This window comes from Phyllobates terribilis, unplaced genomic scaffold (genome assembly GCF_046119375.1).
Source record: "Phyllobates terribilis strain yellow unplaced genomic scaffold, ASM4611937v1 Scaffold_5__5_contigs__length_657084704, whole genome shotgun sequence".
Classification (NCBI taxonomy): domain Eukaryota; kingdom Metazoa; phylum Chordata; class Amphibia; order Anura; family Dendrobatidae; genus Phyllobates; species Phyllobates terribilis.
This window is the reverse complement of record NW_027362765.1, coordinates 649,668,078-649,812,256: the sequence shown is the minus strand read 5'-3', so window position 1 is coordinate 649,812,256 and position 144,179 is coordinate 649,668,078. Positions and strand designations below refer to the sequence as shown.

The 144,179-nt window shown below is 47.5% G+C and overlaps 1 protein-coding gene across 4 annotated transcripts; it reads right to left on the bottom strand.

Moving 5' to 3' along the window:
* Positions 1-76,033: 76,033 nt before the first annotated feature.
* LOC141271380 (uncharacterized) lies at positions 76,034-141,054 on the bottom strand. Of its 4 annotated transcripts, none has more exons than XM_073681477.1 (8): positions 140,838-141,054; positions 112,942-113,000; positions 112,722-112,832; positions 112,358-112,446; positions 88,119-88,230; positions 85,149-85,418; positions 77,085-77,235; positions 76,034-77,002 (listed from the first exon to the last, which is right to left on the bottom strand). In XM_073681477.1, exons 2-8 carry the CDS (start codon positions 112,970-112,972, stop codon positions 76,102-76,104), a joined length of 1,665 nt encoding a protein of 554 aa, XP_073537578.1. In that variant the 5' UTR covers positions 112,973-113,000; positions 140,838-141,054; the 3' UTR covers positions 76,034-76,101. The 4 variants fall into 4 exon arrangements, with proteins under 4 accessions (XP_073537578.1, XP_073537576.1, XP_073537577.1 ...); XM_073681475.1 differs by having other exon boundaries at positions 140,874-141,054; XM_073681476.1 differs by having other exon boundaries at positions 140,890-141,054.
* Positions 141,055-144,179: the final 3,125 nt, after the last annotated feature.

Here is a 144,179-nt window from a genome sequence, read left to right as displayed (position 1 = left end):
GTTATGGGGGCACTGTGACTGTAGCTATTATGGGGGCACTGTGACTGTAGCTGTTATGGGGCTACTGTGACTGTAGCTGTTATGGGGATACTGTGACTGTAGCTGTTATGGGGCTACTGTGACCATAGGTATTATGGGGCTACTGTGACTGTAGCTGTTATGGGGCTACTGTGACTGTAGCTGTTATGGGGATACTGTGACTGTAGCTGTTATGGGGATACTGTGACTGTAGCTGTTATGGGGCTACTGTGACTGTAGCTGTAATGGGGCTACTGTGACTGTAGCTGTTATGGGGCTACGGTGACTGTAGCTATTATGGGGGCTACTGTGACTGTAGCTATTATGGGGCTACTGTGACTGTAGCTGTTATGGGGGCTACTGTGACCATAGGTATTATGGGGCTACTGTGACTGTAGTTATTATGGGGCTACTGTGACTGTAGCTGTTATGGGGCTACTGTGACTGTAGCTGTTATGGGGGCGTTGTGACTGTAGCTATTATGGGGCTACTGTGACTGTAGCTGTTATGGGGCTACTGTGACTGTAGCTGTTATGGGGGCACTGTGACTGTAGCTATTATGGGGCTACTGTGACTGTAGTTATTATGGGGGCACTGTGACTGTAGCTGTTATGGGGCTACTGTGACTGTAGCTATTATGGGGCTACTGTGACCGTAGCTGTTATGGGGCTACTGTGACTGTAGCTGTTATGGGGGCACTGTGACTGTAGCTATTATGGGGCTACTGTGACTGTAGCTATTATGGGGGCACTGTGACTGTAGCTATTATGGGGCTACTGTGATTGCAGCTGTTAAGGGGGCACTGTGACTGTAGCTATTATGGGGCTACTGTGACTGTAGCTATTATGGGGCTACTATGACTGTAGCTGTTATGGGGGCTACTGTGACTGTAGCTATTATGGGGCTACTGTGACTGTAGCTATTATGGGGGCACTGTGACTGTAGCTGTTATGGGGCTACTGTGACTGTAGCTATTATGGGGCTACTGTGACCGTAGCTGTTATGGGGCTACTGTGACTGTAGCTGTTATGGGGGCACTGTGACTGTAGCTATTATGGGGCTACTGTGACTGTAGCTATTATGGGGGCACTGTGACTGTAGCTGTTATGGGGCTACTGTGACTGTAGCTGTTATGGGGATACTGTGACTGTAGCTGTTATGGGGCTACTGTGACCATAGGTATTATGGGGCTACTGTGACTGTATCTGTTATGGGGATACTGTGACTGTAGCTGTTATGGGGCTACTGTGACTGTAGCTGTTATGGGGATACTGTGACTGTAGCTGTTATGGGGCTACTGTGACTGTAGCTGTTATGGGGCTACTGTGACTGTAGCTGTTATGGGGCTACGGTGACTGTAGCTATTATGGGGGCTACTGTGACTGTAGCTATTATGGGGCTACTATGACTGTAGCTGTTAAGTGGATACTGTGACTGTAGCTATTATGGGGCTACTGTGACTGTAGCTGTTATGGGGCTACTGTGACTGTAGCTGTTATGGGGCTACTGTGACTGTAGCTATTATGGGGCTACTGTGACCGTAGCTGTTATGGGGCTACTGTGACTGTAGCTGTTATGGGGGCACTGTGACTGTAGCTATTATGGGGCTACTGTGACTGTAGCTATTATGGGAGCACTGTGACTGTAGCTGTTATGGGGCTACTGTGACTGTAGCTGTTATGGGGATACTGTGACTGTAGCTGTTATGGGGCTACTGTGACCATAGGTATTATGGGGCTACTGTGACTGTAGCTGTTATGGGGATACTGTGACTGTAGCTGTTATGGGGCTACTGTGACTGTAGCTGTTATGGGGATACTGTAACTGTAGCTGTTATGGGGCTACTGTGACTGTAGCTGTTATGGGGCTACTGTGACTGTAGCTGTTATGAGGCTACGGTGACTGTAGCTATTATGGGGGCTACTGTGACTGTAGCTATTATGGGGCTACTGTGACTGTAGCTGTTATGGGGGCTACTGTGACCATATTTATTATGGGGCTACTGTGACTGTAGTTATTATGGGGCTACTGTGACTGTAGCTGTTATGGGGCTACTGTGACTGTAGCTGTTATGGGGACGTTGTGACTGTAGCTATTATGGGGCTACTGTGACTGTAGCTGTTATGGGGCTACTGTGACTGTAGCTGTTATGGGGGCACTGTGACTGTAGCTATTATGGGGCTACTGTGACTGTAGCTATTATAGGGGCACTGTGACTGTAGCTGTTATGGGGCTACTGTGACTGTAGCTATTATGGGGCTACTGTGACCGTAGCTGTTATGGGGCTACTGTGACTGTAGCTGTTATGGGGGCACTGTGACTGTAGCTATTATGGGGCTACTGTGACTGTAGCTATTATGGGGGCACTGTGACTGCAGCTATTATGGGGCTACTGTGATTGTAGCTGTTAAGGGGGCACTGTGACTGTAGCTATTATGGGGCTACTGTGACTGTAACTGTTATGGGGCTACTGTGACTGTAGCTGTTATGGGGCTACTGTGACTGTAGCTGTTATGGGTGCACTGTGACTGTAGCTATTATGGGGCTACTGTGACTGTAGCTATTATGGGGCTACTGTGACTGTAGCTGTTATGGGGCTACTGTGACTGTAGCTGTTATGGGGGCACTGTGACTGTAGCTGTTATGGGGCTACTGTGACTGTAGCTGTTATGGGGGCACTGTGACTGTAGCTATTATGGGGCTACTGTGACTGTAGCTATTATGGGAGCACTGTGACTGTAGCTGTTATGGGGCTACTGTGACTGTAGCTGTTATGGGGATACTGTGACTGTAGCTGTTATGGGGCTACTGTGACCATAGGTATTATGGGGCTACTGTGACTGTAGCTGTTATGGGGATACTGTGACTGTAGCTGTTATGGGGCTACTGTGACTGTAGCTGTTATGGGGATACTGTAACTGTAGCTGTTATGGGGCTACTGTGACTGTAGCTGTTATGGGGCTACTGTGACTGTAGCTGTTATGAGGCTACGGTGACTGTAGCTATTATGGGGGCTACTGTGACTGTAGCTATTATGGGGCTACTGTGACTGTAGCTGTTATGGGGGCTACTGTGACCATAGGTATTATGGGGCTACTGTGACTGTAGTTATTATGGGGCTACTGTGACTGTAGCTGTTATGGGGCTACTGTGACTGTAGCTGTTATGGGGACGTTGTGACTGTAGCTATTATGGGGCTACTGTGACTGTAGCTGTTATGGGGCTACTGTGACTGTAGCTGTTATGGGGGCACTGTGACTGTAGCTATTATGGGGCTACTGTGACTGTAGCTATTATGGGGGCACTGTGACTGTAGCTGTTATGGGGCTACTGTGACTGTAGCTATTATGGAGCTACTGTGACCGTAGCTGTTATGGGGCTACTGTGACTGTAGCTGTTATGGGGGCACTGTGACTGTAGCTATTATGGGGCTACTGTGACTGTAGCTATTATGGGGGCACTGTGACTGCAGCTATTATGGGGCTACTGTGATTGTAGCTGTTAAGGGGGCACTGTGACTGTAGCTATTATGGGGCTACTGTGACTGTAACTGTTATGGGGCTACTGTGACTGTAGCTGTTATGGGGCTACTGTGACTGTAGCTGTTATGGGTGCACTGTGACTGTAGCTATTATGGGGCTACTGTGACTGTAGCTATTATGGGGCTACTGTGACTGTAGCTGTTATGGGGCTACTGTGACTGTAGCTGTTATGGGGGCACTGTGACTGTAGCTGTTATGGGGCTACTGTGACTGTAGCTGTTATGGGGCTACTGTGACTGTAGCTGTTATGGGGGCACTGTGACTGTAAGTGTTATGGGGATACTGTGACTGTAGCTGTTATGGGGTTACTGTGACTGTAGCTGTTATGGGGCTACTGTGACTGTAGCTGTTATGGGGCTACTGTGACCATAGGTATTATGGGGCTACTGTGACTGTAGCTGTTATGGGGATACTGTGACTGTAGCTGTTATGGGGCTACTGTGACCATAGGTATTATGGGGCTACTGTGACTGTAGCTGTTATGGGGATACTGTGACTGTAGCTGTTATGGGGCTACTGTGACTGTAGCTGTTATGGGGATACTGTGACTGTAGCTGTTATGGGGCTGAGGTGACTGTAGCTATTATGGGGGCTACTGTGACTGTAGCTATTATGGGGCTACTATGACTGTAGCTGTTATGGGGGCTACTGTGACCATAGGTATTATGGGGCTACTGTGACTGTAGTTATTATGGGGCTACTGTGACTGTAGCTGTTATGGGGCTACTGTGACTGTAGCTGTTATGGGGGCATTGTGACTGTAGCTATTATGGGGCTACTGTGACTGTAGCTGTTATGGGGCTACTGTGACAGTAGCTGTTATGGGGGCACTGTGACTGTAGCTATTATGGGGCTACTGTGACTGTAGCTATTATGGGGGCACTGTGACTGTAGCTGTTATGGGGCTACTGTGACTGTAGCTGTTATGGGGCTACGGTGACTGTAGCTATTATGGGGGCTACTGTGACTGTAGCTATTATGGGGCTACTATGACTGTAGCTGTTATGGGGGCTACTGTGACCATAGGTATTATGGGGCTACTGTGACTGTAGTTATTATGGGGCTACTGTGACTGTAGCTGTTATGGGGGCACTGTGACTGTAGCTATTATGGGGCTACTGTGACTGTAGCTATTATGGGGGCACTGTGACTGTAGCTGTTATGGGGCTACTGTGACTGTAGCTATTATGGGGCTACTGTGACCGTAGCTGTTATGGGGCTACTGTGACTGTAGCTGTTATGGGGGCACTGTGACTGTAGCTATTATGGGGCTACTGTGACTGTAGCTATTATGGGGGCACTGTGACTGTAGCTGTTATGGGGCTACTGTGACTGTAGCTGTTATGGGGATACTGTGACTGTAGCTGTTATGGGGCTACTGTGACCATAGGTATTATGGGGCTACTGTGACTGTAGCTGTTATGGGGATACTGTGACTGTAGCTGTTATGGGGCTACTGTGACTGTAGCTGTTATGGGGATACTGTGACTGTAGCTGTTATGGGGCTACTGTGACTGTAGCTGTTATGGGGCTACGGTGACTGTAGCTGTTATGGGGCTACGGTGACTGTACCTATTATGGGGGCTACTGTGACTGTAGCTATTATGGGGCTACTATGACTGTAGCTGTTATGGGGGCTACTGTGACTGTAGCTATTATGGGGCTACTGTGACTGTAGCTATTATGGGGTCACTGTGACTGTAGCTGTTATGGGGCTACTGTGACTGTAGCTATTATGGGGCTACTGTGACCGTAGCTGTTATGGGGCTACTGTGACTGTAGCTGTTATGGGGGCACTGTGACTGTAGCTATTATGGGGCTACTGTGACTGTAGCTATTATGGGGGCACTGTGACTGTAGCCGTTATGGGGCTACTGTGACTGTAGCTGTTATGGGGATACTGTGACTGTAGCTGTTATGGGGCTACTGTGACCATAGGTATTATGGGGCTACTGTGACTGTAGCTGTTATGGGGATACTGTGACTGTAGCTGTTATGGGGCTACTGTGACTGTAGCTGTTATGGGGCTACTGTGACTGTAGCTGTTATGGGGATACTGTGACTGTAGCTGTTATGGGGCTACTGTGACTGTAGCTGTTATGGGGCTACTGTGACTGTAGCTGTTATGGGGCTGCTGTGACTGTAGCTGTTATGGGGCTACTGTGACTGTAGCTGTTATGGGGCTACGGTGACTGTAGCTATTATGGGGGCTACTGTGACTGTAGCTATTATGGGGCTACTATGACTGTAGCTGTTATGGGGGCTACTGTGACTGTAGCTATTATGGGGCTACTGTGACTGTAGCTATTATGGGGGCACTGTGACTGTAGCTATTATGGGGCTACTGTGACCGTAGCTGTTATGGGGCTACTGTGACTGTAGCTATTATGGGGCTACTGTGACTGTAGCTGTTATGGGGCTACTGTGACTGTAGCTATTATGGGGCTACTGTGACCGTAGCTGTTATGGGGCTACTGTGACTGTAGCTGTTATGGGGGCACTGTGACTGTAGCTATTATGGGGCTACTGTGACTGTAGCTGTTATGGGGCTACTGTGACTGTAGCTATTATGGGGCTACTGTGACCGTAGCTGTTATGGGGCTACTGTGACTGTAGCTGTTATGGGGGCACTGTGACTGTAGCTATTATGGGGCTACTGTGACTGTAGCTGTTATGGGGCTACTGTGACTGTAGCTGTTATGGGGATACTGTGACTGTAGCTGTTATGGGGCTACTGTGACCATAGGTATTATGGGGCTACTGTGACTGTAGCTGTTATGGGGATACTGTGACTGTAGCTGTTATGGGGCTACTGTGACTGTAGCTGTTATGGGGATACTGTGACTGTAGCTGTTATGGGGCTACGGTGACTGTAGCTATTATGGGGGCTACTGTGACTGTAGCTATTATGGGGCTACTATGACTGTAGCTGTTATGGGGATACTGTGACTGTAGCTATTATGGGGCTACTGTGACTGTAGCTGTTATGGGGCTACTGTGACTGTAGCTGTTATGGGGCTACTGTGACTGTAGCTATTATGGGGCTACTGTGACCGTAGCTGTTATGGGGCTACTGTGACCGTAGCTGTTATGGGGCTACTGTGACTGTAGCTGTTATGGGGGCACTGTGACTGTAGCTATTATGGGGCTACTGTGACTGTAGCTATTATGGGGGCACTGTGACTGTAGCTGTTATGGGGCTACTGTGACTGTAGCTGTTATGGGGATACTGTGACTGTAGCTGTTATGGGGCTACTGTGACTGTAGCTGTTATGGGGATACTGTGACTGTAGCTGTTATGGGGCTACTGTGACTGTAGCTGTTATGGGGCTACTGTGACTGTAGCTGTTATGGGGCTACGGTGACTGTAGCTATTATGGGGGCTACTGTGACTGTAGCTATTATGGGGCTACTGTGACTGTAGCTGTTATGGGGGCTACTGTGACCATAGGTATTATGGGGCTACTGTGACTGTAGTTATTATGGGGCTACTGTGACTGTAGCTGTTATGGGGCTACTGTGACTGTAGCTGTTATGGGGGCGTTGTGACTGTAGCTATTATGGGGCTACTGTGACTGTAGCTGTTATGGGGCTACTGTGACTGTAGCTGTTATGGGGGCACTGTGACTGTAGCTATTATGGGGCTACTGTGACTGTAGCTATTAAGGGGGCACTGTGACTGTAGCTGTTATGGGGCTACTGTGACCGTAGCTATTATGGGGCTACTGTGACCGTAGCTGTTATGGGGCTACTGTGACTGTAGCTGTTATGGGGGCACTGTGACTGTAGCTATTATGGGGACACTGTGACTGTAGCTGTTATGGGGCTACTGTGACTGTAGCTGTTATGGGGCTACTGTGACTGTAGCTGTTATGGGGCTAATGTGACTGTAGCTATTATGGGGCTACTGTGACTGTAGCTATTATGAGGCTACTGTGACTGTAGCTGTTATGGGGCTACTGTGACTGTAGCTGTTATGGGGGCACTATGACTGTAGCTGTTATGGGGCTACTGTGACTGTAGCTGTTATGGGGCTACGGTGACTGTAGCTATTATGGGAGCTACTGTGACTGTAGCTATTATGGGGCTACTGTGACTGTAGCTGTTATGGGGATACTGTGACTGTAGCTGTTATGGGGCTACTGTGACTGTAGCTATTATGGGGCTACTGTGACTGTAGCTGTTATGGGGACACTGTGACTGTAGCGGTTATGGGGCCACTGTGACTGTAGCTGTTATGGGGATACTGTGACTGTAGCTGTTATGGGGCTACTGTGGCTGTAGCTGTTATGGGGCTACTGTGACTGTAGCTGTTATGGGGCTACGGTGACTGTAGCTATTATGGGGGCTACTGTGACTGTAGCTATTATGGGGCTACTATGACTGTAGCTGTTATGGGGGCTACTGTGACCATAGGTATTATGGGGCTACTGTGACTGTAGTTATTATGGGGCTACTGTGACTGTAGCTGTTATGGGGCTACTGTGACTGTAGCTGTTATGGGGGCGTTGTGACTGTAGCTATTATGGGGCTACTGTGACTGTAGCTGTTAAGGGGCTACTGTGACTGTAGCTGTTATGGGGGCACTGTGACTGTAGCTGTTATGGGGCTACTGTGACTGTAGCTGTTATGGGGATACTGTGACTGTAGCTGTTATGGGGCTACTGTGACCATAGGTATTATGGGGCTACTGTGACTGTAGCTGTTATGGGGATACTTTGACTGTAGCTGTTATGGGGCTACTGTGACTGTAGCTGTTATGGGGATACTGTGACTGTAGCTGTTATGGGGCTACTGTGACTGTAGCTGTTATGGGGCTACTGTGACTGTAGCTGTTATGGGGCTACGGTGACTGTAGCTATTATGGGGGCTACTGTGACTGTAGCTATTATGGGGCTACTATGACTGTAGCTGTTATGGGGGCTACTGTGACTGTAGCTATTATGGGGCTACTGTGACTGTAGCTATTATGGGGGCACTGTGACTGTAGCTGTTATGGGGCTACTGTGACTGTAGCTATTATGGGGCTACTGTGACCGTAGCTGTTATGGGGCTACTGTGACTGTAGCTGTTATGGGGGCACTGTGACTGTAGCTATTATGGGGCTACTGTGACTGTAGCTATTATGGGGGCACTGTGACTGTAGCTGTTATGGGGCTACTGTGACTGTAGCTGTTATGGGGATACTGTGACTGTAGCTGTTATGGGGCTACTGTGACCATAGGTATTATGGGGCTACTGTGACTGTAGCTGTTATGGGGATACTGTGACTGTAGCTGTTATGGGGCTACTGTGACTGTAGCTGTTATGGGGATACTGTGACTGTAGCTGTTATGGGGCTACTATGACTGTAGCTGTTATGGGGCTACTGTGACTGTAGCTGTTATGGGGCTACGGTGACTGTAGCTATTATGGGGGCTACTGTGACTGTAGCTATTATGGGGCTACTATGACTGTAGCTGTTATGGGGATACTGTGACTGTAGCTATTATGGGGCTACTGTGACTGCAGCTGTTATGGGGCTACTGTGACTGTAGCTGTTATGGGGCTACTGTGACTGTAGCTATTATGGGGCTACTGTGACCGTAGCTGTTATGGGGCTACTGTGACCGTAGCTGTTATGGGGCTACTGTGACTGTAGCTGTTATGGGGGCACTGTGACTGTAGCTATTATGGGGCTACTGTGACTGTAGCTATTATGGGGGCACTGTGACTGTAGCTGTTATGGGGCTACTGTGACTGTAGCTGTTATGGGGATACTGTGACTGTAGCTGTTATGGGGCTACTGTGACCATAGGTATTATGGGGCTACTGTGACTGTAGCTGTTATGGGGATACTGTGACTGTAGCTGTTATGGGGCTACTGTGACTGTAGCTGTTATGGGGATACTGTGACTGTAGCTGTTATGGGGCTACTGTGACTGTAGCTGTTATGGGGCTACTGTGACTGTAGCTGTTATGGGGCTACGGTGACTGTAGCTATTATGGGGGCTACTGTGACTGTAGCTATTATGGGGCTACTGTGACTGTAGCTGTTATGGGGGCTACTGTGACCATAGGTATTATGGGGCTACTGTGACTGTAGTTATTATGGGGCTACTGTGACTGTAGCTGTTATGGGGCTACTGTGACTGTAGCTGTTATGGGGGCGTTGTGACTGTAGCTATTATGGGGCTACTGTGACTGTAGCTGTTATGGGGCTACTGTGACTGTAGCTGTTATGGGGGCACTGTGACTGTAGCTATTATGGGGCTACTGTGACTGTAGCTATTAAGGGGGCACTGTGACTGTAGCTGTTATGGGGCTACTGTGACCGTAGCTATTATGGGGCTACTGTGACCGTAGCTGTTATGGGGCTACTGTGACTGTAGCTGTTATGGGGGCACTGTGACTGTAGCTATTATGGGGCTACTGTGACTGTAGCTATTATGGGGGCACTGTGACTGTAGCTATTATGGGGCTACTGTGATTGTAGCTGTTAAGGGGGCACTGTGACTGTAGCTATTATGGGGCTACTGTGACTGTAACTGTTATGGGGCTACTGTGACTGTAGCTGTTATGGCTGCACTGTGACTGTAGCTATTATGGGGCTACTGTGACTGTAGCTATTATGGGGCTACTGTGACTGTAGCTGTTATGGGGCTACTGTGATTGTAGCTGTTATGGGGGCACTGTGACTGTAGCTGTTATGGGGCTACTGTGACTGTAGCTGTTATGGGGCTACTGTGACTGTAGCTGTTATGGGGCTACTGTGACTGTAGCTGTTATGGGGCTACTGTGACTGTAGCTGTTATGGGGGCACTGTGACTGTAGGTGTTATGGGGATACTGTGACTGTAGCTGCTATGGGGCTACTGTGACTGTAGCTATTATGGGGCTACTGTGACTGTAGCTGTTATGGGGCTACTGTGACTGTAGCTGTTATGGGGGCACTGTGACTGTAGCTATTATGGGGATACTGTGACTGTAGCTGTTATGGGGCTACTGTGACTGTAGCTGTTATGGGGCTACTGTGACTGTAGCTGTTATGGGGGCACTGTGACTGTAGCTATTATGGGGCTACTGTGACTGTAGCTATTATGGGGACACTGTGACTGTAGCTGTTATGGGGCTACTGTGACTGTAGCTATTATGAGGCTAGTGTGACTGTAGCTGTTATGGGGCTACTGTGACTGTAGCTGTTATGGGGCTAATGTGACTGTAGCTATTATGGGGCTACTGTGACTGTAGCTATTATGAGGCTACTGTGACTGTAGCTGTTATGGGGCTAGTGTGACTGTAGCTGTTATGGGGGCACTATGACTGTAGCTGTTATGGGGCTACGGTGGCTGTAGCTGTTATGGGGCTACTGTGACTGTAGCTGTTATGGGGGCACTGTGACTGTAGCTATTATGGGGCTACTGTGACTGTAGCTATTATGGGGACACTGTGACTGTAGCTGTTATGGGGCTACTGTGACTGTAGCTATTATGAGGCTAGTGTGACTGTAGCTGTTATGGGGATACTGTGACTGTAGCTGTTATGGGGCTACTGTGACTGTAGCTGTTATGGGGCTACGGTGACTGTAGCTATTATGGGGGCTACTGTGACTGTAGCTATTATGGGGCTACTATGACTGTAGCTGTTATGGGGGCTACTGTGACTGTAGTTATTATGGGGCTACTGTGACTGTAGTTATTATGGGGCTACTGTGACTGTAGCTGTTATGGGGCTACTGTGACTGTAGGTGTTATGGGGATGCTGTTATGGGGCTACTGTGACTGTAGCTGTTATGGGGGCACTGTGACTGTAGGTGTTATGGGGATACTGTGACAGTAGCTGTTATGGGGCTACTGTGACTGTAGCTATTATGGGGCTACTGTGACTGTAGCTGTTATGGGGCTACTGTGACTGTAGCTGTTATGGGGGCACTGTGACTGTAGCTATTATGGGGCTACTGTGACTGTAGCTGTTATGGGGCTACTGTGACTGTAGCTGTTATGGGGCTACTGTGACTGTAGCTGTTATGGGGGCACTGACTGTAGCTATTATGGGGCTACTGTGACTGTAGCTATTATGGGGACACTGTGACTGTAGCTGTTATGGGGCTACTGTGACTGTAGCTATTATGAGGCTAGTGTGACTGTAGCTGTTAAGGGGCTACTGTGACTGTAGCTGTTATGGGGCTAATGTGACTGTAGCTATTATGGGGCTACTGTGACTGTAGCTATTATGAGGCTACTGTGACTGTAGCTGCTATGGGGCTACTGTGACTGTAGCTGTTATGCGGGCACTATGACTGTAGCTGTTATGGGGCTACTGTGACTGTAGCTGTTATGGGGCTACGGTGACTGTAGCTATTATGGGAGCTACTGTGACTGTAGCTATTATGGGGCTACTGTGACTGTAGCTGTTATGAGGATACTGTGACTGTAGCTGTTATGGGGCTACTGTGACTGTAGCTATTATGGGGCTACTGTGACTGTAGCTGTTATGGGGACACTGAGACTGTAGCTGTTATGGGGCCACTGTAACTGTAGCTGTTATGGGGATACTGTGACTGTAGCTGTTATGGGGCTACTGTGACTGTAGCTGTTATGGGGCTACTGTGACTGTAGCTGTTATGGGGCTACGGTGACTGTAGCTATTATGGGGGCTACTGTGACTGTAGCTATTATGGGGCTACTATGACTGTAGCTGTTATGGGGGCTACTGTGACCATAGGTATTATGGGGCTACTGTGACTGTAGTTATTATGGGGCTACTGTGACTGTAGCTGTTATGGGGCTACTGTGACTGTAGCTGTTATGGGGGCGTTGTGACTGTAGCTATTATGGGGCTACTGTGACTGTAGCTGTTATGGGGCTACTGTGACTGTAGCTGTTATGGGGGCACTGTGACTGTAGCTATTATGGGGCTACTGTGACTGTAGCTATTATGGGGGCACTGTGACTGTAGCTGTTATGGGGCTACTGTGACTGTAGCTATTATGGGGCTACTGTGACTGTAGCTATTATGGGGGCACTGTGACTGTAGCTGTTATGGGGCTACTGTGACTGTAGCTATTATGGGGCTACTGTGACCGTAGCTGTTATGGGGCTACTGTGACTGTAGCTGTTATGGGGGCACTGTGACTTTAGCTATTATGGGGCTACTGTGACGGTAGCTATTATGGGGGCACTGTGACTGTAGCTGTTATGGGGCTACTGTGACTGTAGCTGTTATGGGGCTACTGTGACTGTAGCTGTTATGGGGATACTGTGACTGTAGCTGTTATTGGGATACTGTGACTGTAGCTGTTATGGGACTACTGTGACTGTAGCTGTTATGGGGCTACGGTGACTGTAGCTATTATGGGGGCTACTGTGACTGTAGCTATTATGGGGCTACTATGACTGTAGGTGTTATGGGGGCTACTGTGACCGTAGGTATTATGGGGCTACTGTGACTGTAGTTATTATGGGGCTACTGTGACTGTAGCTGTTATGGGGCTACTGTGACTGTAGGTGTTATGGGGATACTGTGACTGTAGCTGTTATGGGGCTACTGTGACTGTAGCTGTTATGGGGGCACTGTGACTGTAGGTGTTATGGGGATACTGTGACTGTAGCTGTTATGGGGCTACTGTGACTGTAGCTGTTATGGGGCTACTGTGACTGTAGCTATTATGGGGCTAGTGTGACTGTAGCTGTTATGGGGCTACTGTGACTGTAGCTGTTATGGGGGCACTGTGACTGTAGCTATTATGGGGCTACTGTGACTGTAGCTATTATGGGGACACTGTGACTGTAGCTGTTATGGGGCTACTGTGACTGTAGCTATTATGAGGCTAGTGTGACTGTAGCTGTTATGGGGCTACTGTGACTGTAGCTGTTATGGGGCTAATGTGACTGTAGCTATTATGGGGCTACTGTCACTGTAGCTATTATGAGGCTACTGTGACTGTAACTGTTATGGGGCTAGTGTGACTGTAGCTGTTATGGGGGCACTATGACTGTTGCTGTTATGGGGCTACTGTGACTGTAGCTGTTATGGGGCTACGGTGACTGTAGCTATAATGGGAGCTACTGTGACTGTAGCTATTATGGGGCTACTGTGACTGTAGCTATTATGGGGCTACTGTGACTGTAGCTGTTATGGGGATACTGTGACTGTAGCTGTTATGGGGCTACTGTGACTGTAGCTATTATGGGGCTACTGTGACTGTAGCTGATATGGGGACACTGTGACTGTAGCTGTTATGGGGCTACTGTGACTGTAGCTATTATGGGGCTACTGTGACTGTAGCTATTATGGGGCTACTGTGACTGTAGCTGTTATGGGGCTACTGTGACTGTAGCTGTTATGGGGGCGTTTTGACTGTAGCTATTATGGGGCTACTGTGACTGTAGCTGTTATGGGGCTACTGTGACTGTAGCTGTTATGCGGGCACTGTGACTGTAGCTATTATGGGGCTACTGTGACTGTAGCTATTATGGGGCTACTGTGACTGTAGCTGTTATGGGGCTACTGTGACTGTAGCTATTATGGGGGCACTGTGACTGTAGCTGTTATGGGGCTACTGTGACTGTAGCTATTATGGGGGCACTGTGACTGTAGAATCATAGAATCATAGAATCATAGAATGGTAGAGTTGGAAGGGACCTCTTGGGTCATCTGGTCCAACCCCCTGCTCAAAGCAGGATTCACTAGATCATCTCAGACAGATGTCTGTCCAGCCTCTGTTTGAAGACGTCCATTGAAGGGGAACTCACCACCTCTCGTGGCAGCCTGTTCCACTCATTAATCACCCTAACTGTCAAAAAGTTTTTTCTAATATCTAATCTGTGTCTCCTCCCATTTAGTTTCATCCCATTGCTTCTAGTCTTTCCTTGTGCAAATGAGAATAAAGATGATCCTTCTACAATGTGACAGCCCTTGACATATTTGTAGACAGCTATTAAGTCTCCTCTCAGTCTTCTTTTTTGCAAGCTAAACATTCCCAAATCCTGCAACCGTTCCTCATAGGACATGGTTTGCAGACCAGTCACCATTCTGGTCGCTCTTCTCTGAACTTGCTCCAGTTTGTCTATGTCTTTTTTAAAATGTGGTGCCCAAAACTGTACACAGTATTCCAGATGAGGTCTGACCAAAGAGGAGTAAAGACCGATAATGACTTCACGTGATCTAGACTGTATGCTTCTGTTAATACATCCCAGAATTGTATTTGCCTTTTTTGCTGCTGCATCACACTGTTGACTCATGTTCAGTCTATGATCTATTAGTATACCTAAGTCTTTTTCACATGTACTGTTGCTTAGCTCTATTCCTCCCATTCTGTATATGCTTTTTTCATTTTTATTGCCCAGATGTAGTACTTTGCATTTTTCCCGGTTAAAAACCATTCTGTTGGTTGCTGCCCACTGCTCCAGTTTATTTAGGTCTTTTTGAATCCTCTCTCTCTCTTCTCTAGTATTAGCTATCCCTCCTAGCTTTGTGTCATCAGCAAATTTAATCAGTTTACCCTCAATTCCTTCATCTAAATCATTGATAAAGATGTTGAACAATACAGGTCCCAGGACGGAGCCCTGTGGTACCCCACTTGAGACATTCATCCAGCTGGATGTGAAGCCATTTACAACCACCCTTTGAGTCCGATCACTAAGCCAGTTATGAATCCACCTAACAGTTGCCTGGTCCATTGCATACTTGGTCATTTTTTCAATAAGGATGATGTGAGATACTTTGTCAAATGCTTTGCTGAAGTCAAGATATACTATATCTACAGCATTTCCCTGATCCACCCAGTCAGTGATTCTGTCATAGAAGGAAATTAAGTTAGTCTGACATGACTTGTTAGTTACAAACCCATGCTGACTCTGGTTAATCACTTCATTCTTATCCATGTACTTACATACATGTTGTTTAATAATTTGTTCAAAGATCTTTCCTGGTATAGAAGTCAGACTCACCGGCCTATAGTTCCCTGGGTCCACCTTCTTCCCCTTTTTGAAGATAGGAACAACATTTGCTCTTCTCCAGTCTTCTGGGACTTCTCCTGTTCTCCAAGAATTTTCAAAGATTATGGAGAGTGGTTCTAAAATTTCTTCTACAATCTCCTTCAGTACTCTGGGGTGTAATTCATCTGGACCTGGAGACTTGAACTCATTTATGTTAGCTAAATATTCCCTCACAATCTTTCTGTTTACTGATAACTTGGATTCCTCTATTCCTTTAAAAGGACAGTGAAGATCAGTTGATGTTACATTTTCTTTCTGAGAGAAAACAGATGCAAAATAGGAATTAAAAAGTTCGGCCTTCTCAACATCCTCTCTTACCATTTCTCCATTTTCATCCTGTAAAAATCCTATAGCATCTTTGACTTTTCTTTTACTTTTGACATACCCCCAAAATCCTTTTTTATTGCTTTTGACATCTCTTGCAAGCCTTAATTCATTGTCAGCTTTAGCTAACCTGATACGTGCCCTGCAGGATCTGCAGACTGCATTATAATCTTCTTTAGATATGCCTCCCTCTTTCCATTTAATAAACATTTCTTTCTTTCTTTTTAGCATGTGTAGCTGTTATGGGGCTACTGTGACTGTAGCTGTTATGAGGGCACTTTGACTGTAGGTGTTATGGGGATACTGTGACTGTAGCTGTTGTGGGGCTACTGTGACTGTAGCAGTTATGGGGGCACTGTGACTGTAGCTATTATGGGGCTACTGTGACTGTAGCTGTTATGGGGCTACTGTGACTGTAGCTGTTATGGAGCTACTGTGACTGTAGCTGTTATGGGGGCACTGTGACTGTAGCTATTAAGGGGCTACTGTGACTGTAGCTATTATGGGGACACTGTGACTGTAGCTGTTATGGGGCTACTGTGACTGTAGCTATTATGAGGCTAGTGTGACTGTAGCTGTTATGGGGCTAATGTGACTGTAGCTATTATGGGGCTACTGTGACTGTAGCTATTATGAGGCTACTGTGACTGTAGCTGTTATGGGGGCACTGTGACTGTAGCTGTTATGGGGGCACTATGATTGTAGCTGTTATGGGGCTACTGTGACTGTAGCTGTTATGGGGCTACGGTGACTGTAGCTATTATGGGAGCTACTGTGACTGTAGCTGTTATGGGGCTACTGTGACTGTAGCTGTTATGGGGGCACTATGACTGTAGCTGTTATGGGGGCACTATGACTGTAGCTGTTATGGGGCTACTGTGACTGTAGCTGTTATGGGGGCACTATGACTGTAGCTGTTATGGGGCTACTGTGATTGTAGCTGTTATGGGGCTACTGTGACTGTAGCTGTTATGGGGCTACTGTGACTGTAGCTGTTATGGGGCTACGGTGACTGTAGCTATTATGGGGGCTACTGTGACTGTAGCTGTTATGGGGCTACTGTGACTGTAGCTGTTATGGGGCTACGGTGACTGTAGCTATTATGGGAGCTACTGTGACTGTAGCTATTATGGGGCTACTGTGACTGTAGCTGTTATGGGGCTACTGTGACTGTAGCTATTATGGGGCTACTGTGACTGTAGCTATTATGGGGCTACTGTGACTGTAGCTGTTATGGGGCTACTGTGTCTGTAGCTGTTATGGGGCTACTGTGACTGTAGCTGTTATGGGGCTACTGTGACTGTAGCTGTTATGGGGACACTGTGACTGTAGCTGTTATGGGGCTACTGTGACTGTAGCTATTATGGGGCCACTGTGACTGTAGCTGTTATGGGGCTACGGTGACCGTAGCTATTATGGGGCTACTGTGACCGTAGCTATTATGGGGGCATTGTGACTGTAGCTATTATGGGGCTACTGTGACTGTAGCTGTTATGGGGGCACTGTGACTGTAGCTATTATGGGGCTACTGTGACTGTAGCTATTATGGGGCACTGTGACTGTAGCTGTTATGGGGCTACTGTGACTGTAGCTGTTATGGGGATACTGTGACTGTAGCTGTTATGGGGCTACTGTGACCATAGGTATTATGGGGCTACTGTGACTGTAGCTGTTATGGGGCTACTGTGACTGTAGCTGTTATGGGGATACTGTGACTGTAGCTGTTATGGGGCTACTGTGACTGTAGCTGTTATGGGGCTATGGTGACTGTAGCTATTATGGGGGCTACGGTGACTGTAGCTATTATGGGGCTACTATGACTGTAGCTGTTATGGGGGCTACTGTGATCATAGGTATTATGGGGCTACTGTGACTGTAGTTATTATGGGGCTACTGTGACTTTAGCTGTTATGGGGCTACTGTGACTGTAGCTGTTATGGGGGCGTTGTGACTGTAGCTATTATGGGTCTACTGTGACTGTAGCTATTATGGGGGCACTGTGACTGTAGCTGTTATGGGGCTACTGTGACTGTAGCTGTTATGGGGATACTGTGACTGTAGCTGTTATGGGGCTACTGTGACTATAGGTATTATGGGGCTACTGTGACTGTAACTGTTATGGGGCTACTGTGACTGTAGCTGTTATGGGGCTACTGTGACTGTAGCTGTTATGGGGATACTGTGACTGTAGCTGTTATGGGGCTACTGTGACTGTAGCTGTTATGGGGCTACGGTGACTGTAGCTATTATGGGGGCTACGGCGACTGTAGCTATTATGGGGCTACTATGACTGTAGCTGTTATGGGGGCTACTGTGACCATAGGTATTATGGGGCTACTGTGACTGTAGTTATTATGGGGCTACTGTGACTTTAGCTGTTATGGGGCTACTGTGACTGTAGCTGTTATGGGGGCGTTGTGACTGTAGCTATTATGGGGCTACTGTGACTGTAGCTGTTATGGGGCTACTGTGACTGTAGCTGTTATGGGGGCACTGTGACTGTAGCTATTATGGGGCTACTGTGACTGTAGCTATTATGGGGGCACTGTGACTGTAGCTGTTATGGGGCTACTGTGACTGTAGCTATTATGGGGCTACTGTGACCGTAGCTGTTATGGGGCTACTGTGACTGTAGCTGTTATGGGGCTACTGTGACTGTAGGTGTTATGGGGCTACTGTGACTGTAGCTGTTATGGGGCTACTGTGACTGTAGCTATTATGGGGCTACTGTGACTGTAGCTGTTATGAGGCTACTGTGACTGTAGCTGTTATGGGGGCACTGTGACTGTAGCTGTTATGGGGCTACTGTGACTGTAGCTGTTATGGGGCTACTGTGACTGTAGCTATTATGGGGCTACTGTGACTGTAGCTGTTATGGGGCTACTGTGACTGTAGCTGTTATGGGGGCACTGTGACTGTAGGTGTTATGGGGATACTGTGACTGTAGCTGTTATGGGGCTACTGTGACTGTAGCTATTATGGGGCTACTGTGACTGTAGCTGTTATGGGGCTACTGTGACTGTAGCTGTTATGGGGGCACTGTGACTGTAGCTATTATGGGGCTACTGTGACTGTAGCTGTTATGGGGCTACTGTGACTGTAGCTGTTATGGGGGAACTGTGACTGTAGCTATTATGGGGCTACTGTGACTGTAGCTGTTATGGGGCTACTGTGACTGTAGCTGTTATGGGGGCACTATGACTGTAGCTGTTATGGGGCTACTGTGACTGTAGCTGTTATGGGGGCACTGTGACTGTAGCTATTATGGGGCTACTGTGACTGTAGCTATTATGGGGACACTGTGACTGTAGCTGTTATGGGGCTACTGTGACTGTAGCTATTATGAGGCTATTGTGACTGTAGCTGTTATGGGGCTACTGTGACTGTAGCTGTTATGGGGCTAATGTGACTGTAGCTATTATGGGGCTACTGTGACTGTAGCTATTATGAGGCTACTGTGACTGTAGCTGTTATGGGGGCACTATGACTGTAGCTGTTATGGGGCTACTGTGACTGTAGCTGTTATGGGGCTACGGTGACTGTAGCTATTATGGGAGCTGCTGTGACTGTAGCTATTATGGGGCTACTGTGACTGTAGCTGTTATGGGGCTACTGTGACTGTAGCTGTTATGGGGACACTGTGACTGTAGCTGTTATGGGGACACTGTGACTGTAGCTGTTATGGGGCTACTGTGACTGTAGCTGTTATGGGGCTACTGTGACTGTAGCTGTTATGGGGTTACGGTGACTGTAGCTATTATGGGGCTACTGTGACCGTAGCTATTATGGGGGCATTGTGACTGTAGCTATTATGGGGCTACTGTGACTGTAGCTGTTATGGGGCTACTGTGACTGTAGCTGTTATGGGGGCACTGTGAATGTAGCTGTTATGGGGGCACTGTGAATGTAGCTATTATGGGGCTACTGTGACTGTAGCTATTATGGGGGCACTGTGACTGTAGCTGTTATGGGGCTACTGTGACTGTAGCTGTTATGGGGATACTGTGACTGTAGCTGTTATGGGGCTACTGTGACCATAGGTATTATGGGGCTACTGTGACTGTAGCTGTTATGGGGCTACTGTGACTGTAGCTGTTATGGGGCTACTGTGTCTGTAGCTGTTATGGGGATACTGTGACTGTAGCTGTTATGGGGCTACTGTGACTGTAGCTGTTATGGGGCTAAGGTGACTGTAGCTATTATGGGGGCTACTGTGACTGTAGCTATTATGGGGCTACTATGACTGTAGCTGTTATGGGGGCTACTGTGACTGTAGTTATTATGGGGCTACTGTGACTGTAGCTGTAATGGGGCTACTGTGACTGTAGTTATTATGGGGCTACTGTGACTGTAGCTGTTATGGGGCTTACTGTGACTGTAGCTGTTATGGGGGCGTTGTGACTGTAGCTATTATGGGGCTACTGTGACTGTAGCTGTTATGGGGCTACTGTGACTGTAGCTGTTATGGGGGCACTGTGACTGTAGCTATTATGGGGCTACTGTGACTGTAGATATTATTGCGGCACTGTGACTGTAGCTGTTATGGGGCTACTGTGACTGTAGCTATTATGGGGATACTGTGACCGTAGCTGTTATGGGGCTACTGTGACTGTAGCTGTTATGGGGGCACTGTGACTGTAGCTATTATGGGGCTACTGTGACTGTAGCTATTATGGGGGCACTGTGACTGTAGCTGTTATGGGGCAACTGTGACTGTAGCTATTATGGGGGCACTGTGACTGTAGGGGCTACTGTGACTGTAGGTGTTATGGGGCTACTGTGACTGGAGCTATTATGGGGCTACTATGACTGTAGCTGTTATGGGGCCACTGTGACTGTAGGTGTTATGGGGATACTGTGACTGTAGCTGTTATGGGGCTACTGTGACTGTAGCTATTATGGGGCTACTGTGACTGTAGCTATTATGGGGCTACTGTGACTGTAGCTGTTATGGGGCTACTGTGACTGTAGCTGTTATGGGGGCACTGTAACTGTAGCTGTTATGGGGCTACTATAACTGTAGCTGTTATGGGGCTACAGTGACTGTAGCTATTATGGGGCTACTGTGACTGTAGCTGTTATGGGGCTACTGTGACTGTAGCTGTTATGGGGGCACTGTGACTGTAGGTGTTATGGGGATACTGTGACTGTAGCTGTTATGGGGCTACTGTGACTGTAGCTGTTATGGGTGCACTGTGACTGTAGCTATTATGGGGCTACTGTGACTGTAGCTGTTATGGGGCTACTGTGGCTGTAGCTGTTATGGGGCTACTGTGACTGTAGCTGTTATGGGGCACTGTGACTGTAGCTATTATGGGGCTACTGTGACTGTAGCTATTATGGGGACACTGTGACTGTAGCTGTTATGGGGCTACTGTGACTGTAGCTATTATGAGGCTAGTGTGACTGTAGCTGTTATGGGGCTACTGTGACTGTAGCTGTTATGGGGCTAATGTGACTGTAGCTATTATGGGGCTACTGTGACTGTAGCTATTATGAGGCTACTGTGACTGTAGCTGTTATGGGGCTACTGTGACTGTAGCTGTTATGGGGGCACTATGACTGTAGCTGTTATGGGGCTACTGTGACTGTAGCTGTTATGGGGCTACTGTGACTGTAGCTGTTATGGGGCTACTGTGACTGTAGCTGTTATGGGGACACTGTGACTGTAGCTGTTATGGGGCTACTGTGACTAGCTATTATGGGGCTACTGTGACTGTAGCTATTATGGGGCTACTGTGACTGTAGTTGTTATGGGGCTACGGTGACTGTAGCTATTATGGGGCTACTGTGACCGTAGCTATTATGGGGGCATTGTGACTGTAGCTATTATGGGGCTACTGTGACTGTAGCTGTTATGGGGCTACTGTGACTGTAGCTGTTATGGGGGCACTGTGACTGTAGCTATTCTGGGGCTACTGTGACTGTAGCTATTATGGGGGCACTGTGACTGTAGCTGTTATGGGGCTACTGTGACTAGCTGTTATGGGGCTACTGTGACTGTAGCTATTCTGGGGCTACTGTGACTGTAGCTATTATGGGGGCACTGTGACTGTAGCTGTTATGGGGCTACTGTGACTAGCTGTTATGGGGCTACTGTGACTGTAGCTGTTATGGGGCTACTGTGACTGTAGCTGTTATGGGGCTACTGTGACTGTAGCTGTTATGGGGCTACTGTGACTGTAGCTGTTATGGGGACACTGTGACTGTAGCTGTTATGGGGCTACTGTGACTAGCTATTATGGGGCTACTGTGACTGTAGCTATTATGGGGCTACTGTGACTGTAGTTGTTATGGGGCTACGGTGACTGTAGCTATTATGGGGCTACTGTGACCGTAGCTATTATGGGGGCATTGTGACTGTAGCTATTATGGGGCTACTGTGACTGTAGCTGTTATGGGGCTACTGTGACCATAGCTGTTATGGGGATACTGTGACTGTAGCTATTATGGGGCTACTGTGACTGTAGCTGTTATGGGGCTACGGTGACTGTAGCTATTATGGGGGCTACTGTGACTGTAGCTATTATGGGGGCTACTGTGACTGTAGCTATTATGGGGCTTCTGTGACTGTAGCTGTTATGGGGGCTACTGTGACCATAGGTATTATGGGGCTACTGTGACTGTAGTTATTATGGGGCTACTGTGACTGTAGCTGTTATGGGGCTACTGTGACTGTAGCTGTTTTGGGGGCATTGTGACTGTAGCTATTATGGGGCTACTGTGACTGTAGCTGTTATGGGGCTGCTGTGACTGTAGCTGTTATGCGGGCACTGTGACTGTAGCTATTATGGGGATACTGTGACTGTAGCTGTTATGGGGACACTGTGACTGTAGCTGTTATGGGGCTACTGTGACTGTAGCTATTATGGGGCTACTGTGACCGTAGCTGTTATGGGGCTACTGTGACTGTAGCTGTTATGGGGCTACTGTGACTGTAGCTATTATGGGGCTACTGTGACTGTAGCTGTTATGGGGCTACTGTGACTGTAGCTGTTATGGGGGCACTGTGACTGTAGCTATTATGGGGCTACTGTGACTGTAGCTATTATGCGGGCACTGTGACTGTAGCTGTTATAGGGCTACTGTGACTGTAGCTGTTATGGGGGCACTGTGACTGTAGGGGCTACTGTGACTGTAGGTGTTATGGGGCTACTGTGACTGGAGCTATTATGGGGCTACTATGACTGTAGCTATTATGGGGTTACTGTGACTGTAGGTGTTATTGGGATACTGTGACTGTAGTTATTATGGGGCTACTGTGACTGTAGCTGTTATGGGGCTACGGTGACTGTAGCTATTATGGGGCTACGGTGACTGTAGCTATTATGAGGCTACTGTGACTGTAGCTATTATGAGGCTACTGTGACTGTAGCTGTTATGGGGCTACGGTGACTGTAGCTATTATGGGGCTACTGTGACTGTAGCTGTTATGGGGCTACTGTGACTGTAGCTGTTATGGGGCTACTGTGACTGTAGCTATAATGGGGCTACTGTGACTGTAGCTATTATGGGGCTACTGTGACTGTACCTGTTATGGGGGCACTGTGACTGTAGCTATTATGGGGCTACTGTGACTGTAGCTATTATGGGGACACTGTGACTGTAGCTGTTATGGGGCTACTGTGACTGTAGCTATTATGAGGCTAGTGTGACTGTAGCTGTTATGGGGCTACTGTGACTGTAGCTGTTATGGGGGCTACTGTGACCATAGGTATTATGGGGCTACTGTGACTATAGCTGTTATGGGGCTACTGTGACTGTAGCTGTTATGGGGCTACTGTGACTGTAGCTGTTATGGGGCTAATGTGACTGTAGCTATTATGGGGCTACTGTGACTGTAGCTGTTATGGGGCTACTGTGACTGTAGCTGTTATGGGGGCTACTGTGACCATAGGTATTATGGGGCTACTGTGACTGTAGTTATTATGGGGCTACTGTGACTGTAGCTGTTATGGGGCTACTGTGACTGTAGCTGTTATGGGGGCATTGTGACTGTAGCTATTATGGGGCTACTGTGACTGTAGCTGTTATGGGGCTACTGTGACTGTAGCTGTTATGGGGGCATTGTGACTGTAGCTATTATGGGGCTACTGTGACTGTAGCTATTATGGGGCTACTGTGACTGTAGCTATTATGGGGGCACTGTGACTGTAGCTGTTATGGGGCTACTGTGGCTGTAGCTATTATGGGGCTACTGTGACCGTAGCTGTTATGGGGCTACTGTGACTGTAGCTGTTATGGGGCTACTGTGACTGTAGCTGTTATGGGGCTACTGTGACTGTAGCTGTTATGGGGCTACTGTGACTGTAGCTGTTATGGGGGCACTGTGACTGTAGCTATTATGGGGCTACTGTGACTGTAGCTATTATGGGGGCACTGTGACTGTAGCTATTATGGGGCTACTGTGACTGTAGCTGTTATGGGGCTACTGTGACTGTAGGTGTTATGGGGCTACTGTGACTGGAGCTATTATGGGGCTACTAAGACTGTAGCTATTATGGGGTTACTGTGACTGTAGGTATTATGGGGGCACTGTGACTGTAGCTATTATGGGGCACTGTGACTGTAGCTGTTATGGGGCTACTGTGACTATAGCTATTATGAGGCTACTGTGACTGTAGCTATTATGGGGCTACGGTGACTGTAGCTATTATGGGGCTACTGTGACTGTAGCTATTATGGGGCTACTGTGACTGTAGCTATTATGGGGCTACGGTGACTGCAGCTATTATGGGGCTACTGTGACTGTAGCTGTTATGGGGCTACTATGACTGTAGCTATTATGGGGCTACTGTGACTGTAGCTGTTATGGGGCTACTGTGACTGTAGCTGTTATGGGGGCACTGTGACTTTAGCTATTATGGGGCTACTGTGACTGTAGCTGTTATGGGGCTACTGTGACTGTAGCTATTATGGGGCTACTGTGACTGTAGCTGTTATGGGGCTACTGTGACTGTAGCTGTTATGGGGGCACTGTGACTGTAGCTATTATGGGGCTACTGTGACTGTAGCTATTATGGGGACACTGTGACTGTAACTGTTATGGGGCTACTGTGACTGTAGCTATTATGAGGCTAGTGTGACTGTAGCTGTTATGGGGCTACTGTGACTGTAGCTGTTATGGGGCTAATGTGACTGTAGCTATTATGGGGCAGCTGTGACTGTAGCTATTATGAGGCTACTGTGACCGTAGCTGTTATGGGGCTACTGTGACTGTAGCTGTTATGGGGCTACTGTGACTGTAGCTGTTATGGGGCTACTGTGACTGTAGCTATTATGGGGCTACTGTGACTGTAGCTGTTATGGGGCTACTGTGACTGTAGCTATTATGGGGCTACTGTGAGTGTAGCTGTTATGGGGCTACTGTGACTGTAGCTGTTATGGGGGCACTATGACTGTAGCTGTTATGGGGCTACTGTAACTGTAGCTGTTATGGGGCTATGGTGACTGTAGCTATTATGGGAGCTACTGTGACTGTAGCTATTATGGGGCTACTGTGACTGTAGCTATTATGGGGCTACTGTGACTGTAGCTATTATGGGGCTACTGTGACTGTAGCTGTTATGGGGCTACGGTGACTGTAGCTATTATGGGGCTACGGTGACTGTAGCTATTATGGGGGCATTGTGACTGTAGCTATTATAGGGCTACTGTGACTGTAGCTGTTATGGGGCTACTGTGACTGTAGCTGTTATGGGGCTACTGTGACCATAGGTATTATGGGGGCACTGTGACTGTAGCTATTATGGGTCTACTGTGACTGTAGCTATTATGGGGGCACTGTGACTGTAGCTGTTATGGGGCTACTGTGACTGAAGATATTATGGGGCTACTGTGACTGTAGCTGTTATGGGGCTACTGTGACTGTAGCTGTTATGGGGCTACTGTGACTGTAGCTATTATGGGGCTACTGTGACTGTAGCTGTTATGGGGCTACTGTGACTGTAGCTGTTATGGGGGCACTGTGACTGTAGCTATTATGGGGCTACTGTGACTGTAGCTATTATGGGGGCACTGTGACAGTAGCTGTTATGGGGCTACTGTGACTGTAGCTATTATGGGGGAACTGTGACTGTAGGGTCTACTGTGACTGTAGGTGTTATGGGGCTACTATGACTGTAGATATTATGGGGTTACTGTGACTGTAGGTGTTATGGGGATACTGTGACTGTAGCTATTATGGGGCTACTGTGACTGTAGCTATTATGGGGCTACTGTGACTGTAGCTGTTATGGGGCTACTGTGACTGTAGGTGTTATGGGGCTACTATGACTGTAGCTATTATGGGGTTACTGTGACTGTAGGTGTTATGGGGATACTGTGACTGTAGCTGTTATGGGGCTACTGTGACTGTAGCTATTATGGGGCTACTGTGACTGTAGCTGTTATGGGGCTACTGTGACTGTAGCTATTATGGGGGCACTGTGACTGTAGCTGTTATGGGGCTACTGTGACTGTAGCTATTATGAGGCTACTGCGACTATAGCTGTTATGGGGCTACTGTGACTGTAGCTGTTATGGGGCTCCTGTGACTGTAACTGTTATGGGGCTACTGTGACTGTAGCTGTTATGGGGCTACTGTCACTGTAGCTGTTATGGGGCTACTGTGACTGTAACTGTTATGGTGCTACTGTGACCATAGGTATTATGGGGCTACTGTGAATGGAGCTATTATGAGGCTACTGTGACCATAGCTGTTATGGGGCTACTGTGACTGTAGCTATTATGGGGCTACTGTGACTGTAGCTGTTATGGGGCTACTGTGACTGTAGCTGTTATGGGGCTACTGTGACTGTAGCTATTATGGGGCTACTGTGACTGTAACTGTTATGGGGCTACTGTGACTGTAGCTGTTATGGGGGCACTGTGACTGTAGCTAATATGGGGCTACTGTGACTGTAGCTATTATGGGGGCACTGTGACTATAGCTGTTATGGGGCTACTGTGACTGTAGCTGTTATGGGGCTACTGTGACTGTAGCTATCATAGGGGCACTGTGACTGTAGCTATTATGGGGCTACTGTGACTGTAGCTGTTATGGGGGCACTGTGACTGAAGCTGTTATGGGGGCACTGTGACTGTAGCTATTATGGGGCTACTGTGACTGTAGCTGTTATGGGGCTACTGTGACTGTAGCTGTTATGGGGCTACTGTGACTGTAGCTATTATGGGGCACTGTGACGGTAGCTATTATGGGGCTACTATGACTGTAGCTATTATGGGGCTACTGTGACGGTAGCTGTTATGGGGCTACTGTGACTGTAGCTGTTATGGGGGCACTGTGACTGTAGCTATTATGGGGCTACTGTGACTGTAGCTATTATGGGGATATTGTGACTGTAGCTGTTATGGGGCTACTGTGAATGTAGCTATTATGGGGGAACTGTGACTGTAGGGGCTACTGTGACTGTAGGTGTTATGGGGCTACTATGACTGTAGCTATTATGGGGTTACTGTGACTGTAGGTGTTATGGGGATACTGTGACTGTAGGTGTTATGGGGATACTGTGACTGTAGCTATTATGGGGCTACTGTGACTGTAGCTATTATGGGGCTACTGTGACCGTAGCTATTATGGGGCTACTGTGACTGTAGCTGTTATGGGGCTACTGTGACTGTAGCTATTATGAGGCTACTGCGACTATAGCTGTTATGGGGCTACTGTGACTGTAGCTGTTATGGGGCTACTGTGACTGTAGCTGTTATGGGGCTACTGTGACCATAGGTATTATGGGGCTACTGTGACTGGAGCTATTATGAGGCTACTGTGCTGTGACCATAGCTGTTATGGGGCTACTGTGACTGTAGCTATTATGGGGGCACTGTGACTGTAGCTATTATGGGGCTACTGTGATTGTAGCTGTTAAGGGGGCACTGTGACTGTAGCTATTATGGGGCTACTGTGACTGTAACTGTTATAGGGCTACTGTGACTGTAGCTGTTATGGGGGCACTGTGACTGTAGCTATTATGGGGCTACTGTGACTGTAGCTATTATGGGGGCACTGTGACTGTAGCTGTTATGGGGCTACTGTGAATGTAGCTATTATGGGGGAACTGTGACTGTAGGGGCTACTGTGACTGTAGGTGTTATGGGGCTACTATGACTGTAGCTATTATGGGGTTACTGTGACTGTAGGTTTTATGGGGATACTGTGACTGTAGGTGTTATGGGGATACTGTGACTGTAGCTATTATGGGGCTACTGTGACTGTAGCTGTTATGGGGCTACTGTGACTGTAGCTATTATGGGGCTACTGTGACCGTAGCTATTATGGGGCTACTGTGACTGTAGCTGTTATGGGGCTACTGTGACTGTAGCTATTATGAGGCTACTGCGACTATAGCTGTTATGGGGCTACTGTGACTGTAGCTGTTATGGGGGCACTGTGACTGTAGCTATTATGGGGCTACTGTGACTGTAGCTATTATGGGGACACTGTGACTGTAGCTGTTATGGGGCTACTGTGACTGTAGCTATTATGAGGCTATTGTGACTGTAGCTGTTATGGGGCTACTGTGACTGTAGCTGTTATGGGGCTAATGTGACTGTAGCTATTATGGGGCTACTGTGACTGTAGCTATTATGAGGCTACTGTGACTGTAGCTGTTATGGGGGCACTATGACTGTAGCTGTTATGGGGCTACTGTGACTGTAGCTGTTATGGGGCTACGGTGACTGTAGCTATTATGGGAGCTGCTGTGACTGTAGCTATTATGGGGCTACTGTGACTGTAGCTGTTATGGGGCTACTGTGACTGTAGCTGTTATGGGGACACTGTGACTGTAGCTGTTATGGGGACACTGTGACTGTAGCTGTTATGGGGCTACTGTGACTGTAGCTGTTATGGGGCTACTGTGACTGTAGCTGTTATGGGGTTACGGTGACTGTAGCTATTATGGGGCTACTGTGACCGTAGCTATTATGGGGGCATTGTGACTGTAGCTATTATGGGGCTACTGTGACTGTAGCTGTTATGGGGCTACTGTGACTGTAGCTGTTATGGGGGCACTGTGAATGTAGCTGTTATGGGGGCACTGTGAATGTAGCTATTATGGGGCTACTGTGACTGTAGCTATTATGGGGGCACTGTGACTGTAGCTGTTATGGGGCTACTGTGACTGTAGCTGTTATGGGGATACTGTGACTGTAGCTGTTATGGGGCTACTGTGACCATAGGTATTATGGGGCTACTGTGACTGTAGCTGTTATGGGGCTACTGTGACTGTAGCTGTTATGGGGCTACTGTGTCTGTAGCTGTTATGGGGATACTGTGACTGTAGCTGTTATGGGGCTACTGTGACTGTAGCTGTTATGGGGCTAAGGTGACTGTAGCTATTATGGGGGCTACTGTGACTGTAGCTATTATGGGGCTACTATGACTGTAGCTGTTATGGGGGCTACTGTGACTGTAGTTATTATGGGGCTACTGTGACTGTAGCTGTAATGGGGCTACTGTGACTGTAGTTATTATGGGGCTACTGTGACTGTAGCTGTTATGGGGCTTACTGTGACTGTAGCTGTTATGGGGGCGTTGTGACTGTAGCTATTATGGGGCTACTGTGACTGTAGCTGTTATGGGGCTACTGTGACTGTAGCTGTTATGGGGGCACTGTGACTGTAGCTATTATGGGGCTACTGTGACTGTAGATATTATTGCGGCACTGTGACTGTAGCTGTTATGGGGCTACTGTGACTGTAGCTATTATGGGGATACTGTGACCGTAGCTGTTATGGGGCTACTGTGACTGTAGCTGTTATGGGGGCACTGTGACTGTAGCTATTATGGGGCTACTGTGACTGTAGCTATTATGGGGGCACTGTGACTGTAGCTGTTATGGGGCAACTGTGACTGTAGCTATTATGGGGGCACTGTGACTGTAGGGGCTACTGTGACTGTAGGTGTTATGGGGCTACTGTGACTGGAGCTATTATGGGGCTACTATGACTGTAGCTGTTATGGGGCCACTGTGACTGTAGGTGTTATGGGGATACTGTGACTGTAGCTGTTATGGGGCTACTGTGACTGTAGCTATTATGGGGCTACTGTGACTGTAGCTATTATGGGGCTACTGTGACTGTAGCTGTTATGGGGCTACTGTGACTGTAGCTGTTATGGGGGCACTGTAACTGTAGCTGTTATGGGGCTACTATAACTGTAGCTGTTATGGGGCTACTGTGACTGTAGCTATTATGGGGCTACTGTGACTGTAGCTGTTATGGGGCTACTGTGACTGTAGCTGTTATGGGGGCACTGTGACTGTAGGTGTTATGGGGATACTGTGACTGTAGCTGTTATGGGGCTACTGTGACTGTAGCTGTTATGGGTGCACTGTGACTGTAGCTATTATGGGGCTACTGTGACTGTAGCTGTTATGGGGCTACTGTGGCTGTAGCTGTTATGGGGCTACTGTGACTGTAGCTGTTATGGGGCACTGTGACTGTAGCTATTATGGGGCTACTGTGACTGTAGCTATTATGGGGACACTGTGACTGTAGCTGTTATGGGGCTACTGTGACTGTAGCTATTATGAGGCTAGTGTGACTGTAGCTGTTATGGGGCTACTGTGACTGTAGCTGTTATGGGGCTAATGTGACTGTAGCTATTATGGGGCTACTGTGACTGTAGCTATTATGAGGCTACTGTGACTGTAGCTGTTATGGGGCTACTGTGACTGTAGCTGTTATGGGGGCACTATGACTGTAGCTGTTATGGGGCTACTGTGACTGTAGCTGTTATGGGGCTACTGTGACTGTAGCTGTTATGGGGCTACTGTGACTGTAGCTGTTATGGGGACACTGTGACTGTAGCTGTTATGGGGCTACTGTGACTAGCTATTATGGGGCTACTGTGACTGTAGCTATTATGGGGCTACTGTGACTGTAGTTGTTATGGGGCTACGGTGACTGTAGCTATTATGGGGCTACTGTGACCGTAGCTATTATGGGGGCATTGTGACTGTAGCTATTATGGGGCTACTGTGACTGTAGCTGTTATGGGGCTACTGTGACTGTAGCTGTTATGGGGGCACTGTGACTGTAGCTATTCTGGGGCTACTGTGACTGTAGCTATTATGGGGGCACTGTGACTGTAGCTGTTATGGGGCTACTGTGACTAGCTGTTATGGGGCTACTGTGACTGTAGCTATTAAGGGGCTACTGTGACTGTAGCTGTTATGGGGCTACTGTGACTGTAGCTATTATGGGGCTACTATGACTGTAGCTGTTATGGGGTTACTGTGACTGTAGCTGTTATGGGGCACTGTGACTGTAGCTATTATGGGGCTACTGTGACTGTAGCTATTATGGGGGCACTGTGACTGTAGCTATTATGGGGCTACTGTGACTGTAGCTGTTATGGGGCTACGGTGACTGTAGCTATTATGGGGGCTACTGTGACTGTAGCTATTATGGGGGCTACTGTGACTGTAGCTATTATGGGGCTTCTGTGACTGTAGCTGTTATGGGGGCTACTGTGACCATAGGTAATATGGGGCTACTATGACTGTAGTTATTATGGGGCTACTGTGACTGTAGCTGTTATGGGGCTACTGTGACTGTAGCTGTTTTGGGGGCATTGTGACTGTAGCTATTATGGGGCTACTGTGACTGTAGCTGTTATGGGGCTGCTGTGACTGTAGCTGTTATGCGGGCACTGTGACTGTAGCTATTATGGGGATACTGTGACTGTAGCTGTTATGGGGACACTGTGACTGTAGCTGTTATGGGGCTACTGTGACTGTAGCTATTATGGGGCTACTGTGACCGTAGCTGTTATGGGGCTACTGTGACTGTAGCTGTTATGGGGCTACTGTGACTGTAGCTATTATGGGGCTACTGTGACTGTAGCTGTTATGGGGCTACTGTGACTGTAGCTGTTATGGGGGCACTGTGACTGTAGCTATTATGGGGCTACTGTGACTGTAGCTATTATGCGGGCACTGTGACTGTAGCTGTTATAGGGCTACTGTGACTGTAGCTGTTATGGGGGCACTGTGACTGTAGGGGCTACTGTGACTGTAGGTGTTATGGGGCTACTGTGACTGGAGCTATTATGGGGCTACTATGACTGTAGCTATTATGGGGTTACTGTGACTGTAGGTGTTATTGGGATACTGTGACTGTAGTTATTATGGGGCTACTGTGACTGTAGCTGTTATGGGGCTACGGTGACTGTAGCTATTATGAGGCTACTGTGACTGTAGCTATTATGAGGCTACTGTGACTGTAGCTGTTATGGGGCTACGGTGACTGTAGCTATTATGGGGCTACTGTGACTGTAGCTGTTATGGGGCTACTGTGACTGTAGCTGTTATGGGGCTACTGTGACTGTAGCTATAATGGGGCTACTGTGACTGTAGCTATTATGGGGCTACTGTGACTGTACCTGTTATGGGGGCACTGTGACTGTAGCTATTATGGGGCTACTGTGACTGTAGCTATTATGGGGACACTGTGACTGTAGCTGTTATGGGGCTACTGTGACTGTAGCTATTATGAGGCTACTGTGACTGTAGCTATTATGAGGCTACTGTGACTGTAGCTGTTATGGGGCTACGGTGACTGTAGCTATTATGGGGCTACGGTGACTGTAGCTATTATGAGGCTACTGTGACTGTAGCTATTATGAGGCTACTGTGACTGTAGCTGTTATGGGGCTACGGTGACTGTAGCTATTATGGGGCTACTGTGACTGTAGCTGTTATGGGGCTACTGTGACTGTAGCTGTTATGGGGCTACTGTGACTGTAGCTATAATGGGGCTACTGTGACTGTAGCTATTATGGGGCTACTGTGACTGTACCTGTTATGGGGGCACTGTGACTGTAGCTATTATGGGGCTACTGTGACTGTAGCTATTATGGGGACACTGTGACTGTAGCTGTTATGGGGCTACTGTGACTGTAGCTATTATGAGGCTAGTGTGACTGTAGCTGTTATGGGGCTACTGTGACTGTAGCTGTTATGGGGGCTACTGTGACCATAGGTATTATGGGGCTACTGTGACTATAGCTGTTATGGGGCTACTGTGACTGTAGCTGTTATGGGGCTACTGTGACTGTAGCTGTTATGGGGCTAATGTGACTGTAGCTATTATGGGGCTACTGTGACTGTAGCTGTTATGGGGCTACTGTGACTGTAGCTGTTATGGGGGCTACTGTGACCATAGGTATTATGGGGCTACTGTGACTGTAGTTATTATGGGGCTACTGTGACTGTAGCTGTTATGGGGCTACTGTGACTGTAGCTGTTATGGGGGCATTGTGACTGTAGCTATTATGGGGCTACTGTGACTGTAGCTGTTATGGGGCTACTGTGACTGTAGCTGTTATGGGGGCATTGTGACTGTAGCTATTATGGGGCTACTGTGACTGTAGCTATTATGGGGCTACTGTGACTGTAGCTATTATGGGGGCACTGTGACTGTAGCTGTTATGGGGCTACTGTGGCTGTAGCTATTATGGGGCTACTGTGACCGTAGCTGTTATGGGGCTACTGTGACTGTAGCTGTTATGGGGCTACTGTGACTGTAGCTGTTATGGGGCTACTGTGACTGTAGCTGTTATGGGGCTACTGTGACTGTAGCTGTTATGGGGGCACTGTGACTGTAGCTATTATGGGGCTACTGTGACTGTAGCTATTATGGGGGCACTGTGACTGTAGCTATTATGGGGCTACTGTGACTGTAGCTGTTATGGGGCTACTGTGACTGTAGGTGTTATGGGGCTACTGTGACTGGAGCTATTATGGGGCTACTAAGACTGTAGCTATTATGGGGTTACTGTGACTGTAGGTATTATGGGGGCACTGTGACTGTAGCTATTATGGGGCACTGTGACTGTAGCTGTTATGGGGCTACTGTGACTATAGCTATTATGAGGCTACTGTGACTGTAGCTATTATGGGGCTACGGTGACTGTAGCTATTATGGGGCTACTGTGACTGTAGCTATTATGGGGCTACTGTGACTGTAGCTATTATGGGGCTACGGTGACTGCAGCTATTATGGGGCTACTGTGACTGTAGCTGTTATGGGGCTACTATGACTGTAGCTATTATGGGGCTACTGTGACTGTAGCTGTTATGGGGCTACTATGACTGTAGCTGTTATGGGGGCACTGTGACTTTAGCTATTATGGGGCTACTGTGACTGTAGCTGTTATGGGGCTACTGTGACTGTAGCTATTATGGGGCTACTGTGACTGTAGCTGTTATGGGGCTACTGTGACTGTAGCTGTTATGGGGGCACTGTGACTGTAGCTATTATGGGGCTACTGTGACTGTAGCTATTATGGGGACACTGTGACTGTAACTGTTATGGGGCTACTGTGACTGTAGCTATTATGAGGCTAGTGTGACTGTAGCTGTTATGGGGCTACTGTGACTGTAGCTGTTATGGGGCTAATGTGACTGTAGCTATTATGGGGCAGCTGTGACTGTAGCTATTATGAGGCTACTGTGACCGTAGCTGTTATGGGGCTACTGTGACTGTAGCTGTTATGGGGCTACTGTGACTGTAGCTGTTATGGGGCTACTGTGACTGTAGCTATTATGGGGCTACTGTGACTGTAGCTGTTATGGGGCTACTGTGACTGTAGCTATTATGGGGCTACTGTGAGTGTAGCTGTTATGGGGCTACTGTGACTGTAGCTGTTATGGGGGCACTATGACTGTAGCTGTTATGGGGCTACTGTAACTGTAGCTGTTATGGGGCTATGGTGACTGTAGCTATTATGGGAGCTACTGTGACTGTAGCTATTATGGGGCTACTGTGACTGTAGCTATTATGGGGCTACTGTGACTGTAGCTATTATGGGGCTACTGTGACTGTAGCTGTTATGGGGCTACGGTGACTGTAGCTATTATGGGGCTACTGTGACTGTAGCTATTATGGGGGCATTGTGACTGTAGCTATTATAGGGCTACTGTGACTGTAGCTGTTATGGGGCTACTGTGACTGTAGCTGTTATGGGGCTACTGTGACCATAGGTATTATGGGGGCACTGTGACTGTAGCTATTATGGGTCTACTGTGACTGTAGCTATTATGGGGGCACTGTGACTGTAGCTGTTATGGGGCTACTGTGACTGAAGATATTATGGGGCTACTGTGACTGTAGCTGTTATGGGGCTACTGTGACTGTAGCTGTTATGGGGCTACTGTGACTGTAGCTATTATGGGGCTACTGTGACTGAAGATATTATGGGGCTACTGTGACTGTAGCTGTTATGGGGCTACTGTGACTGTAGCTGTTATGGGGCTACTGTGACTGTAGCTATTATGGGGCTACTGTGACTGTAGCTGTTATGGGGCTACTGTGACTGTAGCTGTTATGGGGGCACTGTGACTGTAGCTATTATGGGGCTACTGTGACTGTAGCTATTATGGGGGCACTGTGACAGTAGCTGTTATGGGGCTACTGTGACTGTAGCTATTATGGGGGAACTGTGACTGTAGGGTCTACTGTGACTGTAGGTGTTATGGGGCTACTATGACTGTAGATATTATGGGGTTACTGTGACTGTAGGTGTTATGGGGATACTGTGACTGTAGCTATTATGGGGCTACTGTGACTGTAGCTATTATGGGGCTACTGTGACTGTAGCTGTTATGGGGCTACTGTGACTGTAGGTGTTATGGGGCTACTATGACTGTAGCTATTATGGGGTTACTGTGACTGTAGGTGTTATGGGGATACTGTGACTGTAGCTGTTATGGGGCTACTGTGACTGTAGCTATTATGGGGCTACTGTGACTGTAGCTGTTATGGGGCTACTGTGACTGTAGCTATTATGGGAGCACTGTGACTGTAGCTGTTATGGGGCTACTGTGACTGTAGCTATTATGAGGCTACTGCGACTATAGCTGTTATGGGGCTACTGTGACTGTAGCTGTTATGGGGCTCCTGTGACTGTAACTGTTATGGGGCTACTGTGACTGTAGCTGTTATGGGGCTACTGTCACTGTAGCTGTTATGGGGCTACTGTGACTGTAACTGTTATGGTGCTACTGTGACCATAGGTATTATGGGGCTACTGTGAATGGAGCTATTATGAGGCTACTGTGACCATAGCTGTTATGGGGCTACTGTGACTGTAGCTATTATGGGGCTACTGTGATTGTAGCTTTTAAGGGGGCACTGTGACTGTAGCTATTATGGGGCTACTGTGACTGTAACTGTTATGGGGCTACTGTGACTGTAGCTGTTATGGGGGCACTGTGACTGTAGCTAATATGGGGCTACTGTGACTGTAGCTATTATGGGGGCACTGTGACTATAGCTGTTATGGGGCTACTGTGACTGTAGCTGTTATGGGGCTACTGTGACTGTAGCTATCATAGGGGCACTGTGACTGTAGCTATTATGGGGCTACTGTGACTGTAGCTGTTATGGGGGCACTGTGACTGAAGCTGTTATGGGGGCACTGTGACTGTAGCTATTATGGGGCTACTGTGACTGTAGCTGTTATGGGGCTACTGTGACTGTAGCTGTTATGGGGCTACTGTGACTGTAGCTATTATGGGGCACTGTGACGGTAGCTATTATGGGGCTACTATGACTGTAGCTATTATGGGGCTACTGTGACGGTAGCTGTTATGGGGCTACTGTGACTGTAGCTGTTATGGGGGCACTGTGACTGTAGCTATTATGGGGCTACTGTGACTGTAGCTATTATGGGGATATTGTGACTGTAGCTGTTATGGGGCTACTGTGAATGTAGCTATTATGGGGGAACTGTGACTGTAGGGGCTACTGTGACTGTAGGTGTTATGGGGCTACTATGACTGTAGCTATTATGGGGTTACTGTGACTGTAGGTGTTATGGGGATACTGTGACTGTAGGTGTTATGGGGATACTGTGACTGTAGCTATTATGGGGCTACTGTGACTGTAGCTATTATGGGGCTACTGTGACCGTAGCTATTATGGGGCTACTGTGACTGTAGCTGTTATGGGGCTACTGTGACTGTAGCTATTATGAGGCTACTGCGACTATAGCTGTTATGGGGCTACTGTGACTGTAGCTGTTATGGGGCTACTGTGACTGTAGCTGTTATGGGGCTACTGTGACCATAGGTATTATGGGGCTACTGTGACTGGAGCTATTATGAGGCTACTGTGCTGTGACCATAGCTGTTATGGGGCTACTGTGACTGTAGCTATTATGGGGGCACTGTGACTGTAGCTATTATGGGGCTACTGTGATTGTAGCTGTTAAGGGGGCACTGTGACTGTAGCTATTATGGGGCTACTGTGACTGTAACTGTTATAGGGCTACTGTGACTGTAGCTGTTATGGGGGCACTGTGACTGTAGCTATTATGGGGCTACTGTGACTGTAGCTATTATGGGGGCACTGTGACTGTAGCTGTTATGGGGCTACTGTGAATGTAGCTATTATGGGGGAACTGTGACTGTAGGGGCTACTGTGGCTGTAGGTGTTATGGGGCTACTATGACTGTAGCTATTATGGGGTTACTGTGACTGTAGGTGTTATGGGGATACTGTGACGGTAGCTGTTATGGGGCTACTGTGACTGTAGCTGTTATGGGGGCACTGTGACTGTAGCTATTATGGGGCTACTGTGACTGTAGCTATTATGGGGGCACTGTGACTGTAGCTGTTATGGGGCTACTGTGAATGTAGCTATTATGGGGGAACTGTGACTGTAGGGGCTACTGTGACTGTAGGTGTTATGGGGCTACTATGACTGTAGCTATTATGGGGTTACTGTGACTGTAGGTTTTATGGGGATACTGTGACTGTAGGTGTTATGGGGATACTGTGACTGTAGCTATTATGGGGCTACTGTGACTGTAGCTGTTATGGGGCTACTGTGACTGTAGCTATTATGGGGCTACTGTGACCGTAGCTATTATGGGGCTACTGTGACTGTAGCTGTTATGGGGCTACTGTGACTGTAGCTATTATGAGGCTACTGCGACTATAGCTGTTATGGGGCTACTGTGACTGTAGCTGTTATGGGGCTACTGTGACTGTAGCTGTTATGGGGCTACTGTGACCATAGGTATTATGGGGCTACTGTGACTGGAGCTATTATGAGGCTACTGTGCTGTGACCATAGCTGTTATGGGGCTACTGTGACTGTAGCTATTATGGGGGCTACTGTGACTGTAGCTATTATGGGGGCACTGTGACTGTAGCTATTATGGGGCTACTGTGATTGTAGCTGTTAAGGGGGCACTGTGACTGTAGCTATTATGGGGCTACTGTGACTGTAGCTGTTATGGGGGCACTGTGACTGTAGCTATTATGGGGCTTCTGTGACTGTAGCTATTATGGGGGCACTGTGACTGTAGCTATTATGGGGCTTCTGTGACTGTAGCTATTATGGGGGCACTGTGACTGTAGCTGTTATGGTGCTACTGTGACTGTAGCTGTTATGGGGCTACTGTGACTGTAGCTATCATAGGGGCACTGTGACTGTAGCTAATATGGGGCTATTGTGACTGTAGCTGTTATGGGGCTACTGTGACTGTAGCTGTTATGGGGCTACTGTGACTGTAGCTATTATGGGGCTACTGTGACTGTAGCTGTTATGGGGCTACTGTGACTGTAGCTGTTATGGGGGCACTGTGACTGTAGCTATTATGGGGCACTGTGACTGTAGCTATTATGGGGGCACTGTGACTGTAGCTATTATGGGGGCACTGTGACTGTAGCTGTTATGGGGCTACTGTGAATGTAGCTGTTATGGGGCTACTGTGACTGTAGCTGTTATGGGGCTACGGTGACTGTAGCTATTATGGGGGCTACTGTGACTGTAGCTATTATGGGGCTACTGTGACTGTAGCTGTTATGGGGGCTACTGTGACCATAGGTATTATGGGGCTACTGTGACTGTAGTTATTATGGGGCTACTGTGACTGTAGTTGTTATGGGGCTACTATGACTGTAGCTGTTATGGGGCTACTGTGACTGTAGCTGTTATGGGGGCACTGTGACTGTAGCTATTATGGGGCTACTGTGACTGTAGCTATTATGGGGGCACTGTGACTGTAGCTGTTATGGGGCTACTGTGACTGTAGCTATTATGGGGCTACTGTGACCGTAGCTGTTATGGGGCTACTGTGACTGTAGCTGTTATGGGGCTACTGTGACTGTAGCTGTTATGGGGCTACTGTGACTGTAGCTGTTATGGGGCTACTGTGACTGTAGCTGTTATGTGGCTACTGTGACTGTAGCTGTTATGTGGCTACTGTGAATGTAGATGTTATGGGGCTACGGTGACTGTAGCTATTATGGGGGCTACTGTGACTGTAGCTATTATGGGGCTACTGTGAATGTAGCTGTTATGGGGGCTACTGTGACCATAGGTATTATGGGGCTACTGTGACTGTAGCTGTTATGGGGATACTGTGACTGTAGCTGTTATGGGGCTACTGTGACTGTAGCTGTTATGGGGCTACTGTGACTGTAGCTGTTATGGGGGCACTATGACTGTAGCTATTATGGGGCTACTGTGACTGTAGCTATTATGGGGGCACTGTGACTGTAGCTGTTATGGGGGCACTGTGACTGTAGCTATTATGGGGCTACTGTGACTGTAGCTATTATGGGGGCACTGTGACTGTAGCTGTTATGGGGCTACTGTGACCGTAGCTGTTATGGGGCTACTGTGACTGTAGCTGTTATGGGGCTACTGTGACTGTAGCTGTTATGGGGCTACTGTGACTGTAGCTGTTATGGGGGCACTGTGACTGTAGCTATTATGGGGCTACTGTGACTGTAGCTGTTATGGGGCTACTGTGACTGTAGCTATTATGGGGATACTGTGACTGTAGCTGTTATGGGGCTACTGTGACTGTAGCTGTTATGGGGCTACTGTGACTGTAGCTATTATGGGGCTACTGTGACTGTAGCTGTTATGGGGCTACTGTGACTGTAGCTGTTATGGGGCTACGGTGACTGTAGCTATTATGGGGGCTACTGTGACTGTAGCTATTATGGGGCTACTGTGACTGTAGCTGTTATGGGGGCTACTGTGACCATAGGTATTATGGGGCTACTGTGACTGTAGCTGTTATGGGGCTACTGTGACTGTAGCTGTTATGGGGATACTGTGACTGTAGCTGTTATGGGGCTACTGTGACTGTAGCTGTTATGGGGGCACTGTGACTGTAGCTATTATGGGGCTACTGTGACTGTAGCTATTATGGGGGCACTGTGACTGTAGCTGTTATGGGGCTACTGTGACTGTAGCTGTTATGGGGCTACTGTGACTGTAGCTATTATGGGGTACTGTGACCGTAGCTGTTATGTGGCTACTGTGACTGTAGCTGTTATGGTGCTACTGTGACTGTAGCTGTTATGGGGCTACTGTGACTGTAGCTGTTATGGGGCTACTGTGACTGTAGCTGTTATGGGGGCACTGTGACTGTAGCTATTATGGGGCTGCTGTGACTGTAGCTATTATGGGGGCACTGTGACTGTAGCTGTTATGGGGCTACTGTGACTGTAGCTATTATGGGGGCACTGTGACTGTAGGGGCTACTGTGACTGTAGGTGTTATGGGGCTACTGTGACTGGAGCTATTATGGGGCTACTATGACTGTAGCTATTATGGGGTTACTGTGACTGTAGGTGTTATGGGGCTACTGTGACTGTAGCTGTTATGGGGCTACGGTGACTGTAGATATTATGGGGCTACTGTGACCATAGCAGTTATGGGGGCACTGTGACTGTAGCTATTATGGGGATACGGTGACTGTAGCTATTATGGGGCTACTATGACTGTAGCTGCTATGGGGCTACTGTGACCACAGCTGTTATGTGGCTACTGTGACTGTAGCTATTAAGGGGCTACTGTGACTGTAGCTATTATGGGGCTACTGTGACCGTAGCTATTATGGGGCTACTGTGACCGTACCTATTATGGGGCTACTGTGACTGTAGCTATTAAGGGGCTACTGTGACTGTAGCTATTATGGGGCTACTGTGACTGTAGCTATTATGGGGCTACTGTGACCGTACCTATTATGGGGCTACTGTGACTGTAGCTGTTATGGGGCTACTGTGACTGTAGCTGTTATGGGGCTACTGTCACTGTAGCTGTTATGGGGCTACTGTGACTGTAGCTGTTATGGGGCTACTGTGACTGGAGCTATTATGAGGCTACTGTGACCATAGCTGTTATGGGGCTACTGTGACTGTAGCTATTTTGGGTGCTACTGTGACTGTAGCTATTATGGGGGCTACTGTGATTGTAGCTGTTAAGGGGGCACTGTGACTGTAGCTATTATGGGGCTACTGTGACTGTAACTGTTATGGGGCTACTGTGACTGTTATGGGGGCACTGTGACTGTAGGTATTATGGGGCTACTGTGACTGTAGCTATTATGGGGGCACTGTGACTGTAGCTGTTATGGGGCTACTGTGACTGTAGCTGTTATGGGGCTACTGTGACTGTAGCTATCATAGGGGCACTGTGACTGTAGCTATTATGGGGCTACTGTGACTGTAGCTGTTATGGGGGCACTGTGACTGTAGCTGTTATGGGGGCACTGTGACTGTAGCTATTATGGGGCACTGTGACTGTAGCTATTATGGGGCTACTGTGACTGTAGCTGTTATGGGGGCACTGTGACTGTAGCTATTATGGGGCTACTGTAACTGTAGCTGTTATGGGGCTACTGTGACTGTAGCTATTATGGGGCTACTGTGACTGTAGCTGTTATGGGGCTACTGTGACTGTAGCAGTTATGGGGGCACTGTGACTGGAGCTAATATGGGGCTATTGTGACTGTTGCTGTTATGGGGCTACTGTGACTATAGCTATTATGGGGGCACTGTGACTGTAGCTGTTATGGGGCTACTGTGACTGTAGTTGTTATGAGGCTACTGTGACTGTAGCTGTTATGGGGCTACTGTGACTGTAGCTATTATGGGGCTACTGTGACTGTAGCTGTTATGGGGCTACTGTGACTGTAGCTGTTATGGGGGCACTGTGACTGTAGCTATTATGGGGCTACTGTGACTGTAGCTATTATGGGGGCACTGTGACTGTAGCTGTTATGGGGCTACTGTGACTGCAGCTGTTATGGGGCTACTGTGACTGTAGCTGTTATGGGGCTACTGTGACTGTAGCTGTTATGGGGCTACGGTGACTGTAGCTATTATGGGGGCTACTGTGACTGTAGCTATTATGGGGCTACTGTGATGGTAGCTGTTATGGGGCTACTGTGACCATAGGTAATATGGGGCTACTGTGACTGTAGCTGTTATGGGGCTACTGTGACTGTAGCTGTTATGGGGCTACGGTGACTGTAGCTATTATGGGGGCTACTGTGACTGTAGCTATTATGGGGGCTACTGTGACTGTAGCTATTATGGGGCTACTGTGACCATAGGTATTATGGGGCTACTGTGACTGTAGTTATTATGGGGCTACTGTGACTGTAGCTGTTATGGGGCTACTGTGACTATAGCTGTTATGGGGCTACTGTGACTGTAGCTATTATGGAGGCACTGTGACTGTAGCTGTTATGGGGCTACGGTGACTGTAGCTATTATGGGGGCTACTGTGACTGTAGCTATTATGGGGCTACTGTGACGGTAGCTGTTATGGGGGCTACTGTGACCATAGGTATTATGGGGCTACTGTGACTGTAGTTATTATGGGGCTACTGTGACTGTAGCTATTATGGGGGCACTGTGACTGTAGCTGTTATGGGGCTACTGTGACTGTAGCTATTATGGGGGCACTGTGACTGTAGCTGTTATGGGGCTACTGTGACTGTAGCTGTTATGGGGCTACTGTGACTGTAGCTATTATGGGGGCACTGTGACTGTAGCTATTATGGGGGCACTGTGACTGTAGCTGTTATGGGGCTACTGTGACTGTAGCTGTTATGGGGCTACTGTGACTGTAGCTGTTATGGGGCACTGTGACTGTAGCTGTTATGGGGCTACTGTAACTGTAGCTATTATGGGGGCTACTGTGACTGTAGCTGTTATGGGGCTACTGTGACTGTAGCTGTTATGAGGCTACTGTTACTGTAGCTATTATGGGGCTACTGTGACTGTAGCTGTTATGGGGCTACTGTGACTGTAGCTGTTATGGGGCTACTGTGACTGTAGCTGTTATGGGGCTACTGTTACTGTAGCTGTTATGGGGATACCGTGACTGTAGCTGTTATGGGGCTACCGTGACTGTAGCTGTTATGGGGCTACCGTGACTGTAGCTGTTATGGGGCTACCGTGACTGTACCTGTTATGGGGCTACTGTGACTGTAGCTGTTATGGGGCTACCGTGACTGTAGCTGTTATGGGGCTACCGTGACTGTAGCTGTTATGGGGCTACCGTGACTGTAGCTGTTATGGGGCTACCGTGACTGTAGCTATTATGGGGGCACTGTGACTGTAGCTATTATGGGGGCACTGTGACTGTATCTGTTATGGAGGCTACTGTGACTGTAGCTATTATGGGGCTACTGTGACTGTAGCTATTATGGGGCTACTGTGACTATAGCTATTATGGGGGCACTGTGACTGTAGCTGTTATGGGGCTACTGTGACTGTAGCTATTATGGGGGCACTGTGACTGTAGCTGTTATGGGGTTACTGTGACTGTAGCTATTATGGGGCTACTGTGACCGTAGCTGTTATGGGGCTACTGTGACTGTAGCTATTATGGGGGCAATGTGACTGTAGCTATTATGGGGGCAATGTGACTGTAGCTGTTATGGGGCTACTGTGACTGTAGCTATTATGGGGGCACTGTGACTGTAGCTGTTATGGGGCTACTGTGACTGTAGCTATTATGGGGCTACTGTGACCGTAGCTGTTATGGGGCTACTGTGACTGTAGCTATTATGGGGGCACTGTGACTGTATCTGTTATAGGGGCTACTGTGACTGTAGCTGCTATGGGGCTACTGCGACTATAGCTATTATGGGGCTACTGTGACTGTAGCTATTATGGGGCTACTGTGACTGTAGCTGCTATGTAGCTACTGCGACTATAGCTGTTATGGGGCTACTGTGACTGTAGCTATTATGGGGCTACTGTGACTGTAGCTATTATGGGGGCACTGTGACTGTAGCTGTTATGGGGCTACTGTGACTGTAGCTATTATGGGGCTACTGTGACTGTCTGTTATGGGGCTACTGTGACTGTAGCTGTTATAGGGATACTGTGACTGTAACTGTTATGGGGCTACTGTGACAGTAGCTGTTATGGGGCTACTGTGACTAGCTATTATGGGGCTACTGTGACTGTAGCTGTTATGGGGCTACTGTGACTGTAGCTATTATGGGGCTACTGTGACTGTAGCTATTATGGGGCTACTGTGACCGTAGCTGTTATGGGGCTACTGTGACTGTAGCTATTATGGGGGCACTGTGACTGTAGCTATTATGGGGCTACTATGACTGTAGCTGTTATGGGGCTGCTGTGACTGTAGCTACTATGGGGGCACTGTGACTGTAGCTGTTATGGGGCTACTGTCACTGTAGCTATTATGGGGCTACTGTGACCATAGCTGTTATGGGGCTACTGTGACTGTAGCTATTATGAGGCTACTGTGACTGTAGCTGTTATGGGGCTACTGTGACTGTAGCTATTATGGGGCTACTGTGACTGTAGCTATTATGGGGCTACTGCGACTGTAGCTGTTATGGGGCTACTGCGACTATAGCTGTTATGGGGGCACTGTGACTGTAGCTGTTATGGGGCTACTGTGACTGTAGCTATTATGGGGGCACTGTGACTGTAGCTGTTATGGGGCTACTGTGACTGTAGCTATTATGGGGCTACTGTGACCGTAGCTGTTATGGGGCTACTGTGACTGTAGCTATTATGGGGGCACTGTGACTGTATCTGTTATAGGGGCTACTGTGACTGTAGCTGCTATGGGGCTACTGCGACTATAGCTATTATGGGGCTACTGTGACTGTAGCTATTATGGGGCTACTGTGACTGTAGCTGCTATGTAGCTACTGCGACTATAGCTGTTATGGGGCTACTGTGACTGTAGCTATTATGGGGCTACTGTGACTGTAGCTATTATGGGGGCACTGTGACTGTAGCTGTTATGGGGCTACTGTGACTGTAGCTATTATGGGGCTACTGTGACTGTCTGTTATGGGGCTACTGTGACTGTAGCTGTTATAGGGATACTGTGACTGTAACTGTTATGGGGCTACTTTGACAGTAGCTGTTATGGGGCTACTGTGACTAGCTATTATGGGGCTACTGTGACTGTAGCTGTTATGGGGCTACTGTGACTGTAGCTATTATGGGGCTACTGTGACTGTAGCTATTATGGGGCTACTGTGACCGTAGCTGTTATGGGGCTACTGTGACTGTAGCTATTATGGGGGCACTGTGACTGTAGCTATTATGGGGCTACTATGACTGTAGCTGTTATGGGGCTGCTGTGACTGTAGCTACTATGGGGGCACTGTGACTGTAGCTGTTATGGGGCTACTGTCACTGTAGCTATTATGGGGCTACTGTGACCATAGCTGTTATGGGGCTACTGTGACTGTAGCTATTATGAGGCTACTGTGACTGTAGCTGTTATGGGGCTACTGCGACTATAGCTGTTATGGGGGCACTGTGACTGTAGCTGTTATGGGGGCACTGTGACTGTAGCTATTATGGGGGCACTGTGACTGTAGCTGTTATGGGGGCACTGTGACTGTAGCTATTATGTGGGCACTGTGACTGTTGCTGTTATGGGGCTACTGTGACTGTAGCTGTTATGGGGCTACTGTGACTAGCTATTATGGGGCTACTGTGACTGTAGCTGCCTTGGGACTGTGTCTGTAGCTATTATGGGGGCACTGTGACTGTAGCTGTTATGGGGGCACTGTGACTGTAGCTATTATGTGGGCACTGTGACTGTAGCCGTTATGGGGCTACTGTGACTGTAGCTGTTATGGGGCTACTGTGACTGTAGCTATTATGTGGGCACTGTGACTGTAGCTGTTATGGGGCTACTGTGACTGTAGCTGTTATGGGGCTACTGTGACTGTAGCTGTCTTGGGACTGTGACTGTAGCTGTTATGGGGCTACTGTGACTGTAGCTGTTATGGGGCTACTGTGACTGTTGCTGTTATGGGGCTACTGTGACTGTTGGTGTCATGGGGCTACTGTGACTGTTGCTGTTATGGGGGCACTGTGACTGTAGCTATTATGAGGCTAGTGTGACCATAGCTATTATGGGGCTACTGTGACTGTAGCTGTTATGGGGCTACTGTGACTGTAGCTATTATGGGGCTACTGTGACTGTTGCTGTTATGGGGCTACTGTGACTGTTGCTGTTATGGGGCTACTGTGACTGTTGCTGTTATGGGGCTACTGTGACTATAGCTGCTATGGGGCTACTGTGACTGTAGCTGTTATGGGGCTACTGTGACTGTTGCTGTTATGGGGCTACTGTGACTGTAGCTGTTATGGGGCTACTGTGACTGTAGCTATTATGTGGGCACTGTGACTGTTGCTGTTATGGGGCTACTGTGACTGTTGCTGTTATGGGGCTACTGTGACTGTAGCTGTTATGGGGCTACTGTGACTGTAGCTATTATGGGGCTACGGTGACTGTAGCTGCCTTGGGGCTACGGTGACTGTAGCTGTTATGGGACTAAGGTGACTGTAGCTGTTATGAGGCTACTGTGACTGTAGGTGTTATGGGGGCACTGTGACTGTAGCTGTTATGGGGCTACGGTGACTGTAGCTATTATGGGGCTACTGTGACTGTGGCTATTATGAGGCTACGGTGACTGTAGCTGTTATGGGGCTACTGCGACTGTAGCTGTTATGGGGCTACTGTGACTGTTGCTGTTATGGGGCTACTGTGACTGTTGCTGTTATGGGGCTACTGTGACTGTAGCTATTATGTGGGCACTGTGACTGTAGCTGTTATGGGGATACTGTGACTGTAGCTGTTATGGGGCTACTGTGACTGTAGCTGTCTTGGGACTACTGTGACTGTAGTTGTTATGGGGGCACTGTGACTGTAGCTGGTATGGGGCTGTGGAGGTTTCACAAATTTAAGATACACTAGGGAATTGCTCTCCTCCAAATTAAAGATGTCCCAGTGCATGCAGAGAAGCTAATTAACCAGATTTGCTAATCTGGTTGAAAACTTCACTCTGAGACTGAACCACGCAAAATGGCATAATGGCACACTTTATTACGTATTAACATGGGGTTACATAACATTCTCCTTCTAGGTGGGATTAGTAAAATGTATTTCTCTTTTCTGATAACTCAGCACGCTGTAATTTGTCCATCTATGTATCCCTTGGTTTGAGTAATGCCTTAGGAATTCCGATGGAGGGGGTGAGTTCGTCTCTCAGCGCCATCTTTGCCAACTCGACATTAATCTCTCTGTTATCAGCCGTGCACATGCATACGTCATTCCCAGCAAATCATTTAATTGTTTGTGTCTACAGATTAGAACAGAAGCTGTTAGTTATATGTTCATTAACTATTAACATAATCCATGTGCATATACACATTTGCATACATACATACACATAGATTATTCCATCATCGCTAATTGATTCACACTGATTAGGTAATCTATTAAAAGAAACTAATTGATTTTCTATAATATATATATTTTACCTTGACAGACCCCCCTAAAATCAATTATTTGCTTTTAATATCCATATGCTAAAAATCAGAGGGGGAGAAGGAATTGGCCCTATGTTAAGGCTATTCTGGAACCCTATGATGTGACGGCGCCCCGTCCCTTTTAGATGGACCCACCAACGTTCCTAAATCTAACTCAAACGAAGACCTACAGGAAAGGGATGGAGACCCTAAAAGATCTAGTGACTGGGTAATTGAGGGCCACCCCTAACACAGAAATATGGATATTAACTTTACAAACCCATTTACTTCCGGTAATCTCTCTGGTACAACACCTTTGTTCTTAGGGGAACTGTTTGTTCATAGGCCTCTTCATTAGATTCTTCGGACTAGACGCTGACAGGTACTGCTGCATCTACTGTTTTGGCAATTAACCTCTTTACACAGGGAATCACACAGATCAGCAAGACACTAATTACAATTATCACACTTAGTAAAATAATTCCCCCTTGGATTAACCAACTCTTCCAATCTCTCATTCAAGAAAAATATTTATCCCAGGGATCAGTCACACCTGAATTCCTTTACAGTTCTTCACTTAAATCTGTCAATTTTTTGAGAGCCTTAGTAACTTTCCCTGTGGGGCCGGTATTGTCTGGGATATACGTACAACAATGCTCACCTATCATTTTGCATACCCCTCCTTTCTCTGCAAGTAACATATCCAGAGCTATTCTGTTTTGGAAGGCCATGGTAGATGTGGGTGCTAGTTGGTCAGCTATCCCTGTAGGGCATCTTTGGTGTAATTGACAAATCTTTGTTGGTTATAATATATGTAATTTATCCAATCTACGTTCTTGTTAACAGTTATTATGGGTATTATGGACTCAAATCCCGCCTTCACTTGGTCTCGGCCCTTGAATTCGTCTGGCACCCCCCTAAGCACTCTGAGAACATCAATATATATATGTGGGTCAAAACTTCCTTTGGGGTTAACTTCTCTCTTGGCCCTGTATGTACCTGCAAACGCCGCCTCTATTTCCTCTTTGGATTCCTGGGACTCAGATATAAGGTATACAGACATTATTGCTTTAGTTAAGGCACATTCCCCAGGCGTAGTCACCTATGATCCACCCAACAGCACCCCAGTAATCACATTTTTGTCCCCAGTAATTGTCAGTGACACAGATATATTGGTCAGCGTCCACCCATAAAGCTCTTAACTAGTGTTGAGCGAGCACTAAAATGCTCGGGTGCTCGAAGCTCGGGCTGAGCTCGCCGTGATACTCGGGTGCTCGACCCGAGCAACGAGCCCAATGTTAGTCTATGGGAGACCTGAGCATTTTTGCGGCGGCACCCCCTGCAGTCTGTACAAAGCCTAAAAAGTGGCCAAAACGATAGTGTCATTGCTCAAATGACATGGTGACAGCATGGGGATCGCCCCAGGAAGCATTTCTGACCCCCAGGTCACTGCTGTCAACAACGTGGTCAAAGGTATTAAGCCACTTTTACGGGCTCACAATAAAACGTTCAAAAACGAAACTGAAACTGTGAAATATGTTAAGGAACATCCTTTCCAGGATAAAGACTTGTGTATAAGGTAAAATAAATAACCAAAAACAAAAATACTCCTCCACACCTTGGGCTATGTTCACAAGTAGCATTTTTTATGCGTTTTTGCACTTTTGTACTGCTTTCAACCGTGACAAATGCATTCAACGGGAAATATCATTTTAACATTTTACAACCTTATCTGGCCATGTGCTGTGTGACACATGCATACAGTGCTGAAAAGACATGGGAACAGCATGGGGAAGACCCCTGGAAGAATCTCTGACACCCAGGTCACTGCCTAAAAGTGTGCCCATCAGAAGTGATCCTTCCCGCATCAGAAGATGCAGACTTGCAACTATCCCTGTGCAAGTCCTTGTCCCAGGGCAGTGTTCAATTGTACCTCCCCCATTCCTTGCAATGCAAGTGTGGCACCCTGCTGCGCACAGGTACCACAAGACCCAGGGTGCATGGATGGACTTCTCCACAAGGGGCCCTCACTACATACAAATACTTCCACCCTTCCACTTCACACCACCAGAGGGAGCCCTGATAGGAATATATATATGGAGGGTGGAGCCAGGCAGTCAGTCAGTTTTAGAGTTTAGTCAGACAGAGAGAGTCTGAGAGCGTGCTGACGCTGAGAGCAGGGAAGACACAGCGCGTCTGATGCCGAGTTCGGAGGGCCCCGAGTGTGGCCGAAGGCAAGAGGAGAAAGGAGAGAGGAGTTGAAGGGGCAAAGGAGCATCCAAGGCTCACCCCGAAGATACAAACTGGACACCGGGTCTGGGCCTACAGGGTCCTTTATACCCAATAGGGACCACAGGCATTCCAGCAGGACTACATGTCCCTGGCAGACCTGAAGCTAGACCCATCACAGTACCAGGAACTATGAAGGCCCCAGCATTACCAGGGATAGTGGTTGCCAGCAGAAGGTCCTACTACCGAGCGGCAGGTGAAGGAACAGCACGACACATAAGCTAGGCCCAGTTGCAGGCAGGCCAGAAGCATACAGAGAGGCAGACATGGACCAGGAGGCCTTATACCCGCTCACTGGGCAGTAGTCCTGAAGTGCACCCATCCTACTGAGTACCCTGGACCGTACCTGACATCCGCACCAGTAAAGGTATTGAAGAGAATCCCCTGTCTCTGTCAGTTACTCCTGCTGCGCCATCCGCCTGCACTACAAGTCCCAGCTTCACCACCATCAAACTCCACACTGCCCCGGGGGCCCGCTCCACCTGTGGGGAGCAGAAACACCTCAGCTGCCATCCCATCACCCCCCGGAGGTCTGCAGCAGCGGTGGTAATCCTTACCAGGTACCACAGGTGGAGTCACGAACTATTTACTTTATTTTTATTTTTTTATCCAAGTTACAATACCCCTTTTTGGTTGACCGACCTGGGCCACGGGCTGGGCCAACCACTGTGACCTATCCCCCACCAGCATCCATAGGCCCGGCTGCCGAGTACTCCATTGCCCTGGGGGCGCGTCACAAGCGCAAGTATGCAGCCTGCCACCCACCCACCCCCAGGCTGCGATACCATACTGCTAGCTTGCTTGCACTTGAAATTGGGCCTTTTAGGAATGTGGAGGCGGAATCTGGCCACCATGTCATGGCTGCGTCGGCGGCCGGGTATCCATACTCAGTCCCCAGCCCCCCGGAGGCCAGGTGCCCACGCTCGGTCCCCAGCCGCCCTGCGGCCGGATGTCCACACACGGTCCCCAGCCGCCTGGGGGCGGTCGGGTGTCCATAAACGGTCCCCAGCCGTCCCTATTTGAAGGACAGCCTAACCATAAACACGTGGACAAGTGAATGTGGCCAGGAATGGTCCATCTCACGCCTTCACACTGGGTTAATATTGTGGAAGCCGGGACACAGTTGGACACTGGGATGCAACACGTCCTCCAGACATAGAGGATTGCGGGTCCTGGGTCAATCAGGCTTCAACACAAAGTTCAAAAGGTAGACAGCAGCAGTGGTCGGCCTTCTACACAACGAGTAAATTATTCATGATCATGACGCCATCCATCTCCTCAGCTTTCTGTTCCTTGGAATGCAAGCGCATGTGTGTAGTAGCGGCTAGGCCTGAGGTGGTCAGCGTTTTGGCGCATATCCTACCTCCTCCGAGGATTGCTGGATGTTTTCCTGCTACTATCCAAGTTCTATGAGTCCCGTTAAAACAAAGCTTCAGGTGATGAATGATGGATGAGGTGGTGGCAAAGGAGAAAGAGCAGGAGGAACAGGGACCATTCACATCAATATCAGGCCAGTCAACCACACATGTCTTGTAGGATATGTTTCTGTACCAAAAGGAGCGGTTCAGCTACACAGTTATAGGGCATACAGTGAGTGCAATGCATTCCCAAAATTTCGAGGCACTCCAATGCCCCTTGGAAGTGACATGGAGGTCAGAGGGCCTTAACTAAACCATTTTTCCATTTATAGCAACTGGGTCTCCTGTGCACTGTTGGCCTAAGCAGTGAATGAAAGGCTTTCTAAAAATTATGAGGAACTGCAATGCCCCTTGAAATAGAAGTGGATTACAGCATACTAAAAACCTTCTACCCATTATTGGGGAGTGGGTCTCCCTTAGTGTTCGCCTATGCATTGAAAAGCAAAAGCTGACTAAAATTGGGAGGAAATGCAATGCCCGTTGGACGAGTCATGGAGGTTAGAGTTAATTAAAAACAACATTTCAATGCCCCTTGGAAGAGCTGTGGAGTTCAGAATGGTTTAACTAGACGATTTTAATGCCCCTTGGAAGAGACATGGAGGTCGCAGTAGCTTAACAAGACGGTTTTAATGCCCCTTGGAAGAGACGTGGAGGTCGCAGTAGCTTAACAAGACGTTTTTAATGCCCCTTGGAAGAGACGTGGAGGTCGCAGTAGCTTAACAAGACGGTTTTAATGCCCCTTGGAAGAGACGTGGAGGTCGCAGTAGCTTAACAAGACGGTTTTAATGCCCCTTGGAAGAGACGTGGAGGTCGCAGTAGCTTAACAAGACGGTTTTAATGCCCCTTGGAAGAGTGGTGGAGGTCACAGTAGCTTAACAAGACTGTTTTAAAGCCCCTTGGAAGAGCCATGTAGTACAGCATCTTAAAAACATTATTCCCATTATTGGGGAGTGGGTCTCCCATAGTCTTTGCCTATGCCTTCCAAGCAAAAGCTGCCAAAAATTAGGAGGGAGGAACTTGCAATGCTGGCAACACGGACCAAGGTCACCCTGGTGGTATAGTGGTGGTGGAGGCTGAGGATAAGGAGTAGAGCAAAATACAGCCGAAATGAGGAAGCGTATACCCATGTGTGGGTGAGAAGCGGTGGATGGGAATACACCTCCCGAAATAACACAGTTGATTTGACTTTATGTTACTCTGCTGTCATTTAGTGGTGATGAGAAGTTGGGCCCAATCCAGCCCTTGTTCATTTTGATAAGGGTCAGCTTGTCAGCATTGTCCGTTGACAGGCGAGTGCGCTTATCAGTTATAATTCCCCCAGCGGCACTAAAAACACGCTCCGATAACACGCGGCAGGGCAGGCCAGGACCTCCAAGGCGTACAGAGCGAGTTCATTCCAAGTGTCCAGCTCGGATACCCAATAATTAAAAGGCATTACGGAGGACGCTGGTACGGTCGGCAAGGTACTCCCTCACCATCTTTTGAAACTTTCCACTCCTTGTGAGAGTACCCCGCGCCTCACGGCCTGTAAGCTGGGCGAGTCTCAGAAAACTGTCCCAGAATGTTGACAGTGTTCCCTTGCCTCTGCTGGATTAGAGTTGCGTCTCTCTCGCCTGTACACCTTGGTTGGTCAACGAACTGTGACCTCTGCCGCTAGCGTGTTCAGATGGGAATTTTTTTTAACAGTTCTGCAGCAAGGGCCTTCTGTTACTGCCCCATTTTTGTAGCTCAGGAATAAGAGAGTGAAAGTTCTCCTTGTAGCGGGGGTCTAAAAGGGTCACCAACCAGTAATGGCTGTCAACCAACATTTTTACAAAGCGAGGGTCACGGTTAAGACAGAGTAACATAAAGTCAGCCATGCGTGCCAGACTGGTAACGGGCAAGACTTCCGTGTCCTCACCAAGATGACGACTGACCATGCTTTCCTCCTCCCTCCCCCCTGTCCTCAGGCCACCCACGCTGAACCGACGGTATGACAGTTGTACAGGTACTACCGTCTACACCGCATGATACCAGCTCCTGTTCTTCCTCCTCCTCCTCCTCTCCCTCATTGTCCCCCAATGCACGTTGGAATGAGAGGAGGCTGTGCTGTGTGTAATCGCCCGCTACGGCTTCTTGATCAATCTCATCATACTCTGGCTGCAATGCCTCCTCTTTAATTCTCTGCAGAGAACGTTGCAAAAGACAGACAAGTGGGATGCTGATGCTAACGATGGCGTCATCGCCACTCACCATCTTGGTGGCCTCCTCAAAGTTTGTCAGGATGGTACATATGTCAGACATCCACGTCCACTCCTGAGGTCTTATGTGTGGAGTCTGACCTGAATATTGACGGCCTTGTTGCAGCTGGTACTCCACAACTGCTCTCTTCTGCTCACAAATCCTTTGCAACATGTGGAGGGTAGAGTTCCAACGTGTGGGGACATCACACACCAGTCGGTGTGCCGGAAGCTGCAAACGCTACTGCAACACAGCAAGGGCGGCGGAAGCTGTAGCCGACTTGTGAAAATGAGCTGACAGGCGGCGTACTTTCACGAGCAGATCTGGCAACTCGGGGTATGATTTAAGAAAAAGCTGAACCACGAGGTTAAGCACATGAGCCAGGCATGGTAATTGTGTGATCTCACCTCGCCTCAGAGCCGCCACCAGGTTACGGCCATTGTCACACACGACCATGCCTGGATGTAGGTTCAGCGGTCTCAGCCACAGATCTGCCTGCTCTTTCACAGCTGTCCACAACTCACAAGCAGTGTGATGTTTATCACCTAAGCTTATGAGTTTCAGCACAGCCTGTTGCCACTTGGCGGAGGCAGTACTGCAGTGCTTCCAGCTTGTAACTGATGTGGTGATATCTGAGATGGAGGCTGAACATGAGGAGGAGGATGAGGTGCAGGAGCTGTACACTGTGGGGGCAACTCTGACTGACATAGGGCCCGCAATCCTCGGTGTGGGGAGGATGTGTTCCGTCTCAAGGTCCGACTGGGTCGCGGCTTCCACTATGTTTACCTAGTGTGCCGTCAGGGAGATGTACCGTCCCTGGCCACAAGCACTTGTCCACGTGTCCGTTGTCAGGTGGACTCTCCCAGTAACTGCGTTGTTGAGGGCACGGCAGATGTTTTGGGACACGTGCTTGTGCAGTGCGGGGATGGCACACCGGGCAAAATAGTGTCGGCTGGGGACCGAGTACCGAGGGACGGCCACCGCCATAAGGTTGCGGAAGGATTCCGTCTCCACCAGCCTAAAAGGCAGCATTTCCAACGCAAGCAGTCGTGAAATGTGCGAATTTAGGACTGTGGCCTGTGGGGCGCTGGATGCGAATTTGTGCTTTCATTCAAAGCTCTGGGATATGGACAAATGAACGCAGCGGTGGGACGTGGACGTTGATGCTGTTTCTTGAGAAACTGCCATAACAAGTGAAGACTGAGAGGAGGGGGCATCTTTGCATGCAGTATGGACAGGGGATTGCCTTGCACGCACAACAGGGGGTTCTATTACACGCACAACAGCGGAAGAAGCAGTGGTGACACCCGCTGACACTAGTCGTGGACCCTGGGGTTCACCCCACAAAGTCGGGTGCTTTGCTGCCATGTGCCTGATCATGCTGGTGGTGGTCAGGCTGGTAGTTTGGTCATCCCTGATGATGCTGGCATGTCAGGTGGTACAAATGGCCTTTTTGGGGTTATCAGCAGAGTCTTTAAAAAAATTCCAGACTCTGGAAGAACTACCGGTTGTACTGGCAATGTCCCTCGTGTTGGTGTTACGGGGAACTGTTGCCCGCCTTCTGTGTGCGGCCACCACACTGCATCTTCCTGCCTGTTGGAGTACTCTGCCTCCCTCACCCTGTGTGCTGCTGGCCTCGCTCTGCATGTCCTCCTGCCACGTTGGGTCAGTTACTAGATCATCCACCACCTCCTCCTCCTCACTACCTGGCAATTATGTCTCGTCATCGTCAACCTCTTGTGACAAATTGCCAGCGTCGACTTCCTGTGGCCGTGGCTGTTCAAATATTTGGGCATCGCTACATGGGATCTCCTCTTCTACTTCAAGTGGAGCAGGCGAGGGGCACAAATATGGAAATGGACCAGTGAACAGCTCTTCAGAGTGTCCAAATGTGGGATCAGTTGTTGTCTGACGACACTCGGCATGGTGGGAGGAAGGAGCATCAGGGTGAGGAGGAGTATGCGGTCGAGACTCACGGCTTCTAAGATTTGACCGTGTGGAAGACAGACCGGAGGTGGTGGTGCCCAAGTAACTGGAAGTATTATCTGCTATCCAATTAATAACCTGTTGACACTGATCAGTTCACAATACTGGTGTTGTAGTGTGGTTCCCTAGTCTCTTTTAAACAGATATATTTGTGACTGAACAGACAGGGAGACACTATTTTTATTTTTTTTTTACATAAAACAGGCAAAAAGCTGGATAATACAGAGATTTGAACCGTGGAACTGCAAAACCACAGTTCTAATTTACTGGCGTATACCAGACTTTTTTTAATAGATATATTTGGGGCTGAACAGTCAGCGACACACTCAAACTGTTTTTTTAATGTAAAAAAGGCCCAAAAGTGGATAATACAGAGATTTGATCCGTGGAACTGCAAAACTACAGTTATATTTTTCTGGCCTACACCAGTATCTTTCAAACAGATATACAGTGGTGGCCAAAAGTATTGGCACCCCTGCAATTCTGTCAGATAATACTCAGTTTCTTCCTGAAAATGATTGCAATCACAAATTCTTTGGTATTATTCTCTTCATTTAATTTGTCTTCAATGAAAAAACACAAAAAGAATTGTCCTAAAGCCAAATTGGATATAATTCAAAACCAAACCTAAAAAAGGGGGTGGACAAAAGTATTGGCACCCTTTGAAAAATCATGTGATTCTTCTCTAATTGGTGTAATTAACCGCACCTGTAACTTACCTGTGGCACCTAACAGGTGTTGGCAATAACTAAATCACACTTGCAGCCAGTTAACATGGATTAAAGTTGACTCAACCTCTGTCCTGTGTCCTTGTGTGTACCACATTGAGCATGGAGAAAAGAAAGAAGACCAAAGAACTGTCTGAGGACTTGAGAAACCAAATTGTGAGGAAGCATGAGCAATCTCAAGGCTACAAGTCCATCTCCAAAGACCTGAATGTTCCTGTGTCTTCCGTGCGCAGTGTCATCAAGAAGTTTCAAGCCCATTGCACTGTGGCTAACCTCCCTAGATGTGGACGGAAAAGAAAAATTGACGAGAGATTTCAACGCAAGATTGTGCGGATGGTGGATAAAGAATCTCGACTAACATCCAAACAAGTTCAAGCTGCCCTGCAGTCCGAGGGTACAACAGTGTCAACCCGTACTATCCGTCGGTGTCTGAATGAAAAGGGACTGTATGGTAGGATACCCAGGAAGACCCCACTTCTTACCCCGAGACATAAAAAAAGCCTGGCTGGAGTTTGCCAAAACTTACCTGAGAAAGCCTAAAACGTTTTGGAAGAATGTTCTCTGGTCAGATGAGACAAAAGTAGAGCTTTTTGGGAAAAAGCATCAACATAGAGTGTACAGGAAAAAAAAGAGGCATTCAAAGAAAACAACACGGTCCCTACAGTCAAACATGGCGGAGGTTCCCTGATGTTTTGGGGTTGCTTTGCTGCCTCTGGCACTGGACTGCTTGATCGTGTGCATGGCATTATGACGTCTGAAGACTACCAACAAATTTTGCAGCATAATGTAGGGCCCAGTGTGAGAAAGCTGGGTCTCCCTCAGAGGTCATGGGTCTTCCAGCAGGACAATGACCCAAAACACACTTCCAAAAGCACTATAAAATGGTTTGAGAGAAAGCACTGGAGACTTCTAAGGTGGCCAGCAATGAGTCCAGACCTGAATCTCATAGAACACCTGTGGAGAGATCTCAAAATGGCAGTTTGGAGAAGGCACCCTTCAAATATCAGGTACCTGGAGCAGTTTGCAAAAGAAGAATGGTCTACAATTCCAGCAGAGCATTGAAAGAAACTCATTGATGATGACCGGAAGCGGTTGTTCGCAGTTATTTTGGCTAAAGGTTGTGCAACCAAGTATTAGGCTGAGGGTGCCAATACTTTTGTCTGGCCCATTTTTGGAGTTTTGTGTGAAATGATCAATGATTTGATTTTTGCTTCATTCTCTTTTGTGTTTTTTCCTTGCAAGCAAATTAAATGAAGAGAATAAGACCAAAGAATTTGTGATTGCAATCATTTTCAGGAAGAAACTGAGTATTATCTGACAGAATTGCAGGGGTGTCAATACTTTTGGCCACCACTGTATTTGTGTCTGAACAATCAGGGAGACACTGTTTTTCTTTACGGAAAAAATACCAAAAGCTGGATGATACAGAGATTTGAAACGTGGAACTGCAAAACCACAGTTATATTTTTCTGGCCTACACCAGAATCTTTCAAACAGATATATTTGTGTCTGAACAATCAGGGAGACACTATTACAGTTTTTTATTTACGGCAAAAACTGCCAAAAACAGAATAATACAGAGATTTCACACGTGGAACTGCAAAACCACAGTTCTATCTTTCTGGCCTACACCAGACTCTTTTAAACAGATATATTGGTGTCTGAACAGTCACAGACACACTCAATTTTTTTTTTTGGGGGGGGGGGGGTAAAAACCAAAAGGTTAATAATAAGACGCGCATTTGGACAGTCTGAGGAAAAAAAAAAAAATACTGGATTTAGATGAAAAAAATAATAAATTTTTCCTGGCCCCTGAGACCGGGGTGATAAGTCTAGTAATTTGACCAACAGGAGCACACAGGACTGTAATGCAGTTTGTTGGTATAACCACTGCGTCTCCTATACAGCCTGCCTGCCTGATATCCGGGATGGATATTAGTCCTGAAAAGGACTGTTTGTTTGATTTTGCAGGCTTTAGAGACCCTACACTAACTATTTCGCAGTTTATATCTCTCCCTAAATCAGCAGCACTGAACCTACACTGTCTGATAAGGAGCAACTGTGTCCAAGATGGCGGCGCCCGGTTTTAAATACTCGAGGTGACGCTGTGCGGCCAGCCAATCACTGTAATGCCCACAAACAATATGGCTGCGGCATTACAGTGACTGGCTGGCAATCTCTGCATGTTCATTGGCTCTGTAAAGAGCGACAAACGTGTAGGGCGGAGACCCGAGCTCCCGCCCGAGGAACCCGGAAATGCTCGGTGCTCGCCAAACATCCCGAGTAGTGAGATGCTCGGGCGAGTACTGAGCTGTGTCGAGCATGTTCGCTCATCACTAGTTGCAATGTGTTTGATTGAGTGAATCATGGGATGAGTGTATGAAAGATGCTGAACCAACTGATGTGGTGACATGTTTGCAAAGGATGAAAGTTGCGAGGAACAAGGAGCTGAATGCAGTCAGCAGAAGAGGTTGGATGTTGTTACATGCTTATAGGAAGCAGCATGAAGAGTATTCAGCTGTTGCAAAAAATGCAAGCGTGAGATGCAGAGTGCTCTGACCGTGGCACAATGTCAGAACAGGCAACTTATGGATAAATGTGATGGGTATCAACATGTTGGAAAAGCAGCCATACGAGTAACACAGTACAAGTATAAAAAGAAATCAGGAAGTTCACAAAATAAAAAGGTGACCGTGGAAGATTCTGGATCCCCACAGCATGGGCGTAGTAGGGCACAGAGAGGGAGAGGGAGAGGGCCCACTCACTCCACTTCGCCCCCAGTGAAACCCACAGTGCCAGGGTTTGGAGTAATGCTGAAGTAAAATCCCTGTTGCAAAACACAGCGACAGGGGCAGTCCTTTTCTCCCACAGAGGTTCCCCAGACAGAGGGAGACATGAGTGATTAACTTCCTGGCCGAGCCCTCCATGTAGATAGACACCCTCATGTAAATTTGGTCATTAATTGGCAAAATAAGAATAGGCAATGTGTAAAAGTCCTGGTGGATACAGGGGCGGAGGCCAGCTTGATCTATGGTAATCCAAAACAATTTAAAGGAAGGAAAATAATAATCACAGGATTAGGGGGCAAACAAATAGAAGCAGTACAAACTAAAGTGTCATTAAAAATAGAGAATTTGCCTACTGCAATGTACAAAGTGATGATTGTCCCTATTCCAAAGTATATGATTGGCATTGATATACTGAAAGGAATGACATTGCAATTACCAGATGGTAAATATCAATTTGGGGTACCTCCCGCAGTAACAGCTTAGACCAGGGGTCTCAAACACGCGGCCCACGGGCCGCATGCGGCCCCTGAGGCTGCTTTATGCGGCCCGCAGGCACAGACCCCTTGACGATCCCGACCTGGTCCAGGAGGAGCCGCCGACAGCAGCGCTGAATTGCCACACAGAGACTGTTTCCCAGCACAGCATTTTCAATGTCAGCCACCGGCCAATCAGAGGCCAGCAGCTGATATCTGCGTGTCGGCGCAGCGAGTATGACGTCATTGCCATATGCAGATGTCAGCTGCTGGCCTCTGATTGGCCGGCGGCTGACATTGAAAATGCTGTGCTGGGAGACAGTCTCTGTGCGGCAATGCAGCGCTGCTGTCGGCGGCTCCTCCTGGACCAGGTCGGGATCGTCAAGGGGTCGGACTCTGTGGTGCCTGCGGGCCACATCTGCAGGAAGGCCGCCGAGGGAACGGAGGACAGGTGAGAATCATCTTTTTTTTTTTTTCTATTTTATGTGTGTGAAGAACAGCACAGGGGGCACATAGCCACAACATGGGGACCGGGATGGGGCACATAGCCACAAGAGGGGACCTGGATGTGGCACATAGCCACAAGAGGGGACCTGGATGGGGCACATAGCCACAGGACGGGGACCTGGATGGGGCACATAGCCACAGGACGGGGACCTGGATGGGGCACATAGCCACAGGACGGGGACCTGGATGGGGCACATAGCCCCAAGATGGGGACCTGGATGAGGCACATTAGTACAAGATGGGCGCCAGGATGGGGACCTGGATGGCCATAAAAAAATAAACACGGCAAAAATGTTCAAAAGGTGTATACAAAAAAAATGGTATCACTAAAAATGTCACATTGAACAAAGAATGCGGCCCCCCAAATTCAAATTTTTTCCATGTGCGGCCCATATACCCAGCCGAGTTTGAGACCCCTGGCTTAGACCATCCCAGCTGTCAGTGAAGCGATATATTGAAGCGGCTCCGGTGATGGTTGGGAAAGTCAAAATGCCTCCTGTAGCTCAAAGGTGATCAATATGAAACAATACAGAATCCTGGGGGAGACACGGAGATCAGGGAGACAATTCAGGAACTGTTGGATGCTGGTGTACGTGTGCCTGTGACTACTGAATGGAATAATAAATACCCTTTGGCCAGTGAAAAAGAGTGATGGTCCATGGAGAATGACTGTGGATTATAGGGAATTGAGCAAACATACCCCTCCCCTCACAGCCACAGTACCTGATACTATCACTTTAATTGAACAAATACAAAGACACAAAGGGACTTGGTATGGGGTGATAGATTTGGCTAATGCTTTCTTCACCATACCAATTGATGAAAAATACTGGAATCAGTTTTCTTTCAAGTGGAAGGGAAGACAATATACATTCACACGTCTTCCCCAAGGGTAGATACACAGTCCAACCATTTGTCACAGGTTAGTGGGAGAACACCTGGATGAGTTTATCCTTCCATCACACATGCAGATATCTCATTACATCGATGACATTATGGTACAGGGAGAGACAGACGAGGAAGTAGCCCAGCAGTTAAATGCTCTGATGGAACATATGAGGAGTAAAGGATGGGAAATTAATCTCAATAAAGTGCAGGGACCTGCACAAACAGTGAAGTTCCTTGGTATCCAATGGAACAAAGGACACAGGGAAATAACCCCACAGGCTAGGCAAAAGATTCTTGACTTTGCTGTTCCTAGAGACAAAGTACTAACATATCAGTTCATTGGACTTTTTGGGTTTTGGAGACAGCACATTCCACACTTTGGCCAAATAATCACTCGTCTTTACAAGGTAACAAGGAAAAAGTATCAGTTTGAATGGGGTGAGGAGCAACAAATGGCGTTTAAAAGAGCAAAAGAAGCAGTGCAAAAGGCATTGGATTTGTGGCCACTGTTGAAAGATGAACCCGTGGAACTAAATGTGTCAGTACAGGAAAGGTATGCTAATTGGAGTTTGTGGCAAAAACAGGGGAGAAACAAAGTACCCTTAGGGTTTTGGAATAGAAAATTACCTGAAGCAGCTCAGCGTTATACTCCCTTTGAATGTCAGTTATTGGCGTGTTATTGGGCATTAACTGATACAGAGCAATTAACAATAGGACATGAGGTAACAATCAGACCAGAGATCCCAATCATGCAGTGGATACGTAGTACCCCAAAAACCCACCGCATAGGGCATGCCCAGGAATCATCAGTAATAAAATGGAAATGGTGCATTCAGGACCGGGCAAAACCAGGAGTTAGTGGGACTACAACATTGCATGAGAAAATAGCTAAAGTTACTATAGGATTTCAGCAGCAAGAATTACAAAGGTCAAATAAGGAATCACCGGTAACATGGGGGGTTCCTTTTGAACAATTGAGTCCTGAACGGTGAAAACATGCTTGGTTTACTGATGTGTCTGCCAGATATCAGGGTAATAATCGAGTGTGGAAAGTGGTGGGGTATCAGCCAGTAAGCAACAGGATGCTAGTTACCACTGGTGAGGGAAAGAGTAGCTAATATGCAGAACTTTATGCCATCTACAGTGTATTGAGACAGGAGTCACTGAGTGAATGTCATCTGCATACAGATTCATGGTCTCTGGCGAATGGGTTGACTACCTGGTTACCAACTTGGGCTCAGAATGATTGGAAAATATACAGTAAATATGTGTGGGGAAAAGAACGGTGGCAAGACATCTGGGCAATTGTGCAAAGAATTAAAAAGTGACTGTATTTCACTTTGACGCTCATTGTGCTTCAGATAACCTGGAAAGACTCTTCAATTCAATAGCGGATGAACAGTCCAAAATATCAGTTGCTGATGCCAGTGAGGAGCCGGACTCAGCTGAAAAGCTACTTGGATTGGCTCAGTGGGCACATCAGAAATGCGGACATCTTGGAGAAAAAGCTACTTATCAGTGGGCACAAACCAGAGGGGTGCCCCTCAGGTTAAATGTAATCAAGGAAACAATTATGAAGTGTCCAATGTGTCAACATTCACAACAGAGACCTAATCCCCATGTGGTTAGGGGCCATATAGCCCAAGGTAAATTGCCTGGACAAATTTGGCAGGTGGATTACATTGGTCCCCTTCCACAAGATGGAGGGTGTGTGTATGTATGCACGGCCGTGGATACATACTCAGGGTACATGATGGCTTGTCCATTTAAAGCAGCCAATGCCAACAGTACCATCAAAACAATGGAAACCATAGTATTATACTATGGAATTCCATTACAAATTAAGTGACAATGGTAGTCACTTCAAGTACAGGAAGGTCGCAGAGTTCTGCTCAGAACATAATATTGAGTGGATGTTTCATATCCCATATTATCCTCAAGCCGCAGGAATGGTAGAGCGGATGAATGGGCTATTGAAAGAACAGTTGAAGAAATTGGGAGATGGAACTTACAAAGGTTGGAGAAAACATTTAAATGAAGCCCTTAATATTCTTAACAGGCCAATTGGAGAACAGGAAACACCGTTAATGAGAATGATTACCCCCAATTTACAGATCATGCCTTTAAAAGCTTCTACCACAGTAGAGACTGTTCTCTATTGGGAACTAGAGCCAGGAGCTCTGGGACCTTATAGGGCCACCCCACAGGCAGCAGGACTAGATTTACACTCTCATGAGGAAATTAGATTAGAAATAGGCGTTGTAAAGGCAATCAGAACTGCTATAGGGTTACAAATGCCTCCTGAGCATTTTGGTCTTATAGCTCCAAGGTCAGATTTAGCCTTAAAGGGAATTCAAGTAATGGGAGGAGTGATAGATCAGGATTATCAAGCTAAAATTAAGGTACTCCTGCTGAATAATGGGGATAGTGACTTGTTGATTCAAAAAGGAGATAGGGTAGCTCAATTGTTGATTTTGTCCATCCAGAAAATGAAGGTGATCAAGGGAATAGCCCCCACAGTAATAACTGTCAAAGGAGATAAAGGTTTTGATTCTACTCATTCTTTAAATGATGGCGCAAAACTTTGGGTAAAACAAGCTGGGGATAAAGGTCCCCCAGAGCCTGCAGAGGTGATTGCTAGAGGGGCAGACGATGTGTTAATAGTGATGAAACCAGGACAGGAAAAGTGGGAACATGTTCCAACGGACAGATGTTATCTCAGAAGATAATAAGTCTGTTCTTTCTTTTTAGTTGTCCAATTCAAATATAGAGATGGTGGCTGATCAGTGTTACAGGCATGGTCCTTTTGGTCTCTGTCATAACCCAACTGTTGTATCAACAAGGAGAAGAAGTGCCAGTCAAAGAAAATGTGGTATTGTGGAAAATTAAACAGAACCTATGGAGTTACTTGGCACAATTGATGAACATGAGACATTTTTTGTATGACAAAAACTACTACGGCTACCAATATACTAGAGACTTGTATGGTAGCTATTCCAACCCCCCTACAACTGTGGACAAAATTGATAGGGGGATTTATCCAAGATGAAGAGGTGGAAGAAGGAGATGTGCTTCAGAATTATACATACAACCCGTATTACGCTTGTATAAACTGTACTGGAGAGGACTCCCTTACTGAAGACATGATAACTATAAAGACTCAAAGCATTGCATCTGCTGAGTTATGTTATCAAATGACTTGTGTCCAAAATAAAATAGGTAAATGCCAGCAAATAAAAATAGAAGGTAACAAAAGGCACAATGAAGATATCATGTGCGGTTCACATTGCAAGAGAATGAGGGAGGGAAAAAAACATGAAGTGTAACAAAACAGGTTTTTTCTATCTTGTGTTTTGAGGTCACGTGACCATTTGCCTTTATATTCCAGCTCCGCCCTTTTGGCTGTGCTGGACTTCAGTGTTTGACTGTTTTGCTAGCCAGGTGCTTCTGTGCCTTTCTCTGTCAGTTCGCTTGGTCCTTCTGGGACCTTTAGTACCTTTTTGTCAGTTTATCTTTTTGTGTTCTGCAACAACTTCTCTGTTCAGGAGGTGTTTCATTTTTGTTCCAGTCCTTAGTTCTTTTAGGGATCTCTTCCCTTTTTTCTATAGGTCTTCGTTCAGACTAGCCTAGGACTAAGGTGGGTCTGTTCGATAGGAACAGGCAGCCCGCTACATCGTAGGGATTCAGCTTCGTCTTATTGTAGGGAAAGCTTTCCCCTTCTTTCATTAGTATTTGTTGCAGATTATAACAGTAAGTCCAGCCCAGACAAAAAGGCGGAGCTGGAATATAAAGGCAGATGGTCACGTGACCGCAAACCACAAGATGGAAAAAACAAACAGGAGGGTTCTAACAGTACGGTTTGCGTCCATGTCTGGATTTTCATGAAATTAATAGGATTACCGCACGCAATTCTTACCCATTGCCGTTAATTCCTGACTTGTTTAACTAGTTAGTGGGGGCCAAGTGGTTCTCTAAAATTGATCTCCGGGGGGCATACAATTTGTTACGAGTGAAGGAGGATCCTCTTAAAAGAGGGGGTACTGTTAGAACCCTCCTGTTTGTTTTTTCCATCTTGTGTTTTGCGGTCACGTGACCATCTGCCTTTATATTCCTGCTCCGCCTTTTTGGCTGTGCTGGACTTCAGTGTTGTTTGACTGTTTTGCTATCCAGGTGCTTCTGTGCCTATCTGTCAGTTCGCTTGGTCCTTCTGGGACCTTTAGTACCTTTTTGTCAGTTTATCTTTTTGTGTTCTGCAACAACTTTCTTGGTTCAGGAGGTGTTTCATTTTTGTTCCAGTCCTTAGTTCTTTTAGGGATCCCTTCCCTTTTTTCTATAGGTCTTCGTTCAGACTAGCCTAGGACTAAGGTGGGTTCGTTCGCTAGGAACAGGCAGCCCGCTACATCGTAGGGATTCAGCTTAGTCTTATTGTAGGGAAAGCTTTCCCCTTCTTTCCTTAGTATTTGTTGCAGATCATAACAATCTCTCCCTCACATATACAACATGTAAAATTGCCCAAAAGGTGGATGTTTTCTTGAGGGAATACCACTTTTAATTATATTCCAGATAACAACAGGTGGGCCATGTGTTATTTCTAGATTAGCCCTAATGATGTATCCTTTGTTTCCATCCCATAAAGATAAATGTCCAATAAGGGGATTTTCCCGTTTACATTATACTTACAATCTTCAGCTAAACCTTTTAACTGAATCAGAATTTCTAGGGTTATTTTTTAGGACTGTAGGATCTCCTGCCATAGCCCCATATGCTGCTGTGACTGTAGGGAGATTATCTTCTCTTGTAGATAGATCAATAAACGCTACCAGTAGAGCCTTAGAAGATATATTATTAGATATACAAAGTTATCAAAAAGCTATTTTACAGAATAGAGCGACTATAGATTATTCGTTATTAATTCACCACCATGGATGCCAAGAGTTTGACGCTATGTGTTTTAATTGGTCAGATCATGGTCAGGATTGCAATCTCAGATAGATCAGTTACATGATGACAGTGAGCACATCACACAGAGTAATGGTAAATGGTGGGATTGGTTATTTTCTTGGTTGCCTGATTTTGGTTATTTACGCTATATTTAAGGAATAATTTTTGCTATAATTTGTGCTTGTATTGCCTTATGCTGTTGTATACAATGTATTCCTTCTCTTATAGCGATGTGTCGTTCATCTGTTAAATATTCCCTTGGGATATGGTATTGTATATAATTGATATGTGGCTTCCAGGTGGCCAAGGGTGGATTGTAGTGATAAGATGTTAATGGCCATCAGAAATCCATATTGGTAGGCTGTCTTTAAAGAACCCTTTAAGATAATTCACAGTAAAAGTTTAGTTTTGTGTAGCGTTGGCGTCTCTGCCTCCTGCCGGGCAGAGACGCCGTTCCCCTCACAGCCGTGGTCCCGGTATGGCGTCCTCCAGCTCCCCTGCTCCTGTTGCGTCAGGCTACCTGCCGTGCTCTCCCGCTGTACCTGTCAGCTTCAGCCATCTGATCCGTGGGAGTCGCCTGCTCTCACACAAGGTTGGTCCCTGAGTGGCACCTGGTCCACCTGCCCAGTCCCTCCTTGGTTCATGGAGTCGACTAAGCCACCGTGCGAACAGGGTCGGTCCCAGTAGGCATTTAGCTACGCCCCTCCTTGCATCCCAGCAAAGAGGTTCCACCGCCCGAATCCATAACAGTTTGCACAGGCCATGGAACCCGGTGGCTTCCAGGCTCCTTCGATCTCTGACCTGTACCAAGAGGTCTCTCACCAGAGATCCCAACAGGATACTATCCTGTTCTATCTGCGGACAGTCAACTCCCGCCTGGACGCGCTGTCCACCCCGACTGTGTCCGTCTCTAACCGAGCGGCACCTCAACCCAGTGGCGCTGTGGCACCCGGCTTTGGACCACGGCTCTCTGCACCTCTACATTTTGGTGGTGACGCCGTCCTATGTCGGGGCTTCATAAATCAGTGCTCACTGCACTTTGAACTCCTGGCACACCAGTTCACCTCCGACCAGGCCAAGGTGGCGTTCATCATGTCTCACCTCACCGGAGAGGCATTGGTGTGGCTTAACCCGCTGTGGGAGAGAGGGGATCCTCTGGTGTCTGATCCTTAGGCTTTCCTCGCGGCCTTCCGGAAGGTGTTCAATGAGCCCAGACGAAAATCTTCTACTGTCTCCTCACTTCTCCAACTCCGCCAAGGGAGTCTCAGTGTGGGCCAGTATGCCGTACGTTTCTGAACCCTTGCATCTGAACTTGCCTGGAACAATGAGGCCCTGGTGTCCACCTTTTGGGAGGGCCTTTCCGGACGGATCAACGATGAGCTAGCCGGTCATAACATACCTCCCTCCCTGGACGACCTGGTGTCATTAGCTACCTGGATTGACATCCGTTTCCTGGAACGCGCTAAGGAGATGACCCGCGAGTGGAAACCTCCGCGCCTCGCTCCCGTCCTCCAAAGTCCAGTCTAGCAAAACCTGCACTCCCCCGGATGTCTTCTCCAGAGCCGATGCAAATTGACAAAGTCAAGATGGTCAAGTCTTGCCAGGAGACCTTTCGTGCCGATGGGAGTTGCTTCTATTGTGGCAATATTGAGCATCAGATCCGCTCTAGCTCGGTGAGGCCGGGAAACTTCAGTGCCGCTCGGAGTGGTCGTCCTAGTCAAGAGTTCTTCCTCTCCGCCCTTGACTCTGTCCGTTTCTGTTACCAGTGGTGAGACCCGCTTCTTCGAGACTGCTGATCTGGATTCTGGAGCCGCTGGGAATCTCATCCAACAGGCCGTTGTGGAGGGTTTTCAGATTCCCACCATACGTCTGGCGGACCCTTCAGCAGTTTCCTCTGTGGATGGAAAGCTTCTCCCTGAAACCATCTGGTTGGTCACTGAGACGGTAACTCTTCAGGTGGGAATGCTGCACTCTGAGATCTCCTTTTACGTCCAGTCCGATCTCTCTCATCCCATCTTGCTTGGCCTGCCTTGGTTACAGAGAAATGAGCCTGTCCTGAATTGGAGCTCGGGAGAGGCGCTCCGTTGGGGTCAGGAATGCCATAAGACCTGACTGGTTCCAGTTCGTCCTGCTCGACCCCCATCTAACCTACCTGGCCGGCCAGCACCCTACTGGTCCTATGTGGACGTTTTTGATAATAAGGAGGCAGAGACACTACCACCTCATAGGCCGTATGATTGCCCCATCGACCTAATACCTGGTGCTTGACCTCCTCGCGGGCGAATCTACCCCTTGTCGCTGGCCGAGAGCTGTGCCATGTCTGAATATATTGAAGAAAATCTTGCTAGGGGATTTATCCAGAAATCCACCTCTCCGGCTGGAGCAGGATTCTTCTTCGTCAAGAAGGATGGCTCTCTTCGTCCTTGTATCGACTATAGGGGGGTCTAAACCTGATTACCATCAAGAATAAAGTACCCCCTGCCTCTCATCTCGGAGCTGTTTGACCGCTTAAAGGGTGCAAAGGGGTCTTCACCAAGCTCGACCTGCGTGGGGCGCACAATCTGGTCCGGATCTGCCAGGGAGACGAGTGGAAGACTGCATTCAACACCCGGGATGGTCACTACAAGTACCGCGTGATGCCCTTCGGATTCTATAATGCTCCAACCGTCTTCCAGAAGATCTCCTGTATTCTTTCGAGATCTCCTGTTTTCCTGCGTGGTGGTGTACCTGGACGATATCTTGGTGTTCTCCCCTGATCTGCCTTCTCACCGGAGTACAGGTACAGAGTACCTGTTATCACAATATTATGGTTCAAATCAAAAGTATGAAAACTACACTGGCCAGAAGTCTGTCATTTGCGACAGTTATAATACTCCAGTATTTCCTGTTAGATGACAGTATAAAGCACATTCTACTGTAACTTCCTGGGATGACGCTGGTTAATTCTGTTGGATTAAATCTGAGGAGCTACAAAATGGTCTCCCTTGACATTCGTGAAGATCGGGTGTGGTGACAACATAAAAAAAATATTCTTTTGGTCATAAAATTACTCAAGTTGGCTGGTATCCCCTCATCTTTGAGATTGGTTTATAAACCCTATTGTGTGCTGCATGAGGAATATTAAAATTTCCTTATCTGAAGTTTTGTTTTCCTGAAGTCAAAAGGCACCACAATATCCTTTCTAATAAATTATACTGCTGCATACGACGCATCTGGTTATTGTGCTAGGCTGGGTCTGTCTTTTTGGAGAGTGATGCATTAATTTAGTTAATTACTGCTAATTAATCAGTTGTCTACCATCATTAGGATGGTAGCAGGATTTAACCTATTGTATGCTGCCTTTCGACCACAGGAAAACAAAATTTCAGGTAACCGTTTTTTTTATTTTATCGTTTGACTGTTTTATTGCAAAGAGCTGAAAGTTTGTAGACTTTACTAAAAATCCTAATTTGCAATGGGTGTTGAATAATTTAGATAGTAACTTTACATGTTTAAAAAATCCCACTAACATTATTTCAATATCTTTTAAATAAAAATTTACTTGAGAAATGTTATAAAATTATAGATTAAAACTATAATATCAAAGTTAACCACATGGCATAAAACTTGCCTTACATCAAAACTCAGTTACTTTAAAAGAAATACAGTCATGGCCAAAAGTTGAGACTCATAAATTTTGCTAATCACAAACTTTCCTGCTTCAGTATTATTAAATCTTTTAGTCACATGTTTCTATGGTTACTGAATTCTAATAAGTGTTAACAATTATGAAATGGTTATTGACAAATGCATCAAGTTTCTACAATACTGAATATTTACAGTGTTGTCCCTTATTTTATAAGACTTCTGCAATTCACTCTGACATGTTGGTCATTAGCTTCTGGGCCAAATCCAGACTGATGACAGCCTACTGTTGTGTAATCAGCGATTGGAGCTTATCACAATTTCTGTGTTTTTGTTTGTCCACAGGTTCTCAATACAATTGAGATCTGAAGGTTTCTTGGCATTGCAACCAAAATTCCAATGATTTGTTCACTGAGCCACTTGGCTAATCACTTTTGCCTCATGACAACATACTCCATCATGCTGGAAAAAGCATTGTTCATCCCCAAATTGCTCCTGGATCGTTGCGACAAGTCACTCTTCTAGGATATTTAGATCCCATTCTTTATTCATGGTATGTTTTAAAGGCAAAATTATGAGTGAGCCGACTCTCTTGACTAAAAAGCCCCCCACACATTAATGGTCTGAGTATGCCCTACTGTTGGCATGACACAGGACTCATGATAGCAAAAGCATTTGGAGATGTCAAGCATGGAGAGCAAAAAGAGCCACTAGTCTCCAAAGAAAAAAGCATTAAGAGCAGACTGGCATTCTGCAGGAAATACAGGGTCTCAACTGCTGAGGGCTGGTATAGAGTTATTTTCTTTTCTTAAGTTCCCTTCAGACTATTTGGGATATCTAGAAAAATGATTGTCCAGAGAAGAACAACATGTGAGGCATGAATCCTGTGTCATGCCAATTCATGTGTGGGGTTGCTTTTCATCCAAGGGGTGGGCTCACACACATTTTTTCCTAAGGACACTTGTGAATACAGTATGGTATATAAAGAGCCAATGATTTGAAGCAATTTGGTGATGAACAATGTTTTCTCCTTCATGATGGGGCATTTTGTCACAAGTAAAAAATAATAACCAAGTGGCTCGGCAAACCAAACATTGATATTTTGGTCCATGGCTAGGAAACTCCATTCACTGGGAACCTGTGGTCAATCCTCAAAAAGCGAATGGATAAATAAAACCACAGAAATTGTGATAAACTCCAAGCACTGATTAGACAAGAATGGGTTGTTATAAGTCAGGATGTGGCCCAGAAGCAAATATCTAGCTGCCAGGGCAAAATGCAGAAAAAAAAGGGTGTAAAATATTATAAAAGGCTTAAAAATTTACTTCATTAACCATTGAAACATCTGATTAAAAGATTGAAAAATACTGAAGCAGCAAATGTTGTGATAAGCAAAACTTGTGTCAATCTCAAAACTTTTAACCACAACTGTACGTTTAAAAAAAATATATAACCTGAAACATACAACCTTAATTCCAAAAAAGTTGGAACGTTTTGCAAAATGTGAAGCAAACAACCATGCAATGATTCAGAAATCTCTTACTGACATTTTATTCACAATAGAACATAGAACACTGATCAGGTGGGTAATTTTTTTGTAACTGAAATGGAAAAATGTCTAATTCAGAAATTGATGGCAGCAACACATCCAGAAAAGTTGTGGACAGGGCCATGTCTACCATAGTATAAAATCCCTTTTTATTTTTACCACAGTCTGTAAACGTCTGGGAAGTGAGGAGACAAGTGCTGGAGTTTTGGGAGAGGAATCTTGTTTGATGTGGGATTATAGCTGCTCCACAGTCTTGGGTCATTTTTGACGGATGTTTTTGTTTCATAATGCGCCAAATTTTTCTATATTGGTGAAAGGTCTGGACTGCAGGCGGTTCATCCATCACACAAACTCTTCTTCTGTGAAGCCAAACCGTTTTAATGAATGCACCTTGAGTTTAGCATTGTCTTGCTGAAATATGCAAGGCATTTCCTGAAATATATGCTGTCTGGACAGGCGAATACACTGGTAAAGAAAGTTTGTGAGCCCCTCAGAATTTTCCATGTTTCTGCATAAAGTTGACCAAAAGCGACATCAGGTTTTCACACAAGTCGTAAAAGCTGATAAAAACGAAATCAAACAAATTAGTAAAAAATATTGGACTTTATTTTTTTTATTGAGAATGATCAAGATCACGTCTGAGGCAAAAGTACAGTGCCTACAAGTAGTATTCAACCCCCTGCAGATTTAGCTGGTTGACACATGCGGAATTAACTTGGCATTGTGACATTTGTACTGTAGATCAGCCTGGAAGTGGGAAATGCACTGCAGCAAGTATTGTTTTTTTTTTAAAAATGTTAAAAGTTAATTCAGAGTGTCATTTATTATTCAACCCCTCAAACCACAAGAATTCTGTTTGGTCCCCCTAAAGTATTAAGAAGTAGTTCAGGCACCAAGAATAATGAGCTTCACATGTGTGGATTAAAGATCTCTTTTGCCAGCCTTTTCTGACTATTTAAGACCCTCCCCAAACTTGTGAACAGCACTCAGACATGGTCAACATGGGAAAGACAAAGGAGCATTCCAAGGCCATCAGAGACAAGATCGTGGAGGGTCACAAGGCTGGCAAGGGGTACAAAACCCTTTCCAAGGAGTTGGGCCTACCTGTCTCCACTGTTGGGAGCATCATCCGTAAGTGGAAGGCTTATGGAACTACTGTTAGCCTTCCACGGCCAGGACAGCCTTTGAAAGTGTCCTCCCGTGCCGAGGCCAGGCTTGTCCGAAGAGTCAAGGCTAACCCAAGGACAACAAGGAAGGAGCTCCGGGAAGATCTCATGGCAGTGGGGACATTGGTTTCAGTCAATACCATAAGTAACGTACTCCACCGCAATGGTCTCCGTTCCAGACGAGCCTGTAAGGTACCTTTACTTTCAAAGAGTCATGTCAAGGCTCGTCTACAGTTTGCTCATGATCACTTGGAGGACTCTGAGACAGACTGGTTCAAGGTTCTATGGTCTGATGAGACCAAGATAGAGATCTTTGGTGCCAACCACACACGTGACGTTTGGAGACTGGATGGCACTGCATACGACCCCAAGAATACCATCCCTACAGTCAAGCATGGTGGTGGCAGCATCATGCTGTGGGGCTGTTTCTCTGCCAAGGGGCCTGGCCATCTGGTCCGCATCCATGGGAAGATGGATAGCACGGCCTACCTGGAGATTTTGGCCAAGAACCTCCGCTCCTCCATCAAGGATCTTAAGATGGGTCGTAATTTCATCTTCCAACAAGACAACGACCCAAAGCACACAGCCAAGAAAACCAAGGCCTGGTTCAAGAGGGAAAAAGTCAAGGTGTTGGAGTGGCCTAGTCAGTCTCCTGACCTTAACCCAATTGAAAACTTGTGGAAGGAGCTCAAGAATAAAGTCCACATGAGACACCCAAAGAACCTAGATAACTTGGAGAAGATCTGCATGGAGGAGTGGGCCAAGATAACTCCACAGACCTGTGCCGGCCTGATCAGGTCTTATAAAAGACGATTATTAGCTGTAATTGCAAACAAGGGTTATTCCACAAAATATTAAACATAGGGGTTGTATAATAATTGACCCACACTTTTATGTTTAAAATTTAATAAAATTCAACTGAGCAACATAACTTTTTGGTTTGTAAGATTTATGCTTCTGTTCATAAAACCTACTCTCGTTTGCAGTTTGAAGGCTCTAACTTATTTGCATCTTAACAAACCAGCTAAATCTGCAGGGGGTTGAATACTACTTGTAGGCACTGTAAGTGAACCTTTGCTTTCTGTATCCAGGGTGAACCCCAGTGTGCAACAATAATTCCAATTAAACGTTTAGTTGTCCAATCCACACAAGTTATGTACAAACTCTACTTTTCCAGCCTTGAGCATCAGCAACTCTTCTGAAGTCCACAAAAATATCCTTCCTTTGTTCTATGATACACTTTCTCAAACATAAGTTGTGACAATCAGAATTTGATAGATACCAGTCTATGTTAAATAAAAGCAGGTCACACACACCAAACCAGATTGTCATCAAATTAATTGGAAACACTAGAATTAATTTCACCTTTAAAATTACCTGCCAATCTAAAAGCTTCACATACTTTTGCGACTCAGATGGGATGTTGGATAATTTCCTCATAAAAAAAAAAAAAAAAAAGTCTATTTTGTTTGGTTACTTTGATTTTATCTACTTTTAGGACTTGTGTGAAAATCTGATGCGGGGTCAAATTTATGCAAACATATGGGAAATTCTGAAGGGTTCACACATTTTCAAATACCACTGTACATTGCTCTAAAACAATGTCCGCACTGATAGTGCCTTCAGGGATGTGTAAACTGCCCAAGCTATAGGCACACAAGTAACCCCATACCATCAGAGATGCAGGCTTTTGAATTAGGCACCGATAAGCTGGATGGTCCCACTCCTCGAGTCCGCAGTTTTCATAAAGAATTTCACATTTTGTTTCATCTGACCACCCAACAGTTTACAATTTTGTCTTAATACATAATAAATGAGCTTTGGCTCAGAGAAGACTGTGGCGTTTCTGGATTGGGGTGATTTATGGCTTCTTTGCACGATAGAGCTTTAACTTGCATTTGTGGATTGTATGACAAACAAATCACAATGATTTGTAGAAGTATTCCTGAGCCCTTGCAATAATTTGCATGACCAAATAATGCCGGTTTTTAAGGCAACACCGCCTGAGGATCGTAGATCAAGAGCATCCGATATTGACCGTTGATCTTAAGCCTTATATACATGGATTTCTTCAGAATCACTGAATCTTATGTATTCTGTAATATTATGTACTTAGAAAAAAGACTGGACTATGGCAGAAATATTATGTCAATACAGTATATGGGAGATTAATGTCAATCACACGTTAATTAAACTGACATATACCTGCCCAGACTATGAATGGCTGACTATTCGGAAGTTTACACAATACCTACAAGAAAGAAGAACCGAACTGAAAGGTCATATAGAGACAGGACTAAATGTGTTTAAATAAAAAACCTTTATTTAATACAACCTTGGTTATGGAATGGCTCAGCAAAAAGGAGTGCACACACACAATTACCGTATATAAATTACTAAAACCCAGACCTAGGCCATAGCAAATAAAAAACCCAATGACTAAAGTAAATCAAGTGTAGTATGGAATCATATGTAGGGGATAAATCTACATAACAATGCAAAAAACGCTGTATGTGAATGTATCATAATATATAGTGACCATCATTCCCAAATGCTCAAAATATTATTGATACTGCCCCACCGACACAATAAATAAATAAAATATAGCGGCAGAAAGATTTAATCGATGATGCAAGATCAATTATGCCCTATATCAGGTAAGAGGGTTAAGTAATATAAATATTTAAAAGGGGCTTAAGAGCACATAACAAATAATTATGGCCAAGTATCACACTTGCCACAAAAAGAGCATGCTGGATTCACAACACATCTGTGTATAGGCAGGATTCAAACTAGTGGTATCCACCCAGGAAACACCAGATTCACAATGTATCAATAGCTATGTACAGAAAAAATGGATTACCTGGCCCACCGGAAACCTATGTGCGGCACGCAAGAACCCCCTGAAGAAGGAGCAACATCCGAAACGCGCGTCTGGGTTTTTGTCGTGCCGCACACAGGTTTCCGGTGGGCCAGGTAATCCATTTTTTCTGTATATAGCCATTGATATATTGTGAATCTGGTGTTTTCTGAGTGGATACTACAAGTGTGAATCCTGCCTATACACAGATGTGCTGTGAATCCAGCATGCTCTTTTTGTGGTAAGTGTGATACAGGCTTCCTACATACTTGGCCATAATTATTTGATTATGTGCTCTTAAGCCCCTTTTACATATTTATATTACTTAACCCCCTTACCTCTTACCTGATCTAGGGTATAATCGATCTTGCATCATCGATTAAATCTTTCTGGTGGTATATTTATATTTCTTTATTTATTGTGTCGGTGGGGCAGTATCAATAATATTTTGAGCATTTGGGAATGATGGTCACTATATATTATGATACATTCACATACAGCGTTTTTTGCATTGTTATGTAGATTTATCCCCTACATATGATTCCATACTACACTTGATTTACTTTAGTCATTGGGTTTTTTATTTGCTATGGCCTAGGTCCGGGTTTTAGTAATTTATATACGGTAATTGTGTGTGTGCACTCCTTTTTGCAGAGCCATTCCATAACCAAGGTTGTATTAAATAAAGGTTTTTTATTTAAACACATTTAGTCCTGTCTCTATATGACCTTTCAGTTTGGCTCTTCTTTCTTGTAGGTATTGCGTTAATATGATGTACTGTAGATGGTCAGATACTCAAAAGTCTTTGTAATTTTACTTGCACTTGTTACGCACAGTCACGTGACAATGAAAAACAAATGGAGAAACAATTTTTAACTATTGCAACTTTTCCAGCTGTTAACCCTGTCCCAACCTTTGTAAGATGTGTTGCTGCCATCAATTAGTTAATTTTTTTTTTTCAAATCAAATCGAAAAATGTCAAACTTTCACCTTCTGATCTGTGCTTTATTGTGAATAAAATATGGCTAGAAGAGATTTCCAAATCATCATGTTCTTCTTTTCTTTACATTTCACACAGCGTCCCAACATTTATGGAATTGAGGCTGTATGTGCATTTCAACTTTTTTTGCCACATAAAACAAAAATAAAAAAATTATATTTATTTATGCCAAATAATCTGTTTTCAGAAAATGACAAGTTAATGGTGGGATACCTAATGAAGCTGTGATGTAGGGCAAGCGGAGTGAGTCAATGGGGATGCAGACATGGAACCATACGCAGTAAGGCAAGATGGAGAAGTGGACATAGGGCCATGGTCAGAAGAACTGGAAGAGGTAGGAATATTTGAAGAGGATAATGAGGAGTTGTGGGAGAGACTAGAGGGAAAAGCAACCTGACATCTGGGTTCCCGATGGGAATGGAAGGCATAGCTGGGTTGTGAGTTCGAGTCCTGGGTATAACTTGTGGAAGGATGTGAATGGTATGAAGAGAGTCGAGGGAAAGAATGTGAAGTAGATGGAGGGGACTGAGAGTATAAATTGGAAGTGGCCTGAGAGGAAATTGAGACGCAATATTGGGGCTGAGTTGGTGATTGATAGGCAGCCAATGGGGACATGAACTCTATTTCCGTAGGTGGAGCTGTGTTCAGAGGACAGGCCAGCTTTACTTGGTCTAATAAACTAAGGACCTTCTCAGGATCATTTGGAGGAATGCAAGCCTCTATCAGGGTCTGAATGCTGGAACGCAGCCAAAGCCTCCATCGCTCTGGGACTTTTCGGATATAACTTCCCAAACTGCGGACAAATGCGTCCTCTGAATCTTCTTCAATATTTCTTTGCAAGTAGGCCAGAACCTGGCTATCAATTGTGTCTGCACTAGCTGAGCTAAAGCTGGTCTTTCCTCCTTTCCTCTCCTTGTATTGAAGTGGTAAAACTCGGGAAACTAATGTCCCATTGCCTGTGATGAATGGTTCTTCACAGCACAAAGATCTGCCTCCATCACTAGGATCTGATACTCCTGCTAGTGTTGTTGTTGGCAATTCCGGCTCAGATTCTCCCAGCTGATTCAGTTCCTGAGCCACTTGGACATCTACTTCTGCTCCATTAAGATTTGCTCTGTATAGTGAAAAACAAAATTTCTAAGCTTTAACCACCATAGAAACAAGAAGAAAAAGTGTGTAACCACAATAAGACTTACGGCCGAATATCTAAGACAGGCACCAGAAACATTAGTTCTTCCAGATGGATGTAGGGTTTCTTGATGGGGGGAGCTAAACCATTTTGACACTGCACGATCTCCCTGCGAAACTGGTCGCGAGCACTACGCCACCTCTTCCGGACATCATTATCTATGAATCATAAGAACACACAGCAAGGAATAACAAAACAAAAAAAAAAAGCCAGACCAACATATTTAATGAAACAATTACTTCCTCCTCGAGCAAAAAATATACAGCGCATTGTGAAAGTATTTGCCCCCCTTGAACTTTTCTACCTTTTGCCACATTTCTGGCTTCAAACAAAGATATAAAATTCACATTTTTTTGGGAAGAATCAACAAGTGGGACACAATCGCGAAGTTGAACGAAATTTTTGGATAATTTAAACTTTTTTAACAAATTAAAAACTGAAAAGTGGGGCGTGCAATATTATTCGGCCCCTTTACTTTCAGTGCAGAAGTTCAGTGCGGATCTCTGAATGATCCAGTGTTGTCCTAAATGACTGGTAATGATGAATAGAATCCACCTGTGTGTGATCAAGTCTCCGTATAAATGCACCTGCTCTGTGATCGTCTCAGGGTTCTGTTCAAGTGCAGAGAGCATCATGAAGACCAAGGAACACACCAGGCAGGTCCGAGATACTGTTGTGGCGAAGTTTAAAGCCGGATTTGGATACAAAAAGATTTCCCAAGTTTTAAACATCTCAAGGAGCACTGTGCAAGCGATCATATTGAAATGGAAGGAGTATGAGACCACTGCAAATCTACCAAGACCCGGCCGTCCCTCTAAACTTGCATCTCGAACAAGGAGAAGACTGATCAGAGATGCAGCCAAAAGGCCCATGATCACTCTGGATGAACTGCAGAGATCTACAGCTGAGGTGGGAGAGTCTGTCCATAGGACAACAATCAGTCGTACACTGCACAAATCTGGCCTTTATGGAAGAGTGGTAAGAAGAAAGCCATTTCTCAAAGATATCCAGAAAAAGTCTCGTTTGAAGTTTGCCACAAGCCACCTGGGAGACACAACAAACATGTGGAATAAGGTGCTCTAGTCAGATTAAACCAAAATCGAACTTTTTGGCCACAAGGAAAAACGATATGTTTGGGGTAAAAGCAACACAGCTCAACACCCTCAAAACACCATCCCCACTGTCAAACATGGTGGTGGCAGCATCATGGTTTGGGCCTGCTTTTCTTCAGAAGGACAGGGAAGATGGTTAAAATTGATGGGAAGATGGACGGAGCCGAATACAGGACGATTCTGGAAGAAAACCTGTTGTAGTCTGCAAAAGACCCGAGACTGGGACGGAGATTTATCTTCCAACAAACATAAAGCAAAATCTACAATGGAATGGTTCAAAAATAAACGTATCCAGGTGTTAGAAAGGTCAAGTCAAAGTCCAGACCTGAATCCAATCGAGAATCTGTGGAAAGAGCTGAAAACTGCTGTTCACAAACACCTTCCATCAAACCTCAATGAGCTCGAGCTGTTTTGCAAGGAAGAATGGGCAAGAATTTCAGCCTCTCGATGTGCAAAACTGATAGAGACATACCCCAAGTGACATGCAGCTGTAATCGCAGCAAAAGGTGGCGCTACAAAGTATTAACTTAAGGGGGGGGGGGGGGCGAATAATATTGCACGCCCCACTTTTCAGTTATTAATTTGTTAAAAAAAGTTTAAAATATCCAATAAATTTCGTTCCATTTCACGATTGTGTCCCACTTGTTGTTGATTCTTCCCTAAAAAAATAGAATTTTAAATCTTCTTGTTTGAAGCCAGAAATGTGGCAAAAGGTAGAAAAGTTAAAGGGAGGCAAATACTTTCACAATGCACTGTATAAATAAATAAATAAGAAAATGAAAGTATTCAAACACTCAGGTTTATGGCTATTAATAGATATTTAAAAGTGCATACTATAGAATTGCATGGATACAAGAGTGACCGTTACTAACAATAACTGTGACTAACTATTAGTAACACTAACTGTAGCTCCTCCGTTTTGTCCGCCCGGTATCTTTCACAAGTAATTAAAAGGTGTATAAATTTGGAGTCAGTTTATTCTGATCGCGGTCTATGCGTGCAGCTTCTTTAAGTGAAGCTTGTTAAGTGCACAACAGAAATATACCAGAAGTGAACAGAAGGTAAGAGCGACTACACATTACTAACATCTCACTTTTTTATTATTCTTCCACAATTACTTTCGCCATATGCTTCCTTATGCCCTTACAGTTACTGCTCCCCTAGTCCTTACTCTCCTTTGCTATCCCCAAACCTCAACACCCTCCGAAGAATTATTTATCTGACCAGATCCTAAACCTCAGATCACCACTTTTAAAAACAAAAAACTAGCTGTGCACTCTCCTTCTCCCACTCTCTGCTGGTAATGTATCTCCTAATCCTTATCCTCCGCAACTAATACCTACTAATATTTCTCCTTCCTACTACTCTCCAGTTACTAGAAATTCCCGCAACCTCTCTAACCAAAAGCTCATTCAACCGACCCGACGCTGCTCCATCCCCCCCCCCTCTCTCTGGAGAACAATGGAATGCCCACTCCATCTGTAATAAGCTCCATGTTGTCATTTACAACCTCTTTACTTCTTGTAATATATCCCTCCTAGGCTTCACAGAAACATGAAGACACCCTCTGACACAGCCGGCCCTGCTGAGCTCTGTTAGCGTGGGATTCGCTTCACCCACAATCCTCACCATAGCAATAAACATGATGGAGGAGTTCGCGTTCTCCTGTCTAACCACTGTAACTTCCAACTCTATCCTCCTATCTTTTGAAGTTCACTCTGCCCATATCCAATCTCCCTACAGCCTCCAAGTGGTTGTCACATACCGACCCTGGCTCCTGTCACATACCGACCCTGGCTCCTGTCACATACCGACCCTGGCTCCTGTCACATACCGACCCTGGCTCCTGTCACATACCGACCCTGGCTCCTGTCACATACCGACCCTGGCTCCTGTCACATACCGACCCTGGCTCCTGTCACATACCGACCCTGGCTCCTGTCACATACCGACCCTGGCTCCTGTCACATACCGACCCTGGCTCCTGCCACATACCGACCCTGGCTCCTGCCACATACCGACCCTGGCTCCTGTCACATACCGACCCTGGCTCCTGTCACATACCGACCCTGGCTCCTGTCACATACCGACCCTGGCTCCTGTCACATACCGACCCTGGCTCCTGCCACATACCGACCCTGGCTCCTGCCACATACCGACCCTGGCTCCTGCCACATACCGACCCTAGCTCCTGTCACATACTGACCCTAGCTCCTGTCACATACTGACCCTGGCTCCTGTCACTCCCTTTATCGATTCCTTCACCACACGGCTTCTACACTTTCTCTCTGCTCACATTTCCACTTTCCCATTGACACTCACCAGTCAGAAGCCTCTAAACTCTTGTCGCTCGCTTCATCATTTGGTCTCACACAATGGTCCTCCACATCCACCTATACAGATGGACATATACTAGACCTCATCTCCATCTGTTCTTGATCTAACCTCACAACCTCATCTCTCCCCTATTTAGCCACCAACTACTTACATTCTCATCCCTGACCTATTCATCTGCCCCCATCCAAAGGAACAGCAGTTAGCCCACCCCTGCAGAAAACGCTCATACCTAGACATTCACAAACTCAATCTCTTCTATTACGGTCCACAACATCTTCACTACATGACACAGACACCATTTTCTACAATGCCACACTCGCATCAGCTACTGACTCGGCTGCCCCTATTATGCAATGCAAAAGGTGATAAATCAATAGACAACCCTGGCACACCAGCATCACAAAAAAGCAGCACCAAGCCCCCAGGTTTATAGAGCAGCGCAGTAAAAAAATTCACTCACAAGCAGATTGTATTATATTCAAGTCAGACCTCACATCTGCTAAACAGGATTACTTTACAACTCTCATATATTCTCTATCCAATAACTCCAGTTGTTCAACACTTAATTCCCTTTTCTGTCCACTGTTGCCCCTTCAAACTTCCTCATTTCTGCAGAAGATTTTACCACACAAATCAAAAATAAGATCAAATAATACAAATAGTTAATGTTTAACGACCAAAGCCCCTTCATATAACAGAACCTTCCCCATAACCTTCCTTTCAACAATCACTGAAGAAAAGTTCTCTCCAAATCACAACTCACCAACTGTGTGCTTGATCCTTTCCCATCCCACATCCTCCCAAACCTCACTACTCTGCTCATCTGAGCAATAACTCATCGCTTTAACTTATTATCCTCTGGTGGTACACCTTCCACTTTCAAATATGCAACAAGCATACCCATCCTGAAGGAGCCATCCATTGACCAAAACTCTGCATCCACCTATCGTCTCCCTTTTGTTTCAAAACTCCTGAATAGCAGATCCACGGTGAACTTTCCTCCCACACTCTTCAACAACCTACAATCCTGCTTCCATCCTCACCACTCTAATGAAACTGGCCTAACCAAAGTTTTTAATGACCTACTAACTGCAAAAGATAACAGCCAATATTCTCTTCTCCTCCTACTAGACCTATCCTCAGCCTTTGATACAGTTGACCACTTCCTTACTCTATGTTCCCACATGTTGTGTTTTTTTCAGTCAGAAATCTGCAGCAAAACTTCTCTGGCAGGAAATCAGCTGTGTCAAAAACACAGATTTTTCCTGTCATTTTGTCTCTATTCATGCATGTATATAAAGTTCTGTGAAAAAAAATATTCTGGTTTTGGCATAGTGGGGGAGGTGAATTGCTCAAGAATAGTTTAGACACTGGCAATGTATTGAGTTTGTATGAGTTATACGTTTGCACAGGCACTGTTCAATTTCACACCTCACTGGGCCACAGGTATTGTTCAATCTCACACATAGGTCAGCTAATGTTTACACTACAACACATCAATTAATTTAAACTCTCCCAACATAAATAACACATTTTCCCATGAAAAATGCTGAAAAAAAATTTAGCTGCGTTTTTTCAGCCTTTTTTTTTCCCCACCACCCATTACTTCCAATGGGTGAAAAAATGGTATGTAAGCTGGTAGACTTGCTAGTTTGCAGTACATAAGACGCAGCTGAAAATTTGCATAAAAATCTGCTTCAAAATATGCAACAAAACACAACGTGGGTGAACATAGCCTTATACTACAGATCTGCTCTTCTCTTGGCCCCACAGATCTTGTCCTCTCCTGGATCTCATCATACCTCACATCTAGCGTCTCCCATTCCCATACTACCTCCTCATCCCGCCCTCTGTTAGTGTCCCTCAGGGCTCTGTGCTAGGACCCCTACTCTTCTCCATTAATACTTTGGTCTTGGAAAACTCAAAGTCCCATGGCTTCCAATACCACCTATATGCTGATAACACTAAAATGTACCTCTCTGCTGTCCTTAATGTCAGAATATCCATCAGCCATATCCCCCTTCTTCTCATCACAAATCCCAAAATGCAAAGGAGGACAAAACAAAACAAAACTCATCGTCTTTCTTCCACCTCACTCAACCGCCCCTACCTGATCTATCACAGTAAATATCACACTTTCCCCTGTCTCAATGTAACCCTTAACTCAGTCCTTAAACCAAATATCCAAGCTCTTAACACCTCCTGCCGCCTTCACCTCAAAAATATTTCCAGAATTCTTCCATTCCTCAACCCTGAATCTCCTATAATTCTAGCACATAATCTCATCAGCTTCCACCTTGACTGCTGCAATATTCTTCTCCATGGCCTCCCAACCAGGGCTGTGGAGTCGGAGCCCATTTTTAGTGGAGTTGGTATAAAATGGACCAACTCCGACTCATAAAATATATAATAAATTGGGTACAGTAGATCAATGCAGTTTGTGGGGAATATTTTTTCATAAGAATATGGGAAAGTTATGAAATGTCCTATAAATGTCTGTCCTATTCCTGATCTAAGGGCCTAGACCAGTGTTTTCCAAACTCCAGTCCTCACAGCCCCCACAGGTCATGTTTTCAGGATTTCCTTAGTGTTGCACAGGTGATGGAATTATCAAGGCATCAGGAATTCTCTCACCTGTGCAACACTATGGAAATCTTGACCTGTGGGGGCGGTGAGGACTGGAGTTTGGGAAACACTGGTCTAGACTTTTATCTGAGATTAATCTGTTCTGTAGTAAATGTATCACTTAAACATGAGCCATATATGAGGGAGTTGGAGTCGTAGTCTGTGCCATGGAAATTGAGGATTCGGAGGTCTGGCTTACTGACTCCACAGCCCTGCTCCCAATACTCACTTCTGTCTATCTTTAGCTCCACTGCCCAACTAATCTACCTCTCACCTTGCTACTCTTTTGCCAATCCCTTCACAGGCTTCCATATCCCCAACGAAACCAGTTAAACTAATACAGGTGCATCTCACTAAATTAGAATATCATCAAAACGTTAATTTATTTCAGTTATTCAATACAAAAAGTGAAACATATTATATAGAGTCATTACAGACAGAGTGATCTATTTCAAGTGTTTACTTCTGTTAACGTTGATGATTATGGCTTACAGCCAATGAAAACACAAAAGTCATTATCTCAGTAAATTAGAATACTTTATAACAACAGCTTGAAAATGATTTTAAAATATGAAATGTCCTACTGAAATGTCTGTTCAGTAAATGCACTCAATACTTGGTCGGGGATCCTTTTGCATCAATTACTGCAGCAATGTGGCGTGGCATGGAGGTGATCAGCCTGTGGCACTGCTGAGGTGTTATGGAAGCCCAGGTTGCAGCTTTCAGCTCATTTGCATTGTTGGGTCTGGTGTCTCTCACCTGCCTCTTGACAATACCACCAATACCACAATAAGGTCAGGCGAGTTTGCTGGCCAATCAAGCACAGTGATACTGGTATTTTTGAACTAGGTATTGGTACTTTTGGCAGTGTGGACAGGTGCCAAGTCCTGCTGGAGAATGAAATTTCCATCTCCAAAAAGCTTGTCGGCAGAGGGAAGCATGAAGTGCTCTAAAATTTCCTGGTAGACGGCTGTGCTGACTATGGTCTTGATAAAACACAGTGGACCTACACCAGAAGATGACATGGCTCCCCAAACCATCACGGATTGTGGAAACTTCACACTATACCTCAAGCAGCTTGGATTGTGGCCTCTCCACTCTTCCTCCAAACTCTGGGGCCTTGATCTCCAAATGAAAATTGGAACTCGGGGACCTTGTGGAGTGTGCCTTCTGGACATCTCTCAAGTCAGCAGTCTTCCCCATGATTGTGGAGCCTACTGAAACAGACTAAGGGGCCTTTTTAAACGCTTAGGAAGACTTTGTAGGTATTTTTTGTTAATTACTTTAATTTACTGAGATAATGACTTTTGTGTTTTCATTGGCTGTAAGCCATAATCAACATTAACAGAAATAAACACTTGAAATAGATCACTCTGTTTGTAAATGACTATATAATCTAAGTTTCACTTTTCGTATTGAAGAACTGAAATAAATTAACTTTTTGATGATATTCTAATTTAGTGACATGCACCTGTAGCGGTCTCCTCCGTATATTTACAAACTAATCTACAGAGACCTTCCCACATTTAATCTCTGGTCCTCACATGATCTACTTCTCTCCTCCGCTCTACTATGTTCCTAGCCCAACCACCTTCAAGATTTTTCTGTAGCATCCCCCATCTTTTTGATCATCTTAGTGCCTCAGCATGTCAGATTATCCCCTACATTTGGAAACTTCAGATGCAACCTGTAAACCCATCTCTTCAGGAAAGCCTGCAATGATTCATGCTGCCAACTCACCACTACCGGAGCTGCTTCATGGCAGACCTATTGTCTCCTCCCATTAACCAGTAGACTGTAAACCTGTGAGGGCAAGGTCCTGACCCTTTCTGTACCAGTTACTCACAGTTTGTTCATTGTAATTTATATATGTATGTAATATGTATGAAACCCTTTTCACATGTACAGCACCAAGGAATCAAATCGTGCTTTAATAAGTATAATAATATGGTTGGTTACTTTTATTTTTCAATAAAATGGCACATTATTGTATTTACCAAGAATCCCTTTGTCTCTGTTATCAAGGCTTTCCCAGTCTGGGTACAAACGGCAGCACACAGATGACCATGCATCTGTTTTCTTCTGCCGGTCACTGTACCCACGGTCAGAAGGGTCCCAAAGCTCAGGATGACTTCGGACGGCAGAAATTAACTCCTTGACTTTCAGCTGCAGCTTCCTGAAGCGTGGAATCTTTGCTGTCTGACGCTCCATGAAACGAATAGAACGGCTGGGGGCCTTTTTCCTGTTCCTGTGAGGCCGCCTAGCCACTATGGAATATAAGATATTGATCGAATTAAGAAGATGCACATGCTTTCAGGTTCCACTGACATCTAGCTGCTAAATGTGGCAATGTGATACATTGACCAACTCTGATTCGGCATTTCCGGACAACCAAATACAACACTAAGGTCTCACTCCCACTTGCGCATAAATCAGAAGAGTGCAATGTGAGAGAAAAATAAATAAAATAATGTATGTATATATATTTATTAACATCAACCATAATAATTTTATTATTCAATGAATCAGTGCTGATATACAAGTTTTTCCCTCAACTGTAATCGGGCTGAGGAGAAAAAAAAAAAAATCAAAAATCGCAGCATACTGCGAGTGGCCGTGTATATTGGACGCGAGAAAAAAAACGGACGACACAGACCATGCGTACGCCATCTGGTTTTTACGCACACATCTTAAAAAAGAACCATGAAATTGCATCAGCAAAGCACAGGAAATTCACAGCGAGAAAGAACAAGGACCGAGCGAACGACCGAGTGAAGAAACAAACAAGGACCAAGAGAACTAACAAACGAGGACCGAGCGAACTAACAAACAAGGACCGAGCGAACTAACAAACAAGGACCGAGCGAGCTAACAAACAAGGACCGAGCGAGCTAACAAACAAGGACCGAGCGAGCTAACAAACAAGGACCGAGCGAACTAACAAACAAGGACCGAGCGAACTAACAAACAAGGACCGAGCGAACTAACAAACAAAGACCGAGCGAACTAACAAACAAAGACCGAGCGAACTAACAAACAAAGACCGAGCGAACTAACAAACAAAGACCGAGCGAACTAACAAACAAGGACCGAGCGAACTAACAAACAAAGACCGAGCGAACTAACAAACAAAGACCGAGCGAACTAACAAACAAGGACCGAGCGAACTAACAAACAAGGACCGAGCGAACTAACAAACAAGGACTAATAGAACTCCTGAGATATATATTTTCACAAGCCCCCTAGATATTATAAACTTACATCCTTTAGCTCCTTTCATGTGGATTTTATTGTGGAGTTTTTTATGCTTGTTTAACCCACTAAATAAATTAAAAAAAAATGATGTTGTCTCCTCTATTTTTTTTAAACCAGCAAAGATAAAGGAGACAGATGTGGGCTGATATCAGGATTGGAAGGTCCATGCTTATTGGGCCCTTTCCAACCTAAAAATACCAGCCCACAGCCGCCTCAGAAGTGGCGCATCACACTAGATGCACCAATACTGGTGCTTTGCCTTCGCTCTTCCCGACTGCCCTGGTGTGTTGGCAATAGGGGTAATGGGGCATGGGGTTAATGTCAACTGTGAATTATCCTAAAACACAGCTGACATCAAGCCCTGGTGTTAGTAATGGACAGGCGTCTATCAGATACCCCCATTACTAACCCAGTATTAAAAAAAATTGTTTTCTTTTATTATATACACACTATATATATATATACACATACTTTATTATACTTGAAACTTTCCCTGGTTCATCAATTTAAAAAATAAACCCATGGGAATTTCATAAATTGAAACCTGAATTGTTTAATTTTTTTTTTTTATATAAAAAGTCCCACATAGGTCCATCGTAGTCCAGTGCTTCTCACGACCTTCCTGATTCCGTTAATAAAAGACTATGGAGACTCATACTGAGTCTCCATAGGCTTTAGCAGCATCCACTCCCAAATCACGCTGCGCTCGAGACCCAACGGCTCTGAAGAGCGGCAATGTCAGTAATGAGCACGCTCAATTGAGTCGCCGTGTCACGCTGCCCTCTGTGAAACCCGGTGACTCTTATGAGTGTTATTGTTACTGATGTCACATTAATTTTATTTATTTTTTTTAATAATAATACATTGGTGAACGAGGGATAGTGTCTTGGTTTTATTTCTGGTTTTTTTAGGTTACCGTTTGTGGACTGTCGGATTCCCTGGACTACGGCGGACATCAACCCCAAGTCCCATTACCCTGATTGCCAATGCACAAGGCTAATCGGGAAGAGCGAAAGCAAAGAACCAGAATTGTGACATCTAATTTGATGCGCCACTTTGGGTTGATATTGTAAGGCTGGGAAAAGCCCAATGACCAGGGACCTTCTCAGCCTGATAATATCAGCTCACAGCTGTCTGCTTTACCTTTGCTGGTTTCATAAAATTGGGTGGATCCCACATCATGTTTTTTTGCCATTAGGTTAAACAAGCCTAAAAAGCTAAACAAGAAATGCCACATGAAAGGCACTAAAGGGTGCAAGTTTATAACATGTAGAGGGCTTGTGAAATTGATATATCTACAGGATATCTATCTTTCTATCGATTATCTAATATCTTTCTAGAATCCATCTCTTTTTATAACATTGCTTTATTAGTTTTATAAACTAGATTTAAAGTTATATAGAGTTATAGAGTATTCTAGTATGTAAGATAAGATGATGTTAAAAACACATTGCATAAGGATGTCATACAGATGCTAGGCAAGGGAAAAAAAACATTCGCATGACACTCGTCAAACTTTTCGGGATGAACATTGAAGTAATTTTTTTTTTGTACGCATATGTAAGTGAGCCCTTTACACACTAAAATACATATGGCACTTTCCACACAATAGAATGACACTGTACCAACAGGTTACAATGAAGAGTTAAAGACTTTTGTAGGTACTAAATATGCACAACATGTGACTAATTTCTGCACTTAGTGGCCTTTACCTCGGCTAATATTTACTGGAACCTCTTCTTCTTCAATGGTAACAAGTATCACATCCTTCTCCTCCTTTACCTCTTCCTTAACAATAATTTCAAAATCATTGAAATGTTCACTCTACAATATAAAAATAAAAAGTTAAAGTGACCCACTATTCACAGCACGCAATCTCTAGCAACATGTGGCTTGTGATACTCAACTTTAGGAATCTGGTAATGTAAAGAGCTTCCTTTCTTTTGGCATTACCACTATAAACTCCTCAAAGAACAGGGGACTCAAATCACGCAGCCCCCCCAGGCTCCATAGTGCTGCCCTCAGGCTCCTGAGACTATCGCGGCCTGGTCTAGGAGACGCCGATGTCAGCGTTCCTTTAGAACTGAATGTGCGTTCTCGGATGCACATTCAATCAAAATGTATTGCGGCGCAAAGACCGGCTCTTTGCACCACAATTCCAGTACAACCCACAGACCAATCAGAGGCCAGCAACTGACGTTGGCATCTCCGTTGCGACAGTGCATGTCATCACTTCCATGGGCCACCCCGGCTGTGGAGGACACTGTTCACCAAGGAAGCGAGGTCACATCAGGAAAAAGTAAAAATAATAAGTATGTGTAAAAAGAATGTGGAACATTGTTACAAGTACAAAATGGTGGGGAAATTACAACAAAATGGGGACCATTATTACAGGATGGGGGACCATTACTACAGGTTGAGAGACATTATTACTGAATTGGGGACATTTTTTCAGGATGAAGAACATTATTACAGGACAGGGTACATTATTATAGGATGGGGCCAGAATTACTAAAAGGGGCTATTTGTAAAAAAATAATACTGTATGGGGCCAATTTGGGTGCAAGAAAAAAGGAAACCATTTATTAAAAAAAAAAAAAAAAAAACATTCAAAAAGTAGGAAAAAATAACGGAAAAATATTTGGCCACTAAAAATGCTGTTTTCTGTAAAAACTGAAATAAAAAAGAAGGCCTGTATCATAACCCATATTATAAAACACCATTAAAAATAAACATGCCAAAATTGAATTAAAATGATGATCAAAAAGTCATATAGGAAAATAATGGTATCACTGAAAACAGAATCTTCTCCCGCAAAGAAAACGGCCCTTCATATTAAATTTTTTTCTACATGTGGCCCTTTTAACCATACGTCCAAGGTCGTATCCCTGTACTCCATGCGGGCTCCAGCACTGAGCCCGCATGTTTTCGGGCACATGACAGCCATCATGTGCCCCTAACAACCGCAGGCGGAATCGCGATACACCCGCGGCTGTTACCAGGTTAAATTGCCATGTCAATCTCCGACAGCTGCATTTAACTTGGATGCGCCGGAAGCGCGTCTCTAATCCCACCCATCGGCACCCGTGTCACATGGCAGCGGGTCACCAATTGGCTGGCATTACAACCTGGGGTCTGCAGGAGACCCCTGCGGTTATTGCCAGCATGGTATTAGCGCCGCCCAGCAGTCGATGCTCACAGCAAGTGAGCATTTTTTGCTACACACAGCAGGGCTGCTGAGTGTAGCACAGGCGACCGGATGATCGCAGCTTATATAGTCTCCCATGGAGACCATTAAAGCTTGTGAAAAGTAAAAAAAAAAAGTTTTTAAAAATATAAAAATATTATAATATACAGGATGGGCTATTTATATGGATAAACCTAAATTAAATGGGAATGGTTGGTGATATCAACGTCCTGTTTGTGGCACATTAGTATATGGGAGGGGGAAAACTTTTCCAGATGGGTGCTGACCATGGCAGCCATTTTGGATCCAACTTTATTTTTTTCAATGGGAAGAGGGTCATATGACACATCGAACCTATTGAGAATTTCATAAGAAAAACAATGGTGTGCTTGGTTTTAACATAACTTTATTCTTTCATGCGTTATTTACAAGTTTATGACCACTTATAAAATGTGTTCAAAGTGCTGTCCATTGTGTTGGATTGTCAATGCAACCCTTTTCTCCCACTCTTGACACTCTGATAGCAACACCGCAGAAGAAATGCTAGCACAGGCTTCCAGTATCCGTTGTTTCAGATGCTGCATATCTCGTATCTTCACAGCATAGACAATTGCCTTCAGATGACCCCAAAGATAAAAGTCTAAGGGGGTCAGATCGGGAGACCTTGGTGGCCATTCAACTGGCCCAAGACGACCAATCCACTTTCCAGGAAACTGTTCATGTAGGAATGCTTGGACCTAACACCCATAATGTGGTGGTGCACTATCTTGTTGGAAAAACTCAGGGAACGTGCCATCTTCAGTGCATAAAGAGGGCAACACATCATCATGTAGAAATTTCAGATATCCAGTGGCATTGATGAAGAATGGCCCCACTATCTTTGTACCCCATATACCATACCATCAATTTTTGTGTTCCAACAGTCTTGGAGGGATCTATCCACTGTGGGTTATTTTCAGACCAATAGCGGTGGTTTTGTTTGTTAACTTCACCATTCACAAAAGTTTGCCTCATCACTAAACATAATGTTCTGTGTAAACTGAGGGTCCTGTTCCAATTTTTGTTTGGCCCATTCTGCAAATTCAGTGCGCCGATCTGGGTCATCCTCGCTGAGATGCTGCAGCAGCTGGATTTTGTAAGGTGCCATTTGTGAGTAGCTAATATCCGCCGAAGGGATGTTCGACTGATGCCACTCTCCAGTGACATGCGGCGAGTGCTACGCTGTGGGCTCTTTCTGAATGAAGCTAGGACAGCCACTGATGTTTCTTCATTAGTGACAGTTTTCTTGGGTCCACATTTTGGCAAATGCAACACTGAACCTGTTTCACTAAATTTGGCAAGCAGTTTGCTAACTGTAGCATGGGAGATGGGTGGTCTCGTAGGGTGTCTTGCATTGAAATTTGCTGCAATGACCCAGGTACTGCGTTCAACAGACAACACAATTTCTATCTGCTCCTCACGTGTTAACCTCTGCGACATGTCAATGGTTGTAAACAAAGAGAAACTTGTAAATAACTCATGAAAGAATAAAGCTACGTTAAAACCAAGCACACCATTGTTTTTCTTATGAAATTCTCAATAAGTCTTATGTGTCACATGACCCTCTTTCCATAGAAAAAAAATAAAGTTGGATCCAAAATGTCTGACTTTAAAATGGCCGCCATGGTCACCAACCATCTGGAAAAGCATTTCCGCATTTCCGCTCCCATATACTAATGTGTCATAAACAGGAAGTTGATATCACCAACCATTCCCATTTAATTTAGGTGTATCCATATAAATGGCCAACCCCCATATATACACACACACACCACAATAAAGGGAACACTTAAACAACAGAATATAACTTCAAGTAAATCAAACTTCTGTGAAATCAAACTGTCCACTTAGGAAGCAACACTGATTGACAATCAATTTCACATGCTGTTGTGCAAATGGAATAGACAATAGATGGAAATTATTGGCAATTATCAAGACACACTCAATAAAGGAGTGGTTCTGCAGGTGGGGACCACATCTCACATCTCAGTACAATGCTTTTTGGCTGATATTTCGGTCACTTTTGAATGTTGGTTGTGCTTTCACATTCGTGGTAGCATGAGACGGACTCTACAACCCACAGATGTTGCTCAGGTAGTGCAGCTCATCCAGGATGGCACATCAATGCGAGCCGTGGCAAGAAGGTTTGCTGTGTCTGTCAGCGTAGTGTCCAGAGGCTGGAGGCGCTACCAGGAGACAGGCCAGTACACAAATGTGTCTGCACAAATGGTTAGAACCCGACTCCATGAGGGTGGTATGAGGGCCCGACGTCCACAGATGGGGGTTGTGCTCACAGCCCAACGCCGTGCAGGACGCTTGGAATTAGGATGCGTTGAGTGCTCCCTTTATTTTTTTGAACAGTGTATATATGTGTGTATATAAGTTCAAATCACCCCCCTTTTGCCCCATTCAAATTAACACCCCCTGCCAAGTTCAGAATTGCCTGATCAATATAGATAAAGAATTAATCCAATCGGTTAAAGGCGTAACGAGAAAAAAAATCAAAACGCCAGAATTACGTTTTTTGGTCGCGGAAACATTGCAATAAAATGCAGTAACAGGCAATCAAAACATCAGATCTACCCCAAAAATGGTATCTATAAAAACGTTAGCTGAGCATGCAAAAAAATAAGCCGCTCACCCAGCCCCAGATCCCGAAAATGGAGATGCTACGGATCTCAGAAAATGGAGACTTTTTTTTTTTCTGCAAACTTTGAATTTTTTTTTCATCACTTAAATAAAAAAAGAACCTATGTATGTTAGATATCTATGAACTTGTAATGACCTGGGGAATCATAATGGCTGGTCAGTTTTAGCATTTAAAGAACATGATTAAAAAAAAAAAAAAAAAAAAAAAAAAAAAAAATTGTGGAATTGAACTTTTTTTTATCTGTAATTTCACCGCACTTTAAATCCCCCCCCTGCATTTTTCAGTACACTATATGCCAAAAACAATGGTGTTGTTCAAAAGTACAACTCATCCCGCAAAAAACAAACCCTTACATGGCCATATTGACTGAAAAATAAAAAAGTTATGGCTCTGGGCAGACCGGGAGCAAAAAACGGAGAACGCAGAACCCAAGGTGGTGAGGGGGTTAAAAAGCAGTCATCATCCTCCCACAATTCCTTATAAACCTCTACTGAAACTCCATCCATCCCCATACCTTATTGACAATCCCTCTTATTGCTTACTCCAGTTTATTCACTGTGAACTCTCCCTCAGCTTCCTCTCTATCCAACAGGGGCATTATATTTCAGCTAAAAACTCTTCTAGTTGCTATATATCGTAAGCCACACTCCAACTACAGGTATATATTTTGCAATAATTGCCCTTAAAGACTCACAATATGTCAGATGTCTCATTCACCAATAGTCCCCTCTAAGCTTTAATGTGATGTCTGAAATTATTTTCTGTCTGAACTAAAGCTATCCTTGCCAAGAGTCGCCCTAACAATTCCCCTTCTCACAGATGGCATGTAGAGCATCTGATCTTAGTAATAGACTGCAGCGCTATAGATCAGATGTTATTGCTGGACCAGTGGTGGAGAGAGCGCTGCACCCCAGGAAGGGAGAGTTCAGGCGGATTTTAATATTTTAATAAAGTCAAAACATGATTTTTTTTCTATAGGAAAAAAAAAGGCGAAAACCCCTTTAAGTCATTCCGTAGTTTCCTTGTTGAATGACTAATTATGCTAATTTGTGAAAAATGCTAGTACTAGATGATGTAGCCACTGCCCATCTCCCAGGGGGGTCTTTGGTACTTTCAGGGGAACCTTTGCAATCTCCAATCTCACGTCTGTCTCTAAGTTGAGGCTCACTCTTCTGCTATCGAGTGCTTTGGCACCATTTTGTACAGTTGAAACCAGAAGTTTACATGCACATGTGTCTCTTTATATAGTATGTTTTTCTCAAACGTTTGGGATATCCTTCCACAAGCTTCTCACAATAGTTGGTCGGAATTTGGGCCCATTCCTCCTGACAAAACTGCTGTAACTGATCCAGGTTTGTAGGTCGCCTTGCTCACACCCGCCTTTTCAGCTTTGCCCATAAATTTTCAATAGGATTGAGATCAGGGCTTTGTGATGGCCACTCCAAAACATTGACTTTGTTATCCTTAAGCCACTTTGCTACCATTTTGGCAGTATGCTTTAGGTCATTGTCCATTTGGAAGACCCATTTACGCCCAAGCTTTAACTTCCTGGCTGATGTCTTGAAATGTTGCTTCAGTATTGCCACATAATCTTTTTTCATGATGCCATCTATTTTGTGAAGTGCACCAGTGCCTCCTGCAGAAAAACAACCCCCCAACATGATGCTGCCACCCCCGTGTTTCACAGTTGGGATGGTGTTCTTCGGCTTCCAAGCTTCTCCCCTTTCCCTCCAAATGTAATGATGGTCATTATGGCCAAAAAGTTCAATTTTAGTTTCATCAGACCAGAGGACATGTCTCCAAAAATTAGGTCTTTGTTCATGTGTGCATTTGCAAACATTAATCTGGCTTTTTTATGTTTCTTTTGGAGTAATGGCTTCTTCATGGCACAGTGGCCTTTCAGCCCATGTTGATATAGTACTCGTTTCACTGGGGTTATTGACACAATCTTACTAGCTTCCGCCATCATCTTCACAAGGTGTTTTGCTTTTGTCCTTGGGTTGATATGCACATGTCGGACCAAAGCACGTTCATCTCGGAGATACAGAACCCGTCTCCTTCCTGAGCGGTATGGTGGCTGGACATTCCCATCTTGTTTGTACTTGCGTATAATTGTTTGTACAGATGAACGAGGCACCTTCAGGTATCTTGAAATGGTACCAAAGGATGAGCCAGACTTGTGCAAGTCCACAATTCTCTTCCTGATATCTTGGCTGATTTCTTTAGACTTTCCCATGATGCTACACAAAGAAGCAGTGTGTTTCAGGTGTGCATTAAAATACATTCACAGGTGTGTCTCTAATTAACTCAGATATTGCCATAAAACTCAGAAGCTTCCAAACACATGACATCATCATATGGGCAGTCCAGAATTGTTTAAAGGCATAGTAATCTTAGTGCATGTAAACTTTTGACTTTGCAGTAAGTAATAAAAATGCCTTAAAACATTCTCTCTCATTATTCTGGCATTTGGCAAATATTAAAAATTATGGTAATCCTAGTTGACCTAAAACGGGAAAGGTTTATTCTGATTTCATGTCAGATATTGAGAAAAACATTCATGTGTGTCTTTTCATATAGTGTATGTAAACTTCTGGTTTCAACTGTATGTTTACAGGCCAAGATCAACTAGAAGACGCTGGGGATGTACCTTGGACTAGTCATCCGGCTTTTCACATTATGTATTATGCCACAGCATTTCAGATACATCATGCTGGAATGCAATAAGGCAGACAATGTCAGATTCATGCTGTCCGGTTTCCTTTAAAATGGCTTTCAGAAAGCAGTGGTGTAATGACCCAGACTAATTCACAAACCCAGCAGTTTCTTGCCCAAAACCCTACATAATCATTTACTGCATCTTCATAGGGGACCAACTATAGATGCAGAAGAGATGACATTTTGGGGCCTTGGTCTGTATATTTGGCTAATGCACAAGTCAAAGATTAGGCAATACAATACAGCAGATACTTTGTACAACTCCCAGCCAATCCCCCGATTTACAAATCAGGTTAAAGAGGTTCTCATTTTTCCATGAGGTTAAAGAGGTTGCCCACTACTATTAAGATTGTCCCCATGGATTTAAAATTGTGCCAAAAAGTATTTTTGTAAATACTTGCGTGGTCTTTGCTGCCTGCAGCGGCGCTATCACTGACCGCTCACAGGCATCACGTGACCCCCGCTATCACTGACCGCTCACAGGCATCACGTGACCCCCGCTATCACTGACCGCTCACAGGCATCACGTGACCCCCGCTATCACTGACCGCTCACAGGCATCACGTGACCCCCGCTATCACTGACAGCTCACAGGCATCACGTGACCCCCAGCTGCAGCCGGCTCTGACATCCACTGATGTCACGGCAAGTTCCGGCTGCAGCAGGGAGTGACCCAGCGACGCGCTTCCCCTCGATTGATGGGCTGTGAGCGGGGTTTCACCGCGCGTCACAGCCCAGCATCCACCATGCCCCACTCCCAATGAATGGAGAGAGGGAAAGCGTGCAGTGGATGCTGAGCTGTGACGTGCAGTGAAACCCCGCTCACAGCCCATCAATCAGGGGGGAGCGCGTCGCTGGGTCACTCCCTGCTGCAGCCGGAACTTGACGTGACATCAGTGGATGTCGGAGCCAGCTGCAGCCAGGGTCACGTGATGCCTGTGAGCGGTCAGTGATAGCGGGGGTCACGTGATGCCTGTGAGCGGTCAGTGATAGCGGGGGTCACGTGATGCCTGTGAGCGGTCAGTGATAGCGGGGGTCACGTGATGCCTGTGAGCGGTCAGTGATAGCGGGGGTCACGTGATGCCTGTGAGCGGTCAGTGATAGCGGGGGTCACGTGATGCCTGTGAGCGGTCAGTGATAGCGGGGGTCACAGGCATTATCAGCAACAGAAGGTATTTACAAAAACACCTGTTGGTACAATTTAAATCCATGGGGGCAATGCTAATAGTAGTGGGCAACCTCTTTAATAATGAAACTGTACATCTGGAAGTCATATCTCTATCCTTCAAGATTCCTTATCCTAATGGAATCAAAACCACTAGAAATTGTTTGGACATAGAAATTCTCAAGCCTAAAGCACACAGACTTTATTCTAGAGGGCATAAGCTTCGGGTCACATTACATAAAGGTATTTTCACAAGAATTCTGTCTTAAAACACAATGAAGTGAAGAGAAATATTGGCCCAACTTAAAGCTGACCAAGCACCCGACTACTTCACAATATAGTTAAAAATGACACCAAATTAGGATTCTCCAGGCCAGTGCAATACAAAGCTTCCACGGATTTTTTTTTCATTTGCATATATCATAAAATACTATATTGCATTTTACAAAAATCTCAGTCTTCTATTCATTCTCGACATACTTGGGACACTACTATGGGGATGTGGTTCGCCCTAAGTAAAGCGAAAGTCTATTGATCATTTTAAAGAAAATGTCATCTTTGGGCCTAATGGAGGAAGAATCCCGAGACTTTTAGAAGATACATAGACAATCTTTTTGTTCATTTGGGATGGCAATACAGATCGTACCCTAAAATTTGTTTTCCATCTTAATCAAAAACACTGAGGCTTCCCCGTCACACTGTTAGATCTAATCCTGTTCAATGAAAGTAATAAAATCTTGACCCAAAACCTTCCTTAACCCCTTCACCCCCAGGCCATTTTTGTTTTTCCTCCCCTTCTTCCAAGAGCCATAACTTTATAAATCCGTCAATATAGCTGTATGAGGGCTTGTTATTTGCGGGATGAGTTGAACTTTTGAATGGCACCATTGATTTTACGATGTAGTACTGGAAAACGAGAAAAAAAATTCCAAGTGCGGTGAAAGTGCAAAAAAAAAGTGTAATTACACAATTGGTTGTTTTTTTTTTTTCTGTATTTACCATGTTCACTATATGGTGAAATTGACATGACAATACGATTCCCCAGGTCAGTACGAGTACACAGACACCAAACATGTATAGCTTATTTTTTTATTTAAAGAGGCTATCCATTACTTTTACATTGAAGACTTATCCTTAGGATAGGTCAGCGGTGGCGAACCTAAAGCACGCGTGCCAGAGGTGGCACTTGGAGCCCTCTCTGTGGGCACGCACGCTAGGCCCGTCGCCGCCCGCACGCACACCACTCCGCCCCAATGCTCAAATGCATTTGAGTCTTCTAGACGCGAATATATTTGAACAGTACTGTGCGGACTGGGGCAGAGGAGAGAGCGGCTGTCAGCCCCGTGTCCGACAAGCAGCAGTGTGATGACGTCATCCAGCTACTGACCTCACCACACTGCTGCCTGTGCCGGAGCTGCAGAGGAGCAGAGACAACGCGCCGTGTGTGGGGAATTGGTAAGAGCTCCAGCAGGAGCTAGAGGCAGTGTGTGAGGATGGGGGGCTGCTTTATTCAGAGGGGCAGTGTGTGTGTCTGTGTGTATATGTTGCAGAGAAACTGTGTGCGTGCGTGCGTGCATGTGTGCGTGTGGTACAAACCAAAAGTTTGGACACACCTTCTCATTTAAAGATTTTTATGTATTTTCATGACTTTGAAAATTGTACATTCACACTGAAGGTATCAAAACTATGAATTAACACATGTGGAATTATATACTTAACAAAAAAGTGTGAAACAACTGAAAATATGTCATATTCTAGGTTCTTCAAAGTAGCCACCTTTTGCTTTGATGACTGCTTTGCACACTCTTGGCATTCTCTTGATGAGCTAGTCACTGGAAATGGTCTTCACTTCACAGGTGTGCCCTGTCAGGTTTAATAAGTGGGATTTCTTGCCTTATAAATGGGGTTGGGACCATCAGTTGTGTTGTGCAGAAGTCTGGTGGATACACAGCTGATAGTCCTACTGAATAGACTGTTAGAATTTGTATTATGGCAAGAAAAAAGCAGCCAAGTAAAGAAAAACGAGTGACCATCATTACTTTAAGAAATGAAGGTCAGTCAGTGCGAAAAATTGGGCAAACTTTGAAAGTGTCCCCAAGTGCAGTTGCAAAAACCATCAAGCGCTACAAAGAAACTGGCTCACATGAGGACCGCCCCAGGAAAAGAAGACCAAGAGTCACCTCTGCTTCTGAGGATAAGTTTATCCGAGTCACCAGCCTCAGAAATCGCAGGTTAACAGCAGCTCAGATTAGAGACCAGGTCAATGCCACACAGAGTTCTAGCAGCAGACACATCTCTACAACAACTGTTAAGAGGAGACTTTGTGCAGCAGGCCTTCATGGTAAAATAGCTGCTAGGAAACCACTGCTAAGGACAGGCAACAAGCAGAAGAGACTTGTTTGGGCTAAAGAACACAAGGAATGGACATTAGACCAGTGGAAATCTGTGCTTTGGTCTGAGGAGTCCAAATTTGAGATCTTTGGTTCCAACCACCGTGTCTTTGTGCGACGTAGAAAAGGTGAATGGAAGGACTCTACATGCCTGGTTCACACCATGAAGCATGGAGGAGGAGGTGTGATGGTGTGGGGGTGCTTTGCTGGTGACACTGTTTGGGATTTATTCAAAATTGAAGGCATACTGAACCAGCATGGCTACCACAGCATCTTGCAGCGGCATGCTATTCCATCCGGTTTGCGTTTAGTTGGACCATCATTTATTTTTCTACAGGACAATGACCCCAAACACACCTCCAGGCTGTGTAAGGGCTATTTGACCAAGAAGGAGAGTGTTGGGGTGCTACGCCAGATGACCTGGCCTCCACAGTCACCAGACCTGAACCCAATTGAGATGGTTTGGGGTGAGCTGGCCTGCAGGGTGAAGGCAAAAGGGCCAACAACTGCTAAGCATCTCTGGGAACTCCTTCAAGATTGTTAGAAGACCATTTCGGGTGACTACCTCTTGAAGCTCATCAAGAGAATGCCAAGAGTGTGCAAAGCAGTCATCAAAGCAAAAGGTGGCTACTTTCAAGAACCTAGAATATAAGACATATTTTCAGTTGTTTCACACTTTTTTATTAAGTATATAATTCCACATGTGTTAATTCATAGTTTTGATGCCTTCAGTGTGAAGGTACAATTTTCATAGTCATGAAAATACAGAAAAATTCTTTAAAATGAGAAGATGTGTCCAAACTTTTGGTCTGTACTGATATATATATATATATCTCCCCCATAATATTTATTATGAAAAAAAAATAAACCAATAAAAGTACACATATTTGGTATCGCCGCGTCCGGAACGACCTGACCTATAAAACTGTCCCGCTAGTTAACCCCTTTAGTGAACATGGTAAAGCAAAATAAAAAAAACAAGCAAAAACACGTATATATTACTTACCGGTAATGTGTTTTTTTCGGAACCCATGATGGCACAACGAAGAGGGGATCCACCCTTCAAGGACAGGAAACCTTCAATATAAAAGGGCGGCGTCTCGCTCCGCCTTAGTGGATTACAGAGCATGAGAGGACTCTCCGGTTAGAGCACATACCGTATTTTTCGGACTATAAGATGCACTGGACCATAAGACGCACCCCAAATTTTGGGGTGGAAAAAAAATATTTTTTATAAGATGGGGTCCGTCTTATAGTCTGATTAGGTATCTTACCTGAGGGGTGGTGGAGCAGGAGGCAGGGTCCTTCAGGAAATAGGCCCGGCGGAAGTAGAGGAATGCTGCGGACCCTGGATACATGAAGCCGGTGCTCCAGCAGCTGTGAGTTGCGGTGATGGTGGAGCAGGATCGCAGGTCCCTCCGTTACCTGCCTCAGGAACCCGGCGGCAGCAGAAGAGGTGAGATGCCGGTGTCGGGTCTGGGGCCTGTGGACTTGCGTGCGGTCTGGGGCCTGTGGACTTGCGTGCGGTCTGGGGCCTGTGGACTTGCGTGCGGTCTGGGGCCTGTGAGCGGAGTCCGGCAGTGAAGCAGAGGAGCCGGGGCCTCTGCCGGGCTGTGAGTGGTTTCCAGCGATGCGGCAGAGCAGCGTGTGCAGCTTCCGGTGGCCGCGGCCATCTTCCTGAGGCTGTGATCTACAGGAAAATGGCCGCTGGAGTTCCGGGTCGGTGCATGAGCCGGTTCCAACGGCCATTTTCCTGTGGATCTTGGCCTCTGGAGGATGGCCTCGGCCACCGAAAGCCGCAAACGCTGCTCTGCCGCATCGCCGGAAACCATTCACCGCCCGGGCACAGGCCCCGGCTCCTCTGCCTCACCGCCTGGCACAGGCCTCGGACCCTCTGCCTCACCGCCCGGCACCAGCACAGGTACAGGCCCCGGCTCCAGCCGCATCTCACCTCTGCCGCCGCCGGAGGAGCCTGCGATCCCCGCTCCACCATCACCGGTAAAGTACCGTTCGGACCAGAAGACGCACCCCCCATTTTCCTTCCAAATTTTGGGGAATAAAAGTTCGTCTTATGGTCCAAAAAATACGGTAATTTTATTAACCATAAACAAACTTCACCCATGTGAATACTTCAATACCCACCAACCAGAAGTATTGATAGTCTTGAAGTATTGATAATGATAGGGAGGGAATGTAAAGGTGCAGTTATGGGTTCGAAAAAATACATTACAGGTAAGTAATATACGTGTTTTTCTGTCACCCATGACGGCACAACGGGAGAATTACAGAGAACTGGGTATATAAGGGAGGGACCACAGCCTGCAGAACCCTTCTCTCAAATGTGAGATCAGAGGATTATATATATAGTGATTATAGAAAGTGGATGGAGATGACCATGTGGCCGCCTTACATATTTGCTCAATGGGCACGTTCGCTCTTTCTGCCCAGGAAGCAGTCATGCCCCGTGTAGAGTGGGCGTTGAGATTGTTAGGAGGATCTCTGCCTGACCCCGTATAGGCCATCGTGATGGTTTCTCGGATCCAACTTGATAGAGTGCCTTTTGAGACCTTCAAACCCTTTCGGGAGCCCTGAAACGAGACAAATAGAGCCCTATCCTTCCTCCATGAGCTTGTGGATTCTAAGTAATGTATAAGGCATCTCCTGACATCCAAGGTATGAAATCTTTCCTCCTTGCTATTTTTTGGTTCAGGACAGAAGGATGATAGGGTTATCTCCTGAGACATATGAAACTTGGATACAATCTTAGGTAGGAAAGCAGGGTCTGGTCTCAAAATTACCCTATCGTCTAGAACTAAGGTAAAAGGTGGATCTGCAGATAAAGCCTGTAAGTCACTAACCCTCCGAGCTGATGTTTTTAGGGTAAGTACCGTATTTTTCGGACTACAAGACGCACCGGACCATAAGACGCACCTAGGTTTTAAAGGAGGAAAATAGGAAAAAAAAAATGTAAGCAAAAAATGTGGTCATGATGCCCGGTTATTGGGGAAGGGGTCTGCTGCTGACACTGGTATTGGGGTAATGTCCCCCAATTCTGTTACTATCCTCCATCCTGGCATGCGTGGCACCCCTGAGCCCCCATCCTGGTATGCGTGGCACCCCCTGAGCCCCCATCCTGGTATGCGTGGCACCCTCCTGAGCCCCCATCACGCTGCCTACAAAAATGAACAATCATACTCACCTCCTCTCTCCGCTGTTCCGCTCTGCTGCCGACACTCTCACTGTGTGAGCGGAGCATGGCAGGGTGCGCACGGTGTCCCTGCCATGCGCCCTCACACAGTGTGAGACGCTGTGCCGGAATAGTCACTGCTCCCCACGCCGGGACTCTGTGCGTGGGGAGCAGTGACCATTCAGTCTGTTCAATAGCCGGCACATTGTACCGCAGCGTGGCTCCTGCTGCCGCTCTGTGGTCAGTGTGCAAAGGCATAGGCCAAACTGAAATCCCATCTGCACTGGAAGGCGTCTACTACTAAAGGATTTTCTGTGGGATTTAGTGGGCAGAACTTTTTTAATTTGCTGTTCTGACGAGTCGCAAATAGGTCGACCTCTGGAGACCCCCACATGACCACTAGCTGGCGGAAGACTGAATGATTTAGAGTCCATTCTCCCAGTAATAGTGGCCTCTGACTTAGAAAGTCTGCCTTCGTGTTGTCCTCTCCTCTGATATGAAGGGCCTTTAAAGAGAGAACTTTCCCTTCCACTAAAGACAATATCCTCCCTGCAACTTGCATTAGTGATTTTGAGCGAGTTCCCCCCTGGTGGTTAACATATGCCACAGTGACCTGGTTGTTGGACAGAATTTTTATGTGATGTCCTCGTAGAAGGGGTAAGAAGCTGATTAGTGCCTTCGCTGCTGCTCGTAGTTCCTACATGTTGGAAGACTCCAGACTCTCCTCCTCTGACCAAGTCCCCTGTATCAGGTGGTTGTCTAGGTGCGACCCCCACCCCCTGGGGCTGGCGTCCGTAGTAATTACTCTGGTAATAAAGGGGAACCCAGGGGACGCCTGCCCGGAACGTGTTAGTCAATAACCACCAATGCCATGACTGAATTACATTGTGAGGCAGTGTTAATCTGCCCTTCAGATGCCCCCCCGAGGATGATTTCGTTCTTTAGGACATCCCATTGTAATTCCCTTGATTGAAATTGGGCCAGCATACCGCTAGAATGCAGACGGTGAGAGACCCCAGCAGAGACATGGCCCCCCTGAGAGTCATTGCTGGGTTTGTTATGGCTGCCGAAACTAAATTTTTTCTTTTTTCTGCTTGGGCAGGCGGCATTCCTGTCGAACCAAATCCAGAATAAGGCCTAAAAAGATCTGAGTTGTTTGCGGGATCAGCTTTGATTTTTCTAGGTTTAAACACCATCCTAAGTTTTTTAAGATGGCGCACACCTGATCCACTTGGGCCAGGCAGTGATCGTCAGTTTTTCCCACTATTAGGAAGTCGTCCAAGTATGGGATTATCTATCTGTTTTCCTCCCTGAGATGAGCCATAACCTCCGCTATAAGTTTAGTGAATATGCGGGGCGCCACTGCTAGGCCGAAGGGATAGTGCCTGACGACTCTGTACAGTTACGGCCACTCTGAGGTATCTCTGAAAGTCGTGATTGATTGGCAAATTATAATACGCATCTTTTAGGTCAAACACAGCCATGTATCAGCCGGAAAATAGAAGATTTATCGTTGATTTGATTCTTTCCATCTTGAATGTTCAGGAATTTGTTCAGGCCTTTCAAGTTGATGATTACTCTGTATGAGTTGTCCGGTTTCTTTATAAGGAATAAGGGGCAATAGAACCCTCTTCTTTCCTCTTGTGGTGATACCTCCAGTAAGACGTTCTTTTGCAGCAGACCTGAAATCTCTTCCTTCAGTGCTCGCTGTTTCAGTAGAGAGGATCTTTAGGCAGTCAGGATAAATCTTTCTGGCGGGTTCCTCAGAAATTCCAGTTTTAATCCTGATTTTATTAATTTGAGGATCCACCTGCTGGAAGAGATCCTTTCCCAGGCTGGAAGGAAGAGAGAGAGCCTCCCTCGCATCTGGGATAGAGTGTCATTTTGGGGGTTTGCGACTATCCTGGGAGGACCTGCCGAATAAAAACCCGTTTCCTTTTCTGGAAGGATCTTCCCATCTAGATTGTTCTGTGGATGTCCTCCTGCGGCCAAATTTCTTCCTCCGAAAGGACTGCTTAAAAGCAGAGAAGGAAGATTTAGGAAATCCCTTCTTGTTGTCACCTGCTTTCTCAAGAACTGTGTCTAGAGAGGTACCGAAAAGAAAATCTCCTTCACATGGAAGAGAACATAGATTTCCTTTTGTCTGTATATCTCCTGGGCAACATTTCAGCCAGACTGCTCTACAGCCGGCATTAGACAGGGCCGCAGATCTTGCCGCTAATCTGGTGGAATCTGCAGAGGTGTCAGATAAGAATGCCGCAGCACCTTTCAATACTGGTAGAGAGGCCAGAATGGAGTCCTGTGACTCGTTGTTTTTAACCTGGTCTTCTAACCTGTCTAACCAAACCATGAGGGATCTTGCCGTACAGGTTGCTGCTATGGCTGGTTTCAATGCCCCACTGATGACTCCCAAGTACCCTTAAGGAAGGCATCTACCTTCCGGTCCAGTGGGTCCTTCAGCATCCCTGTGTCTTCAAAAGGGAGAGAAGATTTTTAAGAAGCTTTGGACACTGCAACATCCAGCTTCGGGGCTTTATTCCAGGATGCGGTATCTTCCTCATCAAAAGGGATATTTTCTTTTGAAGGATGGAAGGGGACCCTTTTTCTCTGGCCTATCCCACTCCTTCTTGATAAGTCCCTGCACCTTATCGTTAATCAGAAAAACTCTGTTTCTTCCGATCAAAAGTACTGAACATAATATCCTGTATCGATTTTTTTGCCTTCTGGTCAACTAACCCCATTGTGGACCTGATGGCTTTTACTAAGCTACAGTATCAACTCTTTCTAGGGGAAAACAATGACCTGTGCCTGCCTCGCTATCCGCAAAGAGTCAGTGGAGACATCGTGCATTTCCTCGACAGATTCAGAGTCTGAAAGGATGGGTGGGGTTTTCGCTCTATGGGTCTGGGACGCTTCTTTTGCCTGGGAAAACGATTTGAGCGATTTTTCCACCTCAGACCTAATAAGGGTTTTTAAATTTGAAGCAAAATCTGGGGTTCCCTCCGAAATGGTTTCCTCAATAGATGGCTGGCATAACTTTTTGGGCCAGTCTTTAGTCAGACCCCGCTCACACAGGGCACTTACTCTGTACTTGGATTTCCCTGTACATTTTTAAGGGACATCCTGCCCAATGTAAAGGAGGAAGGAGAGGGAGAGAGAGAGAGAGAAAACAGAAAAAAAGTCTACATTAACACGCCGACTTTCACTTCGCTCACCACCCAGTAGATAAAAACAGGGTACCGGAATGGGAGGCAGGACGGTATCCGACACTTATCCTCAGGAGACCATGGAATCATCAATCCTGCATGAGCTATGCCGCCTGGATCTTGAATCCTTGGTACTGCGTGTCCCAGAAGCCCACTGCTCCTGCTCTGCGGTGGACGCTGCTCCTGGCGCCGAGGCTGCTGCGGCTGCTCCATCTCCTCGGGCTGCTGCAGCTGCAGCATGGTCTGCTGCTCCTGCTGTTGATGCGGTGGGGAGGGCTGCTGTGAGCCATTACCATACACTGGGGGTCAATGGTCCCAGCGCGCGACTTCCGGCTCGTCACTTCCGGTCACTCCCCATGACGTCACATCCGGGACGCGAGGTTGCCGGCTACCATGTTGTGTAGGTGCCGCAAACCCCGGCCCGCACACGAGGAGACCAAATGTCGGCGCCCTCCGCGGCGCTTCCAGGACACACGGGACTGGCCGCAGCAGAGACTGTGCCCTGCCACAACTGACCAGCCCCGGCTCAGGTAAGACGATCCTGCTGCTGGTGCAACCGACGAGAAGGAAGGTCCCCCATCAAGGACAGGAAACCACTGAGGCGGAGAGAGGCGCCGCCCTTTTTATCTTGAAAGGCGGATCCCCTCTCTCGTTGTGCCGTCATGGGTGGCAGAATAAACAATGCTTTATCATACCGCCAAACAAGAAATGGAATAACATGCGATCAAAAAGACAAATGTAAATAAAAATGGTACTGCTGAAAACGTCATTTTGTCCCGCAAAGAACAAGCCGCCATACAGCTCCATCATCAGAAAAATAAAAAAGTTATAGCTCTCAGAATAAAGAGATACAAAAAATATTTTTTTTCTAGAAAATAGTTTTTATTGTGTAAAAGCGCCAAAACATAAAAAAAGATATAAATGTGGTACCGCTGTAAACGTACTGACCCGAAGAATAAAGCTGCCTTATCAATTTTACCACATGCGGAATGGCATTAAAAAAAAAACTACACAATTCCGGAATAACAACTAACAACCGTGAAACATGCGGGGCAGGGACTCGAGCACGTCACTCCAGCACAAGCGATACATGGTGCATATCAGAGTACCCGATGCAAACTCAAGTAGCAAGCACTTGTGCTCAAGACTAATGACAACTTATTCAATATGATGACCTAATGTTATCAAATTCTGTCGTACCTCTGGGTTCAAAATGTACACTATACCCCTTGATAAAATCCTTGAGGGGTCTAGTTTCCAAAATGGAGTTAATTGTGGGGGGTTTCCACTATTTAGGCACATCAGGGGCTCCCGAAATGCAACATGGAGTCCGCTCTTCATTCCAGCCAACTTTTCGTTCAAAAAGTCACACAGTGCTCCTTCCCTTCCGAACCCTGATGTGCGCCCAAACAGTGTATTTTACCCACATATTAGGTATTAGCGTACTCAGGAGAAATTTCACAATAGTTTTTAGGTTCCATTTTCTCCTCTTACCCTTGTGAAAATAAAAAATTTGGGGCTAAAAGATCCTTTTTGGGGAAAAAGCTTGATTTTTTTATTTTCAAGGCTCCATGTTATAAACTTCTGCAAAGCTCTTGGGGGTTCAAGGTGCTCATCACACATCTAAATAAGTTCCCTGAGGGGTCTAGTTTCCAAAATAGTGTCACTTGTGGGGGTTTTCCACTGTTTAGGCACATCAGGGGCACATCTGCTAATTATTCAAGCAAATTTTACATTCAAAAAGTCAAATGGTGCTCCTTCCCTTCTGAGCCCTGCCGTGCAACCAAACAGTGTTTTTTCCCCACGTATGGGGTATTTGCGTGCTCAGGGGAAATTGCACAACAAATTTTGGGGTCCATTTTTTTCCTGTTACCCTTGCAAAAATAAAAAAATTGGGGTCTAAAGTAACATTTTTGTGAAAAAAAAAAATGTTCATCTTTTTCTTCCCCATTCCAAAAATTCCTGTGAAGCACCTGAAGGGTTAATAAACTTCTTGAATGTGATTTTGAGCACCTTGAGGGGTGCAGTTTTTAGAATGGTGTCACTTTTGAGTATTTTCTGTCACAAAGGCCCCTCAAAGTCACTTAAATAAAATAAAAAAAATAATAAAATAAATTAAAAAAAAAGAGAAATCGCTGGTCAACTTTTAACTCTTATAGCCATCTAATAAAAAAAAATTTTGGTTCCAAAATTGTGCTAATGTAAAGTAGACATGTGGGAAATGTTATTTATTAACTATTTTGTGTGATATATCTCTCTGATTTAAGGGTATAAAAATTCAAATTTTCAAAATTGCGAAATTTTCAAAATTTTCGCTAAATTTCAGTTTTTTTTCACAAATAAACGAAAATGACATCAAAGAAATTTTACCACTATCATGAAGTGTCATGAAAAAACAATCTCAGAATCAGCGGGATCCGTTGAAGAGTTCCAGAGGTATTACCTCATAAAGTGACAGTGGTCAGATTTGTAAAAATTGGCCCGGTCATTAACGTGCAAATCACCCTCAGGGGTAAAGGGGTTAAAGGTGAACTTCAAGCTCAAGGAACATCAGTGTCATATCACACCATCCGTCGTTGTTTGATCCAAAAGTGGACTTCATGGGAGATGACCAAGGAGAACATCTTTATTGAAAAAAAATCATAAAAAAGCCAGACTGGAATTTGTCAAACTACATGTTGACAAGCCACAAAGCTTCTGGGAGAATGTCCTATGGATAGATCAGACAAAAATGGAAGTTTTTGGCAAGGCACATCAGCTCTATGTTCACAGACAGAAAAATGAAGAATATCAAGAAAAGAACACTGTCCCTACTGTGAAACATGGTGGAGGATCTGTTATGTTCTGGGGCTGCTTTGCTGCATCTGGCACAGGGTGTCTTGAATCTGTGCAGGGTACAATGAAATCTCAAGACTATAAAGGGATTCTAGAGAGAAATGTGCTGCCCAGTGTCAGAAAGCTTTGTCTCAGTCACAGGTCATGGGTCTTGCAACAGGATAATGACCCAAAACACACAGCTAAAAACACCCAAGAATGGCTAAGAGGAAAACATTGGACTATTCTGAAGTGGCCTTCTATAAGCTCTGACCTAAATCATATTGAGCATCTTTGGAAAGAGCTGAAACATGCCGCATGGAAAAGGCAACCTGCAAACACAAGACAACTGGAGCAGTTTGCTCATGAGGAGTGGGCCAAAATACAGGAATCGTTTGATTGCAGTGATTGCCTCAAAAGGTTGTTCAACAAAATATTAAGAGTACCATCATTTCTGTCCAGGCCTATTTCATGAATTTAATGGTTTTAAAAATTCTGTGGAAGCAGGGTTGAAAAGCAATGTCTGACTTTCATTTGTTCATTTTCATATATTTTTAATTTATTACTACTTTTGTCAGATTAAAAAGTTATTTCTGTGACAATAGTGGGGTTTTCTATCATTAAATGTGGGGTACCAACAATTTTGAACACGTGCGTACATGCTTTAACCCTATAACGACATGTCGGGTCCCTTCCTTTGGTGCGGGCTGAGCCTGAACCTTTCCGGGCACATGACAGCTGATCTGTACTGCTGTCATGTGCCCCTAACAGCCCCAGGTGGAATTGTGATGCACCCATAGAGACTATTGAAGCATGCAAAAAAAAAATAAAAAAAATTAAAATCACGCCTTTTGCCCCATTCAAAATGAAAAAAAAAAATATATATATATATATATATATAAAAAAATCAGATATACACATATTGATAGATCGGGCGATTCTGAACATCTAAAAATAATTAATTCAATTGGTAAACAGTGTAACGAGAAAAAAATTCAAAAAGCCAGAAATATGGTTTTTTTGGTCGCTGCATTGCAATAAAATGCAATAACGGGCGATCAAAACATCGTATCTATCCCAAAACGGTATTAATAAAAACGACAGCTCAGCGCGCAAAAAAAGTCCTCTCCCGGCTCCAGATCCCGAAAAATGGAGACTCTACAAATCTCAGAAAATGGCGACTTTTGTTAATAAAAAAAAAAAAAAAAACCACCTTTGGATTTTTTTTACCACTTAAATAAAAAAGAATCTGTACATGTTTAGTATCTACAAACTCAACAGGTGTATAATGGGAGGGCACCATCCAGTTTTAGGAATCTACATGCAGTATACCAAACATGAACATTGCAAATCCAAACAAACAGAGGTATACTATAGAAGCCGTGATCACCAATAAATAATTAGATGTAGAAAAAGAAATATGAAATTTTATTTAACATGAATATATACGTCAAAAGACACAAAAATATATTAAAACACAAGTAGAAACTCAGTGCTGACAATCACTGGCCCATCCACAAAATGTACTAACCCCTTGGATGCACATGCAGAGGGTAACCACGACCCAATATTATCTCTGATGGTTAATTCCACATAATGGCCAAGTTATGGTCACATGAAAAAATATGTTTCAGAATAAGTGAGCCAAGATTACACAGTCATAAGCACTGCTAATATACTAGTCCCTTATAAGGTATACATACCCATAACCTGCATGGATGAAACCCTGCTGCAGGATAAGGAGTAATGTGGATGGGCCGTCAGTGCCCAACGCATATCGCCACCGGCAGTGGCGTCATCAGGGGCCTCGGATCCATGCAGGTTATGCTTATAATAACTCTTCCATGAAGGAATTTTCTGCAAGCTTTATAGATCTCATGGCTTTATAGGACGTTTGCCTTATGCTCTGATATAAGTGTTGCCTGTCTATTTTTTGCCTGAACAGTCTATATTCCCTCTTTGGACACATGGGAGCTATATTTATTGATTTATAGTTTGTTCAATGCTTAGATATAAGTATTGCCTGGTTCTATTATATGCTGGAACAGTCTATATTCCCTTTGTGAACATATGGGAGATATACTTATTGACTTGCTTATCTATGCTAGTCTATTTGATGTTTCATATCTCATTGTGCTTTCACCAGATCTCCTTTTTGAGGGTTAAATATAAGTATATATTATCCTTAGTAGAGTTCATGACTGTGTAACCTTGGCACATCTATTCTGAAACATATTTTTTTCATGTGACCACATCTGGGCCATTATGGGGTATCAACCCACAGAGTTAATATTGGCTAGTGGTTACCCTCTGCATGTGTATACCTTATAAGGGACTAGTATATTAGCAGTGCTTATGACAGTGTAATCTTGGCTCACTTATTCTGAAACATATTTTTTCATGTGACCATAACTTGGCCATTATGTGGAATTAACCATCAGAGATAATATTGGGTCGTGGTTACCCTTTGCATGTGCATTCAAGGGGTTAGTACATTTTGTGGATGGGCCAGTGATTGTCAGCACTGAGCTTTTACTTGTGTTTTAATATATATATTCATGTTAAATAAAATTTATATATATTTTTCTACATCTAATTATTTATTGGTGATTATGGCTTTTATAGTATACCTCTGTTTCCGTTTGGATTTACATAGTATCTACTAACTCATAATGACCGGGAGAATAATAATGGCAGGCTAGTTTTAGCATTTAGGGAACGTGGTAAAACACACAACACAACTCTGGAATTGCACTTTTTTGGCAATTTCACCGCACTAGGAATTTTTCCCCCGTTTTCCTGTACATAATATGGTAAAACTAATGGTGTCGTTCAAAAGTACATTTCAAATCGATCCAAACCAAAAAGGATGCACAGAAATTGATTTGATACATGTGGGATTCCCACGTGTTGCGTTTTGCTGGTCTAGAACAGGTATCCTTACCAGCACAAGGAGGGGATCTGCATAGACTCCTGCTTCAAATAGAAGCTGAGTGGATCCTGCACACACAGGCGCAGGGTACTGTAGGTTTCAATGACCAAGTCGAAATGTCGGTCATTGTTGTATTTACTATATGTAATGTGTTTTAATAAGCATTCTATCCAGTTTAGGTGGTACAGGGTTTCTTGCCATTCATTGGTCATAGAGGCGTGTACAGGTGCTCACCTCGGTCATTTCCCCTTTGTGCAGTGACCTGTTGACGAGCTTATTACTATTCAACGAACGTTGTCTATTAAGTCTTCCACTGACTCCCTGCCTTGCTGATTTAAAGTGATGAAATAAAGAAGAAATTTTTATTTACCGGTGAGCGCACGCTATATTCTTTTATATGATGTGCCTGGACTCTGTTTTCAAGCGAAGCAGTCGGTTCACCAGGGAGAGGTGTTTGTTCTGCTGGATTAGAGATTCTGCAGGTGTGAACTGACAAGAGTACAACTCATCCAGCAAAAATTAAGCCCTCACATGGCCATATTGACCGAAAAATAATAATAATAATAATAAAAAAAAAAAGTTATGGCTCTGGGAAGAAAGGGAGCAAAAAATGAAACTGCAAAAACGGAAAATGACCTGGTCATGAAGGGGTTAAAACAGCATACTGTTCCATCACTACACTGCCTTGCAGCTATTGTATTTTTTGTTCCTACTTGACGTCTGTTGACGATTTGGTTGAGTATCACCAGTGCATGTTGGAATACTCACAGGAAGCATCATCAAGGGGCAGAGGCTGCGGTCAATGTTACGGCCCCTGCCCCCTCTCTAAAATGAAAAGGCATCAGTAACTGTCGTTTCAGTGACTGGTCCCTGCTCTGTCTCCCCCAGTGCGATAAGCGCAGCGTCCAGTCTGTTGTCTGTATAGATGAATAGCAATAAGCCGGCAGCAGAGCGGTGTCACTATACCCCGTAGAGACCAGTGAGGTCACCTCTGGGGCAGCACTAGTCCTCCTGGACACCGGATATAGTGACACCACTCTGCTGCCGGCTTATCACTATCCAGCAGTTAAAGCAGACCGGGCGCCGCGCTCATGGCACAGAGCGCTGGGGGGACGACACACTGAACAAGGAACACACCAGAGGGACAGAGCAGGGACCAGCCCCTGATATGAGTGTCACTGATGACGCTTCGGTTCAGAGAGTGGGCAGAGGCTGTGACATTGACCACAGCCTCTGTCCCCCTGATGGTGCTACTCAAACAAATTGTTATTCAACCGGAAATAGAAAAAAAAAATACAAAAGCTGTTAGGGTAGTTGGGGGAAGGGTAGGGAATTTTTAGAGCAAGTATATTAGAAAATAGCTTAGATTATGGACTGAACAGATAGGGAAAAATGCTTTGCCTTCGGATCACCCTTCCAGGAAAGATTACATTTTTTTTAAGTGTGCATGTCAATGTCCCAAAAAATACAGTAGTTATTACAACAGTCTACGGGGATGATGTAAGAGACTTGTGGTTTTGAAGCCAATCAAGGACAAGAGTTTCCTTGATATTCAAGCACACAATTTTTCTTTAATATATCCATCCACCTCCAAGTCATAATATTTGCTCTATTCACGGTCTAAAAAATGGCTAATGCTAACAGGTTTCTAGAATCCACGTACCTGGTTGTCTTGTAGAATGCTGTGATCTTGTTGGAAAAAAGGAGGAGAACTAGGACATCTTTCTGGAGTGCTTTTCTTCCTGGTCTCATCTAGAAGCACATAAATTTTCAGAGTAAAAAAAAAGTTCAGAGAAACAAATGAAAAATCACAGCAAATCGATAAGAACAGACTTTGGCATCGAAAAGTTATGACATTTCAAATGATAATAATAGAGCTTCCATATCCATGTTTTCTACTACACTTTTTATCATATACAGCATCTGATTTATTTAAAGGTTTATCCATCTACCGTTTGTTCTAATTAATGAAATAACCAATATAAAATATACCACAATGCCTGGCTTAGCATTCAGCATGGCTTTACCTTTAGTCGACAACTTAGGTCGGCCAACCTGACGTTTCCGAAAGAATCGGGAGGTTTTGTGATTTTTCTCCAGAATTCGACTCTTCAAAGGATTTCTCTTACTGGATCTTTCTGTAGGAAACAAAACACACACATAGAGAGAATTACTTTGTAATATTCAGATCTAAATTTATCCCAAAAGAAATCTCTTTATTTACAATCAATGAAAGCCTTCTCTTACTTGGGGATGTAAAAGATGTGTTGTTCTCCATCTTGATGTGCTTCTAAAGACGCCCAATCCTCAATAGAAAAAAAGAATAGTGCCATAATGATACAAGCAACAGTCACCAACCTGACACATTATACACCTAAAAGGTAATAATTTAAGAAAATGTGCTTTATGCATAAAACTATCAAAAATATTTACAAAATTAAAAATGGATTTTATAGACCAGTCAGATGCAACATGTGAATAGTGGAGTTGGAGCAAGTCTTGTAATTCTCCTAATAGGAATGTTATGAAATACATTTGTAAATCTAGGATAAATTGTCACCTTTAGCACTCTGTTCTCCCTTGTCAGGAGTACAAACTTTGGAAACGCATCAGAAGGTAACGGTGAGCGCTCAGGGCATGTCTAATGTGCAACATTTGGTACTGCAGAAAAGCGACCAATATTCTTAAAAGTCATAATACAGTGAGATGTTCCTCCTCCAGTTTAGAACATAAAGGTTATTCACTAGCCCCCAAATTTTACATGCATTAGTCCATTAAAAGGGAAGCCATCATTAAAAAAATGACCTATTGTTTAACACCACAAGGACGGGCAATTTTTCATATATGCGCGTTCGTATTTTCCTCTCCTTCTTCCAAGAGGTATAACTTTATTTTTCTGTCAAAATGGCTGTATCAGGACTTGTGTTTTGCAGAACAAGTTTTACTTTTAAATGACACCATTCATTTTACCACATAGTGACTGAAAAATGGGAAAAAAAATTCCAAGTGCATTGAAATTGCAAAAAAAAGTGTTGTGGCAGTCAAAAAAAACGTAAATCTGGTGTTTTGATTTTTTTTCGTTATGCCATTTACCAATTTGATTAATTTTTCTTATTTATCTTGTTATACCAAATATGTGTATTTTTATGGTTTTATTTTTAAAGAGGCCATAAAGGGGTAATTTAAACTTGTGTTTTTACAATTTTTTTCATATTTTCTTTCACTTTTTACTGTATTTAATTGTCCCCTTAGGAGACTTGAAGCTGCGATCGTCTGATCGCCTGTGCTCTATTAACAATGCTATGTATAGTGGTGAAAATCATGATCTCCTATGAATGCAGACCACAGGCTGACTTTCACAGGCATGGGGGTCATCAGCAGACCCCTGGCTGGCATGACAACCAATCAGCACGATCATATCACGAGCAAGCAGATGATAATGTGGAACGATGCGGCTGTCAGGAGACTGACAGTGGGATTTAAAAGGTTAACACCTGCGCGTGAAACTCCCGATTCACCTGAGACTGTTAGAGGCACATGATAGCTGATTAAATCAACGATCATCTGCCGGGAAAGATGTGGGCCCAACGTCTGAGCCCACATCAACGGCAGGGACACCAGATATGATGCAAGTTTATGTCATGTGGTGAATGGGTTAAACGGTCAATTTGACAATGAAGAAACCACTAACTGTTTACCAAACAAAAACATTGAAAAAGATGCCAGGACTTCTTCACTTCGATTTGTATTGTAAAGTGTAAAGGGTCTTCACAGCTGAAAAAGTGACAAGAATGATACGATCACTTCTTTTAACCACTTGGCACCTCTGGAAACGAAGGGGTTAAAAGATGCTCAAAAGCCTGAACATATGAACAGGAACATAGAAATACACATGTTCATTTTTTGATTATTTTCTGGGCGCTTTTGCAGACGGACCCCTGAAAAAGATGCCGTGTGCACATACCCTAGGGCTGAATAACCACTAATGTCCCCCTAGAACAATATGTAAAATATCTGTCGCTTAAACTGTGACCTCCCCTAGACAAAGTGCCCGATACACTGTGACAATATAATGCCTAGTATGGGACATGATGGACAGTAATGAGGAAGGACACCGCCTCCAACAAAACACTGTTCACAAAAAGGGAAAAACCCCTTATAATCTGGTGCAGCTCTACCGAGGTCAACAAAGCCTGCTCCACCTGCACGCAGGCGACACAGCTATGCCAACAAAGCCTGCTCCACCTGCACGCAGGCGACACACCTATGCCAACAAAGCATGCTCCACCTGCACATAGGCGACACAGCTATGCCAGCAAAGCCTGCTCCACCTGCACATAGACGACACAGCTATGCCAACAAAGCATGCTCCACCTGCACGCAGGCGACACAGCTATGCCAACAAAGCATGCTCCACCTGCACATAGGCGACACAGCTATGCCAACAAAGCCTGCTCCACCTGCACATAGACGACACAGCTATGCCAACAAAGCCTGCTCCACCTGCACGCAGGCGACACACCTATGCCAACAAAGCCTGCTCCACCTGCACATACGCGACACAGCTATGCCAACAAAGCCTGCACCACCTGCACATAGGCGACACAGCTATGCCAACAAAGCCTGCTCCACCTGCACATAGGCGACACAGCTATGCCAACAAAGCCTGCTCCACCTGCACGTAGGAGACACAGCTATGCCAACAAAGCCTGCTCCACCTGCACGTAGGCGACACAGCTATGCCAACAAAGCCTGCTCCACCTGCACATAGACGACACAGCTATGCCAACAAAGCCTGCTCCACCTGCACATAGGCGACACAGCTATGCCAACAAAGCCTGCTCCACCTGCACATAGGCGACACAGCTATGCCAACAAAGCCTGCTCCACCTGCACATAGGCGACACAGCTATGCCAACAAAGCCTGCTCCACCTGCACATAGGCGACACAGCTATGCCAACAAAGCCTGCTCCACCTGCACATAGGCGACACAGCTATGCCAACAAAGCCTGCTCCACCTGCACATAGGCGACACAGCTATGCCAACAAAGCCTGCTCCACCTGCATGTACGCGACACAACTATGTCAACAAAGCCTGCTCCACCTGCACATAGGCGACACAGCTATGCCAACAAAGCCTGCTCCACCTGCACATAGGCGACACAGCTATGCCAACAAAGCCTGCTCCACCTGCACATAGGCGACACAGCTATGCCAACAAAGCCTTCTCCACCTGCACGTACGCGACACAGCTATGCCAACAAAGCCTGCTCCACCTGCATGTACGCGACACAGCTATGCCAACAAAGCCTTCTCCACCTGCACGTACGCGACACAGCTATGCCAACAAAGCCTGCTCCACCTGCATGTAAGCGACACAGCTATGCCAACAAAGCCTTCTCCACCTGCACGTACGCGACACAGCTATGCCAACAAAGCCTGCTCCACCTGCACATAGGCGACACAGCTATGCCAACAAAGCCTGCACCACCTGCACATAGGCGACACAGCTATGCCAACAAAGCCTGCTCCACCTGCACATAGGTGACACAGCTATGCCAACAAAGCCTGCTCCACCTGCACGTACGCGACACAGCTATGCCAACAAAGCCTGCTCCACCTGCACGTAAGCGACACAGCTATGCCAACAAAGCCTGCTCCACCTGCACATAGGCGACACAGCTATGCCAACAAAGCCTGCACCACCTGCACATAGGCGACACAGCTATGCCAACAAAGCCTGCTCCACCTGCACATAGGTGACACAGCTATGCCAACAAAGCCTGCTCCACCTGCACATACGCGACAGCTATGCCAACAAAGCCAGCTCCACCTGCACATAGGCGACACAGCTATGCCAACAAAGCCTGCTCCACCTGCACATAGACGACACAGCTATGCCAACAAAGCCTGCTCCACCTGCACATAGACGACACAGCTATGCCAACAAAGCCTGCTCCACCTGCACATAGACGACACACCTATGCCAACAAAGCCTGCTCCACCTGCACATAGACGACACAGCTATGCCAACAAAGCCTGCACCACCTGCACATAGGCGACACAGCTATGCCAACAAAGCCTGCTCCACCTGCACATAGGCGACACAGCTATGCCAACAAAGCCTGCTCCACCTGCACATAGACGACACAGCTATGCCAACAAAGCCTGCTCCACCTGCACGTAGGCGACACAGCTATGCCAACAAAGCCTGCTCCACCTGCACGTAGGCGACACAGCTATGCCAACAAAGCCTGCTCCACCTGCACGTAGGCGACACAGCTATGCCAACAAAGCCAGCTCCACCTGCACGTAGGCGACACAGCTATGCCAACAAAGCCAGCTCCACCTGCACGTAGGCGACACAGCTATGCCAACAAAGCCAGCTCCACCTGCACATAGGCGACACAGCTATGCCAACAAAGCCTGCGCCACCTGCACATAGGCGACACAGCTATGCCAACAAAGCCAGCTCCACCTGCACATAAGCGACACAGCTATGCCAACAAAGCCTGCTCCACCTGCACATAGGCGACACAGCTATGCCAACAAAGCCTGCTCCACCTGCACATAGGCGACACAGCTATGCCAACAAAGCCTGTTCCACCTGCATGTATGCGACACAGCTATGCCAACAAAGCCTGCTCCACCTGCACATAGACGACACAGCTATGCCAACAAAGCCTGCTCCACCTGCACATAGGTGACACAGCTATGCCAACAAAGCCTGCTCCACCTGCACATAGGTGACACAGCTATGCCAACAAAGCCTGCTCCAGCTGCACAAAGGCGACACAGCTATGCCAACAAAGCCTTCTCCACCTGCACATAGGCGACACAGCTATGCCAACAAAGCCTGCTCCACCTGCACATAGGCGACACAGCTATGCCAACAAAGCCTGCACCACCTGCACATAGGCGACACAGCTATCCCAACAAAGCCTGCTCCACCTGCACATAGGCGACACAGCTATGCCAACAAAGCCTGCTCCACCTGCACATAGGCGACACAGCTATGCCAACAAAGCCTGCTCCACCTGCACGCAGGCGACACAGCTATGCCAACAAAGCCTGCTCCACCTGCACATAGGCGACACAGCTATGCCAACAAAGCCTGCTCCACCTGCACATAGGCGACACAGCTATGCCAACAAAGCCTGTTCCACCTGCATGTACGCGACACAGCTATGCCAACAAAGCCTGCTCCACCTGCACATAGACGACACAGCAATGCCAACAAAGCCTTCTCCACCTACATGTACGAGACACAGCTATGCCAACAAAGCCTTCTCCACCTGCATGTACACGACACAGCTATGCCAACAAAGCCTGCTCCACCGGCACATAGGCGACACAGCTATGCCAACAAAGCCTGCTCCACCTGCACATAGGCGACACAGCTATGCCAACAAAGCCTGCTCCACCTGCACATAGGCGACACAGCTATGCCAACAAAGCCTTCTCCACCAGCACGTACGCGACACAGCTATGCCAACAAAGCCTGCTCCACCTGCATGTACGAGACACAGCTATGCCAACAAAGCCTGCTCCACCTGCACATAGACGACACAGCTATGCCAACAAAGCCTGTTCCACCTGCATGTACGAGACACAGCTATGCCAACAAAGCCTGCTCCACCTGCACGTACGCGACACAGCTATGCCAACAAAGCCTGCTCCACCTGCACGTACGCGACACAGCTATGCCAACAAAGCCTTCTCCACCTGCACATAGGCGACACAGCTATGCCAACAAAGCCTGATCCACCTGCACATAGGCGACACAGCTATGCCAACAAAGCCTGCTCCACCTGCACGTACGCGACACAGCTATGCCAACAAAGCCTGCTCCACCTGCACATAGGCGAAACAGCTATGCCAACAAAGCCTGCTCCACCTGCACATAGGCGACACAGCTATGCCAACAAAGCCTGCTCCACCTGCACATAGGCGACACAGCTATGCCAACAAAGCCTGCTCCACCTGCACATAGGCGACACAGCTATGCCAACAAAGCCTGCTCCACCTGCACATAGGCGACACAGCTATGCCAACAAAGCCTGCTCCACCTGCACATAGGCGACACAGCTATGCCAACAAAGCCTGCTCCACCTGCACATAGGCGACACAGCTATGCCAACAAAGCCTGCTCCACCTGCACATAGGCGACACAGCTATGCCAACAAAGCCTACTCCACCTGCACGTAGGCGACACAGCTATGCCAACAAAGCCTGCTCCACATGCACGTAGGCGACACAGCTATGCCAACAAAGCCTGCTCCACCTGCACGTAGGCGACACAGCTATGCCAACAAAGCCTGCTCCACCTGCACGTAGGCGACACAGCTATGCCAACAAAGCCAGCTCCACCTGCACGTAGGCGACACAGCTATGCCAACAAAGCCAGCTCCACCTGCACATAGGCGACACAGCTATGCCAACAAAGCCTGCGCCACCTGCACATAGGCGACACAGCTAAGCCAACAAAGCCAGCTCCACCTGCACATAAGCGACACAGCTATGCCAACAAAGCCTGCTCCACCTGCACATAGGCGACACAGCTATGAAACAAAGCCTGCTCCACCTGCACATAGGCGACACAGCTATGCCAACAAAGCCTGTTCCACCTGCATGTATGCGACACAGCTATGCCAACAAAGCCTGCTCCACCTGCACATAGACGACACAGCTATGCCAACAAAGCCTGCTCCACCTGCACATAGGTGACACAGCTATGCCAACAAAGCCTGCTCCACCTGCACATAGGTGACACAGCTATGCCAACAAAGCCTGCTCCAGCTGCACAAAGGCGACACAGCTATGCCAACAAAGCCTTCTCCACCTGCACATAGGCGACACAGCTATGCCAACAAAGCCTGCTCCACCTGCACATAGGCGACACAGCTATGCCAACAAAGCCTGCACCACCTGCACATAGGCGACACAGCTATCCCAACAAAGCCTGCTCCACCTGCACATAGGCGACACAGCTATGCCAACAAAGCCTGCTCCACCTGCACATAGGCGACACAGCTATGCCAACAAAGCCTGCTCCACCTGCACGCAGGCGACACAGCTATGCCAACAAAGCCTGCTCCACCTGCACATAGGCGACACAGCTATGCCAACAAAGCCTGCTCCACCTGCACATAGGCGACACAGCTATGCCAACAAAGCCTGTTCCACCTGCATGTACGCGACACAGCTATGCCAACAAAGCCTGCTCCACCTGCACATAGACGACACAGCAATGCCAACAAAGCCTTCTCCACCTACATGTACGAGACACAGCTATGCCAACAAAGCCTTCTCCACCTGCATGTACACGACACAGCTATGCCAACAAAGCCTGCTCCACCGGCACATAGGCGACACAGCTATGCCAACAAAGCCTGCTCCACCTGCACATAGGCGACACAGCTATGCCAACAAAGCCTGCTCCACCTGCACATAGGCGACACAGCTATGCCAACAAAGCCTTCTCCACCAGCACGTACGCGACACAGCTATGCCAACAAAGCCTGCTCCACCTGCATGTACGAGACACAGCTATGCCAACAAAGCCTGCTCCACCTGCACATAGACGACACAGCTATGCCAACAAAGCCTGTTCCACCTGCATGTACGAGACACAGCTATGCCAACAAAGCCTGCTCCACCTGCACGTACGCGACACAGCTATGCCAACAAAGCCTGCTCCACCTGCACGTACGCGACACAGCTATGCCAACAAAGCCTTCTCCACCTGCACATAGGCGACACAGCTATGCCAACAAAGCCTGATCCACCTGCACATAGGCGACACAGCTATGCCAACAAAGCCTGCTCCACCTGCACGTACGCGACACAGCTATGCCAACAAAGCCTGCTCCACCTGCACATAGGCGAAACAGCTATGCCAACAAAGCCTGCTCCACCTGCACATAGGCGACACAGCTATGCCAACAAAGCCTGCTCCACCTGCACATAGGCGACACAGCTATGCCAACAAAGCCTGCTCCACCTGCACATAGGCGACACAGCTATCCCAACAAAGCCTGCTCCACCTGCACATAGGCGACACAGCTATGCCAACAAAGCCTGCTCCACCTGCACATAGGCGACACAGCTATGCCAACAAAGCCTGCTCCACCTGCACATAGGCGACACAGCTATGCCAACAAAGCCTACTCCACCTGCACGTAGGCGACACAGCTATGCCAACAAAGCCTGCTCCACATGCACGTAGGCGACACAGCTATGCCAACAAAGCCTGCTCCACCTGCACGTAGGCGACACAGCTATGCCAACAAAGCCTGCTCCACCTGCACGTAGGCGACACAGCTATGCCAACAAAGCCAGCTCCACCTGCACGTAGGCGACACAGCTATGCCAACAAAGCCAGCTCCACCTGCACATAGGCGACACAGCTATGCCAACAAAGCCTGCGCCACCTGCACATAGGCGACACAGCTAAGCCAACAAAGCCAGCTCCACCTGCACATAAGCGACACAGCTATGCCAACAAAGCCTGCTCCACCTGCACATAGGCGACACAGCTATGAAACAAAGCCTGCTCCACCTGCACATAGGCGACACAGCTATGCCAACAAAGCCTGTTCCACCTGCATGTATGCGACACAGCTATGCCAACAAAGCCTGCTCCACCTGCACATAGACGACACAGCTATGCCAACAAAGCCTGCTCCACCTGCACATAGGTGACACAGCTATGCCAACAAAGCCTGCTCCACCTGCACATAGGTGACACAGCTATGCCAACAAAGCCTGCTCCAGCTGCACATAGGCGACACAGCTATGCCAACAAAGCCTGCTCCACCTGCACGCAGGCGACACAGCTATGCCAACAAAGCCTGCTCCACCTGCACATAGGCGACACAGCTATGCCAACAAAGCCTGCTCCACCTGCACATAGGCGACACAGCTATGCCAACAAAGCCTGCACCACCTGCACATAGGCGACACAGCTATCCCAACAAAGCCTGCTCCACCTGCACATAGGCGACACAGCTATGCCAACAAAGCCTGCTCCACCTGCACATAGGCGACACAGCTATGCCAACAAAGCCTGCTCCACCTGCACGCAGGCGACACAGCTATGCCAACAAAGCCTGCTCCACCTGCACATAGGCGACACAGCTATGCCAACAAAGCCTGCTCCACCTGCACATAGGCGACACAGCTATGCCAACAAAGCCTGTTCCACCTGCATGTACGCGACACAGCTATGCCAACAAAGCCTGCTCCACCTGCACATAGACGACACAGCAATGCCAACAAAGCCTTCTCCACCTACATGTACGAGACACAGCTATGCCAACAAAGCCTTCTCCACCTGCATGTACACGACACAGCTATGCCAACAAAGCCTGCTCCACCGGCACATAGGCGACACAGCTATGCCAACAAAGCCTGCTCCACCTGCACATAGGCGACACAGCTATGCCAACAAAGCCTGCTCCACCTGCACATAGGCGACACAGCTATGCCAACAAAGCCTTCTCCACCAGCACGTACGCGACACAGCTATGCCAACAAAGCCTGCTCCACCTGCATGTACGAGACACAGCTATGCCAACAAAGCCTGCTCCACCTGCACATAGACGACACAGCTATGCCAACAAAGCCTGTTCCACCTGCATGTACGAGACACAGCTATGCCAACAAAGCCTGCTCCACCTGCACGTACGCGACACAGCTATGCCAACAAAGCCTGCTCCACCTGCACGTACGCGACACAGCTATGCCAACAAAGCCTTCTCCACCTGCACATAGGCGACACAGCTATGCCAACAAAGCCTGATCCACCTGCACATAGGCGACACAGCTATGCCAACAAAGCCTGCTCCACCTGCACGTACGCGACACAGCTATGCCAACAAAGCCTGCTCCACCTGCACATAGGCGACACAGCTATGCCAACAAAGCCTGCTCCACCTGCACGCAGGCGACACAGCTATGCCAACAAAGCCTGCTCCACCTGCACATAGGCGACACAGCTATGCCAACAAAGCCTGCTCCACCTGCACATAGACGACACAGCTATGCCAAAAAAGACTGCTCCACCTGCACATAGGCGACACAGCTATGACAACAAAGCCAGCCCCACCTGCACATAGGCGACACAGCTATGCCAACAAAGCCTGCTCCACCTGCACGCAGGCGACATAGCTATGCCAACAAAGCCTGCTCCACCTGCACATAGGCGACACAGCTATGCCAACAAAGCCTGCTCCACCTGCACATAGACGACACAGCTATGCCGACAAAGCCTGCTCCACCTGCACGTAGACGACACAGCTAAGCCAACAAAGCATTCTCCACCTGCATGTACGAGACACAGCTATGCCAACAAAGCCTTCTCCACCTGCACGTACGCGACACAGCTATGCCAACAAAGCCTTCTCCACCTGCACGTAAGCGACACAGCTATGCCAACAAAGCCTGCTCCACTTGCACATAGACGACACAGCTATGCCAACAAAGCCTGCTCCACCTGCACGTACGCGACACAGCTATGCCAACAAAGCCTTCTCCACCTGCACGTACGCGACACAGCTATGCCAACAAAGCCTTCTCCACCTGCACGTACGCGACACAGCTATGCCAACAAAGCCTGCTCCACCTGCACGTATGCGACACAGCTATGCCAACAAAGCCTGCTCCACCTGCACGTACGCGACACAGCTAAGCCAACAAAGCCTGCTCCACCTGCACGTAAGCGACACAGCTATGCCAACAAAGCCTGCTCCACCTGCACGTAAGCGAGACAGCTATGCCAACAAAGCCTGCTCCACCTGCACGTACGCGACACAGCTATGCCAACAAAGCCTGCTCCACCTGCACGTACGCGACACAGCTATGCCAACAAAGCCTGCTCCACCTGCACATAGGCGACACAGCTATGCCAACAAAGCCTGCTCCACCTGCACATAGGCGACACAGCTATGCCAACAAAGCCTGCTCCACCTGCACATAGGCGACACAGCTATGCCAACAAAGCCTGCTCCACCTGCACATAGGCGACACAGCTATGCCAACAAAGCCTACTCCACCTGCACATAGGCGACACAGCTATGCCAACAAAGCTTGCTCCACCTGCACATAGGCGACACAGCTATCCCAACAAAGCCTGCTCCACCTGCACATAGGCGACACAGCTATGCCAACAAAGCCTGCTCTACCTGCACATAGGCGACACAGTTATGCCAACAAAGCCTGCTCCACCTGCACATAGGCGACACAGTTATGCCAACAAAGCCTGCTCCACCTGCACATAGGCGACACAGCTATGCCAACAAAGCCTGCTCCACCTGCACATAGGCGACACAGCTATGCCAACAAAGCCTGCTCCACCTGCACATAGACGACACAGCTATGCCAACAAAGCCTGCTCCACCGGCACGTAGACGACACAGCTAAGCCAACAAAGCCTTCTCCACCTACATGTACGCGACACAGCTATGCCAACAAAGCCTGCTCCACCTGCATGTAAGAGACACAGCTATGCCAAAAAAGCCTTCTCCACCTGCACGTACGCGACACAGCTATGCCAACAAAGCCTGCTCCACCTGCACGTACGCGAAAAAGCTATGCCAACAAAGCCTGCTCCACCTGCACATAGGCGACACAGCTATGCCAACAAAGCCTGCTCCACCTGCACATAGGCGACACAGCTATGCCAACAAAGCCTGCTCCACCTGCACATAGACGACACAGCTATGCCAACAAAGCCTGTTCCACCTGCATATACGCGACACAGCTACGCCAACAAAGCCTGTTCCACCTGCACGTAGGCGACACAGCTACGCCAACAAAGCCTGCTCCACCTGCACATACGCGACACAGCTACGCCAACAAAGCCTGCTCCACCTGCACATACGCGACACAGCTACGCCAACAAAGCCTGTTCCACCTGCACATACGCGACACAGCTACGCCAACAAAGCCTGCTCCACCTGCACGTACGCGGCACAGCTACGCCAACAAAGCCTGCTCCACCTGCACATACGCGACACAGCTACGCCAACAAAGCCTGCTCCACCTGCACATAGGCGACACAGCTATGCCAACAAAGCCTGCTCCACCTGCACATAGGCGACACAGCTATGCCAACAAAGCCTGCTCCACCTGCACATAGACGACACAGCTATGCCAACAAAGCCTGCACCACCTGCACATAGGCGACACAGCTATGCCAACAAAGCCTGCTCCACCTGCACATAGGCGACACAGCTATGCCAACAAAGCCTGCTCCACCTGCACATAGACGACACAGCTATGCCAACAAAGCCTGCTCCACCTGCACGTAGGCGACACAGCTATGCCAACAAAGCCTGCTCCACCTGCACGTAGGCGACACAGCTATGCCAACAAAGCCAGCTCCACCTGCACGTAGGCGACACAGCTATGCCAACAAAGCCAGCTCCACCTGCACGTAGGCGACACAGCTATGCCAACAAAGCCAGGTCCACCTGCACATAGGCGACACAGCTATGCCAACAAAGCCTGCGCCACCTGCACATAGGCGACACAGCTATGCCAACAAAGCCAGCTCCACCTGCACATAAGCGACACAGCTATGCCAACAAAGCCTGCTCCACCTGCACATAGGCGACACAGCTATGCCAACAAAGCCTGCTCCACCTGCACATAGGCGACACAGCTATGCCAACAAAGCCTGTTCCACCTGCATGTATGCGACACAGCTATGCCAACAAAGCCTGCTCCACCTGCACATAGGTGACACAGCTATGCCAACAAAGCCTGCTCCACCTGCACATAGGTGACACAGCTATGCCAACAAAGCCTGCTCCAGCTGCACAAAGGCGACACAGCTATGCCAACAAAGCCTTCTCCACCTGCACATAGGCGACACAGCTATGCCAACAAAGCCTGCTCCACCTGCACATAGGCGACACAGCTATGCCAACAAAGCCTTCTCCACCTGCACATAGGCGACACAGCTATCCCAACAAAGCCTGCTCCACCTGCACATAGGCGACACAGCTATGCCAACAAAGCCTGCTCCACCTGCACATAGGCGACACAGCTATGCCAACAAAGCCTGCTCCACCTGCACGCAGGCGACACAGCTATGCCAACAAAGCCTGCTCCACCTGCACATAGGCGACACAGCTATGCCAACAAAGCCTGCTCCACCTGCACATAGGCGACACAGCTATGCCAACAAAGCCTGTTCCACCTGCATGTACGCGACACAGCTATGCCAACAAAGCCTGCTCCACCTGCACATAGACGACACAGCAATGCCAACAAAGCCTTCTCCACCTACATGTACGAGACACAGCTATGCCAACAAAGCCTTCTCCACCTGCATGTACACGACACAGCTATGCCAACAAAGCCTGCTCCACCGGCACATAGGCGACACAGCTATGCCAACAAAGCCTGCTCCACCTGCACATAGGCGACACAGCTATGCCAACAAAGCCTGCTCCACCTGCACATAGGCGACACAGCTATGCCAACAAAGCCTTCTCCACCAGCACGTACGCGACACAGCTATGCCAACAAAGCCTGCTCCACCTGCATGTACGAGACACAGCTATGCCAACAAAGCCTGCTCCACCTGCACATAGACGACACAGCTATGCCAACAAAGCCTGTTCCACCTGCATGTACGAGACACAGCTATGCCAACAAAGCCTGCTCCACCTGCACGTACGCGACACAGCTATGCCAACAAAGCCTGCTCCACCTGCACGTACGCGACACAGCTATGCCAACAAAGCCTTCTCCACCTGCACATAGGCGACACAGCTATGCCAACAAAGCCTGATCCACCTGCACATAGGCGACACAGCTATGCCAACAAAGCCTGCTCCACCTGCACGTACGCGACACAGCTATGCCAACAAAGCCTGCTCCACCTGCACATAGGCGAAACAGCTATGCCAACAAAGCCTGCTCCACCTGCACATAGGCGACACAGCTATGCCAACAAAGCCTGCTCCACCTGCACATAGGCGACACAGCTATGCCAACAAAGCCTGCTCCACCTGCACATAGGCGACACAGCTATCCCAACAAAGCCTGCTCCACCTGCACATAGGCGACACAGCTATGCCAACAAAGCCTGCTCCACCTGCACATAGGCGACACAGCTATGCCAACAAAGCCTGCTCCACCTGCACATAGGCGACACAGCTATGCCAACAAAGCCTACTCCACCTGCACGTAGGCGACACAGCTATGCCAACAAAGCCTGCTCCACATGCACGTAGGCGACACAGCTATGCCAACAAAGCCTGCTCCACCTGCACGTAGGCGACACAGCTATGCCAACAAAGCCAGCTCCACCTGCACGTAGGCGACACAGCTATGCCAACAAAGCCAGCTCCACCTGCACGTAGGCGACACAGCTATGCCAACAAAGCCAGCTCCACCTGCACATAGGCGACACAGCTATGCCAACAAAGCCTGCGCCACCTGCACATAGGCGACACAGCTAAGCCAACAAAGCCAGCTCCACCTGCACATAAGCGACACAGCTATGCCAACAAAGCCTGCTCCACCTGCACATAGGCGACACAGCTATGAAACAAAGCCTGCTCCACCTGCACATAGGCGACACAGCTATGCCAACAAAGCCTGTTCCACCTGCATGTATGCGACACAGCTATGCCAACAAAGCCTGCTCCACCTGCACATAGACGACACAGCTATGCCAACAAAGCCTGCTCCACCTGCACATAGGTGACACAGCTATGCCAACAAAGCCTGCTCCACCTGCACATAGGTGACACAGCTATGCCAACAAAGCCTGCTCCAGCTGCACAAAGGCGACACAGCTATGCCAACAAAGCCTTCTCCACCTGCACATAGGCGACACAGCTATGCCAACAAAGCCTGCTCCACCTGCACATAGGCGACACAGCTATGCCAACAAAGCCTGCACCACCTGCACATAGGCGACACAGCTATCCCAACAAAGCCTGCTCCACCTGCACATAGGCGACACAGCTATGCCAACAAAGCCTGCTCCACCTGCACATAGGCGACACAGCTATGCCAACAAAGCCTGCTCCACCTGCACGCAGGCGACACAGCTATGCCAACAAAGCCTGCTCCACCTGCACATAGGCGACACAGCTATGCCAACAAAGCCTGCTCCACCTGCACATAGGCGACACAGCTATGCCAACAAAGCCTGTTCCACCTGCATGTACGCGACACAGCTATGCCAACAAAGCCTGCTCCACCTGCACATAGACGACACAGCAATGCCAACAAAGCCTTCTCCACCTACATGTACGAGACACAGCTATGCCAACAAAGCCTTCTCCACCTGCATGTACACGACACAGCTATGCCAACAAAGCCTGCTCCACCGGCACATAGGCGACACAGCTATGCCAACAAAGCCTGCTCCACCTGCACATAGGCGACACAGCTATGCCAACAAAGCCTGCTCCACCTGCACATAGGCGACACAGCTATGCCAACAAAGCCTTCTCCACCAGCACGTACGCGACACAGCTATGCCAACAAAGCCTGCTCCACCTGCATGTACGAGACACAGCTATGCCAACAAAGCCTGCTCCACCTGCACATAGACGACACAGCTATGCCAACAAAGCCTGTTCCACCTGCATGTACGAGACACAGCTATGCCAACAAAGCCTGCTCCACCTGCACGTACGCGACACAGCTATGCCAACAAAGCCTTCTCCACCTGCACATAGGCGACACAGCTATGCCAACAAAGCCTGATCCACCTGCACATAGGCGACACAGCTATGCCAACAAAGCCTGATCCACCTGCACATAGGCGACACAGCTATGCCAACAAAGCCTGCTCCACCTGCACGTACGCGACACAGCTATGCCAACAAAGCCTGCTCCACCTGCACATAGGCGAAACAGCTATGCCAACAAAGCCTGCTCCACCTGCACATAGGCGACACAGCTATGCCAACAAAGCCTGCTCCACCTGCACGCAGGCGACACAGCTATGCCAACAAAGCCTGCTCCACCTGCACATAGGCGACACAGCTATGCCAAAAAAGACTGCTCCACCTGCACATAGGCGACACAGCTATGACAACAAAGCCAGCCCCACCTGCACATAGGCGACACAGCTATGCCAACAAAGCCTGCTCCACCTGCACGCAGGCGACATAGCTATGCCAACAAAGCCTGCTCCACCTGCACATAGGCGACACAGCTATGCCAACAAAGCCTGCTCCACCTGCACATAGACGACACAGCTATGCCGACAAAGCCTGCTCCACCTGCACGTAGACGACACAGCTAAGCCAACAAAGCCTTCTCCACCTGCATGTACGAGACACAGCTATGCCAACAAAGCCTTCTCCACCTGCACGTACGCGACACAGCTATGCCAACAAAGCCTTCTCCACCTGCACGTAAGCGACACAGCTATGCAAACAAAGCCTGCTCCACTTGCACATAGACGACACAGCTATGCCAACAAAGCCTGCTCCACCTGCACGTACGCGACACAGCTATGCCAACAAAGCCTGCTCCACCTGCACGTACGCGACACAGCTATGCCAACAAAGCCTTCTCCACCTGCACGTACGCGACACAGCTATGCCAACAAAGCCTGCTCCACCTGCACGTATGCGACACAGCTATGCCAACAAAGCCTGCTCCACCTGCACGTACGCGACACAGCTAAGCCAACAAAGCCTGCTCCACCTGCACGTAAGCGACACAGCTATGCCAACAAAGCCTGCTCCACCTGCACGTACGCGACACAGCTATGCCAACAAAGCCTGCTCCACCTGCACGTACGCGACACAGCTATGCCAACAAAGCCTGCTCCACCTGCACATAGGCGACACAGCTATGCCAACAAAGCCTGCTCCACCTGCACATAGGCGACACAGCTATGCCAACAAAGCCTGCTCCACCTGCACATAGGCGACACAGCTATGCCAACAAAGCCTGCTCCACCTGCACATAGGCGACACAGCTATGCCAACAAAGCCTACTCCACCTGCACATAGGCGACACAGCTATGCCAACAAAGCTTGCTCCACCTGCACATAGGCGACACAGCTATCCCAACAAAGCCTGCTCCACCTGCACATAGGCGACACAGCTATGCCAACAAAGCCTGCTCTACCTGCACATAGGCGACACAGTTATGCCAACAAAGCCTGCTCCACCTGCACATAGGCGACACAGTTATGCCAACAAAGCCTGCTCCACCTGCACATAGGCGACACAGCTATGCCAACAAAGCCTGCTCCACCTGCACATAGGCGACACAGCTATGCCAACAAAGCCTGCTCCACCTGCACATAGACGACACAGCTATGCCAACAAAGCCTGCTTCACCGGCACGTAGACGACACAGCTAAGCCAACAAAGCCTTCTCCACCTACATGTACGCGACACAGCTATGCCAACAAAGCCTGCTCCACCTGCATGTAAGAGACACAGCTATGCCAAAAAAGCCTTCTCCACCTGCACGTACGCGACACAGCTATGCCAACAAAGCCTGCTCCACCTGCACGTACGCGAAAAAGCTATGCCAACAAAGCCTGCTCCACCTGCACATAGGCGACACAGCTATGCCAACAAAGCCTGCTCCACCTGCACATAGGCGACACAGCTATGCCAACAAAGCCTGCTCCACCTGCACATAGGCGACACAGCTATGCCAACAAAGCCTGTTCCACCTGCATATACGCGACACAGCTACGCCAACAAAGCCTGTTCCACCTGCACGTAGGCGACACAGCTACGCCAACAAAGCCTGCTCCACCTGCACATACGCGACACAGCTACGCCAACAAAGCCTGCTCCACCTGCACATACGCGACACAGCTACGCCAACAAAGCCTGTTCCACCTGCACATACGCGACACAGCTACGCCAACAAAGCCTGCTCCACCTGCACGTACGCGGCACAGCTACGCCAACAAAGCCTGCTCCACCTGCACATACGCGACACAGCTACGCCAACAAAGCCTGCTCCACCTGCACATAGGCGACACAGCTATGCCAACAAAGCCTGCTCCACCTGCACATAGGCGACACAGCTATGCCAACAAAGCCTGTTCCACCTGCACGTAGGCGACACAGCTATGCCAACAAAGCCTGCTCCACCTGCACATAGGCGACACAGCTATGCCAACAAAGCCTGCTCCACGTGCACATAGGCGACACAGCTATGCCAACAAAGCCTGCTCCACCTGCACATAGGCGACACAGCTATGACAACAAAGCCTGCTCCACCTGCACATAGGCGACACAGCTATGCCAACAAAGCCTGCTCCACCTGCACATAGGCGACACAGCTATGCCAACAAAGCCTTCTCCACCTGCATGTACGCGACACAGCTATGCCAACAAAGCCTTCTCCACCTGCACGTACGCGACACAGCTATGCAAACAAAGCCTGCTCCACCTGCACGTAAACGACACAGCTATGGCAACAAAGCCTGCTCCACCTGCACATAGGCGACACAGCTATGCCAACAAAGGATGCTCCACCTGCACATAGGCGACACAGCTATGCCAACAAAGGATGCTCCACCTGCACATAGGCGACACAGCTATGCCAACAAAGCCTGCTCCACCTGCACGCAGGCGACACAGCTATGCCAGCAAAGCCTGCTCCACCTGCACGCAGGCGACACAGCTATGCCAACAAAGCCTGCTCCACCTGCATGTACGCGACACAGCTATGCCAACAAAGCCTGCTCCACCTGCACATACGCGACACAGCTATGCCAACAAATCCTGCTCCACCTGCATGTACGCGACACAGTTATGCCAACAAAGCCTGTTCCACCTGCACATACGCGACACAGCTATGCCAACAAAGCCTGCTCCACCTGCACATACGCAACACAGCTATGCCAACAAATCCTGCTCCACCTGCATGTACGCGACACAGCTATACCAACAAAGCCTTCTCCACCTGCATGTACGCGACACAGCTATGCCAACAAAGCCTGCTCCACCTGCACATAGGTGACACAGCTATGCCAACAAAGCCTGCTCCACCTGCACGTACGCGACACAGCTATGCCAACAAAGCCTGCTCCACCTGCACATAGGCGACACAGCTATGCCAACAAAGCCTGCTCCACCTGCACATAGGCGACACAGCTATGCCAACAAAGCCTGCTCCACCTGCACATAGGCGACACAGCTATGCCAACAAAGCCTGCTCCACCTGCACATAGGCGACACAGCTATGCCAACAAAGCCTGCTCCACCTGCACATAGGCGACACAGCTATGCCAACAAAGCCTGCTCCACCTGCACATAGACGACACAGCTATGCCAACAAAGCCTGCTCGACCCGCACGTAGGCGACACAGCTATGCCAACAAAGCCTGCTCCACCTGCACGTACGCGACACAGCTATGCCAACAAAGCCTTCTCCACCTGCATGTAAACGACACAGCTATGCCAACAAAGCCTGCTCCACCTGCACATAGGCGACACAGCTATGCCAACAAAGCCTGCTCCACCTGCACATACGCGACACAGCTATGCCAACAAAGCCTGCTCCACCTGCACATAGGCGACACAGCTATGCCAACAAAGCCTGCTCCACCTGCACGCAGGCGACACAGCTATGCCAACAAATCCTGCTCCACCTGCATGTACGCGACACAGTTATGCCAACAAAGCCTGCTCCACCTGCACATAGACGACAAAGCTATGCCAACAAAGCCTGCTCCACCTGCATGTACGCGACACAGCTATGCCAACAAAGCCTTCTCCACCTGCATTTAAGCGACACAGCTATGCCAACAAAGCCTTCTCCACCTGCACGTAAGCAACACAGCTATGCCAACAAAGGCTGCTCCACCTGCACGTACGCGACACAGCTATGCCAACAAAGCCTGCTCCACCTGCACGTACGCGACACAGCTATGCCAACAAAGCCTGCTCCACCTGCACGTACGCGACACAGCTATGCCAACAAAGCCTGCTCCACCTGCACATAGGCGACACAGCTATGCCAACAAAGCCTGCTCCACCTGCACATAGGCGACACAGCTATGCCAACAAAGCCTGTTCCACCTGCACGTAGGCGACACAGCTATGCCAACAAAGCCTGCTCCACCTGCACATAGGCGACACAGCTATGCCAACAAAGCCTGCTCCACGTGCACATAGGCGACACAGCTATGCCAACAAAGCCTGCTCCACCTGCACATAGGCGACACAGCTATGCCAACAAAGCCTGCTCCACCTGCACATAGGCGACACAGCTATGCCAACAAAGCCTTCTCCACCTGCATGTACGCGACACAGCTATGCCAACAAAGCCTTCTCCACCTGCACGTACGCGACACAGCTATGCAAACAAAGCCTGCTCCACCTGCACGTAAACGACACAGCTATGGCAACAAAGCCTGCTCCACCTGCACATAGGCGACACAGCTATGCCAACAAAGGATGCTCCACCTGCACATAGGCGACACAGCTATGCCAACAAAGGATGCTCCACCTGCACATAGGCGACACAGCTATGCCAACAAAGCCTGCTCCACCTGCACGCAGGCGACACAGCTATGCCAGCAAAGCCTGCTCCACCTGCACGCAGGCGACACAGCTATGCCAACAAAGCCTGCTCCACCTGCATGTACGCGACACAGCTATGCCAACAAAGCCTGCTCCACCTGCACATACGCGACACAGCTATGCCAACAAATCCTGCTCCACCTGCATGTACGCGACACAGTTATGCCAACAAAGCCTGCTCCACCTGCACATACGCGACACAGCTATGCCAACAAAGCCTGCTCCACCTGCACATACGCAACACAGCTATGCCAACAAATCCTGCTCCACCTGCATGTACGCGACACAGCTATACCAACAAAGCCTTCTCCACCTGCATGTACGCGACACAGCTATGCCAACAAAGCCTGCTCCACCTGCACATAGGTGACACAGCTATGCCAACAAAGCCTGCTCCACCTGCACGTACGCGACACAGCTATGCCAACAAAGCCTGCTCCACCTGCACATAGGCGACACAGCTATGCCAACAAAGCCTGCTCCACCTGCACATAGGCGACACAGCTATGCCAACAAAGCCTGCTCCACCTGCACATAGGCGACACAGCTATGCCAACAAAGCCTGCTCCACCTGCACATAGGCGACACAGCTATGCCAACAAAGCCTGCTCCACCTGCACATAGACGACACAGCTATGCCAACAAAGCCTGCTCGACCCGCACGTAGGCGACACAGCTATGCCAACAAAGCCTGCTCCACCTGCACGTACGCGACACAGCTATGCCAACAAAGCCTTCTCCACCTGCATGTAAACGACACAGCTATGCCAACAAAGCCTGCTCCACCTGCACATAGGCGACACAGCTATGCCAACAAAGCCTGCTCCACCTGCACATAGGCGACACAGCTATGCCAACAAAGCCTGCTCCACCTGCACATAGGCGACACAGCTATGCCAACAAAGCCTGCTCCACCTGCACATAGGCGACACAGCTATGCCAACAAAGCCTGCTCCACCTGCACGCAGGCGACACAGCTATGCCAACAAATCCTGCTCCACCTGCATGTGCGCGACACAGTTATGCCAACAAAGCCTGCTCCACCTGCACATAGACGACAAAGCTATGCCAACAAAGCCTGCTCCACCTGCATGTACGCGACACAGCTATGCCAACAAAGCCTTCTCCACCTGCATTTAAGCGACACAGCTATGCCAACAAAGCCTTCTCCACCTGCACGTAAGCAACACAGCTATGCCAACAAAGGCTGCTCCACCTGCACGTACGCGACACAGCTATGCCAACAAAGCCTGCTCCACCTGCACGTACGCGACACAGCTATGCCAACAAAGCCTGCTCCACCTGCACGTACGCGACACAGCTATGCCAACAAAGCCTGCTCCACCTGCACATAGGCGACACAGCTATGCCAACAAAGCCTTCTCAACCTGCACGTACGCGACACAGCTATGCCAACAAAGCCTGCTCCACCTGCACTTAAACGACACAGCTATGCCAACAAAGCCTGCTCCACCTGCACTTAAACGACACAGCTATGCCAACAAAGCCTGCTCCACCTGCACATGGCGACACAGCTACGCCAACAAAGCCTGCTCCACCTGCACATACGCGACACAGCTACGCCAAAAAAGCCTGCTCCACCTGCACTTAGGCGACACAGCTATGCCAACAAAGCCTGCTCCACCTGCACATACGCGACACAGCTATGCCAACAAAGCCTGCTCCACCTGCACATACGCGACACAGCTATGCCAACAAAGCCTGCTCCACCTGCACGCAGGCGACACAGATATGCCAACAAAGCCTGCTCCACCTGCACGCAGGCGACACAGCTACACCAACAAAGCCTGCTCCACCTGCACGCAGGCGACACAGCTACGCCAACAAAGCCTGCTCCACCTGCACGTACGCGACACAGCTATGACATCAAAGCATGCTCCACCTGCACGTACACGACACAGCTATGCCAACAAAGCCTGATCCACCTGCATGTAAGCGACACAGCTATGCCAACAAAGCCTGCTCCACCTGCACGCAGGCGACACAGCTATGCCAACAAAGCCTGCTCCACCTGCACATAGGCGACACAGCTATGCCAACAAAGCCTGCTCCACCTGCACATAGGCGACACAGCTATGCCAACAAAGCCTGCTCCACCTGCACATAGGCGACACAGCTATGCCAACAAAGCCTGCTCCACCTGCACATAGGCGACACAGCTATGCCAACAAAGCCTGCTCCACCTGCACGTAGGCGACACAGCTATGCCAACAAAGCCTGCTCCACCTACATGTACGCGACACAGCTATGCCAACAAAGCCTGCTCCACCTGCACATAGGCGACACAGCTATGCCAACAAAGCCTGCTCCACCTGCACATAGGCGACACAGCTATGCCAACAAAGCCTGCTCCACCTGCACATAGGCGACACAGCTATGCCAACAAAGCCTGCTCCACCTGCACATAGGCGACACAGCTATGCCAACAAAGCCTGTTCCACCTGCACGTAGGCGACACAGCTATGCCAACAAAGCCTGCTCCACCTGCACGTAGGCGACACAGCTATGCCAACAAAGCCTGCTCCACCTGCACGTAGGCGACACAGCTATGCCAACAAAGCCTGCTCCATCTGCACGCAGGCAACACAGCTATGCCAACAAAGCCTGCTCCACCTGCACGCAGGCGACACAGCTATGCCAACAAAGCCTGCTCCACCTGCACGTACGCGACACAGCTATGCCAACAAAGCCTGCTCCACCTGCACATAGGCGACACAGCTATGCCAACAAAGCCTGCTCCACCTGCACATAGGCGACACAGCTATGCCAACAAAGCCTGTTCCACCTGCATGTACGTGACACAGCTATGCCAACAAAGCCTGCTCCACCTGCACGTACGCGACACAGCTATGCCAACAAAGCCTGCTCCACCTGCACGTACGCGACACAGCTATGCCAACAAAGCCTGCTCCACCTGCACATAGGCGACACAGCTATGCCAACAAAGCCTTCTCAACCTGCACGTACGCGACACAGCTATGCCAACAAAGCCAGCTCCACCTGAACATAGGCGACACAGCTATGCCAACAAAGCCTGCTCCACCTGCACATAGGCGACACAGCTATGCCAACAAAGCCAGCTCCACCTGAACATAGGCGACACAGCTATGCCAACAAAGCCTGCTCCACCTGCACATAGGCGACACAGCTATGCCAACAAAGCCTGCTCCACCTGCACATAGGCGACACAGCTATGCCAACAAAGCCTGCTCCACCTGCACGTAAATGACACAGCTATGCCAACAAAGCCTGCTCCACCTGCACGTAGGCGACACAGCTATGCCAACAAAGCCTGCTCCACCTGCACGTAGGCGACACAGCTATGCCAACAAAGCCTGCTCCACCTGCACGTAGGCGACACAGCTATGCCAACAAAGCCTGCTCCACCTGCACGTAGGCGACACAGCTATGCCAACAAAGCCTGCTCCACCTGCACGTAGGCGACACAGCTATGCCAACAAAGCCTGCTCCACCTGCACGTAGGCGACACAGCTATGCCAACAAAGCCTGCTCCACCTGCACGTAAATGACACAGCTATGCCAACAAAGCCTGCTCCACCTGCACGTAGGCGACACAGCTATGCCAACAAAGCCTGCTCCACCTGCACGTAGGCGACACAGCTATGCCAACAAAGCCTGCTCCACCTGCACATACGCGACACAGCTATGCCAACAAAGCCTGCTCCACCTGCACGTAAATGACACAGCTATGCCAACAAAGCCTGCTCCATCTGCACATAGGCGACACAGCTATGCCAACAAAGCCTGCTTCACCTGCATATAGGCGACACAGCTATGCCAACAAAGCCTGCTTCATCTGCACATAGGCGACACAGCTATGCCAACAAAGCCTGCTCCACCTGCACGTAGGCGACACAGCTATGCCAACAAAGCCTGCTCCATCTGCACATAGGCGACACAGCTATGCCAACAAAGCCTGCTTCACCTGCACATAGGCGACACAGCTATGCCAACAAAGCCTGCTTCATCTGCACATAGGCGACACAGCTATGCCAACAAAGCCTGCTCCATCTGCACGCAGGCAACACAGCTATGCCAACAAAGCCTGCTCCACCTGCACGTAGGCGACACAGCTATGCCAACAAAGCCTGCTCCACCTGCACATAGGCGACACAGCTATGCCAACAAAGCCTGCTCCACCTGCACATAGGCGACACAGCTATGCCAACAAAGCCTGCTCCACCTGCACATAGGCGACACAGCTATGCCAACAAAGCCTGCTCCACCTGCACATAGGCGACACAGCTATGCCAACAAAGCCTGCTCCACCTGCACATAGGCGACACAGCTATGCCAACAAAGCCTGCTCCACCTGCACATAGGCGACACAGCTATGCCAACAAAGCCTGCTCCACCTGCACATAGGCGACACAGCTATGCCAACAAAGCCTGCTCCACCTGCACATAGGCGACACAGCTATGCCAACAAAGCCTGCTCCACCTGCACATAGGCGACACAGCTATGCCAACAAAGCCTGCTCCACCTGCACATAGGCGACACAGCTATGCCAACAAAGCCTGCTCCACCTGCACATAGGCGACACAGCTATGCCAACAAAGCCTGCTCCACCTGCACATAGGCGACACAGCTATGCCAACAAAGCCTGCTCCACCTGCACATAGGCGACACAGCTATGCCAACAAAGCCTGCTCCACCTGCACATAGGCGACACAGCTATGCCAACAAAGCCTGCTCCACCTGCACATAGGCGACACAGCTATGCCAACAAAGCCTGCTCCACCTGCACATAGGCGACACAGCTATGCCAACAAAGCCTGCTCCACCTGCACATAGGCGACACAGCTATGCCAACAAAGCCTGCTCCACCTGCACATAGGCGACACAGCTATGCCAACAAAGCCTGCTCCACCTGCACATAGGCGACACAGCTATGCCAACAAAGCCTGCTCCACCTGCACATAGGCGACACAGCTATGCCAACAAAGCCTGCTCCACCTGCACATAGGCGACACAGCTATGCCAACAAAGCCTGCTCCACCTGCACATAGGCGACACAGCTATGCCAACAAAGCCTGCTCCACCTGCACATAGGCGACACAGCTATGCCAACAAAGCCTGCTCCACCTGCACATAGGCGACACAGCTATGCCAACAAAGCCTGCTCCACCTGCACATAGGCGACACAGCTATGCCAACAAAGCCTGCTCCACCTGCACATAGGCGACACAGCTATGCCAACAAAGCCTGCTCCACCTGCACATAGGCGACACAGCTATGCCAACAAAGCCTGCTCCACCTGCACATAGGCGACACAGCTATGCCAACAAAGCCTGCTCCACCTGCACATAGGCGACACAGCTATGCCAACAAAGCCTGCTCCACCTGCACATAGGCGACACAGCTATGCCAACAAAGCCTGCTCCACCTGCACATAGGCGACACAGCTATGCCAACAAAGCCTGCTCCACCTGCACATAGGCGACACAGCTATGCCAACAAAGCCTGCTCCACCTGCACATAGGCGACACAGCTATGCCAACAAAGCCTGCTCCACCTGCACATAGGCGACACAGCTATGCCAACAAAGCCTGCTCCACCTGCACATAGGCGACACAGCTATGCCAACAAAGCCTGCTCCACCTGCACATAGGCGACACAGCTATGCCAACAAAGCCTGCTCCACCTGCACATAGGCGACACAGCTATGCCAACAAAGCCTGCTCCACCTGCACATAGGCGACACAGCTATGCCAACAAAGCCTGCTCCACCTGCACATAGGCAACACAGCTATGCCAACAAAGCCTGCTCCACCTGCACATAGGCGACACAGCTATGCCAACAAAGCCTGCTCCACCTGCACATAGGCGACACAGCTATGCCAACAAAGCCTGCTCCACCTGCACATAGGCGACACAGCTATGCCAACAAAGCCTGCTCCACCTGCATATAGGCGACACAGCTATGCCAACAAAGCCTGCTCCACCTGCACATAGGCGACACAGCTATGCCAACAAAGCCTGCTCCACCTGCACATAGGCGACACAGCTATGTCAACAAAGCCTGCTCCACCTGCACATAGGCGACACAGCTATGCCAACAAAGCCTGCTCCACCTGCACGTACGTGACACAGCTATGCCAACAAAGCCTGCTCCACCTGCACATAGGCGACACAGCTATGCCAACTAAGCCTGCTCCACCTGCATGTACGCGACACAGCTATGTCAACAAAGCCTGCTCCACCTGCACATAGGCGACACAGCTATGCCAACAAAGCCTGCTCCACCTGCACATACGCGACACAGCTATGCCAACAAAGCCTGCTCCACCTGCACGCAGGCGACACAGCTATGCCAACAAAGCCTGCTCCACCTGCACGTACGCGACACAGCTATGCCAACAAAGCCTGCTCCACCTGCACATACGCGACACAGCTATGCCAACAAAGCCTGCTCCACCTGCACATACGCGACACAGCTATGCCAACAAAGCCTGCTCCACCTGCACATAGGCGACACAGCTATGCCAACAAAGCCTGCTCCACCTGCACATAGGCGACACAGCTATGCCAACAAAGCCTGCTCCACCTGCACATAGGCGACACAGCTATGCCAACAAAGCCTGTTCCACCTGCATGTACGCGACACAGCTATGCCAACAAAGCCTGCTCCACCTGCACATAGGCGACACAGCTATGCCAACAAAGCCTGCTCCACCTGCACATAGGCGACACAGCTATGCCAACAAAGCCTGCTCCACCTGCACATAGGCGACACAGCTATGCCAACAAAGCCTGCTCCACCTGCATGTACGCGACACAACTATGTCAACAAAGCCTGCTCCACCTGCACATAGGCGACACAGCTATGCCAACAAAGCCTGCTCCACCTGCACATAGGCGACACAGCTATGCCAACAAAGCCTGCTCCACCTGCACGTACGCGACACAGCTATGCCAACAAAGCCTGCTCCACCTGCACATAGGCGACACAGCTATGCCAACTAAGCCTGCTCCACCTGCACGTACGCGACACAGCTATGCCAACAAAGCCTGCTCCACCTGCACATACGCGACACAGCTATGCCAACAAAGCCTGCTCCACCTGCACATAGGCGACACAGCTATTCCAACAAAGCCTGCTCCACCTGCACATAGGCGACACAGCTATGCCAACAAAGCCTGCTCCACCTGCACAGAGGTGACACAGCTATGCCAACAAAGCCTGCTCCACCTGCACATAGGCGACACAGCTATGCCAACAAAGCCTGCTCCACCTGCATGTACGCGGCACAGCTATGCCAACAAAGCCTGCTCCACCTGCACATAGGCGACACAGCTATGCCAACAAAGCCTGCTCCACCTGCATGTACGCGGCACAGCTATGCCAACAAAGCCTGCTCCACCTGCACGTACGCGACACAGCTATACCAACAAAGCCTGCTCCACCTGCACGTACGCGACACAGCTATGCCAACAAAGCCTGCTCCACCTGCACGTACGCGAAACAGCTACGCCAACAAAGCCTGCTCCACCTGCACATAGGCGACACAGCTATGCCAACAAAAACCTGATCCATGTTTGCCGGAAACGCACCAACCTGCTGCCTGCCAGTCACTTCTGCCTTCTTACCCCTCAGCTTCACTACCTGCTTCCACGGTAAACGCTAGAATGTATGGGCTCCTTCCAGGTTTGACGTCATTTCCGGCGGGTGTTCTGACGGTGCTTTATGGGCGTGTTCTAGTTTAGCACCAGAGTCCAGACGCTATAGTCTCATGCAGAGAGTGACGGAACTGCCGGTGAAGCTGCAGGAGGAAGTCAGTGCTGCGGGCTTGTGGGGGCTCGGGTAGGAGGGGAACGCTACGGGCTTGTGGGGGCTCTGGGAGGGAGGAACATTGCGGGCTTGTGGGGGCTCTTGGGGGTGGGGAACACTGCGGGCTTGTGGGGGCTCTGGGAGGGGGGAACGCTGCAGGCTTGTGGGGGCTCTGGGGAGGGGGGGACTCTGCAGGCTTGTGGGGGCTCTGGGGAGGGGGGAACGTTGCTGTCTTGTGGGGCTCTGGGGAGGGGGGAACATTGCTGTCTTGTTGGGGCTCTTAGGGGTGGGGAACGCTGCTGGCTTGTGGGGGATCTTGGGGGTGGGGAACGCTGCGGGCTTGTGGGGGCTCGGGGAGGGGGGGAACGCTGTGGGCTTGTGGGGGCTCTTGGGGGCGGGGAACACTGCGGGCTGATGTGGACTCTGGGATGGAGGAACTCTGCGGGCTTGTGGGGTTCTGTGGAGGGGGGGGACGCTGCGGGCTTGTGAGGGCTCTTGGGGGCGGGGAACGCTGCGGGCTTGTGGGGGCTCAGGGATGGAGGAACGCTGCGGACTTGTGGGGGCTCTGGGGAGGGGGAACGCTGCTGGCTTGTGGGGGTTCTGGGGGGGAACGCTGCTGGCTTGTGGGGGCTCTGAGGGGGGGAACGCTGAGGGCTTGGGGGTGATTCTCTGGGATGATGCGGGCCTGTGGGGGCTTTGGAGGGGGGGTGATGCACACCTGTGGGGGCCCTGGGAGGGGGGATGATGCATGCTTTTGGGAGCTCTGGGGGGGTTAATGTTTGTAGGGGGCCATCTGCTGGGATTTGGGGTGGGGTTTATGCTTTGGTAGGCGGCTGGTGTGGGTTTATGCTGGGGGGAGTGCTTGTGGGATTTGGGAGGTTTATGCTTTGGGGCCCTCTGGTTGATGTGGGGGGATTAATCCTGGGGTCCCTCTGTGGGGGTCTAATGCTGGGGAGGATTTGGGGTGGGGAGTTAATGCTTCATTGGGGGACACAAAAAACCATGGGTGTATGCTGCGGACACTATGCAAAAAAAGTTGATGCACTCTTCTGGGGAAGAGCGCATCATCAACTGGCATGAAGCTAATCCGTTTTAGCTTGGTGTCAGTAGGAGGCAGACTCTTATCTGGACCCAGGCCCATCTCTACCTTAGGGTGTTTTCACATTGCGCTCTGTGTCCTCGTTGGGGCATACGTCTGATATCCCCGGCAAAACGGGGTTTGGACGTATGCGCTGACGGTGACCATAGATTGCAATGGTGACGGCAAAGCGAACATGTGCTTTCCGGAGTGTACGCCCACAGGAGGCGGACACTCGGACATAGGCTACTGTGTCTGAGAGTCCGCCTCCTGTAGGCGTACACTCCCGAAAAAAGTGCACGTTCGCTCTGCCGTCACCATTGCAGTCTATGGTCATCGTCAGCGTGAATACGTCAGACCCCGTTTTGCTGGGAATTTCGGACATATACCCCGACTGGCACACAGAATGCAATGTGTACGTAGCCTTAGGTTTTTTTTTTATTTTTTATTAATGATTCCCCTTTTTCTTTCAGATACGGTTTGTGAGGGCGACAGTGGAATTGTTTCACTACTGTATCCTCTGTGGTCTACGAGGCAGAACCCTAACATAACAAGAGTGTTTGGGGTTCCCCACCAGACCCTCCTTGGCACTAATCCCCTGCCCGCTCGCTCCCCAGATCCAAAAAGTGCAGGGATGGAAGACCTGCCAGCCGCCCGAAGGTCTTTGTTCTGGTTATCTCATGCCCAGCTTAATCATTGGTCTGCTTAGAAGGATTCAGGTTCTTCAGTATAGGTATATCCTACCAGGCAGTGAGGGTGCTCGAATCGCCACCTCAACGAATTCCAGAGGCTCCTGCGGCCCCTCTCTTAAAAAATCCAGACTTCAGTCTAGACCAGTGGTTCTGATCTCCAGTCCTCAAGACCCACCAACAGATCATGTTTTCAGGATTTCCTTAGTATTGCACAGGTGATGGAATTATCTAATACTAAGGAAATCCTGAAAACATGATCTGTTGGTGGGTCTTGAGGATTGGAGTTGAGAACTACTGGTCTAGTGTTTCTCTGGTGGCCGGGCCACACCCCTAGCGGCCTAAACGATCACGCACGCCGGCTCTCCAGTGCTCTCCGCCCTACACCTATCAGGGCACAGTTTGCATTCTGGTGCGTAAGAACCCTGCACGTGTTTTTCCTGACGCTGCCTCTTTCTCCTCCTACTTCTGCTCGGCGCCATCTTTCTGTCCCCAGTTTATAACACTGCTGCAGCTCACCTGAACTCTGCTGCCTCATCGCCTGGTTCTGCCAGATCACCGCCACCTTCACCCTCTCCCAAGTCCTCAGGATGCAGTGTCTGCGTAAGCTCTGCCACCAGGGGCAGCTCTTTATCCACAGCCTAGCTCCCCTCTAGCACCTGTTTCTTTCTCTTCTCTCTATACCTAACCCCAGGGAGTCTCACTCCCATTGTCCTGCATTTTGCATGTTTCTCCTGTAACAAAAGGTTTCCCTCTGGGCAGACCTGGTCCCTCTGCCAGGACTGCAGTCCGCCCACAATGTCACCTCCCCAGGAGCTCCTCACTGCCTATAACGAGAGTGTGCCCCCCATGCAGCCGCCTATTCTGCCCCGGCAGCCTCCAACATCCCCATCCACATGGCCTCATAGCTGAATTCATGGAACATGGATTCAGCTTCCAAAAAGTCTACCAGCCTCACCTTTCAGACCAATTTTCCCAAAGACCCCCTTCCCTTATTCCCGGGTTTTTCAAGGCTATTGATTTGCTATCCAAAGCAGGCATCATGATCTCAGTTCCAGGACGCTGAATCATCAGACACCGGAGGCAGGCCGAGGGGTTGGGGCAAAGACCTTACCCACAATCCTCCCATAAATGCACTTTTATAAAATTAGAATTATTTTATTACATCATGTTAAAATGTTATTTATACAATTAAACGTTTGAGATTTCTGTGGTGATGGGTATTTGTTTCTTTTAAACTTGTTCTGAATGTAAATAAAACATTTCTATGATTAATTTTCCACATTGTATTTTATCCTTTCATTTTACTCATAGGGCAGGAAAAGCCCATGATGCATCTGTGTAAACCATGTAAAAGG

Coding starts and splice junctions, on each gene's coding strand:
- LOC141271380 (XM_073681477.1), bottom strand. CDS start 112,972: ATGGAGAACAACACATCTTTTACATCCCCAA. Junction 112,833..112,941: donor CACATCTTTTACATCCCCAA/GTAAGAGAAGGC, acceptor TGTTTCCTACAG/AAAGATCCAGTAAGAGAAAT. Junction 77,236..85,148: donor CAGAGACAAAGGGATTCTTG/GTAAATACAATA, acceptor TATGATTCATAG/ATAATGATGTCCGGAAGAGG.